The sequence below is a fragment of the Panulirus ornatus genome, chromosome 43, assembly GCF_036320965.1.
Source record: "Panulirus ornatus isolate Po-2019 chromosome 43, ASM3632096v1, whole genome shotgun sequence".
Classification (NCBI taxonomy): Eukaryota; Metazoa; Arthropoda; class Malacostraca; order Decapoda; family Palinuridae; genus Panulirus; species Panulirus ornatus.
The window spans coordinates 19,619,043-19,745,756 of record NC_092266.1 but is presented as its reverse complement, the minus strand read 5'-3'; the positions used below and the strand labels follow the sequence as shown (position 1 = coordinate 19,745,756).

At 42.3% G+C, this 126,714-nt stretch overlaps 2 protein-coding genes across 6 annotated transcripts in view; one reads left to right on the top strand and one right to left on the bottom strand.

The window, feature by feature from the left end:
• The window catches only part of svp (COUP transcription factor 2), a 284,141-nt gene extending 273,831 nt beyond the window's left edge, over positions 1 to 10,310 (top strand). For both annotated transcript variants that reach the window (XM_071687176.1, XM_071687177.1), the window contains 2 exons: positions 6,415 to 6,634; positions 6,862 to 10,310. In XM_071687176.1, coding sequence (XP_071543277.1) covers positions 6,415 to 6,634; positions 6,862 to 6,916 — 275 coding nt within the window. In that variant the 3' untranslated portion in view covers positions 6,917 to 10,310. The remainder of the gene's footprint in view (positions 1 to 6,414; positions 6,635 to 6,861) is intronic.
• A 33,690-nt stretch (positions 10,311 to 44,000) lies between these two features.
• Positions 44,001 to 117,548, bottom strand: LOC139762374 (cotranscriptional regulator ARB2A homolog). 4 transcript variants are annotated; one of them, XM_071687172.1, is made up of 9 exons: positions 117,422 to 117,548; positions 103,543 to 103,654; positions 100,721 to 100,821; positions 97,764 to 97,957; positions 96,255 to 96,396; positions 89,146 to 89,265; positions 84,717 to 84,821; positions 82,495 to 82,579; positions 44,001 to 45,938 (listed from the first exon to the last, which is right to left on the bottom strand). In XM_071687172.1, the coding sequence occupies exons 2-9, from the start codon at positions 103,628 to 103,630 to the stop codon at positions 45,592 to 45,594; spliced, it is 1,182 nt and encodes a 393-aa protein (XP_071543273.1). In that variant the 5' UTR covers positions 103,631 to 103,654; positions 117,422 to 117,548; the 3' UTR covers positions 44,001 to 45,591. The 4 variants fall into 4 exon arrangements, with proteins under 4 accessions (XP_071543273.1, XP_071543274.1, XP_071543275.1 ...); XM_071687173.1 differs by having other exon boundaries at positions 103,543 to 103,651; positions 117,422 to 117,519; XM_071687174.1 differs by lacking the exon at positions 100,721 to 100,821.
• Between the last annotated feature and the right edge of the window lie 9,166 nt (positions 117,549 to 126,714).

The window sequence follows — 126,714 nt, the reverse complement described above, 5'->3', positions numbered from 1 at the left end:
CATCAACATAGGAAGGCACCGGACCCATCCATACCAGACAATGTGATATCATAATTGCCAGAATACGCCTACGATACAGGTGGCAGGTCGCGAGAAACCATGATCTGAACATTCTCTCAAGTCTGCCGACTCTGTTCTGGTGAACATGACCTAAGGCGCTAGATTAACGGATGTGCCAAACTCATTCATTTTAGACCTCAAGTCTTCCTGTTTCGAGAGCTTTGTGATGACTTCACTGATAGTAACATCCTTGAGGACCTTTTTTAACTATGTCCGAAACTCGCCATCTCCTGAGCTATGTACACAGCAATCATGCCCAGCACAAGCACGTAACTACAATGTCCAGTGTGTAGTGTGAATGTTAACAACATGCCCAATGCTAGTATATTGTGGAACTGTATGCCAAACATGTAATGTACCTTTGACCCCTCATACTACTATCAACCTTAACGAGTTAACGACTGTACGCTACAGCTTGTCGCGTTCCAAATACACACCTCAGTGTAATTTGTTTGTGTATATATATCTAAAATTTGCTACGCATTACACAGATAGCGTTACCTATGTTGTTGACACCATCACTTACTATCCTGTGACTATATATCATGTATCTGATGTATCCTAAACCTCCCTCCCCCTCATATGGACGGGAGAGGAACCAATTTGGGTCCCTGGGCCCCACTCGGGCCCACTGGTCACCCTCCGATGTCGATGTATTGTACCCACTGTACGCTCTATACTGGCTTCCACCTACCCTAAACTCTCACCGAAATGTATTGTCTATGTTTACCTACAAAATAAACATCCTTAAAACTAAAACTAAAGCAGCAGCATCACTACGTCATCAATATAACAACCTCACCAATACATCATCACTACATCTTCAACATACCAAGGAGATCAGCCCTCCTTGTGAGCAATCCACCAGTCCTCATCACCAACATCACTACAATACACCACCAGGACACTACAGTAGTATGGCGAGAACAGCGCCACATCATAAGATCATCACAGAAGCAGTACACAACACTGTGCTGTCAACCCTTCAGTGTTCTCACAACCACACCATATCATCATAGTACACCATCCGCCACCAGACCAGCAGTGTAGTACCTACATTTCCCTGCGACCCAGTCCCACCATCCGTACACGGCACGTCATCAGCAGCTACCACACCACCACATCGTCCCACCATCACAGCACACCACACCACACCACTTGCCCAGCTCCACACCAACCATCAGCACACCACGACGGTCAGGACACCAGACTGTCAGCACAGTGCACCATCTGGACACCACATAACTACCAAGCCATCTGCACACCACACCTCCCACCATGCCACAAACACACGACCACCGCACTACACCACTGACACCACATTCATGGCTTCTCCGTTAGCATACTGCACCAGCGACCCACATCACCTCCACACCACGTACTCTCGCAGCATATCATGGTTGGCAAGAGACGCGCGAGTCAATGCTCTGCCTCACGCCTCTGTTATGTGACTCTTCGTCTTCATTTTCTCTCGTTCTTGGCATCACCCTTTAATTCCCCGATGTGTCAGTCTTTTATGTGGCGCTCCGGCAAGCCTGGTGGTGGTGGAGGGCGGCGCGGGCGGAGGCGGGTAGGGCGCCACACCGCAAGCCTGAAAGAGGCGGACAGGGAAGCATTTTTACACATGAAAGGCAAGACCTCAGGAATGTTACGTAAAGGTAAACAAAACCTTAAGAAATAACTATGAGCGAGGAACCTTCCCCATCATCCTCCAGGAGAGGTTTTGTTTAACGAGTAAAGCCTTGCCTCTAACCCAAGCATTCCCGACTCCTCTCTCTATATACATATATCTATCTATCGATCTATCTATCTATCTATATATATATATATATATATATATATATATATATATATATATATATATATATATGTGTGTGTGTGTGTGTGTGTGTGCGCGCGTGTGTTATCAGACTCGACCGACATGAGGTTATACTACGAGTGAAGAGTCACCTTCGGTGAGGCTGTATCACTGGGAGTACAGTCTCTTCAAAGACCTTCTCACTCCAAAGGAGTTCATCACTTCCCTGCTACTCGAATCAGTTCAGTCTTGGGCCGCGGAGCCCTCTGGAAATGAGGACCTGGGTAACACCAGGACCTCATCTTGGAAAAAATGAAAGTACCTATGAATCTATATAATAGCAATTGCCCCAGGGACCGCTTTCTTGAGGGGGTCTTAGTTTTACTCCCAAGACCCCTCTTCCAGGAACTCCTGCAGCTCCAAGACTCCGCTACTCAGTAATAGGAAAATGATTCACGAGTCCTTTGAAGTGAGAGGTTCTTGGATGAGACTGTACTCCCTCGCGTTAACAAACGACAATACACCCTCGCCGAAGTGACTTCCCTCTAGGCGTAACCACAGATAGGGAGGTTCATGGTCCGTGGGTTGCTACAGCTCCTGTCAGATAGTCACAAGACAAACAGAAAAGCAGGGGAAAAAATATATATAAATTTCTTATGATTCGTGAAGAAAATATGTTGTAAGCAAGGAAGTCTCACTGAATTAAGCTGGATGGCGTGACCAGTGCTGCACATGATCATTACAGTCCAAGGATCCCGCCTCTGCAAACACCCTATAGACGGCTCCCTGGATGGCCTCAACTGGCGATGCGCAGATCCACAATTCCTCACGATGGCCGTCTGGCAGACCAACATTAAAGAGTTAGAACTGATGAACTGAGAGGGTGAGCTGGGTAGTCGAGGAAACCCTCCCCTAAAGTGCCGAAGTGAGGCTTATATAGTCCGAAAAATTGGAAAGGCGGGAATGAGGGTGAAGTCTGTATTTTCTATGGAGAGTCTTCAGATGGATAATGTGAGGCGAGAATGACGGCTGTGGGGTGAAGAAACAGACAACTCGTTTGGAAATATATAATGAATCGTAGATCTTTATTGGGATTTGTTTACATCTATACATGTTGTAGGCGTCGCAAAATGTAAACACAAAAAAAAATCAATGGGTGGCTGAGCAAAAGGATGTTAGGGGTGTATGGCAGTGGATCGTGAGTGGTAGGAAGTATGGTTCCCTCCACTATGCACCACACAACACAGGTGGTATAAGAGTTACCGCTACAACAACTTGGCACACCAAGTAGTTAAAACTGATTTGTGCGGCCTGACGGAAGACCCCAACAGTCATCATAAAATTATGGAGGCTGAGGTGTGGTATGGTTGTGGTGTGTGAGGGGGAGCGAGGGATATTCATTATTGGGCTGGGAAGGGTTATATGGCTTTAGCCATAAGATGCAGGTTGGTTGTGCGTCGTGGTAACCGAGATATGAGAGGCGAGGTGATTATGTGTGGTGGGGGTATGAATATGTTGGCCTAGGACGTGAAGCAGCAGGGACTGGGTGTTTGGGGTATATCGCGAGGATTGGGAGGTGTAGTGGGGCCCAGGGGTTCGTGATGGGGCTGCAAGATGTCATGGGGCTGGGAGGTTTGGTGGAGGCTGGGGTTGTGTGATGGACAGTGGAAGACGTGAGGGGCTGGGAGTATGTGGAGGGTGTTACGAGATCTGGTGGGGTTTGGCATGTTTGGTGGTGGACTGGGTTGAACAGCCAGAGGCCGTCTGACAACCTCCACACCACTCCATCATCCTCTTGATGTCTGCAAACATTCACATATTCTTTTATCTCGCCAGCGAACATTTCCCGACATATCTCCCCATCTCGACTCTTCATTTCCACTTCTTGGGTGGTTTTAATAGCAGCCTACGTAAGAATCACAGTATTTCTAAGGGTCGCGCCTCTTCCTTGCTTCGTGAATAAGGGTACTTCATTCATGTGTCAGCGAATACCCAACAGCATCAGTATCAATTATATAAACATCTGAGTTATGTTAGCAGTAAAGTTAACCCCCAGCCAACATAAATCGCTCAAGAACAGAGATGCTGTATGGTGTAGAAGCACTGCTGTGGTCTGTGGTATGTATTCATTAGCACTGCAGCTGAGATGCAGGGGGGAAATGAGAGCATGTGCTTTCCCCTAGAAATGACAATATAAATTATTGATTATAGCTATGTGACGACGGGAGTGTGTGTGTGGGACTGCACCCCACCCGCCTTGCTCCGTCATTACCGGAGTATCCTATCTTTCATCTCTCCTTCGACCGATCTGTAATTCCACCTCTTGACTCAGTGAACATGCTTGGTATTACTGTAACATCCACTCTATCTTTAGAACCCCACATTACGGAAATAGCTAAGTCTGCCTCTAAGACACTGCGAGTCATGTTTAGATGTCGAATTTTCTTTTCTTGTTGTTTCGTTTACACAAAACTGACTTTTGTCGGTATCCCCAACAAATTCATTGTGTATCCCATGCTCGGTTCGTCCTTGTAAGGACTACTGCTCTAACATCTGGAATGGTTCTAGCTCGACATCCTAACTTAACAGAGTCCAAAGCGGTCCTACTCATAAACTCTACCTGGCTAGTTTGAAAACTTGACCCGCTTACCCTATGCCGCAATTATTGGTTCACTTTCCCTCTTCTATAAGTATTACTTTGGTTTTTTCTCCCGACAGCTGGCTGCTTGTGTGCCTCCATCACTAGCTAGACCACGCAATACTCGGTTAGCTGCTGAGTCACATGATTACTGTGTGGCCGTTGGCAATTCAAGGGTAGGCCAGTTTGATAACTGTTTCTCTACACATCGAAACTTTGGAACTCTCTAACTTCACATGTCTTTCCCAATAACTATGACCTGGCGCATTTTAAAAAGACAGGTTTTTTCACATCCTCCAAATTTCGTAAATACTTTCCCCTTGTCTCTTCTTTTTCCCTTTCATTACCCTCTCTATATTTCAAGTGAGGCCTAGCCATGATGTGGACTTTTGGCCATGACTGGAACCTCAAAGAGGAAAAAAAAAACTGCATATAAATCAGAACATGTGGCAGTGGGTGGCGGCAAGAAGATGGTGGTGTGGTCGCTATATGAGCATACCGAAGACCCAACATGCATGTCTACCTGTCATTATTGCAGCAGTCTCTCTTATATTGATGACTCAACCTCTCCACTCTTCCTACCATTGGCTGAGGCTGACTTGAATTTCAATGTTGATAAATTGCAACATCATACATTTCACGGGAGGCACGTGAATTGTTGATTGATGATGCCTGGTGGTGGGTGAGCGAGGCACCGGATTAGGTGCTGCGTATCTTTATTTCACATTCATCGCGTTTCTCTCTTTGCGAGACATATGGTATCCACGTTTCAAAGGATGCAATTTAGTGTGCTTCTAGTAGGGTTGGCTTCATATGTTTCGTACAGGGTCCTTCGTCGTGGGGGACGAGTCTTATTCGACTCTCTTCGTTCTCAACCTCAACATCTTCACGGTTCTTACGTCTTCTTCTTCTTCTTCTTCTTCTTCTTCTTCTTCTTCCTTGCGATCTTTTATTCAGTGTGTGTGTCCAGGAGTGGCGGTGTTGGTCAGTGGTGAGCAGCGAGCAGTGTGAGGGTTGCAGCTCGCCCAGCATTTTACAGCGGCCTGGCTGGCTGGAGACATCCATTATCCGCCACAGCTGGTCGGACCCGCACTTCTGCCACTCTCATACATCTTCCCTGCCGTCTCCTGCTGTAGTCTCGCAGCCACGATCGTGTCCCTCTTATACTGCAGCCATTCCTAATGGTGACGTGTCAGGCTTATTATTCGCTATCACAGTACTCGTCTGCAGGGAAGCATTATATGTGGGTATGTGCAAAACCTGCAGTATCTTTACATATTCTATTTCGGCATATTAACCTCTCACACGCTAATGGAATCGCATCACAGATTGTTGGTTAAATGACGACGCATGCACAGTAGTCCGGGGGACCTGGCGTGCATCGGCTCTAACCAAGAGAGCAAAACCCACAATAAACCTAAAAAAAAAAGCTTTATTTTCCTTTTCCGTAATGTTTGGTGTTACCATTAATCTCCGGTCTGCGGCGCGGATTGTAAAAAGTTAATAGTAGAGAGAGGAAACCTGGAGCGTTGAGTATTGTTGTCGGAGGAGGACTTCCGGAGGTGTTGTCTCCCGCTGATGAGCCTTGAGACTGATGACCACAACTTTGTCTCCTGCCTCTTCACTCCCACATCCCCGAGAAACGCATCTTCAGTTACGCTCGGTCTTCACCAAGTTGTGATGGCAATGTTCATTATGATGACCACATTTTTATCCCCTTACCTTCTTCATTTCTGTTCTTCGCTGTAACTCAATGATATTTCCTTCCTGGACACTTCAGTCTACATTGAATGAAAATCGAACACTGTATCTTCCTTATCGATTTCGTATCAATAGTTTAGTAAATGTAAATGACATTACTTAGTACATTTTTTTTAATAAATGTCTCGTCACATTAATTCCCTCGTTTGTGTTTCAGACGCGTGTGGGCTGAGCGACCTGTCGCACATCGAGGGTCTGCAGGAGAAGTCTCAGTGTGCCCTAGAGGAGTACTGCCGAACACAGTACCCCAACCAACCCACCAGGTTCGGCAAGCTCCTCCTCCGCCTTCCATCTCTGCGAACAGTCTCATCCACCGTCATAGAACAGCTCTTCTTCGTCAGACTGGTCGGCAAGACACCAATAGAGACCCTTATCAGGTAGGATGGTTTCCCGGCACGATCTGTGTTATGTAATGTCTTCAACTTTCTCTTTGAAAAACATGAATTACGTAAAGGTAGAATTACCGCGAAAAGTTTTAGAGATTAAAGCATTTTCGGTCAATATTCAGCTGAGATTCAAATCATATATGTTATACAGAGTAACTTAGGAGTGCACGCTGAGGATACAGTTATTCTGTGGACTAATATCAATCGTCTGCCAACAGGGATATGCTGCTCTCCGGGTCGACATTCAACTGGCCCTACATGGGCAGCATGTGACAGGCGGCTTTGGGCACGAACCCTGGTCTTGCTCCTGGGAACGTGCCCACCTCCGCTGCCTCACACGCCCTCTCCTCCGCCGCCCACGCCCTCACGTCCGTCGCTCACGCCCAAACTTCGGGCCACACCCACACCCCGCCCGTCTCTACCTTCCAGCTCCCCACCTTAACCTCCGCCTTCCGGTGATGAACCGCACAACCACCTTCTTCGGGACCCATCCACCACCAGCTGCCCGCCTCACCCCCACCACCATCACCGACGCCAGCATGCACAGCCAGAGGTCACTCCACGTCCACAACCACTCCAGAGGACTCGGTGTGCCTATGCCAACAGCATAAGGATTCCTCACTCCCATACTACGTTCCAGTGGGAGTATGGTTGACGTTGCAGGATTGTCTTGGTTTTGGCAGACGTGGAGTGACGGGGTGAAGGCGGTGTGGCAGCGTTGTCCGTCTACGCGCTGGACTGCGGAGGACGAGGCGTCCGCAACAGCCGCCGTAGACAGAGCTACCACGTGGAGCGAAGGATACCTACCAAGGTGGAAACTGGGAGTGAAAACTGACTCCCGAAGAGACAAGCACAGCATCAGAGATGCGTGCACTCGGTGCGGTGAACGAACAATGTGGGGACTCCGGTGATTCTCATAGTGAGGAACCAACTCAAGAAAAATAACCTTTGTAAACGTAAGGTGTTGCCTTGATGGACAACCAGATAGAAAAAAAAAATAAATATATGCTAAGCATGTAATTAGAAACACAACAAAGCAGGTGTTCAACGACGGGAAAAATAAGAATCAGAAACAATTTACTTTGAAGACGAGATCCGTGTCTGGTCAGCCGAAGAAGACAAGAAACCAAAATGGCCTAATTACCAAGTGCGGGAATTAACCATTTGTTCATAAGTACCCTCTCTTCACGCTACCTGTTCTTGTATATGTGATAACTAGAGACACTGGGGTGCAAGAATACAAGAAGCACACAAGGAAGTCTTTAGTTGCATCCATGTATATTTTGTATATATTAGATATAAGGTTTTATACTCGGGTCGGGGTGCGTGGCTTGTCTCAGCACCTCAGTTGTACAGTAGCAGACCTGAGCGCTGCCACGGTCCCTCCTGCAGTGTCTCCCAACCCCCTGCCCCTGCTGCACCCTGCCCATCCCCCCTGCACACACACACACACACACAAACACACATGTGCGTGAACTCACTGATACACGTATATATACACGTGTATTAAGCAATACACTCAAATACATATACATGCACTAACCAATACACTCAAATACTTACACATGTACTAACCAATACACTCAAATACATACATTTGCTCTACCAATACACTCAAATACATACATTTGCTCTAACCAATACACTCAAATACTTACACATGCACTAACCAATACACTCAAATACATACACATGCACTAACCAATACACTCAAATACTTACACATGTACTAACCAATACACTCAAATACATACATTTGCTCTAACCAATACACTCAAATACATACATTTGCTCTAACCAATACACTCAAATACTTACACATGCACTAACCAATACACTCAAATACATACACATGCACTAACCAATACACTCAAATACATACCCATGCACTAACCAATACACTCAAATGCATACACATGCACTAACCAATACACTTAAATATATACACATGCACTGGCCAATACACTCGTATACACAAATGCACTTCAGTACACGAATTAATCCACCGGCTTACGGATAAATACACACACTAGCACAAATACAGAAGTGTAAATACACGCACATACAAATGCAAAAACATACACACGTACACATGCATACATAATTACATGCACCAGCACAAATATACACACAAGGTCCGAGCTTTTTTTTTTATTATTATTATTATTTGTCCTACTAAAACAAATTTATCATTTAGTTCGGGAATGTTAATAATCTGGCAACTTAAGTGATGATAGTGGAAGTTGTGGGAGGTGGTGGTAGGGGCGGTGGACGAGAGACCCCGGAGCACCGGATGATGATGGCAGGTAGTGTAGCCCGTGTCCCAGTTTGGTCAACACTCCCTCGGTTTGTCTTTGAGCAAAGTTTTTTGGGAGGGGTGGAATTCCTTTTTTTTTTTTTTTTCATTATCATTATTTTCTATTTTTTACGATTATCAAAGAACCCATCCAGATCAGAATTTGTATTATTGTTATGATGTCCACAGATACGAGACCTGGTTGAAAAAAAAAATACCCTTTGTATTTTGTGGTACTTGTTATTCAGAGGATTCAGTGAAGATGAATCACATATCGAGTAAAATCAAAACCAAATACGATGTTGGTGCACAAGGCAGGCTCAGCTCTGTGCCTGTATACCTACTCCCCTCCTCCCCCACCCCACCACACACCCCCCGCCCACCCCCAAGAGTCGTGACGTTTGAGGAGTCATGTGTCTATCACGCAGGGGCTGTCGTCGCGCCCTCCCAGTACAACCAACCCGCCAGGGGGGGGTGGTGTGTGCGTGTGTGTGTGTGTGTGTGTGTGTGTGTGTGTCCCCTCCCTCCTCCTCCTCCTCCTCCTCCGGTGGTCCACCGTACCGTCGTCATGCTGTACTGGACCGGGACAGCTACTTTATACTTCCTGCGGTGGTCACCTACCAACCAACCAACCAACCCCTCCAGCCCTCTGGACAGTCTGGCTACACTGGAGCGAGGCTTCAGCGTAGCCAGGTGTGGTGCACAAAACAGGTGATGTGGCAGAAGGAAAAAAACACATATATATATATATATATATATATATATATATATATATATATATATATATATATATATATATATATACTCGACTGTTGCTGGTTTAAAGATCACGGAGAAGGCATGCAAGCGGCCTGATCACCGACCTCACCAAGGCACTGGTCTCCTCCCTCCTCCTCCCACACCCCCCGAGCAGTGGCCTCACCATCTAGCGGTCCACCACGAGCGAACCACACCAGCAGTCTCCCGCACTCACACACAACACACAGCTGTGTACTGAATGTTGTTTTGTTTGTAAAAGTCTAGCAGCCCTGGAGGACTGGGTGTAGTACAGGCCCCGGTGTAACACCCGGGCCACCAAGTGTACAGGTGCCGCCAACAAGTGTACAAAGAGGCACGGGCCGGGCTGTGCGGTGCGGACGGGCCCTTCCCTCCCCCCTAAGGCGGACCCCTGGCTGTTCCTTGCCCAGGGCACTGCGCTCCGGAGGGCGGCGCCCGTCAGCCCCACCCGGAACAGCGCCGCCCGTGTGAGCGTCCTAGGTGTGTGACAACCGTGACGTCATCCATGTTGTTTGTACCTTAGGCTACACAGGTGTCGTAGACACAAACAGTATGTTTTCTCTTAAATAAATGATCTCAAAAACTCTGTTGTAACTTTCCAGTTTTCTTAACCCAAAAATCCCCCATGCGTGTCTCATGAAACTCGACCAGCTGGTAGATAAAACACTGGTATACGACTGTTAGACTATAACTAGGGATAACAGGTCGTGAGTGACTGCTATCTTTCTGACCATATATAACAACCACAGAGCTTAAAAACGCAGGTAATTAGACAAAAAGCATCCGTTCCTTCCCAGCACACACCATACATTCCCTACACCAGTAAGTGGACACAAGACAATCTAAAACAGGAGCACAAAACACAATTATCGACTTCGTATCTTGATTTTCACAATGAAACCCACTGTCCAAGGTTGCATCTCGACACTACCACAACTCCCACCCCTACCATCGCTTCCGCCCCAGTGTGTGATGTTTGTGCCTCTTGTATCACAACTGTTCTTCATCTCGTGTTTCTTGAGACTCAAAATTTTTCTACCCTCTACACTCGTTTCGTTTATCATCTCCCAGCCAATTCCTCCCACTATCTATATAACTCTTCGACTGCATGACTCCCTAACACGAAGCACTCGTCTCTTCATATCCACGCACTGAAATCCTATATCCAGGGGATTTCAAACGTGCACCAAAAGGATTGGTTGGCCTCAACCTAGGATGATCCAAATAAAGGCGAGGCCCTTTCTCTTCCCCCTCCTCCTTAACGATCTGGGACGTATAATGAAACACCCAAACAGGAATTCCCGACCGTCACAACCACTCTACTAACTCCCTCAATCTCTCTTCACTTCCGTACCCTCCCACTAGTGGAATTCATACACTTTCTGTTCCTTTCGGGTCCTCCAACCATAATCTTATCTCTATCACTTCTAATGGGGCACGCCCATCCAGTGTACCTCGATCAAAATGACAATCTTGGCACTAGGAGAGTTCAGCAGGTCATCCTCGCATAGATTCTGTACTGACTTTTTCTAGGATGGGCACTGCTTAATTGGCCGAGAAGCCTCATGCTGTGCTGAACGTATAGCAGACGTTATCTTGTCAAGGATGGAGGCCTACATCCCATGTTCAACTAGATGTCTCACTTCCTCATCATGGTTTGGTCGCATCTACTCCAACGCCTGTCATGTTACGTACAGAGCGTATCAGGTCTATACTCTTCCCTTTACATGAATCCCACTCCAATTTCAGTTCTGCACAGATTCACAACAAAGTTGTTCTTCGTAAAGTTAACACACCTTTTATGAAAAGAATGTGTGCTGATTACACATCTATAACAAATCATTCTGATCCTTATCCACAATTTTCTGATAACTTATTTTCCTGTAATTCAACTTTGGATGACTCTACATCTAATCTTCAGATCCAACCTCCTTCCACTGAACCTTGCCATCACCTATACTTTCCTTACGCATGGTCTTCCAAGTACTTTTCCAGCTTCAATTGGGCAAGGCCTACGACCCTGACGTCCCTAAGGGAATGTGCCTCTGAAGTGCCACCATTCCTTACTCACCTGTTTTGTACCTATTCAATAACCCCATTTTCCTTCTTCCTAGAAGCATGAGACGGTCCAGCCCAACCCTTAGGGAGGAAACCGTTTTATTCCTTCCATCTATCACCCTCACGGCTCTCACTACTACTACCTCCAGAATCTTTGACACTCTTCTTAACTCTCACTTCTTCACACTCTCAGAATCCCATTCCCCTCTCACTCATCATCACTTGTATGGCTTTCACCTCTGGTCTTCCTCATAGACTCTCAGAATCCCATTCCCCTCTCATTCATCACCACCTATATGGCTTTAACCTCTGGTCCTCCTCGTAGAAAATTTTTGTGAAACTTTTCTCGTAGCCCTCGACACTTCCACAGCAATTGACGGGGTGTGGCCTAAATCTTTCCTTTCTAAACTTACTTCCTATATTCTTTTTCTGTGACTCACCTCTGGCCCTCCTCTCTCAGGAATTCTGGTGAAACTTATGTGGCCGTCGACATCTCCAAAGCATTTGACAAGGTGTGACGTAAGTCTTCCCCTTTCTAAACTTATCCACTTTGGTTTTTCTGCTTCTCTCTGTACCCTAACGTAAGGTGTCCACTGCGATCGTTCCACTGCAGCAGTCATTGAGGGAACGACTCTCCAGTCCAATCCTATCAACAATGGTGTCCCTCAGGGTTCTGCCTTATTGCCTACTCTCATTCGCCTTACGTCTTTCCCCCTCTCCCTTTATCCTTTCCCACTTCAAACCTCTATATGAGTCAGATCTACAAACACCTGCGGAGACCTGATTAATTTCTACATTCTTTTTTTCTCTTATTCTTTCCTTTCACCCGAGATGGCCTTGATTGGAGCAGGTTTTGTTCGTGCTAAGTCGGTCAGCACAGAAAAAAAAAAAAAAAAAAAATATATATATATATATATATATATATATATATATATATATATATATATATATATATATATATATATATATATATATATATATATATACCGTGCATCACACTATACAACATTGGCACATCAGCCAACAAAAACTAGGAAGCACTAGTGCCCCTGTACACAGGTTTCAACCCCGTCGAGAACACAATACACCATTATGCACTCAACATCTACAATACATGACAAGTACCCAATACACCAGATGGCACCCAGAACACCAAAGTGAACATAACGTACTAAAGTGGAGGCATTACACCACAGCTTACAATCCGATTAAGACGTTCAACTATAATAACCCTTACACCACACAGCTGGCAGACCATACACCAGTAAACTCTATACAACAGTGTAGTGCACCGCACACCAGCCAACAGCTAGAAGACCATAAACCAACATACATTAGGCAAAAACGTAAAGCACTGCACACCAAACAACAGCTAAGGGACTATACACCATAATACACAATACACTTGGTGTGGTGCAGCAAACACCACAAGATAACCCAGACGGTAATATGCACGAGAGGGAGAGGCAGGCACTACCAGTGTCACCATATCATAAAGTTAGACTTCACCATACACTACTGTACATCATGCTGTCAAGTGAACACAGGAAGCCAATGTACACACCACAGACACCACGACCATGTTCATCTGTACACCATAAGTCAATATGTACACCATACACCTGTGGGTACCATTATAGTACAAGGAAACACCAAACACCACAATATACACTATACGCCTGTATGCACCATTACCCACAAAGTACACATAATACAGACACTACCACAGTTTACACTCAGGCAATATTGCGTGAATCATACACTTCATACACCAGGAGCGTAAGCTATACACTGGAAATACTTAAAAAGAAAGGACAACTTAAACACAGCCATCTTCACCACAGCACAGGCCAACAAACGTTCGCGAGCACCACACACACACACACACACACACACACCGAGTCCTCCTTACACTAGGGGGAGACAGCGTCAAGAGGCACCACAGGAGGAACCTGAGGACATCAGGAACAATATGGAGGTGTGTATATAAATGGTGGAGTAATCTAATAAGACCCTGGATCAATATTTATAAGATGTATCTGAGAAGCCGGCCACCGGTGGCTACGTGGGCCTGCAAGCCGCGGCTTCAAAACAGCCTAGTCGACCAAACGGGCGAACCCAGAAACCAGGACCCAATCTGGGCTGTAGGTAGGGTACAAGGGCTGCGAAGTCAACGTCAATGATAAACTAGCTTGTAAGTTAAATGTGAGTGTACAACACAGTACAGACGGTACGTAGTACATCAGTGTACGCCACAGAGAAGACTGTACATCACGGGTGGAGGCAGTACACGGCCCAGAGTGAACAACAGAGGCTTCACCATACGCCAGACAGTGTAATGTACAATACTAAATATTCCATACATCACCGAATCACATTCAAACAAGTAGATTATATACTATTTTACAAAAGCTTTCTGATCCTTCACCACACTTTTCTGATATCTTGTTTACTTATAATCTTTTATAAAATTCTACATCAGACATGCCGAGTATACACTAGAGGGAACAACATACATATGTGGACAGAATGTTAAACTATAAGGCATATACAGGTGTATACCATACATCCACGAAAACTATACATCATGCACCAAGGGGTACACATCTGGCGTCAGGTCGACGGTCATACGCAAGATGGTATACTAAGACATGTGGCACATCACACGAGGTAGTGTACAGACTGTGTCTGACGGTACGAACCAGTGCACACGACTAGACATCATACACTTGCGTATATCATACAACCACGTCGAGCATACAATCCACCGCACCATCTAATATTCGGCACGTCACGCACCCCTCTGCTATACTGGTGTACACGATACACAGGAGACCACATACTGTTTCGCCACACACCTCTGTAGAGTACAACAATCCTCAGGCAAACTCACTAATACATCACAGTACAAGACACATTTCTCCAGTCCCATTTCACTCCAGTTATCTTGGACACTCCCAAAACGAACAGTACCACCCTTTTTTCCCCCCTTTTTTATGGCATGAATCGTTTTTTAAGTGCAGAGCCACGATCGGTACTGTACACCCAGCACAAAGCAAAATTCGGGAGTCACCACAACTTTTAGAAAACGGGAGTGCGAAGAGTGGGGGGTGGGAGGGAGGGACTAGTAACAAGAACACAACTGAGGCATTAAGGCCTACAGAGAAACAGTCATAGAGTTCAAGCAGTTAAAAGGGAAATTAGGTCTTCCACACTATTTTGCCCAGCCAAAGGGGTCCCAGATAGCAGGGAAACGGAGGTGCAGAAGGAGAAAGAATATCTGACCGACGGATCCTTAACTGGATACTTGACATAGAGACGATGGACTGAATATAACGTATGATCTCTCTGAAAAACATGGGCATGAAAATATAAATGTTCCCCCCCGGACGTTGCCTCAGAGATAGACTGGAAGAGAGAAAACGAGAGGCAACCCCCAGGTCTCCAGGTCAGCCAGTCTGGACCACTACAAGCAGGTGGAGGCACCTTCAAATGCACCAGAAATTGTATATCTAAAAGATAAATATAAATTCCAGCATCTGCACATGTAAAATTAGTCCTGGGAAGAGAATAAAATACATCACATCACACACTGTGTGTGGCGGAGACTACGACACATGACTTGAAGTCATATACAATAGAGCAATGTAAACTATACGTCTAACAGGTACTCTATACAGATATATATTGTATGGTAAATCACAGATATATAACGTGTACTGTAAACCACAAGGTAAAAACCCCGTTTATTTTTTCGTACTGACTAGATTGTAATAAAACCATAGACTCCCAAGCCTATTTCTTGCCTCATCCTACCTTAAAAGTCCATATATTCTTAAATGTAAGCCATGACCTCACAGTTATTCTGGGCGGCTGTAAATAAAGATACTAAAAACAGCCACAGTACTGCCTAAAGATCCTTCTCTGTTGGAGTATGGAGAGGAGCGGGAGGCGAGTGTAGGGAGGAGCGGGAAGAGGAGCGGAAAGCGAGTGTAGGGAGGAGCAGGAAGAGGAGAGGAAGGGAAGCATGAGGAAGAGCGGGAGGGGAGTGTATGGAGGAGTGGAACGCGGGTGTGTGGAAGAGTAAGAGGAGAGGGAAGTGAATGTGTGGAGGAAAGGAAGGCGAGTGTGAGGAGGAGTTGTGAAGGCGTGTGAGTGAGAACAAAGCGGTGGAGTGAGGCTGAGCGACCTTAGCGTGAAGTGTGATGGTTGAATGTAGTGGTTCCTGGTACGTGAGGGCCAGGCAGGTCACGACGCCACCACCCTCCCACTGGGTCAAGGTGGACACAAGGGCCCACCGCTCCATATTACACACACACGTCTCATATATATATATATATATATATATATATATATATATATATATATATATATATATATATATATATATATATATTGAAATTCATTACTCACGTGAAGCAAATTTGGCATCCCGACAAACCTTTGAAATTCCTTGTAATCTGAGAAGAATTTCGCCTCTCTGGCATAAAAATACCAGACAATATTGAGACCTGCGTTCATATAGAAGATTTCCATTTATGACTAATAAGAGATATGATCCAGGGTAGGTTATGGCAGCACCTACGGTGACTGAGGACGTCACAGTGCCTAAGGACGGAGACAGCGGTGCGCGGCGGGCCTATATAGACATGTAACCTTTACACAGGCTTCCAACAGGAGGAGGTGAGCCATACACGGTACGCCCCTTTCCTGATGGCCAAGGGAATGATACCCTCGCGATCCTAGGAGGTTTGGAAGACAAGCGTGTATCACACATGGGTCTTCAAGACTAACACCATCCACAGCCATGGGAAAAAAAAAAAAAAAACTGTCGGAGCTGTGAGAATTTCTGGGAATATAACTCATTAAAAAATATCCAACGCCGAGAGAACAGAGAGGATCCGATGCCAGGGAGGAATTACAAGGATTTTCCATTGAACCGGATGGTGGCAACTGCAATCGACGGTACAAGACGGTAGGGGAACGACTACCGCATCTCTCAACAATGGTATATAGTACCACCCTGAGACCACCGCCCTCACCACACTCACAGTAAATCTTAAATGGAGACGAGTTCTAATCCAGGATCATTTCCAAGGTCTATTATAGGACACATGCAACTTTCATATTTTCTAAATAAAATGTTTTTTGTTCATACACATTTGGGAAATTGAGATGGTCGCAACTTTGGTTTTAAACATAATACGATGAACGTTTTCTTCAAGACAGAAGGTATGTCAAAGCAACATCCTTCACCCCATAGTACCTTACAACAAGATATTGATTAAATGACATTAAATTGATATTCACTTGGAGGGACGTGATCACACCCACTCTCTCAGAGACTCATTAACTAACTACCCAGGTCTCACAGGCGTGTTCCAGAAAACACTCACATAACTCAACTGTTCTCACAACGGCCACTAGTGAACCATGAACATTTTGAGAACTATTCGAGTAAGAAGTTTTTCTGAGAATCACCAGACTTGGCACCTGGTGTTCCTAATATACTGATAATAACATCCCCATGGATTCTGTGACGATCACTAATCAATAAACTTATGCCATGCAGTTCAGTGTCTACGGGACGAGTACTGGGGCTATATAATAATAATACTAATAATAATAATAATAATAATAATAATAATAATAATAATAATAATAATAATAATAATAAATAAATAAATGAATAAATAAATAATAATAATAATAATAATAATAATAATAATAATAATAATAATAATAATAATAATTATAACAATAACAACAACAATAATAATAATAATAATAATAATAATAATAATAATAATAATAATAATAATAATAAATAAATAAATGAATAAATAAATAATAATAATAATAATAATAATAATAATAATAATAATAATAATAATAATAATTATAACAATAACAACAACAATAATAATAATAATAATAATAATAATAATAATAATAATAATAATAATAATAATAACTACGTACTACTTACTTCCTGCCCCAGGAGTCCCTTCCATCTATATTGGGCTTACGAATAAGGTGTTCTGAGCAGCGAGTAGTAAGTTAGTGGTGTGAGCTATACAATGCGGTACTAGACCTACACCACTTGTATTGTATGAACACATCCCCGTTTTCTCCGTCCCGTAAACACAACGACTTATGGAGGGCGGAGCCTAGAAGAAGAGAACAGACCGCGGTTGTAATTTACTGAACAGAAAAGGAAAAGAAGGAAAAAAAAAATCCTTCCTGCACAACAGGTGAGTTACAATAATAATAAGCAATGCTCCCCGGTAAAACATATCAAGACACGGAACCAGTTTTGCGTACACAGAAATAGAACTCATTCTATTTCTGTTATCTTAATAGTGTTATTATGCATTACACGAAAGAAACCAGACGGAAAAGCGCGAAAGAAATTCTAATAAAAAAAGAATATGTGGTCTTTTTTTTTTCCAAACACTCGCTCATTAATTACGAAAACTGACATCGGAACGAACCAAATGTCACACACGTACCACACGAAGCCCCCGGCGTCGTCATGAACACACACACACACTCCCGACCGACCTAACATTTCCTGGTGATCTACCACGGGTCTGGCTGGTGTTTATACAATGCGGGAGAATCTGCTGGCAACGTTACAGCGGATTTACCCGTCTCTACCACATCCCTAAACGAGGATAAGTTCTCGATAAGAATATATATTTCATTGACACATATCGGAGGACTTAAACAAGAAGCTTGAACACTCTTAAAATCTCTCTCTCTCTCTCTCTCTCTCTCTCTCTCTCTCTCTCTCTCTCTCTCTCTCTCTCAGCAAAATATCGTCATAGGGACACACATATTACAAAACAGAAAAACATTGGGTATTGTGCAAAAATATAAATATATATATATATATATATATATATATATATATATATATATATATATATATATATATACATTTTTTTTTTTTTTTGCTTTGTCGCTGTCTCCCGCGTTTGCAAGGTAGCGCAAGGAAACAGACGAAAGAAATGGCCCAACCCACCCCCATACACATGTATATACATACGTCCACACACGCAAATATACATACCTACACAGCTTTCCATGGTTTACCCCAGGCGCTTCACATGACCCGATTCAATCCACTGACAGCACGTCAACCCCGGTATACCACATCGATCCAATTCACTCTATTCCTTGCCCGCCTTTCACCCTCCTGCATGTTCAGGCCCCGATCACACAAAATCTTTTTCACTCCATCTTTTCACCTCCAATTTGGTCTCCCACTTCTCCTCGTTCCCTCCACCTCCGACACATATATCCTCTTGGTCAATCTTTCCTCACTCATTCTCTCCATGTGAACAAACCATTTCAAAACACCCTCTTCTGCTCTCTCAACCACGCTCTTTTTATTTCCACACATCTCTCTTACCCTTACGTTACTTACTCGATCAAACCACCTCACACCACACATTGTCCTCAAACATCTCATTTCCAGCACATCCATCCTCCTGCGCACAACTCTATCCATAGCCCACGCCTCGCAACCATACAACATTGTTGGAACAACTATTCCTTCAAACATACCCATTTTTGCTTTCCGAGATAATGTTCTCGACTTCCACACATTCTTCAAGGCTCCCAGAATTTTCGCCCCCTCCCCCACCCTATGATCCACTTCCGCTTCCATGGTTCCATCCGCTGCCAGATCCACTCCCAGATATCTAAAACACTTTACTTCCTCCAGTTTTTCTCCATTCAAACTTACCTCCCAATTGACTTGACCCTCAACCCTACTGTACCTAATAACCTTGCTCTTATTCACATTTACTCTTAACTTTCTTCTTTCACACACTTTACCAAACTCAGTCACCAGCTTCTGCAGTTTCTCACATGAATCAGCCACCAGCGCTGTATCATCAGCGAACAACAACTGACTCACTTCCCAAGCTCTCTCATCCCCAACAGACTTCATACTTGCCCCTCTTTCCAAAACTCTTGCATTCACCTCCCTAACAACCCCATCCATAAACAAATTAAACAACCATGGAGACATCACACACCCCTGCCGCAAACCTACATTCACTGAGAACCAATCACTTTCCTCTCTTCCTACACGTACACATGCCTTACATCCTCGATAAAAACTTTTCATTGCTTCTAACAACTTGCCTCCCACACCATATATTCTTAATACCTTCCACAGAGCATCTCTATCAACTCTATCATATGCCTTCTCCAGATCCATAAATGCTACATACAAATCCATATGCTTTTCTAAGTATTTCTAAGTACATATATATATATATATATATATATATGTGTGTGTGTGTGTGTGTGTGTGTGTGTGTGTTTGTTATTTGCCTCTGATTACTGATATACTTTACTGGCAGGACAGACATCAACGAGACTTAAGAGGGACACACGAACATTATTAGGTTGTGAAAAAATCACCCATACATAAACAATGATATTAATAATCTAAAAGAACAAGATTGCTGGATCATTAATAATGGTGTGATTAATAGAATTCTTGCACAGTACAAAACTTTGCACCAAGGTTATGACATCCTTGTAATGAGTTCAGGGGATTTAAAATAAGGACCATTGTTTATTTGTTTTCTTTACATTGTACCTATCTCCACAAAAGCTATGATGTTTGTAAATGATGAAGATGAAGAGTGGAGTAGTATACTATCTTGTCCTTTCGATGAAAATATGTAAATAAATATTACAATTTCAATCCATGTCTGTAAACTTCGCCATCTCGAAAATCACTAACTTCAAACCTTTGGTCGCATTGCGTTATGTCACAATGACGTGTTCTTCAACGTGTGCGTTGCCGTTTGACTACGACTGATTCGGCTGGTTCTGTGACTTCATATGGCCTTTTCTTTGATTGTCGGGCCCCACCTACCAACTGCTCCGATTTGTCGGAAGATGGCTCCCTTTGTCGTCTACACTGAAGCTCTGGCCGTGCTAACTTAATGCGTGCGGGGATGTCATCGTATGGCGATTTTAGTATAACAGACTCAGAAGAATTGTCTCTGATATCAATGTCAATTCCACGACGACGTATCATCTCATCAACGATATTGACAGCTTTTACGTCGGACATGTAGCCCATGAATTTAACGAAACGACCTATGGCATTCCGAGTGTACATTCCTGGGCGGCCGAAAACAAAGTCCATGAAGGCGAGGCAATAATACAGACAGGTGCCAACGTTGCAACCCTGAGTTGCACCCAAATGAAAGTGATATCGTCCACCTCCAGATCTACGTATGATACTCATGAAGCCTCTTTCATGGACTGGCTCACCGCTTGGGTCAAATACGGAAAACTCCCCGTCGCGCCCCCTCCATATGCACACGGAATGCACGCTATTACCTACGCCCACCGGTGTGCCTGGAAACCACATCTCCCTAGTTATGGAGTTCATAAAGCATAGGGCTCCCTCACCTGGTGAGAGGACGAATGACGGGAAACTTTATATGGTAACAATTCGCCACAGCGAGCGAAAGCTGTGGCTAGAGTGCTTGAAGATTTTCAATGCGTCGATTACTTTCAAGGTTCGAACTTCCACTAAAGAAGGGTAATAGTACCGTATCACTTCAACGTCCATGTCTTACTGGAAGGTATTAGGAAGTTTCAAGTTAGTTGACACTGGAGAGATACAGATTCAGATATGCCGTTATATTCCAGATGGTAAATCTAGTCGAGATAACCCATTAGTGATGACATACAAGCAAACCCAATAGTGATAAAATACAAGTAAAGGTCAGTTGCACTGATGAACCTGGTTTCTACAGTAAGACATATTCTGTAACAAGTGTGGTGAGATAATAGTGTACCTGTAACAGTGTAGCGATTTCACAGTATTCCGACAATAGTGTAAAGCTTATATTAGTGTACATGAAACAGTGTAGTGATGATATAGTGTACATAGAACTATACAGAAATAGCCCTGCACCAAGACCAGTGTAGTGATGATATGGCAAGTGTAGCGGTATTACAAATTGTGTGGTGCAGTACAAGTACGATCCACTTGATAATAGACATTCGTAAGCTTTTTATTACGCTTTCTTTAAAGGCAATGAAATAACAAATGTGATTTAGGATCAAACACTATTTCTTTTTGTTTCTGTGCACTGAGGGTGTAGTTAAGATGCATTTAGCAAGGGTGAAGGTCAAAGGTCAGTGGTGTCGAGGGTGTAGTGATGTTAGGTTTGGTCTTATCTGGATCGGTCAGATCAAAGGGCAGGGTGTAGAGAACATGTGTGTGATCTGGCCAACTTGTATCAAGGGTCAAGATACGTTTAACAGTGATGGAGGTCCAAGGCCAGTGATGTCGAGTATGTAATGATGATAAGTTTAGCCTACAATGATGGAGGTCCAAGGACAGAGGTGTCAAGTATGTAGTGATGATTAGTTTAGCCTACAATGATGGAGGCCAGAGGATAGTGGTGTCGAGTATGTAGTGATGATAAGTTTAGCCTACAATGATGGAGGTCCAAGGATAGTAGTGTCGAGTATGTTGTGATGACAAGTTTAGCCTACAATGATGGAGGTCCAAGGCCAATGGTGTCTAGTATGTAGTGATGATAAGTTTAGCCTACAATGATGGATGTCCAAGGCCAATGGTGTCGAGTATGTAGTGATGATAAGTTTAGCCTACAATCATGGATGTCCAAAGGCCAGTGGTGTCTAGTATGTAGTGATGATAAGTTTAGCCTACAATGATGGAGGTCCAAGGATAGTAGTGTCGAGTATGTTGTGATGACAAGTTTAGCCTACAATGATGGAGGTCCAAGGCCAATGGTGTCTAGTATGTAGTGATGATAAGTTTAGCCTACAATGATGGATGTCCAAGGCCAGTGGTGTCGAGTATGTGGTGATGATAAGTTTAGCCTAACATGTAAGGGTCAGGCCAAAGGCCAGAGTGTAGTGAATATTTGCTTGTCATGACTCAATGGTATCAAGGGTGTAGTTGATATGCATTTAACGTTGGTGTAGTTCAAAAGTCATATATATATATAAAAGTCATATATATATATATATATATATATATATATATATATATATATATATATATATATATATATATATATATATCAGCGGATTTACCCGTCTCTACCACATCCCTAGACAAGGATAAGTTCTCGATAAAAATATATATTTCATTGACACATATCGGAGGACTTAAACAAGAAGCTTGAACACTTAAAAACTCTCTCTCTCTCTCTCTCTCTCTCTCTCTCTCTCTCTCTCTCTCTCTCTCTCTCTCTCTCTCTCTCAGCAAAATATCGTCACTGGGACACAAATATTACAAAAGAGAGAAAAACATTGGGTATTGTGCAAAAATATAAATATATATTTTGGGAGCCTTGAAAAATGTGTGGAAGTCGAGAACATTATCTCGGAAAGCAAAAATGGGTATGTTTGAAGGAATAGTGGTTCCAACAATGTTGTATGGTTGCGAGGCGTGGGCTATGGATAGAGATGTGCGCAGGAGGATGGATGTGCTGGAAATGAGATGTTTGAGGACAATGTGTGGTGTGAGGTGGTTTGAGCGAGTGAGTAACGTAAGGGTAAGAGAGATGTGTGGAAATAAAAAGAGCGTGGTTGAGAGAGCAGAAGAGGGTGTTTTGAAATGGTTTGGGCACATGGAGAGAATGAGTGAGGAAAGATTGACCAAGAGGATATATGTGTCGGAGGTGGAGGGAACGAGGAGAAGAGGGAGACCAAATTGGAGGTGGAAAGATGGAGTGAAAAAGATTTTGTGTGATCGGGGCCTGAACATGCAGGAGGGTGGAAGGAGGGCAAGGAATAGAGTGAGTTGGAGCGATGTGGTATACAGGGGTTGACGTGCTGTCAGTGGATTGAATCAAGGCATGTGAAGCGTCTGGGGTAAACCATGGAAAGCTGTGTAGGTATGTATATTTGCGTGTGTGGACGTATGTACATGTGTATGGGGGGGGTTGGGCCATTTCTTTCGTCTGTTTCCTTGCGCTACCTCGCAAACGCGGGAGACAGCGACAAAGTATAAAAAAAAAAAAAAAAAAAAAAAAAAAAATATATATATATATATATATATATATATATATATATATAGGTGTGTTTGTTAATTGCCTCTGATTACTGATATATTTTACTGGCAGGACAGACACCAAAGAGACTTAAAATGGACACACGAAAGGCAAGGACCTTAATATGATACGACGGTGGTGAGGGTGGAACCAGCCAGAACCTCCACCTCTGCCACGATCCTCCGTCCTCTCTCGCTAGTGAACATCTTCCCGTACCAATACCAATCATTCATTCCTGGGGGACACGGGAGAAAGAATACTTGCCCACGTATCTCCTGCGTGTCGCAGAGGGCGACTTAAAAGGGCGCCGGAGCTTGGAGACTGGAAATGCTCCCCCAACTGTGTCATCATTTTCCAGGAGTAAAACGTATAAAAGAATAGACTGACCAGCCGTACTCTGCAATGGAGCACCTTTCTTGTACAGTGAACTTTTAACATTATAATCCGGACTGCGATAACAATATATGAAAGGAAAACCGTCCTTGTAGATCAAAATTTCCCGCATAAAGAAATTTACAACAGAAAACCACCTTGGCTGTCAATACGAAGCCTGTGTACGACCCAAATGCTTCAGTTACTGTATCTCACTCAGTCGTATATTTTACAGTTATAATAATAATAATAATAATAATAATAATAATAATAATAATAATAATATTAATAATAATAATAATAATAATAATAATAATAATAATAAAATAATAATAATAAAATAATAATAATAATAATAATAATAATAATAATAATAGTAATAATAAAAATAATAATGATAATAATAATAATAATAATAATAATAATAATAATAATAATAATAATAAGAGAAGCAATATTATACCTGTTTTCTATTTCCCCTCATAAACCAGGCAGCTGTAATAATAATAATATTTGATCTTTCCTTAACCATAAAACGATACGATATATATATATATATATATATATATATATATATATATATATATATATATATATATATATATATATATATATATATATATTTTCTTTTATACACATTATCCACAGGGGTAGACACATGCATAACTTATGGGGAAAACCTTACATTTGTGGATAATGTGTTAACGAGACTAAGACTGAGTTATAGATATTATTAGCACATAAGTTGAGGGATTGGTCGACCCTGTCAACTTTCCCAAATGAGTAATGGGCATACATTAGAACATTATGTATTAGGTTGTGAAAAAAAATCACCCATAAAGAAATAATGAAATTAATAATCTAAAAGAACAAGATTGCTGGATCATTACTAATGGTGTGATTAATAAAATTCTTGCACAGTACAAAACTTTGCACCAAGGTTATGACATCCTTGTAATAAGTTCAGGGGATTTAAAATAAGGACCATTGTTTATTTGTTTTCTTTACATTGTACCTATCTCCGCAAAAGCTATGATGTTTGTAAATGATGAAGATGAAGAGTGGAGTAGTATACTATCTTGTCCTTTCGATGAAAATATGTAAATAAATATTACAATTTCAATCCATGTCTGTAAACTTCGCCATCTCGAAAATCACTAACTTCAAACCTTTGGTCGCACTGCGTTATGTCACAATGACGTGTTCTTCAACGTGTGCGTTGCCGTTTGATTACGTCTGATTCGGCTGGTTCTGTGACTTCATATGGCCTTTTCGTAGATGGTCGGGCCCCACCTACCAACTGCTCCGATTTGTCGGAAGATGGCTCCCTTTGTCGTCTACAGTGAAGCTCTGGCCGTGCTAACTTAATGCATGCGGGGATGTCATCGTATGGCGATTTTAGTATAACAGACCGAGAAGAATTGTCTCTGATATCAATGTCAATTCCACGACGACGTATCATCTCATCAACGATATTGACAGCTTTTACGTCGGACATGTAGCCCATGAATTTAACGAAACGACCTATGGCATTCCGAGTGTACATTCCTGGGCGGCGGAAAACAAAGTCCATGAAGGCGAGGCAATAATACAGACAGGTGCCAACGTAGCAACCCTGAGTTGCACCCAAATGAAAGTGATATCGTCCACCTCCAGATCTACGTATGATACTCATGAAGCCTCTTTCATGAACTGGCTAACCGCCTGGGTCAAATACGGAAAACTCCCCGTCGCGCCCCCTCCATATGCACACGGAATGCACTAAATGACCTGCGGCCAACGGTGTGCCTGGAAACCACAACTCCTTAGTTATGGAGTTCAAAAAACATAGGGCTCCCTCACCTGGTGAGAGGACGAATGACGGGAAACTGTCTACAGTCACAATTCGCCACACCGAGCGAAAGCGGTGGCTACAGTGCTTGAAGATTTTAAATGCGTCGGTTACTCTCAAGGTTCGAACTTCCACTAAGGAAGGGTAATAGTACCGTATCACTTTAACGTCCATGTCTTACTGGAAGTTATTGGGAAATTTCAAGTTAGTTGACACTGAAGAGATATACTGATTCAGATATGCCGTTATATTCCAGATGGTAAATCTAGTCGAGATAACTCAGTAGTGTGATATACAAGTAAACCCAATAGTGATGATATACAAGTAAGGTCAGTTATACTGATGAACCTGGTTTCTACAGTAAGACATATTCTGTAACAAGTGTGGTGAGATAATAGTGTACCTGTAACAGTGTAGCGATTTTACAGTATTCCGACAATAGTGTAGTGCTATATTAGTGTACATGAAACAGTGTAGTGATGATATAGAGTACTTAGAACTATACAGAAATAGCCCTGCACAAAGACCAGTGTAGTGATGATATGGCAAGTGTAGCGGTAATACAAATTGTGTGATGCAGTACAAGTACGATCCGCTTGATAATAGACATTCGTAAGGTTTTTATTACGCTTTCTTTAAAGGCAATGAAATAACAAATGTGATTTAGGATCAAACACTATTTCTTTTTGTTTCTGTGCACTGAAGGTGTAGTTAAGATGCATTTAGCAAGGGTGAAGGTCAAAGGTCAGTGGTGTCGAGGGTGTAGTGATGATAGGTTTAGTCTGATCTGGATCGGTCAGATCAAAGGGCAGGGTGTAGAGAACATGTGTTTGATCTGGCCAACTTGTATCGAGGGTCAAGATACGTTTAACAGGTGATGGAGGTCCAAGGCCAGTGATGTCGAGTATGTAATGATGATAAGTTTAGCCTATAATCATGGATGTCCAAGGCAAGTGGTGTCGAGTGTGTAGTGATGATAAGTTTAGTCTACAATGATGGAGGTCCAAGGATAGTGGTGTCGAGTATGTAGTGATGATTAGTTTAGCCTACAATGATGGAGGTCTAAGGATAGTGGTGTCGAGCATGTAGTGATGATACGTTTAGCCTACAAAGATGGATGTCCTAGGTCAGTGGTGTCGAGTATGTAGTGATGATAAGTTTAGCCTACAATGATGGAGGTCCAAGGATAGTGGTGTCGATAAGATGATAAGTTTAGCCTACAATCATAGATGTCCAAAGGCCAGTGGTGTCGAGTATGTAGTGATGATAAGTTTAGCCTACAATGATGGAGGTCCAAGGATAGTAGTGTCGAGTATGTAGTGATGATAAGTTTAGCCTACAATGATGAAGGTCCAAGGCCAATGGTGTCTAGTATGTAGTGATGATAAGTTTAGCCTACAATGATGGATGTCCAAGGCCAGCGGTGTCGAGTATGTGGTGATGATAAGTTTAGCCTAACATGTACGGGTCAGGTCAAAGGCCAGAGTGTCGTGAATATTTGCTTGTCATGACTCAATGGTATCAAGGGTGTAGTTGATATGCATTTAACGTTGGTGTAGTTCAAAAGTCAATGGTGGTGAGTGTGTAGTGATGATAGGTTTTGCCTAATCTGTAAGGGTCAGTTCAAAGGCTAATGTAAAGTGAACATTTGCTTGATATGACTCACTAATATCGAGAGTGTAGTCAAGATGCATTTAACAAAAATGTAGTTTCAAGGCCAATGGTGGCGAGGGTGTAGTGAAGATAGGCTTAGCAGTGGTGGGGGGGGGGGGGGGGTGAAAATCCTCCCATCCTGTATTCCTTTCCAAAAGCACAAACAAAAAGCAGCACCACCACCACAGCGAGAATCTTCTATGGCTCATTTATCTAATAGTGGGGCAAGAAACTGAATATATATATATATATATATATATATATATATATATATATATATATATATATATATATATATATATATATATATATATATATATATATATATATATATATATATATATATATATATAATTTTTTTTTTTTGCTTTGTCGCTGTCTCCCGCGTTTGCGAGGTAGCGCAAGGAAACAGACGAAAGAAATGGCCCAACCCACCCCCATACACATGTATATACATACGTCCACACACGCAAATATACATACCTACACAGCTTTCCATGGTTTACCCCAGACGCTTCACATGCCCTGATTCAATCCACTGACAGCACGTCAACCCCGGTATACCACATCGCTCCAATTCACTCTATTCCTTGCCCGCCTTTTACCCTCCTGCATGTTCAGGCCCCGATCACTCAAAATCTTTTTCACTTCATCTTTCCACCTCCAATTTGGTCTCCCACTTCTCCTCGTTCCCTCCACCTCCGACACATATATCCTCTTGGTCAATCTTTCCTCACTCATTCTCTCCATGTGACCAAACCATTTCAAAACACCCTCTTCTGCTCTCTCAACCACGCTCTTTTTATTTCCACACATCTCTCTTACCCTTACATTACTTACTCGATCAAACCACCTCACACCACACATTGTCCTCAAACATCTCATTTCCAGCACATCCATCCTCCTGCGCACAACTCTATCCATAGCCCACGCCTCGCAACCATACAACATTGTTGGAACCACTATTCCTTCAAACATATCCATTTTTGCTTTCCGAGATAATGTTCTCGACTTCCACACATTCTACAAGGTTCCCAGGATTTTCGCCCCCTCCCCCACCCTATGATTCACTTCCGCTTCCATGGTTCCATCCGCTGCCAGATCCACTCCCAGATATCTAAAACGCTACTTCCTCCAGTTTTTCTCCATTCAAACTTACCTCCCAATTGACTTGACCCTCAACCCTACTGTACCTAATAACCTTGCTCTTATTCACATTTACTCTTAACTTTCTTCTTTCACACACTTTACCAAACTCAGTCACCAGCTTCTGCAGTTTCTCACATGAATCAGCCACCAGCGCTGTATCATCAGCGAACAACTGACTCACTTCCCAAGCTCTCTCATCCACAACAGACTTCATTCTTGCCCCTCTTTCCAAAACTCTTGCATTTACCTCCCTAACAACCCCATCCATAAACAAATTAAACAACCATGGAGACATCATACACCCCTGCCGCAAACCTATTCACTGAGAACCAATCACTCTCCTCTTTTCCTACACGTACACATGCCTTACATCCTCGATATAAACTTTTCACTGCTTCTAACAACTTGCCACCCACACCATATATTCTTAATACCTTCCACAGAGCATCTCTATCAACTCTATCATATGCCTTCTCCAGATTCATAAATGCTACATACAAATCCATTTGCTTTTCTAAGTATTTCTCACATACATTCTTCAAATCAAACACCTGATCCACACATCCTCCACCACTTCTGAAACCACACTGCTCTTCCCCAATCTGATGCTCTGTACATGCCTTCACCCTCTCAATCAATACCCTCCCATATAATTTACCAGGAATACTCAACAAACTTATACCTCTGTAATTTGAGCACTCACTCTTATCCCCTTTGCCTTTGTACAATGGCACTATGCACGCATTCCGCCAATCCTCAGGCACCTCAACATGAGTCATACATACATTAAATAACCTTACCAACCAGTCAACAATACAGTCACCCCCTTTTTTAATAAAGTCCACTGCAATACCATCCAAACCTGCTGCCTTGCCGGCTTTCATCTTCCGCAAAGCTTTTACTACCTCTTCTCTGTTTACCAAATCATTTTCCCCAACCCTCTCACTTTGCACACCACCTCGACCAAGACACCCTATATCTGCCACTCTATCATCAAACACATTCAACAAACCTTCAAAATACTCACTCCATCTCCTTCTCACATCACCACTACTTGTTATCACCTCCCCATTTGCGCCCTTCACTGAAGTTCCCATTTGCTCCCTTGTCTTACGCACTTTATTTACCTCCTTCCAGAACATTCTCCCTAAAATTTAATGATACTCTCTCACCCCAACTCTCATTTGCCCTCTTTTTCACCTCTTGCACTTTCTCTTGACCTCCTGTCTCTTTCTTTTATACATCTCCCACTCAATTGCATTTTTCCCTGCAAAAATCGTCCAAATGCCTCTCTCTTCTCTTTCACTAATAATCTTACTTCTTCATCCCACCACTCACTACCCTTTCTAATCAACCCACCTCCCACGCTTCTCGTGCCACAAGCATCTTTTGCGCACTCCATCACTGATTCCCTAAATACATCCCATTCCTCCCCCACTCCCCTTACTTCCATTGTTCTCACCTTTTTCCATTCTGTACTCAGGCTCTCCTGGTACTTCCTCACACAAGTCTCCTTCCCAAGCTCACTTACTCTCACCACCCTCTTCACCCCCAACATTCACTCTTCTTTTCTGAAAACCCTTACAAATCTTCACCTTAGCCTCCACAAGATAATGAACAGACATCCCTCCAGTTGCACCTCTCAGCACATTTACATCCAAAAGTCTCTCTTTCGCGCGCCTGTCAATTAACACGTAATCCAATAACGCTCTCTGGCCATCTCTCCTACTTACATACGTACACTTATGTATATCTCGCTTTTTAAACCAGGTATTCCCAATCATCAGTCCTTTTTCAGCACATAAATCTACAAGCTCTTCACCATTTCCATTTACAACACTGAACACCCCATGTATACCAATTATTCCCCTCAACTGCCACATTACTCACCTTTGCATTCAAATCACCCATCACTATAACCCGGTCGCGTGCATCAAAACCACTAACACATTCATTCAGCTGCTCCCAAAACACTTGCCTCTCATGATCTTTCTTATGCCCAGGTGCATATGCACCAATAATCACCCATCTCTCTCCATCAACTTTCAGTTTTACCCATATCAATCGAGAATTTACTTTCTTACATTCTATCACATACTCCCACAACTCCTGTTTCAGGAGTACTGCTACTCCTTCCCTTGCTCTTGTCCTCTCACTAATCCCTGACTTTACTCCCAAGACATTCCCAAACCACTCTTCCTCTTTACCCTTGAGCTTCGTTTCACTCAGAGCCAAAACATCCAGGTTCCTTTCCTCAAACATACTACCTATCTCTCCTTTTTAGTGTGCTGAGAGGCGCAACTGGAGGGATGTCTGTTCATTATATTGTGGAGGTGAAGGTGAAGATTTGCAGAGGTGTTTTTAGAAAAGAAAAGAGAATATTGGGGTGAATGGAGTGGTGAGAGTAAGTGAGCTTGGGAAGGAGACTTGTGTGAGGAAGTACCAGGAGAGACTGAGTACAGAATGGAAAAAGGTGAGAACAAAGGACGTAAGGGGAGTGGGGGAGGAATGGGATGTATTTAGGGAAGCAGTGATGGCTTGCGCAAAAGATGCTTGTGGCATGAGAAGCGTGGGAGGTGGGCAGATTAGAAAGGGTAGTGAGTGGTGGTCTGAAGAAGTAAGATTATCAGTGAAAAAGAAGAGAGGCATTTGGAAGATTTTTGCAAGGAAATAATGCAAATGAGTGGGAGAGGTATAAAAGAAAGAGGTAGGAGGTTAAGAGAAAGGTGCAAGAGATGAAAAAGAGGGCAAATGCGAGTTGGGGTGAGAGTATCATTAAATTTTAGGGAGAATAAAAAGACGTTTTGGAAGGAGGTAAATAAAGTGCGTAAGACAAGGGAGCAAATGGGAACTTCAGTGAAGGGCGCAAATGGGGAGGTGATAACAAGTAGTGGTGATGTGAGAAGGAGATGGAGTGAGTATTTTGAAGGTTTGTTGAATGTGTTTGATGATAGAGTGAGTTTGATTGATAGGGTAATTTGGTCGAGGTGGTGTGCAAAGTGAGAGGGTTAGGGAAAATGATTTGGTAAACAGAGAAGAGGTAGTAAAAGCTTTGCGGAAGATGAAAGCCGGCAAGGCAGCAGGTTTGGATGGTAATGCAGTGGAATTTATCAAAAAAGGGGGTGACTGTATAGTTGACTGGTTGGTAAGGTTATTTAATGTGTGTATGACTCATGGTGAGGTGCCTGAGGATTGGCGGAATGCTTGCATAGCGCTACTGTACAAAGGCAAAGGGGATAAAAGTGAGTGCTCAAATTACAGAGGTATATGTTTGTTGAGTATTCCTGGGAAATGATATGGGAGGGTATTGATTGAGAGGGTGAAGGCATGTACAGAGCATCAGATTGGGAAAGAGCAGTGTGGTTTCAGAAGTGGTAGAGGATGTGTGGATCAAGTGTTTGCTTTGAAGAATGTATGGGAGAAATACTTAAAAAGCAAATGGATTTGTATGCAGCATTTATGGATCTGGAGAAGGCATATGATAGAGTTGATAGAGATGCTTTGTGGAAGGTATTAAGAATATATGGTGTGGGAGGCAAGTTGTTAGAAGCAGTGAAAAGTTTTTATCAAGGATGTAAGGCATGTGTACGTGTAGGAAGAGAGGAAAGTGATTGGTTCTCAGTGAATGTTGGTTTGCGGCAAGGGTGTGTGATGTCTCCATGGTTGTTTAATTTGTTTATAGATGGGGTTGTTAAGGAGATGAATGCAAGAGTTTTGGAAAGAGGAGCAAGTATGCAGTCTGTTGTGGATGAGAGAGCTTGGGAAGTGAGTCAGTTGTATTTCGCTGATGATACAGCGCTGGTGGATGATTCGTGTGAGAAACTGCAGAAGCTGGTGACTGAGTTTGGTAAGTGTGTGAAAGAAGAAGCTGAGAGTAAATGTGAAAAAGAGCAAGGTCATTAGGTACAGTAGGGTTGAGGACAAGTCATTTGGGAGGTAAGTTTGAATGGAGAAAAATTGGAGGAAGTGAAGTGTTTCAGATATCTGGAAGTGGATCTGGCAGCGGATGGAACCATGGAAGCGGAAGTGAATTATAGGGCGGGGGAGGGGGCAAAAGTTCCGGGAGCGTTGAAAAATGTGTGGAAGTCGAGAATATTATCTCGGAAAGCAAAAATGGGTATGTTCGAAGGAATAGTGGTTCCAACAATGTTATATGGTTGCGAGGCGTAGGGCTATAGATAGAGTTGTGCGGAGGAGGGTGGATGTGCTGGAAATGAGATGTTTGAGGACAATATGTGGTGCGAAGTGGTTTGATCGATTAAGTAATAACAGGGTAAGAGAGATGTGTGGTAATAAAAAGAGTGTGGTTGAGAGAGCAGAAGAGGGTGTTTTGAAATGGTTTGGTTACAAGGAGAGAATGAGTGAGGAAAGATTGACCAAGAGGATACATGTGTCAGAGGTGGAGGGAACGAGAAGTGGGAGACCAAATTGGAGGTGGAAAGATGAAGTGAAAAAGATTTTGAGTGATCGGGGCCTGAACATGCAGGAGGGTGAAAGGCGTGCAAGAAATAGAGTGAATTGGTACGATGTGGTATACCGGGGTCGACGTGCTGTCAATGGAATGAACCAGGGCGTGTGAAGCGTCTGGGGTAAACCATGGAAAGTTCTGTGGGGCCTGGAAGTGGAAAGGGAGCTGTGGTTTAAGTGCAGTATATTTGACGGCTAGAGAATAAGTGTGAACGAATGTGGCCTTTGTTGTCTTTTCCTAGCGCTACCTCGCGGGGGAGGGGGTTGTTATTTCATGTGTGGCGGGGTGGCGATGAGAATGAATAAAGGCAGACAATATGAGTTATGTGCATGTGTATATATGTATATGTCTGGGTGTATATATATGTATACGTTGAGATGTATAGGTATGTATATTTGCGTGTGTGGACGTGTATGTATATACATGTGTATGTGGGTGAGTTGGGCCATTCTTTCGTCTGTTTCCTTGCGTTACCTCGCTAACGCGGGAGACAGTGACAAAGCAAAATAAATAAATCAAATATATATATATATATATATATATATATATATATATATATATATATATATATATATATATATATATATAGTGGTGTTTAAGTACCACTGGAATAACAAGTGTTGAGAACACTAATAGTGGTGGTGTTGTGAGTAAGGTTGTGGTGTGGTGGTTGTGGTGAGGACCATGATACTGGTGGTCGGTGTGTGTTTACCACCGCAGGAGTTCAGGTGGGGGGGAGGGTGGAACGTCGTCACCCCATCCACCCCCTCCCTGACCCCGGGAGTGGCTCGGGATATTTTGACTACCCCTGCGGCCCAGCGCCTGGCCGGGACAAAAACCCCACCCAGTTATTAATTAGCTGGGCAGCCACTTGACCTTGCACGACCTGGTGGACAACCCCGCCACTATGGCCGGGCTCTCTGACCCTGATATAAGAGCCACAGCACCGATATGACCTCTCGGGGCGACCGGGGCAGCCCACGGGGCCCGGGGCGCCGTTCTTGTTTTGTTTTCATTAGAAATGTGACGTTATAGCGTAAGGTGGAATGTGCCTAGATAACCCCGGGTGTGTGTATGTGTGTGTGTGTGTGTGTGTGAGAGAGAGAGAGAGAGAGAGAGAGAGAGAGAGAGAGAGAGAGAGAGAGAGAGAGAGAGAGAGAGAGAGAGAGAGTACCTCCTTACGACTACGTCGGATGAAATCTTGCTAAAAGGCAGGGCCAGCGCGTAGAGCTCACCACGGGGAAAATACAAAGTTTCGAAGAACGAGTCTTAGGCATTGTCAATTGTTATGCTTGTGGACTGAAAGCCAGCAGGTCACGTGTGGGTAAAGCAGACATAAATGACAGATACCTTGGCCAAAAGGAGTGACATCTGACCACCACCACTGAAGTGGCAGACGTAACAAACCCTCACGATAACCAGGCGGGTAGTACTAGTAACCTGCACCCCTGGTCGGTGGCTGCATTCCTCCAACCACTGGGAGACACACAGACAGACAGACAGAAGCAAACAGAAGAAAGATGACAATGCGCACCCCCTCTCCTCGTCCATGCTGGCTTGAGGAGGTGTGGTGCTAGGCTGAACATCGTGCCTGACCTCAGCCACACCACACCACATCACGCACCACATCAACCAGACCGGGAATGATTACAACACATCATTTCAGTAATTTTCCCAACAGAATATACGACTTTAACCACAATTCAAAGCAGTCAAAATCAGCCAAGGGAACTATCCAATAATTCCCTTTCATGCCGAGCAACCGTTATTCAAATGGAAAACCAAATTTTCTCGCAGGTCTTTAATAAATATGATCTTTATTCCCACCTTTAGAGAGATGGCCAGGCCCCAGGAGTGGGATGGCGTGGGGCAAGGAGCAAGGATGAGAGGCTAGAAGGCGGTGAGGCAAACCAGTGGAAGAGGTTGACCCTCGTGACATCAGATCCTTTGACGATGTCTAGGACATCCCTCCCTCTTACTGACGACCCTCTCGTCCTCCCCAACCTACCCCGAGCACATTACCACACTCACTCCCTCCCTCGCTCCCTACCTACCTACCTCCTCACCACTGTGGCCCGGCCTCACTAAAGCTACCACAAGGCCAACTATGGCCATTACCGGTGCTCAGGTGACTACTCTATCCTGAGCTTCGATGCCAGAGTTGGGTCACGGTAAGCAAGTTCATCTCCTGCACCAGCCGCCCCACCTCAACCTTCCACCACACGAAAACAAGACGTGTACCAAGAAGATAATCAGTCCAGTTCAGGAAATGTCCTTGTTGACAGAGGACGTGGGAGCTCAGTCCTGCTGTGCCTACTCCATCGCGGCAGCACTACTCTCTCCCGGGACTCAATCTGTGCCTCACTCTTCACCAACACTTCATTTGTTAGTAATGAATCACATCATCCAAAAATGGTGAGGTTCATTCATCACTTAATGGCATAATTAGGGGCTACTTATACTCAATCCCTTCCATAAGCACGCGCGAAGCAAGGCTATCTACAGACCGGATAAACCAGTCTCCTTGTCACTGGCGACAGGTGCCCCCCGGTGTGGGCAGACGAGACCAGGTATGTGTCCACACGACACGCTCCTCCACCTGCTGCAAATCAATTATTCACCGACCACCGCTAAGCCGGATCCTACACAACCATATACGCGGAAAGCTTACGGTACAATCCAGCCTTAAGCTGATGTACAGTGCAGTTAAAATAACAACAGTGATTTAAAGTACAGTATACCTTTTTTTTTTTTATATCACAAAGTGTTTTACACATCACGTGTACCAGCAACAGTTCGGACGGAAAATAACAGTAAACGAGAAATTTTTTTCCCCTACAGCCGTACCGTCTCATCCAGCCCTCACTAGGTAACATCCTTGTATACACTCACTCTCTTGCCCACTTACTCCCGTGATGTAAGGCAATATGTAATTAGCTGTGAATCACAGCTGCGATCGATAGCTTCGTTACACAAGCCGTTTAAGACCAAATATACGTTTTTGCACGCACGTTAGTGAATTTTAAGGTACATGGGGGAGTATATGTAAATCTTCAAAGATACTAAGGTCAATTCATGAACCTCCATCGTCTGTAGAAGTTAGCATTCCTGACCGTCACGTATTCAAGGGTCGCCTAGAGACGAGCGAACACGTCCCAATCCTGGTTGTGGCAGTCGGTCCACAGTAAACCCACCTGTTCATCCACTCCCAAGGTTTGGTCGATAAAATGTGTACCTGGCTTTGGCTAGCGTGTGTGTGTGTGTGTGTGTGTGTGTGTGTGTGTGTGTGTGTGTGTGACGATAATAATGAGATGGCCTCGATTAGGGCTTCACCTGCCAGTTACCTCTAAGCCAATATGAAAAAGAAAAAAAAGAAAAATGAAGGGAGAGAGAGAGAGAGAGAGAGAGAGAGAGAGAGAGAGAGAGAGAGAGAGAGAGAGAGAGAGAGAGCATAACACAAGAAGGTGTTACCAAATGAGACACATTTATCAGCGAGAGTAGTGTAGGTTTCTTCTCCCTTACTCACAAGATGAGAAATACTATACACGCATATCACACACGAGGAGCAAATGAGGGTCGTCTCTACCGAGCTCCATATATACCACTTCACCACGACGATACGACCTTTGGGTACGATGGCCAGGCCATCATAACCAAGGGTATAGTGCTCGTGAGTCGTGCTGTTGTCATACTCGAGGGTCGTGCCCGAGCGTCGGAGAGCCGTGCTCAAGAGGTTGATGAAACACCTATCATGAGGACGACCAGATCCTCGGGCAGCGGACACCCAGAGTGGCGTCACACGTCCCTACACAACAATACGAACAAGATATAGTCCCGCCACCACCAAGGTTACGGACCTCCACCACAGAAGGGCTAATCTCCTCGCTGAATTATTCCACACATCCGAACATAATGGGTAAATTACACGGACGGATAAGGACTTCTCACTCGTGAGAGGTCACAGTATCGTAAAGGAGAACGAACATCTCGTACACAGAGGTGATTAAACGTTGGTCATGGTAAAACGAATGGGCAAGTTTGTCACCACCTGATTTAAGGGACCTACCTGGGTACCCCGTACGTGAAGGACCTACCTGGGTACCTACCTGGGTACCCCGTACATGAGGGACCTACCTGGGTACCTACCTGGGTACCCCGTACGTGAGGAACCTAACTGGGAACACCAGTCCACAGGGACCTACCTGGGAACTCCATGAACTGTGGCATCATTATGATAGTGACGGTGACACACACGAGTGCCAAAGTCACGTGTTAGATCCTCTCCACCAGCCGAGGGCTTGCTTCTTGAAGAGCCAGGTGAAAACATGCACATAAGACAAAAATGTACAAGGTTCTCTATTATCTCACATGGAGATAAGGGTATTAGTAAACAAAAGATGGAAATCAAAAGGTCGACTTACCTAAAAGTATACGTCCCTGGGAACAATGCCAAAAAAGAATCTTGCATTATTCAGGAAGCCACAGGCACTCTGGCGGTGGGTCAAAGTGGAGGAATTAGAATTGATGGCATTTCAAAAACTTAAATATTGTGTAATAATATCTTTTTTTCTTTTAACGAGTGCAAAAATCATGTGTTACGGGGCAAAGGTTTTACATTCGTTTTGCCCACTCTTTTAACCTTGTGAATACGTATGTATACAGACAAACGCACACTCCAGCCTAGACCAGGTACCCATTTATCGACCAGCCCTAAAGGGAGGACCTAACACCTGGTTTGTGTGTTGGGTCGACTACCGCATCCAACATTTGAACCCATGTGGGGCCCGATCAAATACATCCAATACAACACCCAACCCCACACAGTATAGTGTCTCACGTTCAGTGGAGACACCATCGGCCTCTCTCTCTGGTGTTACGTAGGTGGACAAAGGTGACGACCATTTCCACACGTTACCTCTGTCACACCACCGATGATTACGTCACCTCCACTGTAACAATCACCACCCACCCGTGGAACTATATCTACCATCCACATCATCTCTTCTTTTTTTACCCCCCATAAAACTATCATACACAGTCGACGTTGAAAAATATTCTGCTGTATTGAACAGGGAATAAATTATTCTCATTATGCAGTCGCTAATCCTCCGTAACACAATTTATAAGTAATTAATGGTGATCGCATTCAGTACGTTTTTACTGAGGCAGTGAAGATGGAGGACACATTCAAATGTCCACTAACGGGGAGGGGAGGAGGGAGGGGGTAGGATCATTACTCGTGCTGGGGACAGCAGCTCCTGAGTACATGGTGACTACACACACACACACACACACACACACACACACACACACACACACATTGGTCTACCAAATGCTTTATGTGTGGGAAGGTCTTACTGTGTTGGTCCAACAATTGATCTGTGTACGAAGGTAATGTTCTAGTCTTTGTTTAACAAGTGGTTTCTGTAAGGTCATGTCTGATGTCTACCAAATGGTTTATGTAGCAAGGTCTATTTGTCCATCAACTAGTTTATGCAGGTAGGTAATTTCTTTTTTTTTTTTTTGGGGGGGGGGGGCGTGTGTGTGTTCGTGTGTGTGTGTGTGTGTGTGTGTGTGTGTGTGTCTAACAAAAGGTCTATGTACGAAGGTAACATTCTTTGTTTATCAAATGCTTTTTCTAGGAATGTTTCATTCATTTAACAAATGGTCTATGCAGGAAGATTTTGTCCATTGTGTCTACCAAATGGTTTATGTAGGAAGGTTTTGCTCCATCTGTCTACCAAATGGTTCATGTAAGAATGTACTGTTCCATTTTCACCTTCTACGACAGGACAGGGAGAAAAGGAAACGGATTGAGAGGGTCGGAACCATATGGTATGCATTAGGTTCATGCAAATGCCTAAACACACGACATACTTTTCGTTAAAAAAATACAATCCATAATGATCACAGGCGCATCTCCATGAATGTACTTAATAAACCTGTCTATTTCAGCAATTTAATTAAAAAATGTTCTGAAGTACATAGACTATAAACCACAGTAAACAGTTATATAAAATCTGCTTAGTTCACGCTGCATTCTGTCCAAAATTTCATGAGCGACCTTGGTATCAACACATAAGGCTCTCTTCATCACGCATATAACAATACCCAGATGCACAGCGATGTCGTAAATCAAGTACGAGTTGAGTACACAGTCTATGGAGGTGAGCACATCGCCCTGGCCTGCTATGCAGCAGCAGCACTCGGGTAGAAACAAGAGGGGCGAACCACGTCGTGGGTCGTGAGTTTCCCACACTCACCCTTCACCAGCACCCCCTAGCCTCAAGGTCTGCCATTCTACACTCTCCCGCCTCCATAAACAACCTCACGCTTTCTCTCTGCCGTTGATAAAAATATTCATGGACTCCCAGGATCCAGTGGGACGGCTCTACCACCTGATTCCTCTACTTCACACACCTGCTCCAGCTGCGTGTTTAACCTGTCGCTATAAGTGAGCCAGCCCGACGCTCTCCCTGGCGTCACTCTACACCGAGACATTCCTACCATGCTGGCACACACCCTACGGTGACCAGCAAGTACATTTTCATACCCCGTTTTCCCCCACACAACACCACATTGCATCAGCACACACTTCGTTCCCGGGTCCATGATTGTGTGTGACGTCGTGCAGCGGGTGTGGTCAGGCGGTGAGGGCAGCCAGGTGCAGGTGCAGTGTTCCCACAGGAGAATATTAGCATTAGCAGCAAGGGGCTGGTGCACCTTCCCTTGGGTCACCAGGTCACCACGAAGAGTATCAGGAATGTGGTCACACCAGTCCGCCTCACGGTGAGCCTTCCTGGTGATCGACTTAGGCACATCGTCCTGGCTGTGGTGAAAGTCCTGGAGGCGGTGTGGCGGGCGTCACCCCGCCAGGAAGGTCATGACTTGCAACACGTGGAGCCGCGGGGGCGAGCCCTCGCCAGCCTGATGCTGGCCGAGGCATGACCCCGCGCCCCCACATACCCACGCCACACACAGCTACGCAACTTCTTGACACCGTAGCGGTAATAGGAATTCTACGTTACTCCATCAGTGACACGGCCAGGAGGCGTGGCACTGTGTCTGGCTGCCAGTATATATGGACTGGCTAGCGTCTGGGTAAAACTCAAACTTCGGTAATATATCAAAATCCATCCCAGCCCGATGTCATGTTTTGTACAGTCTCCCAATTGGCTCTTTTCTTCTCTTCTCTCTTGGCTGTTGTGCCATTAGTGGCCTCAGCTTTCTTTCCGATCCATCCGTTGCCCAGCTCTCCATGCAACTGCTACGGAGCACTTAGCTGGTCGTGACGGATGAAACCAGTGAAAAAAAAAAGAAAGAGTGGACGTTGTCTCTCTCGAACCCAGCGACGTGGGTGTAGATCAGCCTTGGAGCTTGATGGTGCGGGTTTCTGCCGGTAAGAGGCGACAGTTTTCACCAGCGCTGAGAAGAGCTGATCTCTTGCAAGTTCGTCTTAACTGTGGCCAAACTCTGTACCTCATACAGAGTGAGCAAGTAGTTATACATCATCCCCTCTACGAGATATTTTCACACACATTTTCGACTTGAAAATCATTTATAGACGCCAACAGCTGTGCGGTGAAATATCTTACCATACACCACAGCTGATCAACAAACTGGCTTCTAAATACAGGTCTGTGTTGACTTCTAAATACAAGTCTGTCTTGACTTTTAAATACAGGTCTGTCTTGACTTCTAAATACAGGTCTGTCTTGACTTCTGAATACAGGTCTGTCTTGACTTCTAAATACAGGTCTGTCTTGACTTCTAAATACAGGTCTGTCTTGACTTCTAAATACAGGTCTGTCTTGACTTCTGAATACAGGTCTGTCTTGACTTTTAAATACAGGTCTGTCTTGACTTCTAAATACAGGTATGTCTTGGCTTCTAAATACATGTCTGTCTTGACTTCTAAATACAGGTTTGTCTTATTCTGACACTTTCATATCAGTCTTTTCATCATTTCTTTACATCATACTGCAATTTCTTCCTCTAAAATTGATCAGTTCAAACGATGATTAAGTCTGACACCTGCACTTGTATGTACGAGTCACACTGTCAGTGATGACGTCTTGTTCTGCCGTCGCTGTCGTTTCTCTTGCGATGTAAGATATGATACACATTTCAGTAGGTTACCACTTTGACAGAGGAGCTGCCTCACGAGACGCAGGCAACAACCATGGTTCTGTACACCAAACAAACGACCATGATATCGACCTTTTCAGTGCCCCTGATCCAGACCCCCTGTAAGTGCTCAGGATCAGAAAACATATGTGTTTATAAAGTAGTTATTATCCTTATAAGGGCCTCTCACCAGGCAGAGAAATCTTCAGCATCTGGTACAAGGACCAGGTTTGGCGCCACGTCGTTCCAGGTACAAGGACCAGGTTTGTCTCTAGGTCCTTCTAGGTACAAGGGCCAGGTCTATCTCTGGGTTCCTTCCTGGTACAAGGACCATCTTTCTCTTTTTTTTTTTTCCAGCTTTGAGGAACAGTTTGTCTTTCGGTCCCAACTTGTACAAGGACCAGTTTCGTCCCAAAGTCCTTCTAGGTACAACGGCCAGTTCTGTCTCCAGGTCCCACACCACGTCAGAGGGTCAAGTTTGATCTCCAGTTACATTTCAGTTACGTCTAATCCAGGAATGGGGGGAGGGGGGGGGGGGTCCTGGGGGAGTGGATGACAGGTCGAGGCGGTGACCACCATAACATAATGAGGCCACAAGACTGACATTTTCATGACCCGCAAGACGTAAACACTCCCGCGGTGCGACACCCCACATTCTAAGATAACACTTATCAGGTATATAACGTTACGAAATTTACTTACTGACTAACCCACGTAAGAGAGAAAAATCTTTTTTCAGTTCTGCTTTCTTTTCCACTGCTCTACACCGACAAGATGTGCCTTCCTGAAAAAATACTATCAGACCATTTGCACCAAGACTTAAAAACACTTCACTCTTCCAGTATAAAGTTTTCCCGTAAATGGTAAATCCCCTTGCAATCTGGGTCACTAGCGAAGCATGATATGGACTTAGGAAGACTCATGGCCACGTATATGGTATAAACTCACTTGCCTCATTAACCAAATGTTTAGGAGAGTCATTACCGACTGGATACAAGCCTCATGTTCCGTCTCACGTTATCACGTTGCACGATTAATACGCCCTCAACTGGACGATCGATCAAGAAGAGCATTTACAGCAGATGCCATCCAGAAGACGAGCATTCTTCTGTAAAATAACAGACTAGAAAAACATTCGGTCACAACAATGTGGTGTTGTGACCCACCACGTGGTGTTGTGGCCCACCACCACGAAGCAGACGCGGCCAGCCCGTGACACCGTCAGGAGACCGAGGCTTGTGTGTTGACCGAGGAGATGAGACCGTGTTTGTTGGTCCAGAGTTTCTTGTGCTGGGGGGAGGGGAGCAACTCGGGGCCAGCGCAAGCGGCAAGGGTTGGGGAAGAGAGAGAGCAGATAGGGCGGACGAGATAGTGAAGTGTGGAGTCAGGAGGGAGAGCCACATAGTTTAGTAGGTCGAGAGGGAGGAGGGCCAGGTAGTTAAAACAAGAAGGTCAAAGGGTGAGGGAGTGAAGTGAGACGGGGGTGGGGGAGACCGGCGGCGGACTGAGGAAGGAATTGGAAAGCCAGCACGACAGCCAGGGAAACGGGTTCGGGAGGGTGGGGAGTCGGCAGGCTGGCTGCGAGGGAAGAGATCGTAAACTTGGGGTCACGTCAAAAATAAGATCTTTCTCATTTCGGTGTCACCAGCAGGAGTCGACTGACTGGTGCTGCGGCGCGTCCCGCTGGCCGCTCCCGATGGCCGCTGGTGCTGCCTCAACCATGCGACTTCAGACCCAGAGAAGACATTCGACCTAATGATAACTCGAGCAACAGTCACACACAGACACCTAACTGGACACAAAACGTAAGCCATCCATCCCTACATGAGCGCAAGATTCTTCTTCCCCGTAAACACAAAAAAAATACCGTAATCACAAAAGTAAACAAAGAGATGTTTTTAAAGGTACAGATTTTGATACTGATCATGAGAACATCCACAATTATGGCTTTTTAATTTCTTGCCACTCCCTCGGTATTCATATATGCAAGACAGTCCTGAGAACCAGCCATAAAAATCCTAATTGTAATTTACGGGCTAGGAACCTCGAACACACACACACACACACACACACACACACACACACACACACCAGATCCATAGCAAATCATTATCACATGTGCCGTCTGGATGGCACGCCCCCCAGCTTATCCTGATGACCCTCTACAAGCCAGAGGTGAGGCCAAAACCCCGCCACAGCCCGGGCCATACCCTACCACATCAGGGCTAAGAACACCAGGGGGGAGGCCAAAACCTCGCCACAGCCGGGCCTTACCCTACCACATCAGGGGGAGGGGAGGACACAACGTCATATTACCCACCACACCAACGATCAGGCTACAACCTCACAGAACAACCACTACAGTGAAATCCACCTCCTTCCATCAGCTCCACAGCTTTCATCACAACGTGTCACGGAGAGGCGCTGTTGTCCCTGAGCCCCGACGGCTTCATTTCAGCTACGGAAATCTGTTGAAATATGATTGTTTAGAGAGCACGACGAAGGCTTTGATGACGAAGTGCTTTGTTACTTCTCGTATAAATCAAACTTCATTTAAGATTCAGGTTTATTTTGGCGACCATCTTCCATAATCATTACAAAAGAACAAGAGTAACCATTTCTAAGAAATTTATAAAAGTAGATAAACTTAAGTACTAACACAGGATACTTAAAAGCTAACAGAGAGCACTTAAATGCTAACACTAATTACTTAAATCTAAATAGGGATCCTTACTTGTGCAAGAAAACGGGAGGCCCCACGAGGCCTATGCTTCAATAAAAAAAAAAAATAAAAATAAAAAGAATCACGACTGGTAAGCTAGGTCCTTAGATGTAATTTTTCGTCTTGATCAACCATGTTGTCTTTCCTACTCTCCACAAACTGAGGTCTACCCTCTGTCTCATCTTACCGTCACAGCCTCGCTACGACCCAAGTGTTGGTGTTGACATCCGTTAGTATACGGAAACTGAGGCTCTGTTTACTTGTTACAAGTGTCTGTTGTTAGCTATGTCTTTAGCCACGCAATGCAAATGTAATCTACTTCGCAATGTGTTAATGCTTTTTTTTTGTTTTTGTTTTCAGTGTCCATTTCATGACACCCGAGGGAAGTTATCGTACAAGAAAATTGTAATAATTCTGGACGAGTCAAAAGAAAAAAAAAAGACACACTAAAACTATGACTAAGATTCTCAGATATCTAGAACTTGAAGAAGTAAGTAAGTCAAAACCGAATCCCCTTAGAAAGGCATGACGTACAACAGCTAAAAATAAAAAAAATGATAATATTTGAACATTCACAGCTTATGAACTAATCAAAATTCTGTCGCCTACAAAACGTGTGATATTAAGCACCACAAGATGCTGCCCATAGAAGCAAACTTAAAAAATAATGAAACGATGATGAAAACAGAATTACCGGGAACGAAATTTTCACCTCACACAATCCTCAAGTTATAAACCATTCACATCACATTACGTCTTTTTTTTCACATGAAAATATTCAAATCATGATGTAATGCAAAATCTGAAGTACTATCATAAATTCTCAATTTTAAATATAGAAAAAAATAAATGGTCCTAAAAATCAAAACTAGTCCTCACAGTGATTGTGTTTCCTTGAAAAGCAATGAGTATGGGTCGGCTCACAGCCACTCTGAATACATCTATCTTTCTACACACTAGACTGGTTTACAACCAGAAACTAATTCAAACTACACTTGTAAAACACTACCCACTAATCATTACAGTGACACACTAATCATGCCTACACCGCTACTGCTACCATGTCAACATCATTGATCCATTTTCCATGAGCACCTCTGTTACAGCTGTCTCCAATTAACTCGAACTCCATGACCTCTTAGTAAAGTCCGTACCAGCCTCCTGCCCAACGAAAGAATCGACTACCGCCATCACGCGAATCTGCTCCGTTACGACACACTCGTTATCATGAATACTATGATCAAATTCATATCATCACCAGACACAATCGTCATCTCAAGATACAACTACAGATAAAGTCCCTCTTTTTTTTTTTTAACCTCAGACTCATCATACCCTCCCATCTCACATGTGCGTTATGTCGATTCATATAACTCATCACCATCGCTGGCACCATTTGACGCCTCACGGGACAAACATGTTCACTTCGACGCATTCATCTTCTGTTTCTTCTTGTCTCCCTCTTTACCATCAACATCACCATCCTCCTCCTCTTCGCTCATGTCATGGCTGCCATACCCTCCTCCCAGATTATCATCTTTTCTCTTACCATTACCAGGGGTGGTAGCGTCATCTTCGTCCTCTCTACCATGACCACCAGCAGAGCCCACCGGGTTCTGGCCCTTACCGGGGCTGCACTGGGCACTAGGTTCAGCTCGGGTGTCGCCAGCGCCTTCATCTGGCTTGGTCGTGGCCTTCAGCCGTGCCTGCAGGAACTTGAAAATGCTCGACATGCTGGCCCACGACGTCTCTTCGTGCACTGTCACACCTGCAGATGAAAAAACAATTATATATATATATATATATATATATATATATATATATATATATATATATATATATATATATATATACACGCAAAAGTTGACAAGAAGCAAGTGTACATACATAAGATGCAGGTAAAACCTCAGTCCTGACGATGTAATTATATAAAAGCACTTGACACTTCGCATTTTCCATTTCCTTTCTGTTTTACCCATATATATATATATATATATATATATATATATATATATATATATATATATATATATATATATAGTGCCACGAATGACACGAACCAAAAAATGCCCTAATCGTGGCCAACAAGAGAGGAAGATTTAAGAATGAGGAGATTAATCAGAGTATCGTGTGCTTGTGGATCTGATTCTCTATACGATAAGACGAAGCAAGTACAACAGGAGGAAGAAAATTACACAGCTTCCCTGTACTAGGAAAGAAGGGGGCATAATGACGGTCAACTCTCGTGTGGCTGGTCTTCACACAGAAGCTAAGGGAAGCAGCAGCCAGTAGCATGCCACGGGTCCAAGCTTTTAGCATACGAGCCACACGGAGAGAGCTCATAAGGGATGGCTGCAGACTGGTGGCAGCCAATGGAACGCTTCTGATTCCATTCTGATTTTGTCTTCCTGCAGCAAGAGCAGCGAATGCACTCCACTCCCACCTATCCAGTGGGAGTCGGCGCAAAGGACGAAGCTGCGCATAAAATGACCACGGACTGGGCCTCAGATGCATATGAAACACTACCGAGTTATTATCTTTGTGATATAATACGTCATCGAGAAAAGATAAGTCCCCAACAGATTCCAGTCTGCCCACGACAGAGTCGGAGGAAGAGCAATGACGTAAAACTACAGGCATATAAACACACTTCACAGCCACTTCCAGCAAAAAAAAGCTAATGACAGACAGCTCCCATGTATTGACGTTAGTTCTCCTGGACATCAGGACTCCATTTTCCTTCCTGAAGAAGGAAAGGTAAACACACTCGTGAAACAGGGCCACACCAAGCAGAGGAAAAGACGAAAGCACTCGTGTCTGTGGGTAAACATGTGCTTGCGTCTGTTTATTATTTTCGCCTTGACCTGGCACCGCCTCCCCGCTCCATCAGCGCCACCTACCACCTACTGAAGGTTCACTACCGGGCGTAAGACCACAGGCTGGGTTGGAGGAAGGGAGGTAGGTCGGGAATCGCCATCCAAAGACCGAACATCATTAATGACGGTGAAGAAGGCACGGCAGTAAGTCTTTTACTTTCCCCAGATTAACATTACCGAACATGAGAGAGAGAGAGAGAGAGAGAGAGAGAGAGAGAGAGAGAGAGAGAGAGAGAGAGAGAGAGAGAGAGAGAGGCAGTACATTTACGCACCAGTTTTCACTTTTTTTCATCTTCATCAATTACCATGAGGTAAACAGTGAATGTGTCGCGCAACAGCTGTCATGGCTGTGTTCTCGTGGTAAGTGAGGAGTGTAGCTGGGCTCCAGACACGCCACACCTCGTGAATATTCAGCACCATCCCCGCGCCACATCACGGCCACATCCTCCACCCTCACAACATAACTCAACCATCATCATCTCCACGACCGCACGACACAGATACCCTTACCAACTCACCCACACACATACCTTTGCCAACTCCCCCCCTACAATCATTCCTATCACCTCCAGGCCCTTGTGTGAGGCGTTCTGCAAGTCTGAGCTAAGAGATAACTCTACATGATGATACATTCACACACCTTAAGTCCCCTGAACACTACATTCGAATCTCCGAGCACGGCGGCACGACCGCTAAAGCACGACCCTTCCGTATGTCATGGCTTAGAGCACGAGGCGTTCCTTAAGGGTTAGATCAGAGGCCAGGACCTGATACCCACAGGTCGTGGCGTCATGCTCAGGGTCTGCAACCATGGTGGTGGTGGTGGTGGTGCGCGAGGGACCTCCTGTCATGGAGGCCAGTTAACCTCCGCTCCCAGACAGAAGGACTCAGGCTCGGTAGCCAAATATTGACCCAGTCAACACTGGACATGAGGCGAGAATTTAATTAAGCCGCAGGGATAGAGAGAGAGAGACACACACACGAGGAAAAAAAACTTATCTTTGAGTCTTATTCATAACCATTAAGCCAGAGTCATCCCTTTCCGAGTCTTGTCTTCAACTGGTAACGTAACCCGTGCCTACCAGGACACGCTAACAAGAGCCCGCGGCCCAAGACAGACCCCCTACTGGTCCTGCAGGTACAGTACCTGGTGAGAGGGAGAACCCCCTTCCCCTCCCTCATCCCAAGGTTCTCTTCTCTGAGGGAGCGTACTAACACACCCCTGAAGCACGACGGTACAACCATGAGCACGGCAGAGGGTACGACCCTTGGGTACGACAGCGTCACCACAGACCTTAGGCGTGACGCTAAAGACCAGGATATCACCGCCCAAAGCTTGCAAAACACACACACACACACACGATCCAACTTAAAGATATTCACAAAAATGTGAAAATACAGTTAAGTTCGTTGGTCACCTCCCACTAACGCTGTCAAATTTACGCCCACTGGAGAATGTCTCGCCAGACGTGTATATATATATATATATATATATATATATATATATATATATATATATATATATATATATGGTTACGATGCATTATACATGACAGGTAGATTGAATGCGAGGGAATGTGGCCATTTCTTTCTCTGTTCCAGGCGCTACCTCGCAGACGCGGAAAAGAGCGAAGGTGAATGAAAAAGAAAAAAAAAAGAATATAATATATATATATATATATATATATATATATATATATATATATATATATATATATAGAGAGAGAGAGAGAGAGAGAGAGAGAGAGAGAGAGAGAGAGAGTGTGTTGCCGGACTCCGCCTGTTTGAGGTTACACGGCGAGTGATGATTCACCTTCGGGAGAGAGAGGCTGCATCACTTCACATGGTCAGCCGACGAGAGTATATACAGTCACATAGAAATAAAAAAAAAATAAAATCCCGCTTCAACGGAGTCTATCCTGTCCCTGCTACTGAACGTAGCGCAGCCTTGGGAGCAGCAAGACCCTCTTGGCTGGCAGGTTCTGGGATTACGTATATATATATATATATATATATATATATATATATATATATATATATATATATATATATATATATATATATCGTAACTTCTTGCCCAAGGACTCCCCTTTATGGAGCTCCTACAGATCAAGAATCGTGATGATGTGTGCTCGTCTGGCCGGCGAGTGCAGGACAACTGCTGTGTTTAGTGTCTTCAATACGGACGTTGCATCCTGAGGGGTCTTGCCGTATGGTGAATCGAGGCTCGTAATGCTGCATCGACGACGAGGAAAGCGTAACTCGTACGTGTGTGGGGGAGTGTAGTTCCAGATGTGTGTGTATACGTCGAGTGTGATGGGAGTTTACTACTGGGTTGGGAGGGAGGCAGGGAGGAACTTAGGTGAGCGTCGAGTCATTACAGTGCGAAGACGTTTGGTGAATGCGGTATGTGCAGCGACTTGGTGAGTAGGGAGGGAGGAGGAACATGTGTATATGCTGCACCACTGTAAAGCATGAGTCAGTCCTTCATTCCTGAAGTGGTCGTGAAGTGGTACAATGTCAGGTCAGGCGGGACTGACTGTATTGGATATATCATCGTTTCACTGTGGACCAGTTGACCGTCTGGGATTGATAAGCAAGAAAGGCGAAAAAGAAACAAAAACACACTGTAAGATAAGCACTGTACGAATATAACATACAAGTCTACTAAGAGGAGAAATTTCTGGACAAAAATATGATGCTACATTTGCTAAACAAAGTATATATATATATATATATATATATATATATATATATATATATATATATTATATATATATATATATGAAGGGGCCCAGGTGAGGATATTCCCTCAAGGGCCCAGTCCTCTGTTCTCAACGCTACCTCGCTAATGCGGGAAATGGCGAATAGTATGAAAGAAAAGAATATATATATATATATATATATATATATATATATATATATATATATATATATATATATATATATATATAAAATGCCGTTTCATGAAAAAGATGGATGCATAAAGGTTTATCATCTCAATTTTAACTTACGCTACAGATATCATATCTCTGTACCCAACCCCTCGAGTATGACTTTACTGTCCCTTTAGCACGACGGAGGGGAACCTTAGGAGTGATGGCTCGAGGTGACCCTTAATGATCTGATCAAAAGGTCAAGCCACCTTACCCAAAAGCCTTAACCGTCGTGCTCAGGGGGGTCGTGCCTTTATGTCTCACTCCGAGGTTGAGCTTCACTTGTGAACAATAAAACATTGTTTATAACGCACCAGCCAGCCACAGGCTCTGTATGCAACTCCGCAGCCACGAACCACAAGTATGTCAGGGATCAAAACACGTCTAGGATACCCCCGTATCATCCACCAACCAACACCATTCCCCTCCAAACAACTCACCCTCACCTTCAAACAACTCACCCTACCCTACGAATAACTCATACTTCCCTAAAAACAACCATCCCTACCCTACAAACAATCACCCATTCTCATTCATAAAAGGAACCACAACTACACCATAAACAACCACTTTACCACCACCACACATAGCCAACTACCTATCCCAGCAAACTATGAGTGATTTACCTCTAACATAACCATAAAGTGACTTGGCGCAGTACTGGCATTCTGTCCTTTCATTGTGCTAAATATTTACAGCCTAGCCATCTGATAATACGTAGATTGAGACATGAATAACACAATTAGCGATGTCACTTTGCTCTGCGGAACTAAAACAGATGCAACTCACGTGCTTTGCTAATGAGACATAACGCAACCACGAGGCACGTGTTTTGCCCAGTCGTCATATGCTGTGTTTAAGTACGATGCAAACGAGCAACAAGTCTTCTTGTGCAAGCAAACCACAGCACAACTATATCCCTCATGCTGTACAATAAGCTGACGCTTAACTGAGGGCCAACGGCTGTGTTTCAGTGGGACACAACAGAGCCTATCCTCATGCTTTACGATGCAGTCTGAACACAAACATGTTAAAAAAAAAAAGTGTCATAACACTGGGGCTCTGTGCTGTCCTGGGGGTGACGCACAACACGGAGCCGGGGAGCCACACGCTGCGTCAATGTGTGGACCATAAAAACCTTCTCGTACCCAGTGTTATGCGGTGTAAAGCACAACTCATGCAGTGCAACTTGCTATACCGCAGCTCTCCACCTCAGAGAAATGATCCACATGATGTGTTGCGTTACGCCACATAGCAACGGGTTATGTTGAGATGCACCACATGAGTGCCACGGACTATGTTGACGTGCACCACATGAGTGCCACGGACTATGTTGACGTGCGCCACATGAGTGCCACGGACTATGTTGACGTGCACCACATGAGTGCCACGGACTAGGTTGACGTGCGCCACATGAGTGCCACGGACTATGTTGACGTGCACCACATGAGTGCCACGGACTATGTTGACGTGCACCACATGAGTGCCACGGACTATGTTGACGTGCACCACATGAGTGCCACGGACTATGTTGACGTGCACCACATGAGTGCCACGGACTATGTTGACGTGCGCCACATGAGTGCCACGGACTATGTTGACGTGCACCACATGAGTGCCACGGACTATGTTGACGTGCACCACATGAGTGCCACGGACTATGTTGACGTGCACCACAACTGAGCTACAGACGAAGTTGATGTGCACCACACCTGGGACACTGGCTATGTTCATGTGCACTACACCCGGGACACAGACTATGTTGATGTGCGCCACAGAGGCTATGTTGATGTGCAGCACAGCAGAGCCAGTAATCAGACAGTGAGTCGCGGGCGGTAAACCCTCAGTAATCTGTTAATCCCCACCAGCGTGACCGCCCGCCTCGCCCCGCCGCCGGGCCTGGCCCCGCTGATAGCGAGGGGAACGCCAGGGGGGCAGCGACCCCCCTAACAACCAGACAGTGGCAGGTCCAACACCCAGCCACCCCTCAGCCACACACACACACACACACACACACACATACTACCTCTCAGGTGCTGACCTCCAGAAATGACAAACACCGAGTGACTGGAAGCTCGGTAATATAACCCCAATTTAGGAGAAGTGAGACAGAAAATGCGAGCGTCTCAAATGATCTACCTACCAGTCTATCGTCCATTTTAGGTAAAGTGTTCGAAACAACGATTACGGATAAAATCATCAATTTTCTAAATCAATAACCGAATATCAAAGTGGTTACAACAAGCGAATATTACGTTCAACGATCTTAAGAGAGTTCTTAAGGCATAAATTTAACAGCAAGAGCTTAAAAAAAAAGGGAATACCCTCAGACGTTATAAATCTAAACTTCTGAAAATTTTTCAATAAAATAACACTGACGTAAAATTAAAGCCTACTGCACAGGGAATCGAATTTGTGTACAGAGATCAGATTGGCTTGCAGGTTGAAGGCAACGAGTCGAGTTAAACGGGGAAACACCACGACTGCCTCAGCGCGGCAAAACATGGTACCACAAGGGTAAGTCCTGTGACCCATACTATTCATTATCTATATCGAAGCTCGGGAGACCAACATTCACCAGCACAATTTCTATATTTGCCGACAACAGGATGACTGCTTCATGATTTAGACAAACTAACTGTGGCTGGATATCTGGCAGATGGCATTGGTTATATCAGTTTCAAAGACACAAATGTTCGGTGTATAACACTATTAGAAGTAAAAACAAATAAGTGAAAATCGGTAATGGTCTAACGCGAGCAGAGCAATGCCTGGCTGCATGTAATAGAAGGAAACAGATAATCAGTTTTAAACAAAAACCATAAAACAACAGACACAGTACTTTCTCTTTACACCACCCTAGCTGGACTTCACTTAGAATATGGCGTTCATTTCTCGAACAAAAGCAGGGCAATAAACTAATTCTGTCGCTTAGAAATACACCTTATCAAGATCGATTGAGATAATTCATCTCTCTCTCTCTCTCTCTCTCTCTCTCTCTCTCTCTCTCTCTCTCTCTCTCTCTCTCTCTCAAAAAAAAAAAAAAAAAAAAAAAAGGGGGGGGGAGTGAGACCCAATAGAAATTTCTAAAATACTTAATAACTTCGAAAACATGACTCATAACAATCTATTCACAATACGAGGTTAAATAGAGAGAAGTAATAAAACCTTGGCCAAACTTGTTTTTCATAACTTTTTTCATCAGCTGAGTTATAAAACACCGACATACATTAACTTCCGCCACGCATTTTCAAGAAGCCTATAAACTTTAAAACACGGCTAGACAAGTAATCTTACTAAACATCAGCGAGTCAAGAATGAAAATTTAATATGCAAGCAGTTCAACTCGCATCTTCTTTTCAGACTTCACCCTTCCCTAGATTAACGTGCTCCTCAGTTATTCTCCTGCAGGCTAATGTGTCGGACTGTGGGGGTTTGGAAAAGCCTGCAGATGACCTTTAAACTATAACTACTGACCTCCACACTACCTCACACCCCTATCCTCACTCCACCTTTGGCCCCCATCAACGCAGTGAACATGAGGCACGCATCATGCGAGATAGTCCAATACCACCATCTTGAGGGAGCCCAAATCTTACCCATCCAGTCTCCGCAAAAAAATATCGATTGTCGCAATTCATTAAGACAATGTGGGTAGAGATAAATATCATGCCACACGCTGAGATAAATATGGTTTTTAAGATTTCGGTGGTGAAGCGATGTATTTGCCGGGTATACAGGTGGTGGGAGAGTAAGCAAGACGGGCAGCCTGGAGGGAGGAGGAGTGCGCAGTAGGGCCGCTGCGCCTGCGCCCCTCTGACACCGCTGCGGTCTCACCCAAGCTACACTCACCCACCGTCCACGGAGGAAATGCGAAAGGCTAAACTAGCCCAAGAAGAACGTGTTGTTTAGCGGATTCCTGCTAAATGGAGTCCTATAACGTCGAATCGGAAATTATTACGTTTTATAGCGTAACCGGACATTTTGGACATCAAATCAGAAAAAAAAGATAAATGAATTAATGAGAAACCATGCAGTAGAAAGGTGTGGAAAGTAGTGTCATGTGCGACGGCGGGACTTAATCACACCAATAAATACAAATATGAACACATGCCCCTCACCGGCCCCGGTGTGATGGTATTGTACCCGATGTATGAAGGGGAAAATCACCACAAGACTATAGCCTTTATACCAGCTAAAAAAAATGTCCATTGTATGAAGAAATACACCAACCTGCAACGTCTTTGAATACGCAGCCATGACCCTAAAGGAGTACAGTATATTACAGTTTCAGTGGCATGACTGGCAGGAGGCAGTCATACCTGGACACAGACCTCCCATAAGCTCTGTGGTATCCAAACATAATTTATATATAGTCTTGGACGCACTGTTACTAAAACTTCCTTAATTACTCCTCATATGGCATTCGACATATCAACGAAATTTCATCTCATAAACTGACGGGCCCTTACATAAGAGGGCAAGTCCGTATTTTGAGAATTACGGAGTAAAGTACGCTACACCCACACACCTGATGACGGTATATGGACGTTCTACACCTTAGAAGTCAATGACCACAACCAGTGCACAGATCTTCAATCCACAGCACAATCCTTCGCAGTTCTCATCTCACTGTCTGACTCGTTGCCGCCAAAACAATACATGATTTTACATTACCGATGTTGATTTGTTCACGTGACGTCGGCCGGAGACGGAGAACCCCGAGTCTCAAAGACTTCCCCATCAAACTGTCTCCGGAGATCCCAGAGTCTCGAAGACATCCCCATCAAACTGTCTCCGGAGAACCCAGAGTCTCGAAGACATCCCCATCAAACTGTCTCCGGAGATCCCAGAGTCTCGAAGACTTCCACATCAAATTGTCTCCGGAGAACCCAGAGTCTCGAAGACTTCCACATCAAACTGTCTCCGGAGAACCCAGAGTCTCGAAGACATCCCCATCAAACTGTCTCCGGAGATCCCAGAGTCTCGAAGACTTCCACATCAAACTGTCTCCGGAGAACCCAGAGTCTCGAAGACTTCCACATCAAACTGTCTCCGGAGAACCCAGAGTCTCGAAGACTTCCACATCAAACTGAAGTCATTATTGGGGAAAATAAAACATTTTCTGAAATTAATCATCGGTCCTTTCCATTAACATATCTTTTTTCCCAGAACTTCCCCCGTTTTCAACACATATATATTTCGCTTAACATACTTCAAATAAGATTAAGAATCGGAATAAAAATCAGAAACTGCCAAAAAGAATGATGCCACAGACATACGAAGGCCTTAATGCTATATCAATCCTAGCTTTCTTCATCGCATAAATCTATGGTCCAGCATCGCCCTCATTACGGTGTTCCCGCTCGCTCACCCAAGCCTGTGCACGCGTACATGACAGGTACAATTGTCCACGTACTGGTTAATCCGGGTTAAGCCTCGGCCAGAGGAGAGTGGCTCACGTGTGATGGTCAAACAAAATGGTGGCGAGGCCCGGCATGACGAGAGGAACGGTGGGTCAATTACCCGCTGCGACACCTTCACCCAATGAGGGAGCAGCGCCACCCCCTGCGGCTCCTTGACCGCCCGCCGCTGTCCACGTGCGTGGCGCGGGGACCAGCTGATCACCACAGCCCCTGCCACACGACACAAAGATAAAGAAAAAAATAAAAAAACACAGCGAATAATGGAAGTATTGGGCGAGGGAAAAACGCTTTAGTCGGTAAGGGAATTAACTAGGGTGGGAGAAGTGTCAATATGGTTTATACCGAGTGTGTGAGGGATTACAAGGACAGGATTACCTACATGACAGCTATGAGGAGGGTAAAACAGATTATTTCACAGTAAATCATGAAACTTCAGGATGATTTGGATGTATGGGGGATGGGAGATGGGGTAATAAGCAGGAGATTCCAACAAACACCAGAAACAAGACACACAAGCAGAAGAGGACAGACAAAACATATCACCACACCTTCACTGAAGGTCATTCGCTAACGTAAATACACAGAAGACAGTAAAAAAAACACATACATATGTTATCAACCTATTAGTAAATCATTTACCAGCAGACTACGTCAATTAAGTTTTTCAGTTCTTTCCACTTGGTGACATCAAGGGATCTTTGATGGTGGGACGTGGTGCCACAAAGCCCTAAGGGGGGGAATGACCCCCCACCATGTCTCCATATCTACATGCCACCCAACACAAAGCGGACCCACAGAGAGGGAGACAAAGGGAAAAAACGAATACTCAGTAACCTGCCTCAATCCTCTCCCGGGATGGTGTTGAGATCCGCTTAAAACCGGCGCGGCTCTCCAAGTGGTGGCGGGGATCAGAGACGGATCACAGGTAATGAGGCGAAGTAATGCGCTCGCCGGTAACTGGTTACCTGTGAGGGGAGGCAAAGTGATCCCACGGGGGTCTCCACTACGCCACACCGAAATAGCCGCGGACAAGGTAGATCCGTGAGCGGCGCAAGGGTTCAGTCCTAGCCAACCATCACAGGGACTACACACTAACGTATCTCCACACTCACGGAATATCTTGCGCCTCAATCAGCTCCGTACTCGGTTCACACACACACACATATATTACACACTTTACATACCCCGCATACTGGGCGTCACACAACTATTCCATACCATTCAAACCACGCTTCACTCAGCACCACACACACTACCCCATCACACCTCACACTACATTGTGGATAGTATTTTGATAGTTGTATAGGGAAGGGGATGAGGAGCTTGTTTGTGACTAAAGGAGTGTAACGGTGAGAGGAGGCAGTATGGATGCCTACAACTGTTTGGGGGAAAGTTGCTATTGTTGTTAAGAGCATGTGGAGGAAGGGTAAGAATGTTGTGATAGAGAGTTCCAAAACATCCTGCTGGGGTTGCTGTTGAAGTATGGTCGACTGGATTGTGGTGAAGTGTTTCTGGTAGAGGTGAGTGTTATAGGTTGTGGCGGAGAAGTATTCAGGTTAGAAGTGTGGGATGAGCAAAGTGGAGCTGCAACAACCTTTCGGGTTAGGTTTTGGGAAGATGCTGGCAGCAGGAAGGCATGTGTTGTGAGAGGAGCCGTGGTACAGCCCGTGTTTGTTAATTAGCTGGTACTAGACTGTACGTACGGGGTGTGACAACGACCGTATAAAGAAACGATGACCGCATGTTACGTGACGAGGTCGACCCTGGACTCGAACGTTTTAATCTCCTCAGCATGACTGTACGTCCCTCGAACAGTACGATACTACCCTTGAGCATGGCTGTACGACCCTTGGTTGTTACGGTCCAGTCGTAAAGTCGTACTCAAGGTATATATATATATATATATATATATATATATATATATATATATATAAAGAAAAAACGGCGAACGAGAAACCAATCCACAGGAATGAAGATGGAGGTTTTCTCAAGACAGTGAGGAATATTCAGATACACTGTATATTCTCCAGGTCACAACAAAACTTCTCCCTACAGCGGAGCATTTGGGGAATCTGACCACAGCTGCCAGAGCTTCGCTGGGGATCCACCTGAGACAAAATTATATGCCAGTGACTCAATCCACCAAAACATTTTGGTCCAATCGGACTTGCATCTTCCGCCACAAGACATTCCTGGCCGCCTCTCCGCGCTACCCTAAGACATGCAAAGCTTCTGGACGGCAATTTACACACTGCCTGTGGTTCATCGTGGCACTTCAGAGCCCCACTCCCCATCCCAGGAGATGGGTCTGGCACCCGTTGCAGGGTCAAAGGTCACGGGCCGGGCCTACCTCAGAGATGAGGCATACAGCCCAGGAAGAGAGTGGTCACCTGCACCTCCTTGTTTACGAGAATGAGTGCCAGTGACAGTAGGCTTCTTTTCTGCTCTATGTTCTCAGTTACTCTAGTAATATATATATATATATATATATATATATATATATATATATATATATATATATATATATATATATATATATATATATATATAATTCAGATGTTACTCTTAAATCAAATGTAAATGCTCATCAGCGAATAATCATATGAGCGTATAAGGTGGATGCTAAATATGCTGGATACCTTCCCCGGTCCTTGGGGAAGACAATCACAAGGACGACATCAACAAGAGACAAACATGTAACCATCAGTGATATGTACTCGCTACAGCTCACGCAGGCAACAGTGTAGGTGTGTAACACTAACACGTCTGATCACACTGGCACTTTCAAAAGATCTGGACCTGACCTGAGAACTCCCACACCCAGCAGGATCACCCTCACACGAGTGAGAAGCTCCACGTCAAACTTTAGTGAGTTTGCGTATCGTCATTTGCTAATACAAACAAGTGTAATGTGAGGCTGGAGCTTGGAGATCAGTGGTGGTGATCTGCCTGCCCCTGGCGGCAGACGTAGCCACTTACCACACGGCCCATTTCAGTAACTTGACTCATGTTTTACTTTACTCTCCACTTACATGGAGGGGAGGGCGGGTTACACTGACTATAAATAACATACCCATCCCAGGTTTTCATCCTCTCCTCGGGGCTGGTCGATAAATGGGTACCTGGCTAATTAAGCTAGTGTGTGTGTGTGTGTGTGTGTGTGTGTGTGTGTGTGTGTGTGTGTGGGCGCACGAATACACAGGAGCAAAGAAGTGGTACATATATACAATACGGGCCAACATGAGTGTAAAACTCTCTCCTCGTAACACACAAATAGCAATAGAAATCACACACACACACACACACACACACACACACACACACACACTTTACCAGTATCGTCCCAAAATATCGTCACACAGATCCCTCACCTATATACACACAACTACTTTCACCAAGATCTTCGGAACACCTACTTCCTCACCCGCACCGACAGCGCGGTGTGGCACCTTGCCCTCAACAGCCGAACACCGAGAACAGGGAAAGTACACACACAAAATGACATTAGTTAGTGTTTGTCCCGGAAAGGTCTACTGACACCAGTGAGGAGACAGCCGGCCTCTGTTGAAAGCTATATATATATATATATATATATATATATATATATATATATATATATATATATATATATATATATATATATATATATATATTTGTCCCTGGGGATAGGGGAGAAAGAATACTTCCCACGTATTCCTTGCGTGTCGCAGAAGGCGACTAAAAGGGGAGGGAGCGGGGGGCTGGAAATCCTCCTCTCTTGTCTTTTTTTTTTTTTTAATTTTCCCAAAGAAGGAACAGAGAAGGGGGCCAGGTGAGGATATTCCCTCACAGGCCCAGTCCTCTGTTCTTAACGCTACCTTCCTAATGCGGGAAATGGCGAATAGTTTGAAAGAAAAAGATATATATATATATATATATATATATATATATATATATATATATATATATATATATATATATATATATATATATAGGTGGTGTGTCCTCGTGTCGCATGACCTGCCTGGTGTGTAGTGGTGTTGTGTCTTACATCCCTGTGTGAGGCAGCCTTAAGGCTATGTTGTTTATAGAAGGTTGCAACGAGGGATGAGGCTGTTGAACTCCGCGGATGACACCCACCGCGTCTCACTACCATCCACACACACACACACACACACACACACACACACACACACACAAAGGGACATCATGGACACCAAGAACAACACAGACGGATCAAGCGGGAACAATGACAGTGATGGATGCAACAGGAACAACGTGATGGATGTAACATGAGCAACAACAGTGATGGATGTAGCAGTAACAAGTGATGGACGGATCACGAGCAACAGTGAAGGTTACAACAGGAAGAACAAGAGTGATGGATGCAATAGATACAACAGTGACGTGTGCCACACACACCACAACAGCGACGGGTGCCACACACACCACAACAGTGACGGGTGCCACACACACCACAACAGTGACGGGTGCCACACACACCACAACAGTGACGGGTGCCACACACACCACAACAGTGACGGGTGCCACACACACCACAACAGTGACGGGTGCCACACACACCACAACAGTGACGGGTGCCACACACACCACAACAGTGACGGGTGCCACACACACCACAACAGTGACGGGTGCCACACACACCACAACAGTGACGGGTGCCACACACACCACAACAGTGACGGGTGCCACACACACCACAACAGTGACGGGTGCCACACACACCACAACAGTGACGGGTGCCACACACACCACAACAGTGACGGGTGCCACACACACCACAACAGTGACGGGTGCCACACACACCACAACAGTGACGGGTGCCACACACACCACAACAGTGACGGGTGCCACACACACCACAACAGTGACGGGTGCCACAGACACCACAACAGTGACGGGTGCCACACACACCACAACAGTGACGGTTGCCACACACACCACAACAGTGACAGGTGCCACACACACCACAACAGTGACGGTTGCCACACACACCACAACAGTGACGGGTGCCACACACACCACAACAGTGACGGGTGCCACACACACCACAACAGTGACAGGTGCCACACACACCACAACAATGACGGGTGCCACACACACCACAACAGTGACGGGTGCCACAGACACCACAACAGGGAGGTGCAAGAGAGGGGAGGGTGAGGAAGGAAGCTTCTCCCCTGCTGGGTGTTTCTCCCCACCACCGTAAAACTGCAGGCGGGTAAAAATGCATGTACCATCTCCGGTGGCGGAGCCGCGGCCGAGACGGCTGCTAACTGTCCCTCACTTCCTACACCCATTCCTTAGACCCAGACAACCCCCTCACATATCCCCTGCCCAGGCCAGAACTGCACCCCCACTCCTCCCAAACCTTCCACGGGGATAGCGAGGGTGACGGAGCTGGAGAGAGAGAGAGAGAGAGAGAGAGAGAAGAAAATGTGAAATTCTCAATGCATGTTTACTGCTGTAAGGTGAGGAGGAGTAAGGACGATTATTACAGAAGATAGTTCGATCATTAATACATCTTTTGAGTCGTGTATCATCTTATCATAGGATCATACTGACTGTATCCATCAGAAAATGAATACGCATCAGTATCTGAGAGATTAAGGTGAATGGCGTTCGTAAAATCCCTCATTCAGGCACAAGTATTTCAGCTTACACACACACAGCCTTGGTGGGATAATAACTGAGGCTTGGGATAGCGACATATGGCCAGGCCAGGACCACTGGTGCACCTCCCAGGAAGGAAGCGGTGCCGGCTAAAACTCCAGCATCACCGACACTAAACCTCTCCTCCCCAGCAGCAGTTCCCCCCTCACCCCAAACATACGTCCCACAGTCTCCACAGCAGTAGATTCCCCTCATCCCGAGCACCAAGCCCTCCCTGCCCTGGAGTAGCAGCTCCCCTCTCTCTCATGTCCCACTGGCCACACGGCAGTAGCTCCCCTCATCCCACGCATCAGTGAGGAGAGCCCCGATGCACATGCATATTTCCCAATGAACCAAGAGCAGTAGTCCTCAACCGAAGCATCAGTACCCTGTACCTTTAGCAGCACTTTCCCTCCTCCTCCTCCTCTGCATTAGTCCCCTTGACCCCATGATTACGCCCCCCCCCCCCCCCCCTTAATCCACAGCAGCGATCCCCTAACCCAAATAACAGTTCACTTCGCAATCGTAAGTCCCGCTGGCTTCAAGTAGTAGTTCATCTCACACCATAGCCATAATCATCCTCACCCATTTAGCAGGCACTTTCCTCCCCTTGCGTACAGATCACCAAGCCACACGCAGAATCCCTCCCCCCTCCAACAGTAGTTCCTACACCTCTAGCAGGAGTTCTTCTCGCACCCAACATAGTCCCTCTAAAGACCCAGCGAAGTAATTCCCCCTCACCCCAAATAGAACTGTCCTGGCCCCTCTCAGTTACATTCACTCTCACACTTCACATGTCGTGCTCCTCCCATGCAGTAATTACTCATACTCACGGCAAAAGTCCTTCTCGTCCCCAACTTTAGTTCCCTCATTCCCTGCAGAAGTTCACCTAACTACCTAACTCTCAGCAGGAATTTTCCCAAAATCTTAGTAAAAGTCCTCCTGACCCTCCTGACCATAGAAAATGTTTCCCTGAGCCCTGACACAAGTCCCGGCCTTACAAGGAAGATGCCTTCAGCCGTAGTTCCCAAGCTCAACACGAGGTCCTCATGGCCGGCAAGCAGCAACGCCCTACCCCATAAGAGAAGAATTTCCCCCCCAATGGCTCCGGCAGTATTAGTTCCCCCGTCCTTAACATTAGTTCCGGCCCACAGTACAGCAGACCACCGTAGCATCCCCCATGCATAAGTCACATCATCACACCAAAAGCAACACTGTTTCTAATTCCAGTAAGTCGTTCTACTATCTTCCATGCACCTAGTAATAGTAATCCTTTGCCCTTCGTCAGAAGTCCCTCCGCCAGTACCCAAACACAGACAAGGTGTCCCGTGGCCCATCCCTCTGCTGTTGTCCCTCTCACCCTTCCCAGCAGCTCTTGGGCCTTGGACACAATCCTCCTAGCGCCCATCACCAGCCCCACTGGCATCGGTAATCCCTTTGACAACCTTGCACGGTAGCCATCCCAGTGACCTCCGGCAGTAGTCCTCTAGCCCAGAGCAGAAGTCCCTACAGCCTGTAGCAACTATTGCTGTGGCCAGCAGCCAAGCAGCAGTCTCTATCGCCTGCAACATCTGTGGGGCTCCCTGCCTGGCAATATCAGGCCCCCCATGTCCCACACCATGGCCCCAACAGCACGGAACACCGGCGTCTTTATCATCTAGAAACATCAACTTCATAACAGTCCTTGTCCCCTAGCAATCCTGCCACAGCAGTAAGAGGAACCCAATAGCAGTCCCACCTCCTCCCCAGTGGCAGTGCTCCTCCTCCTCCTCACCCGCAATCTTTCTCGTCCCCAGGGACAGTATTCCTCCTCCCCAGCAGCAGTCGTCCTCCTCCTCCCCAGCAGCAGTCCTCCTCGTCCCCAGAGGAAGTCCCCCCCAGCAGCAGCCATCCTCCGTAACACCAATCCTCCAGCCCCCTAGCAGAAGTCCTCCCACCCACAGCAGTCCTCCTGACCCCCCAGCAGCAGCAGCAGCAGTAAAGACAGCAACATAGTGGGTGGCAGCGCAGTCTCTCAGCCCGGGGCGGCGGCGCCTCCCCTCTCGCCGACCCAGACATTTTACTTGACAAGTTTGTCGTCGGTCGGCAGGAAGAGTTTACTTTGGAAGTCGTTTGAAGGAATAATTATGAGCCTCGTTCTGTTGCTGTCGCCCATTATCAGCTGAGGCCCAACGGGGAGCAGGGGGAAGAGGTGGGGGGGAGGGGGGAGTTGGAAGAGTCCAGAATGGGGAGGAGAGGTGGTCCCCATGGCATGGTGGGGGAGGGCCACTGTCATGGGGAACATAAAGAAAGAGAACAAAAGAACTATCGGGTCCTCATGGCGTATCATTACATAAAGGTGTTAATGGAAAACGAAGCCTAGTGCCAGGTTACGACAGCTGGGAATGGAATAAGAACCAAGTAATGACATGCAAGGCCAGGTGAGGGAATACAGGACCAGGCAATGACGTACAAGGCCAGGTGAGGGAATACAGGACCAGGCAATGACGTACAAGGCCAGGTGAGGGAATACAGGACCAGGCAATGACATACAAGGCCAGGTGAGGGGAATACTCGCTCAGATAATGACATACAAAAGCCAGGTGAGGGAATATGCAGTAAGGTAAACAGAATCAAGGCCGGGTACAGGAGCATGAGGCCACATAACATGATAAAAAGGCTGGTGCAAGACAATATGAGGTCTAACGAAACAGGGTCAGATAACGGACCAAGAAGTCACGTCAGGACACACTACATAACGTAACAATAAGTCCACTGCAGGAGGAATCGATTATATAACAGGATATGATGTCACATGGGGGTTAGTAAACACACCACATTGGAACCTGAGGTCCGACCACATCTGTGAGGCCAGGTAGCGATACAGAGATCAAACCACCGTGTATGAAACCACAGAACCACATGGCGTGAGGCCAGGCAGAGATACGGAGGCCAGACCACGGTATACGAAGCCACAGAACCACTTAGCATAAAGCCAGATACCGATACCCAGGCCAGAGAACGGTATATGGAGCCACATTAAGTATCGTGATAAATGGACATAAGGTATCAGGGCGAACTGTCATCCCAATCACTGATCCATAATGTCACGTAACCATGAGGGACTCTAAAGCCAAATAACAGAGAAGATACAGCCGGCTGACGAGCTACAGCGCCAGCTAACGGGACACGAAGCCGGGTCACGAAATGTAAGGCTACCCAACTCAACATGAGGACAAACAACGTAATCTAATATCATAGTGTGAGTCATCGGGCCAGATAACGTGATATGAAATCAAATAACAGGGTAGGGAGGTAGACATGAGATTGTGAGGTCAGATAAGAGAATACGAGGCCAGGTACGAGAACAAGAGACCTGGTACTAGAAGATGAAGCCTAGTGCCAGGATAGGAAGGTAAGTTACATAATAATAGGTAAAGTTGCAAGTTGCGGAGCCTGATCAAAAACGAGGTACGAGGACAGTTAATAACATACGAGGCCATATGGTAGGTTAAAGGGTCAGTTAATGGCATACGAGGCCATATGATAGGTTAAAGGGTCAGTTAATGGCATACGGGGCCATATGATACGTTACAGGGCCAGTTAATGGAATACGAGGCCACATCATATGTTAAAGCTACGAGGCCATTCAATAGGTTAAAGGCCCAGATTATGGTATACGAGGCCATATAATACGTTAGAATGCCAGGTAATGGTATACGAGGCCATATAATATGTTGAGAGGCCAAGTAATGATATACGAGGCCATTTACTAGGTCAAGGGACCAGGTTGTGGTATACGAGACCATATAATACGTTAAGAGTCGGAGTAACGAGGCAATAACATACGTCATGAGACCTGGTACTAGTATACGAGGCTAGACAACCAAGCATGAAACCAGGTATCAGAATAACAAGGCACGAGTAAAACACATGCGAGACCACCTAACACAATGCGAGACCAGACAACTCGAGTAAAGATTAATAATGAGAAAGTAATGGAAGGGGCTGGAGGGAGAGGCCGAGGGAGAGGGGCCGCAAGGGTGAGGGGGAGGGAGGGGAAAGAGGGGTGGAAGGGGTGAAGAGTGAGAGCAGGGAGGGCTAGGGTGTTGGGGGAGAGCCCAGACTGCAGGAGGGGAGGAGCGGGATTTTTGTTGGAGCAAGTTTTCCGCCCCGACGCCACCCAAGGGGTCTGTGTGTGGGGGGAAGGAAAGGAGGGAGTGAGGGGTCTGAACGCATCTGTAAATGTTTGTTCCTATATTTCCTAATGATATATATATATATATATATATATATATATATATATATATATATATATATATATATATATATATTTTTTTTTTTTTTTTTTTTTTCATACTATTTGCCATTTCCCGCGTTAGCGAGGTAGCATTAAGAACAGAGAACTGGGCCTTAGAGAGAATATCCTCACCTGACCCCCTATATATATATCACAGGTGTTACCGGACTTGGCCTGCAAGTGGCCACACCGTGCGTGAGAAGTGACCTCCGACGAGGCTGTTGTCATTGCTAATAGACGAAATGATATACAGCCTCGTCCGTCGAGGAACTCTTCGTTCCTAAGATGTCCATCTTTTCCCCCCGTTCCCGCCGGCCGGGTGGGGCAGCCCCCGCAGCTGCAGGAGCACAATGAAGGTATCATGATCACAGAACGAAATGATATGAGCTTCAAGGACGTACGAGACAGCAGGTATCTCAACGAAGCAAGATCACATCAGCAGTTCTAAAAGAACCTAAGTAATTAAACACTATATGGATTTACGTGAGGAAAACAAACACACACACACACACACACACACACACACACACACACACACACACACACACACACACATACACACACATCAATCCTCTTGGTCTACATGAATGACCTGCCAGAAGGTATGGGCTACTACCTGAGTATGTTTGCAGAGGATGCAGAGGTAATGTGGGAAGTGGAAAGCGAGGAGGAGTGCATCAGCTTACAAGAGAACCTATCCAGACTTCAAAATTGGTCCGACATATGGGTGATGAGGTTCAACCAGAGAAAATGTAAAGCGGATGGGACACTATGTGAAAAAAAAAGAGACCTCAGTATGTTTATGATCTAGCAGTATATGAGCTGCAGGAATTCGTGTGAGGAAGTCTTGGGAGTCCAAATCATCCCTCATGTTGCCGGAGTCCCACCTTAGAAGGCCTGTTGAGGAGACTGTCTGCTCACATGTATACAGAAATATTCCGCAAGCTGATCACATTTAACATATGGCAAGAACTAGAATTTGCCTCTCCAGTGTGGTCATCGTATCTAAACAGGCCCAGTGAGCAAACAGAGAAGCTCTAGAGAAGAGTAACAAAAATGATACCGGAATTAAGAAAGTCGAGTTTGTGCTTGAGGCTTCAAATTTAACCATCTTGGAAGAAAGACGAGTGAGGGGTGACCTGATCACTATCTTTAAGTTTTTCTTTAAATATCTTTATAAAGCAGACAGTGATCAGTTATTCGTGAGATGTAGGAAGAGAGCAACCAGAAGACACAATATAAACTAAGCAAGAATTTTTTTTTTTACGAAAGATGTAAAGTAGTGCGCATCCACGATTCGAACACAATCGGACGCCCTGCGTAGCTTGTGATCAGCAACGATAACCACTACGCCACGGTTGTTAGGGTAGTTTGCATCCTGGGGATAGCTTGAACGACGTTCAACGTCATGCAAAAGAAAACTGCTGAACTTCATCCTGAAAAGCTTTCATTTTACGACACGGAAAAGACCAAATGATCAGCTCTGTTGTAATTCAGACTATAACCGTCGATGTAATCAACAGTTACGACTGATGTAATCAAGTAATCTTTTGTGTAATCAAATTACCACTGATGATGCATTTAAGGTTCGTCATAACGCACCTCAACACCATCACCTGGGTCGTGTACGCCATCACCTGGGTCGTGTACGCCATCACCTGGGTCGTGTACGCCATCACCTGGGTCGTGTACATTATCACCTGGGTCGTGTACGCCATCACCTGGGTCCTGTACACCATCACCTGGGTCGTGTACATTATCACCTGGGTCGTGTACGCCATCACCTGGGTCCTGTACACCATCACCTGGTCGTGTGAAGGATGAGCTGCTGTCGAGCACAAATACTCACCCTAGCATAACCTGGGATAACAGAAGAGGTACCTGTTATACCCACCCTAATATGTATAACGTGGGTTGGATATGAGGTACTTGTGACACATGGCCAAGAAAACTAGTGTTAACAAGTCCCGCTACCACGCAACCTCAGGATCTGTAAAGACAACCTCAACGATAACCAAATATGTGTTCGTCAGCTGGAGAGGCACCGGGGTGAGACTCACACTAACTCGTACTGGTGTCACCCGTGTCAGCTGAAAAGAGTAACTTGTGGGAGAGAACAACGCTGTTAGTGTCAACTGTGTCAGCTGGAAGAGTAACTTGTGGGAGAGAACAACGTTGTTAGTGTCAACTGTGTCAGTTGAAGAACATGTAGGTAGACAGAGGGACGTTAGAACAACTACATTCGTCACCTGCGTCATTTGAGGAAGGACGACGGACTGCTCGAACATAACTCGAACCACAAGTCTCCCTTTGGATTAGCTATGGAGTTAACAATCTACTTCCACAACACGTCCTGGCGTGCAGGAGGTGGACAGCGCGGCATAAAACCCTGGATCCCCGGACACACACACACACACACACTGCCTATCCCAAGACACCAGTGTGCTACTCAGAGACGCAGCGCCCACAAACCAACGTCACGAGTGGCTAAAATACCTCACCGCTAAGTCATTATGCTTATATCGGCCATGGGTCGTGGGCAGATGTGCACAGTCCCCCAACATCCTATTGGTCCTCGAGGAGGAAGCACGGTCCTCGTAGAGTGGCCACAACAGGAAGGAACAAAAGATGCATTAGTCCAGATTACGGCAATAAGCGTGGATTACCCCCGCTGTTGACTCCACCTCGAGAGCACTTCACCTATTGTTGTTTCCTTGCCTCCACTCTCCGCCCTAAGTACAGCCATTTGTCAAACGCAGCAGCAAAATGTCGTAAGCAGAATTTTGTGTTCTGATTTTCATTCGCTTAAATATTACACTGAAAAATAAAAAAAATATATATATACATATATACATATATACATATAAAAAAAACTTGAAGTTTGTTGAGGGAAAGTGTGAAGGGCGGTGATAGTGGAGGAAGTTGGGCGGCACGAGTGGGGCGGAGAGGACCCTCGGCGGTCGGCCTGGGAGCCGCCACGTCGCTGCTGGAGAGCTGTTGACTTCAAGAGCAAGCGACGCCCTCAAACACCCGTGTCAAACCCCGCTTCCCTCCGCCTGCACACACCCACACTCCAACATACACTTTACGTGTCCTGTTACTCGAGCGGGCGCATGTACCTCAACTATAAGGCAATCTACGAAGTCATCAACGAATACGATTCGATCAACAGATCTTCCGGGTTAGGTTAACAGTTTGCGATTTCTCTCCAAGAAAACTGATCACAGATGTTTCACGGTGGTTGGAAACAAGAAAACGTATACATAGTATACACAAAACACTTAAAAAGGTATGGTTATCTTTCGAAAACAAGTGAATGAATAAACACACGATGTAGACTAAAGATGGTTTTACCATTACACATCACGAGTGTATTCTGTCGGTCCCACAAAACTCGGAACTCCATCCACTTCAGTAAAATATGTCTCCGTCCTACAATAATCCCAAGACCGTTAGGATGGAGACTCTCCTATGCACACATACGAATATGGACCTATCAACACACGTATGGACAAGCGCCTGCATCACACGTGAAGCTCAGGTAAGCAGGGAAATCTTGCTATCGGAGAAGTACCTCCTTCACCTGCGCTGGCGACCCGCGAACTGAACCTGCTGACCCCCGTTACGTGGTGTCACGTTACGTGGTGTCACCGTCACTAGTGTTCCATCCCACAAAGGGATATGTCGTTATGTCCAACATAGCCGTCAGCACTCCCACACTGAGTTACTGGTGGCCTTTTAATTCTCACGTAACGTAAGCAGCTGGCGGGTCCTATCTGGTCCCGAGACTGAATGAGAAGTATGACCATCAATATTGCTTGAGATGAACGATGCTGACCACCATGTTGGTCAACGAACCCATCTCTGAGTGAGATGGCAAGACTATCCAAACCAACCCCATCACTCGAAATTATACCAATGAGGAAGCAGACCTAAACTTTTCTTCTTGAAAAAAAGAACCAGACTTCGAGACTTGACTGAAATTTACAAAATCCTAACTAATTCCGGCAAAAACACGCGAAAATTTCTTCACTTTTAATAGTAAGTCAATGACCTGAAACAGCGGTATGAAGATTAAAAAGCAGCAAGATGTAATATCAATGTGGGCGAAGGATTTTTCTTTTTCGCCTGTAAAGTGGCAGAATACTTCCAGGTGTAGAACATGTACAGAAGACTATCATCATCTTCAAATCAAGACTTGACAAATACGTCAATGATATCGGTGATCAGTTAACAGTTCTACTGCAAGAAGAGATTTTTTTTATACTTATCTTCTTTTTTCAGAGTCCAGCACTAGAGTGAAGCCCGTTTGTAATCCCGGCAGGAGACTTTCCCTGTTCACACTTCCCTATTACATTTCCATGGCAGAATGTTTTCACCGTACTAAATGATTCTTTTTTTCTTTTTTTCCTCCGACAGTTGAGCTGGAGGGAGATATGGGTGGAGGCGCCTTCTGCTTCTACTATCCTATCTCTGCCACAATATGAGCGAATAAGTCGATACCCTCGAAATGAACGATCAGGTTTCCTGTTCTCTGCCATTCCCATGGACTCCCAACCATCAACATCGGAACGCCTGATGCCACACACAACATCAGGCAACACCTGTCACCATCAGCACACGGCAAAAAGTGAAGCCTGTGGAAACTTTACTGCATACAAGTACACACACACACACATACACACAGCAGGGGCCGGAAATGGTTGTGTAGCCAACCCGTGCCGCCATTCCTATCAACCAATACAGCTTTTGTTTCAGACTGTTCCATCAAAAGCTCCTATCATGCATCTATGCAAAAGATCACATGGCAGGTGGCGGTCGGCAGAAACAGTGCATGGGGAGGCATGGTTACCTCTAAGCCACTTGGGGTGGGAGATGTGGAATTGGTGGGGGGAAAAGGGGAGGCAGAGGCCGAGCGTCAAATAACGACAGAAGGGGAGTTGTATGGTTGATGTGATGATGGCCCGGAAGACGACTGATGAGGGCAATGGGGTTTGGGATACTAAAAGGGGCAGGAGGCAATGAGGCTCGGAGGCTGTGAGGATAATGAGGCAAGGAAAGTCGCGGATAGCTGAGATCGCTGGGGCTAATGAGGGACAGAGGCTGTAATCAACGGAGCAATGAGGCAAGGGTCACCCAGGATGAGTGAGGCGTAGCTGATCGAACGAAGGGTAGGAAAGAGGAGACGCTGGGGGACACGGACAGTGACGGCTGAGGGAAGTAGTGGTCGCGGGCAACGATGAGCCAGGAAGCACTGAAGATAAGGTGGCACTGCTGGTCGAGGGGTAGCGAGCCCAGGCACACATGACAGGTCGGTAAGGTGAAGATGGGGAAGCCAGTGTGAATGAACAAGGAGGCCCTGGAGATCGAGAGCAGGAAGGGCTTGATGGATCAGAGGGAAGTGAGGGGACCCGAGCGTCAGGAGACAGGGAAATATAAGCTGTGAGTGTCATGAGACAAAGACAGGCAGACAGTGTCAGGAAATAGACACAGACAAGCATCGGGTGTCAGGAAACAGAAAAACAAGCAATCACTGCCAGAAGACAGAGAAAAACAAGCAGCAAGTGTCCAGAAACAAAGGCAAGCATGGAGTGTCAGCAGCCAATGAAAACCATGGAGTGTCAGCAGACAATGAAAGCCATGGAGTGTCAGCAGACAATGAAGACAGTGTCAAGAAATAGAAACAAACAAGCATCGGGTGTCAGAAAACAGCAAAACAAGCAATCAGTGCCAGAAGACAGAGAAAAACAAGCAGCAAGTGTCCAAAAACGAAGACAAGCATGGAGTGTCAGCAACCAATGAAAACCATGGAATGTCAGCAGACAATGAAAGCCATGGAGAGTCAGTAGCCAATGAAAACCATGGAGTGTCAGCAAACAATGAAAGCCATGCAGTGTCAGCAGCCAATGAAAACCATGGAGTGTCAGCAGCCACTGAAAACCGTGGAGTGTCAGAAGACAATGAAAACCATGGCATGTTTGTAGCTACTGAAAACCATGGAGTGTTAGCAGCCACTGAAAACCAAGGAGTATCAGCAGACAATGAAAGCCATGGAGTGTCAGCAGACAATGAAGACAGTGTCAAGAAATAGAAACAAACAAGCATCGGGTGTCAGAAAACAGCAAAACAAGCAATCAGTGCCAGAAGACAGAGAAAAACAAGCAGCAAGTGTCCAAAAACGAAGACAAGCATGGAGTGTCAGCAACCAATGAAAACCATGGAATGTCAGCAGACAATGAAAGCCATGGAGAGTCAGTAGCCAATGAAAACCATGGAGTGTCAGCAGACAATGAAAGCCATGGAGTGTCAGCAGACAATGAAGCCCAGGAGTGAGCGTCAAGAGGCAGTGACGATTGGGGGTGTCAGGGCATCAACAATCGCCTGGGGTAGCGAGACAGGCCACGCGGGGGAACCACTCAGAACCATCGGGACACACACGGGCCAGGCACCCACCACCACCTCAGGTCAGTCAACATCAGCCATCAGTGATGTCATCACTAACCCGCCACGAACCATCCATCACCTCCATTAACCCCTCATCACTCCCTGCCTCATCACCAACCATTACTAACCTTCCATCACCTCCATTAACCCCTCATCACTCCCTGCCTCATCACCAACCATCACTAACCATCACCACCACAAAACCCTCACCACCCCACCAACCATTACCCCTTCATCACCCACCAACACTACCACTACCCCCTCATCACCACCACAAAAGCTTCATCACCCACCGTCACCCCCATCATCACCCATCCTCCTCACCACCAACCACCGCCCCAGCTCCACCTCCTCCCTCCCCCGGGCCCAACGCACAGTAAAACAGCCACTAATACTCTCGTCACGAGCCGCGGCCATTTGCTCCCACTTAACAACCATTAACAATTGTCATCTGCGACAAAGCCGGCTGCGAGACCTGCCATTTTTCCCTCCCAGTCCAGTCGCCGGCCTGATTTTTCCCCCAGAATGAACAGGGGACGAGCGAGGACGACTCGACTAACCCGAACCAAACTCTAAAACACTTCCCGTGGGATTTGCCGCGATTCTGTTACCGTCCGGCATGACGCGGTAGGCTCAAAAAAAAATATATTTCTACTCACAGTTGATAAGTTTGACGCACGTAACTCACCTGGGTAGAGTAACTTTACTTTCATTTTGGAAAGGGAAGTTGTGCAACTACCGACACTAAGAGTGGGTATGGCGCTGATAATGTTGTAATTAAAAAGAATCGGCGGGTAGTATGTAGGGGCGAAAGCGGACACTCCACTGCATCTCCACTGTCCCCGCCCCCTCCACCAAAATTCACCCTCCAACACTCCAACAACTCCTCACTAACACTACCTCCACCTTTGGCTCCAACACCCCTTCCTAGCCATCCGTGAACCTCTCCTCTAACACCCTCTACCTATACTATCCCCTACCCAAGGGGTCTAACATCCCGACCCACACTATCCCAACCCATGGGATCTAACATCTCGACCTCCACCACCTCCACGCCAGCTACTGACACTCCTACGTCCACTACCGCCATCCGCGGAACCAACACCCCACCTGTGGTACTCCCGCCCCATGATCTAACCCCAACACCAACACCATTCAAGTCGAACACTGCCATGTACATCACTACCCACGTAATCTAACAGTCCCATTTACATTATACTAACAACCCCCAACCACCCCCATCCCCCATCCAGCTATTCTAATCCTACTTCTAACAACTAACATCCCCAAGTACATCTATATACTAGATCTCACCCAAGATCAAACATCTCACCCTACGCTGGACTTATGTCATCTCCAACAACCACTGTAACCCCCTATAGGCACCGCCTTCCTCCTCCTCCTCCCTCCCCACCCCCTCACCACTCAGGGAGATACCTTCCCCATGTACACTACAACCCCATAACCCATCTATCCAGCCCTGCCACCTGCCCTGCACCTAAAACCCCCCCACCTGCACAAGCCATGACCCTTCTTCGCGCATCGATCGAACTGGTCGCCCTTCCACGCCCCCACCCATCAAGCACCACCCACCACCACTATCACCTGTCCCCTCAACCCCTCTCCAGATCACCCCACCTCCTCCTCTCATTCCATTCAACCTGCAACTCAGTCAGTGTCTGACGCCCCTACCTATCTATCACCACCCACCTCATGATAGCATGTAACCCCACACACACACACGCTCTACTAACCCCGAGCCTATGAGCCAAATTTCCCCTCCGCGCTCTCTCTCTCTCTCTCTCTCTCTCTCTCTCTCTCTCTCTCTCTCTCTCTCTCTCTCTCTCAAATTCAATTAAGTGGGATAGTGTGTCATGGTGATTTTTCAACTCGCGGTGTAACCACAGGCAGGAGGAGTCCGGTAACACACACACACACACACACACACACACACACACACACACACCCTGACACTAACCTCACCATCCTGATGTGCTCCAACGTAGTAGTACTGTCCATGCTACCTTTATTCCTGGGGGTAAACTATATAATATCCTAACTAGTTTTTCTTTTTTTTTTCCTTTTGCCTACGAATCTTCCTCAAGTAAAGCCTCCACCTTATTTGTCCCAGCTCTTCCTTCGTCTTAACCCCCTCCCTTCCCCCTAACGTTTCCCTACCCCTCCCTAAGCACTTCCCCGGCCTCTCGCTGCTTCACCTTCTCCCTGTGATCCGGGGAGGCCACACACACATCATCTGTCTTGCTTAATGAGGGGCGCCTGAGTTTGCAGAAATCCACGAGTTCCCCTTGCAAGCCATTACCGCTACGATGAGGTTACCTACGGGTGAGCTGCCAGGAGTCAACTCACAGCCAAGGGGGTGGTACACAAGTCTTTCTTGTTGGTAAAGTACCTTTTTTTTTTCACTTTTGACATTGACTCACGGCCAAAGCAACACCATGAAATCATTCGTTCTTTCCTGACTTACATGACCTTCCACTAGATCACATTGTAAGTAACGTGGGCAAATACTTTTACGTGAGAGTGCATCGTTACTGCAGGAATATCATAATTCTAATAACTGTCGTTTAAAATGGCTGTGTGACAGTTCGGCAGTGTCTTCACTACTTATATTCCCATGCTCTTTTGGGGGATGGCTGCCTTTATCACATTTGCTTACTATGTTGGTTATCACCGAAAAAGTTAGAACTCACGGTAAATTCATTAGTGAAAAAAATCCAAATAATAATATAATAATTATCATCATTATTGTTATCATAATCATTATCATATTATTATCATTATTATCATTATTATTATTATTATTATCATTATTATCATCATTATTATATACATCGTATTGAAACTACGTGCCCGTCATCTTTCTTCTCATTTCACATCTCTAATTATAACCTGCATTCACGTATCCACACTGGAGGCCAACTTGATGGCTATTCAAACACCACACGCATCATGGACGACTAAAGGCGCGGTTACACGACCAATAAAATCTGAGCAACATTGGGCTACGCTGCCGCTGGAAATACTGACGAAGAAAAAAATACTGCTGCAATGTTGCCGTCAATGGAGCAATTCGAAGCAACAGGACCACACCGTTTACACGAACCAATGAGAGCAACAGTCTCCGTGGGAACAGTTGAGGGATGCGCCCTTGAAAATGGATCTTGGAACTGCAGCTGCCACCTATATCATGATTCACAAACAGCACATGGAGAAGACAAGACTGTGGGTTACACCAGATCTGGCAAAACGATCTCCTAACACAGCTCAATGTAAAGAATTCCAACCCACATAGGTACTTATTTCAGGGTTTTACACGAATGTCTCATATTGAGGTGCTTTTAATACAAATATGAGGGCAGCAGTTACAGTCAAGATACTTGGGACGACCACAAATCCTATACATTAGAATGGCAATGAATACTGTTTATTAAGTATGTAGTCTTTTCACGGCTTAAGGGTAATGATATTAGCCATAATGTGAGAACACACACACACACTATTTCAGACGCAGACTGTTACAGATGACTACAAACAGCACTTGACCCGGCAATTTTATCGTGTTCACCATCCTGCCCGGACCACACGTTACCACACGTCAACACGCGTTTCCATTCCTACATCTAGTTGCTCGCAATACTGGTCAATACCTGGCAATGCTTGCTCGATGTGGCTCATGTGTGGCCGGTAATAATAAACAATGGGGTTCCTGGGAAATATTGCTCTAAAATATCGACCGCGTTACCGCGTCTTGAGTCTGATTCTCCACACTCCGATATCATTTCATTTGGCAAAATGTCTCATTCACCAAATAGGTATGTAAAGCATGTAAGTAATTACCTATTTGTTATATATATATATATATATATATATATATATATATATATATATATATATATATATATATATATATATATATATACAGAGGTATAAGTTTGTTGAGTATTCCTGGTAAATTATATGGGAGGGTATTGATTGAGAGGGTGAAGGCATGTACGGAGCATCAGATTGGGGAAGAGCAGTGCGGTTTCAGAAGTGGTAGAGGATGTGTGGATCAGGTGTTTGCTTTGAAGAATGTATGTGAGAAATACTTAGAAAAGCAAATGGATTTGTATGTAGCATTTATGGATCTGGAGAAGGCATATGATAGAGTTGATAGAGATGCTCTGTGGAAGGTATTAAGAATATATGGTGTGGGAGGCAAGTTGTTAGAAGCAGTGAAAAGATTTTATCGAGGATGTAAGGCATGTGTACGTGTAGGAAGAGAGGAAAGTGATTGGTTCTCAGTGAATGTAGGTTTGCGGCAGGGGTGTGTGATGTCTCCATGGTTGTTTAATTTGTTTATGGATGGGGTTGTTAGGGAGGTAAATGCAAGAGTCCTGGAAAGAGGGGCAAGTATGAAGTCTGTTGGGGATGAGAGAGCTTGGGAAGTGAGTCAGTTGTTGTTCGCTGATGATACAGCGCTGGTGGCTGATTCATGTGAGAAACTGCAGAAGCTGGTGACTGAGTTTGGCAAAGTGTGTGGAAGAAGAAAGTTAAGAGTAAATGTGAATAAGAGCAAGGTTATTAGGTACAGTAGGGTTGAGGGTCAAGTCAATTGGGAGGTGAGTTTGAATGGAGAAAAACTGGAGGAAGTGAAGTGTTTTAGATATCTGGGAGTGGATCTGTCAGCGGATGGAACCATGGAAGCGGAAGTGGATCATAGGGTGGGGGAGGGGGCGAAAATTTTGGGAGCCTTGAAAAATGTGTGGAAGTCGAGAACATTATCTCGGAAAGCAAAAATGGGTATGTTTGAAGGAATAGTGGTTCCAACAATGTTGTATGGTTGCGAGGCGTGGGCTATGGATAGAGTTGTGCGCAGGAGGATGGAGGTGCTGGAAATGAGATGTTTGAGGACAATGTGTGGTGTGAGGTGGTTTGATCGAGTAAGTAACGTAAGGGTAAGAGAGATGTGTGGAAATAAAAAGAGCGTGGTTGAGAGAGCAGAAGAGGGTGTTTTGAAATGGTTTGGGCACATGGAGAGAATGAGTGAGGAAAGATTGACCAAGAGGATATATGTGTCGGAGGTGGAGGGAACGAGGAGAAGAGGGAGACCAAATTGGAGGTGGAAAGATGGAGTGAAAAAGATTTTGTGTGATCGGGGCCTGAACATGCAGGAGGGTGTAAGGAGGGCAAGGAATAGAGTGAATTGGAGCGATGTGGTATACAGGGGTTGACGTGCTGTCAGTGGAGTGAATCAAGGCATGTGAAGCGTCTGGGGTAAACCATGGAAAGCTGTGTAGGTATGTATATTTGCGTGTGTGGACGTGTGTATGTACATGTGTATGGGGGGGGGGCCATTTCTTTCGTCTGTTTCCTTGCGCTACCTCGCAAACGCGGGAGACAGCGACAAAGTATAAAAAAAAAAAAAAAAAAAAAAAAAAAAAAAAAAAATATATATATATATATATATATATATATATATATATATATATATATATATATATATATATATATATATATATATTATCATTTTTATTATTTTGCTTTGTCGCTGTCTCCCGCGTTAGCGAGGTAGCGCAAGGAAACAGACGAAAGAATGGCCCAACCCACCCACATACACATGTATATACATACACGTCCACACACGCAAATATACATACCTATACACCTCAATGTATGCATATATATACACACACAGACATATACATATATACACATGTACATAATTCATAGTCTGCCTTTATTCATTCCCATCGCCACCTCGGCACACATGTAATAACAAACCCCTCCCCCCTCATGTGTGTGAGGTAGCACTGGCAAACGACAAGAAAGGCCACATTCGTTCACACTCAGTCTCTAGCTGTCATGTAATAATGCACCCAAACCACAGCTCCCTTTCCACATCCAGGCCCCAGAGGACTTTCCATGGTTTACCCCAGACGCTTCACATGCCCTGGTTCAATCCATTGACAGCACGTCGACCCCGGTATACCAACCACATCGTTCCAATTCACTCTATTCCTTGCACGCCTTTCACCCTCCTGCATGTTCCGGCCCCAATCACTCAAAATCTTTTTCACTCCATCTTTCCACCCCCAATTTGGTCTCCCACTTCTCGTTCCCTCCACCTCTGACACATATATCCTCTTGGTCAATCTTTCCTCACTCATTCTCTCCATGTGACCAAACCATTTCATGGATAAGTGTATATGTTCTAATGAATATGAGGACTGTGAGGTAAAAATGGAATGAAGCATTTCTTGAGAAATTTGAATGACAGTATAAATGTCTTTGAGAAGGAGAGAAAGGTGGTTGTAATGGGTGATATGAATAATAAGCTGGGATGTGATGAAACTGCCATGAAGGTTGGTAAATGGGAAGTGCCTGGAGTAAATGAAAGTGTAAGTTATCTTGTGGATGTCTGTGCTGAGAAGGGTTTATTCCTTGCAAACACCTTTTTCCAGCAGATGATGATCCAAAGGTATACATGAATGAGAATTGGTGGAAAAGAAGAAAAAAAAGAGTGATTTACTACGTGACAGTGGATTAGAGGGTGAGAAAGGCTGTGCTACATGCTAGAGTAGAGAAGATTCTGTGGAGACTGACCATACTGCAGTTCCTGTGAAGGTGAGGATCATAGAGAAGTGGAGGTAGTATGAAGACAGAAAATTGTTGGAGAGTAGATGAATCTGGGAGAATATAAGTACAGCATGGAAGGAGGACGACTAAAAGTTTAGATGCAGGTACAGCAAATGTAGGGGGTGCAGTTATGTGTGAATGAGGTGCTTAAATATTTAAAGAAAGAGTTGCTAAAGGTTGCAGAATTAGTAGACGCATCCAAGTTCGTGAGATAAAGGAATAAAAAATGAAATACAGGATGGACAGGTGAGATTAGAAATACTGTGGAAGAGAAGAAAAAAGCACATGGTAGATTGCTCAAAGGAATGTACAAGTGGATGTTCAGCAAAGGAGGAAGGAAGAATATACAATGTGTAAGTGGAATGGCAAGAATGTGACAGAGAAAAGCAAAGAAAGAGCAGATGAATATTTTGGAAGGAAGGCAGGTGAAAAGTTAGGGGAAAATAAGAAATTTTACCAGAATGAGGTGGAAAAGGAGAGTTGTATATTTAGTGGAAATGTTAATGAGAGAATTAAAGAAAGGGAATTGCTGAATCAAAATGAGGAAGTGAAAGGGAGATGGAAAGTGTATTTTGAAGAACTAATGAGTGTGGGAGAAAATGAGGTAGCAGCTGTTACATGCATGGATATGGAGGATGGAATGAAAAGGATACAAGCACAGGGACTAGAGAAATTTTACCAGAATGAGGTGGAAAAGGAGAGTTGTATATTTAGTGGAAATGTTAATGAGAGAATTAAAGAAAGGGAATTGCTGAATCAAAATGAGGAAGTGAAAGGGAGATGGAAAGTGTATTTTGAAGAACTAATGAGTGTGGGAGAAAATGAGGTAGCAGCTGTTACATGCATGGATATGGAGGATGGAATGAAAAGGATACAAGCACAGGGACTAGAGCAAAAAGGGGTCTAAAAGGGGCAATAAAGAACCTAAAGGTAGGGAAGGCACCTGGAATGGATGGGATTATGGCTGAAATGTTGAAATATGGAGGATAAAGTGCAATAAAGTGGAAGCATTTGATATGTACTTTAGCATGGAAACAAGGTTGTGCTGGGTGACTGGGTGAAAGCTATCATTGTTCCTTTATTCTGAGGAAAAGCTGTTAAGGATGTAAGTAGCAATTATTAAGGAATATGTCTGTTAAGTATACAAGGAAAAGAATGAAAGAATATTGATCGATACAGTGATGGAAATGAATGAATGCAGAATAAGTGACAAGCAAGGGGGTTTAGGAAAGGCAGGGGATGTGTGGATCAGATTTCTGTGGTGAAAATGACTGTGGAAAAGTATCTGGCAAAAACTAGAAAGCTGTATACAGCTTTTATAATCAGGAAAAAGCATATGAAAGAGTTGAGGGAGATGCTGTATGGGATGTTAAAAGGATAAATGGGGTAGGGGTAAAACTGGATGGTGTGCAAGCCTTCTAAAGAGTAGCAAATTCATGTGTATGAGTGGATGGAGAGTTGAGCAGAACTTTTGGTATACATGTAAGTCTGAGGCAGGGCTGAGGGATGTCTCCATGGATTTTTAACATGTACATGGATGGGGTGATAAGATCGGTGAAAGTAAAATAAGGGAAAGGGGTTGCCGACATGGAGTATGGCAGTCAATCATGGTGGCTAGTGCCAAGCCTGTGTGCAGATGATACCATGTTGTTCACTGAGAGCAAAGAGGAGTTTCAGAAGGTTGTAAGTGTGTTTCATATGTATAGGCATAAGCAATTGAAGGTAAATGCAAGTAGAAGTAAAGTAATGGTGTTTGAAAGGAAATAGTAAAGGTATAGATTTTGCAAAACCCTAGAAAAAGAGAGAAGAATGTATACTAAATTGTGTTATAGATATGTGAAGAGAAAGACTGGAAGAGGTGAGAGATTTTAAGCATTCAGAAGCAACTTTAGATAAGTTGGCTGATATGGAAGGAAAGATAAGGAGAAGAGTAGTCCAGGGTTATGGGTCCCTCAACAGAATAATGGAGGGCAGAGGTGTAAGAATGGAAATGAAGAAAGGATTACGGGATAGCAGAGTCCTCCTGACCTATGCAACTAATACATGGACATGGAATCAGTCACAGAGGTCAAAAATACCAAGCTGTGGAAATGAGCTATTTGAGAGGAGCATGTAGTATAACTAGATGAAATGAGAGATGTAGCATGGAAAGGAATGCAAAGGGAATGAAATGTGAAGCAGTAGAGTGGGTGAAACATTATACTTTGAGAAGGTTCAGGCATGTAGAAAAAATGCAAGACATGGAGTTTCCAAGAATAGTGTATGATAGTAGAACTAAAGGGGTTGGTTTGAGAGGAAGACCACCTGTGCCATGGAGAAACATAGTGTAAGAGTACTGGAGGGAGAGAAATGGTTAAAGAAAGTATGGAATGGTTTATGCAAGGGAGGCATGTAAGGACAAATGGAGACTCTTTTGCTATGGCCACCCCCTTCATGGGAGTTCCCAGAGGGAACGGGCATCTGAGATACAGACACAGGGTTGATAAATTATCTTCAAATATTCATTCGCTCTTCCATACAGAAAGGATGGACACTGTAACAAAGGGGTTTTTACTTCTTATCTGGTCTTCTAATTAGATACATAACACGCTGCTTAATAATCTTTTCAAACTTTTCAGAAAGACCTTAGATTTGTAATAACTGCTTCAGTGTGTGTACTTTTTTCAAGCCTTTTGGCATGGCAAGTAAAACTAGGAACTCACTACCACCGAAAAGGACTGCTTTACAAAAGGCTCTGTTAATGGTTTTTAGACTTAAATACATCTGGACTAGTTTGGACATACAGTTGAGATTCAGTTTCTAAAGAAACCCAAAGGTCCCTCTTCTCAGCTTGGATGGAAGCTTTCAATGAACTTCAATGTTTTGCAAATGATTTGTTGTGGAATATGACTCAAAAACATTTTATGAAAAACTATTTTCCTTTTGGCTTTGGGTTCAGGAAGAAGAGTTACTGAAATTCAAGCAATATTAAGCCTTATAATCTACCAAAGCTGAGGTTTATCTTTTAAAATTTAAGCATTCTTTCAAAGCATAATGTTTCTTATCAAAAAGACACTTTTCTTTAGTCTCTGGGAAATTACAGAGAATAATTTTTGTTTGATCATGCAGAATTATTTAAGCATTTATAAGCATGAAACATTCAAGCAAAAAGTACTGCTGTCACAACCAGTTGATGCAAGGCATTTGGCTTCTGCTCTAACTTGCTATAAGACTCCCACTGTTGATATCTGTGGATGTATTTGGCTTACAAAAGTATCTTTACTGAATTGTACTTATGCTTCATTCCAGCTGAACTCCCTTATCTGGATGTGCTGCCATCATTAGGTTATGATCCACAGGTAAAACCATGTTATCATTAAGTGTACAGTTCTATCTTTTAAATTTTTTTCTAATGACATTCTTCATAAGATTCCTCTTGTGGGTATGCTCTCATATCTAAATAAGACTCTGTTTATAGGTGAGAAATGTCAGTTCTCAATTATGAAAAATTATATGTACAATTCGGGCAAAGCTCTAAGAGCTTCCACTTACCCTATTCCTTGAAAAATGCATTGTGATTTCAGATAGTAACAGGCTCAAAGAACAAACAGTGGTCAAGAGTGATGGAGTTGGTTGATATACTATCACCCCTTAGACCACCATGACATCATCAAACAGCATACTTCAAAACTCATATTTTCTTTAAATTTCCTTGTCCATGTAATTTAGAAATCTTGATGTAAACTGTTATCTGCAATTGTTTTGACATCTGACTTCCATCAAATATTAACGCTTCCCAATACTGCCTCAGAAACATGAAACTTACTAATATCTTGTCTTCATCTTCTAATCAGACCAACAATTACATATGTACTTTCTTTAATTCAACTGAACATCCACCTTAAATTACAAGGTTTAGTTTTCCTTCATGGTTGTTTTGAAAAACCTTAATCTTTCAGGAAACCTGATTGATTTTTCCCAAATCAATCCATTTGTTTTGGATCTACTGAATGTACTAATGAACATATAAGGCCCCTAAAGACATCAAAATACAAATGAAAAATCATAAATAAATCTTAATCACTGAAAATACCTGCAGAAACCCTTTTGATGTCGCCTGACTGTGTATCAACTGGAGTGTCAAGAGGATGGCGACTGCAGACCCAGTTACAGGATATCTGTAAAAGATTCAAAACACTAAAATTGCAGGCATGCAGTACACCAATTGGCTTGATCAGTAATGGATTCCCTGCCTAATCCTTTCCCTTTTCTCTGTCAGTCCCTCCTTTCCAATTCCTATTGTTTTTTAGCTTTGCTACTTGAGTTACCTTATCCTTTATGAAAACCTTGCAAGGCCAAGCACTAAGTCTGGATGGTCACCAAAATGGCAGTGCACAAGAATTTCTCTACAGAGTCATTCATCCTCAAGCCATGCTAGTACGAGCACACTCTCATGAGCCTTCTAAGAAGGAAATGGAGCAGCTTTTAGCTATATTCTGGGGACCAAGCAAAAGAAAATATCAAATTTGAGGATGATGATCCATTGTTAAATCCAGTATTGTGACTCTGCTAGCACTGAAAGCTGAACAAGACAAGACGGTAAAAAGTGCTTTTAACACATGTGAAGGCAGTGTTGCCAGTGCTCACCTCACCCTGACAACAATGTACCTCACTAGTGCAGCTGGAAATTCATAGTTTAGTAATTTTGCTGTTATGAAAAAAATTGAATGAATCACACTCATTAAAACAAAGTATGTCATATTAAGTAAAGGATAATGATAACCACTAATCAATTTTCAGGGCATGTAAAATAAATAATAAAATATACATAGAGACAACTCACTTGACACTCAGGCCTTCTTCCCACACTTTAGCATGTTGTGATGAAACATCTATAATCCATTTCCTCATTATAAGAATGATAGCAGTGGACCAAATATATATAAAGTGATTAGTTTAATTTTCACATGAATATCTTTGAATTTTAATGCTATATAGAGTTCCTATACAACTTGAAAAACATTAGATTCACATGGTGGAAAGAAAACCATAATGAATAAGTCAGTACTTAATCATCATGAAAAAGCAGACAACAGATAACAGCTGCTTCACGTGCTTCATAGCTAACTATAAAAACAACCAATCTTAGGATGTACATTACTCTTCATATATTACTATTCATCATAAAGAATCAGAAAATGAGTGTTTCAATTATTCTATGGTAGATTCAGCAAAGAGAATCATTTCCTAAATGTTTTTAAGTGTTACTGTTTGATCTTCATAAAAGCATATGTGACTGCACTGTTTAGGGAGATCTCTTCCTCTACCATTCTATGTTAAATGCAAGAGGGTTCAATTAGATTTTGAAGAGAAACCATGGGCAATAAGATCTTTAAAAATTACAAAATGAGTTTTTAAATAAGGGTATGAACATATTTGAAGCTTCCAGTGTAAACCATGGAAAGTTCTGCAAGGTCTGGTTGTGGATAGGGAGCTGTGATTTATGTGCATTACATATGACAGCTAGAGATTGGATGTTAGCAGATACGGCCTCTTTTTTTCGTCTGTTCCGGGCGCTACCTCACTAACATAGGAAATGGCAATTAAGTACGGAAAATAAGAAAAAACACAAATTTAATTCTTTTGCAGTTCAAGAAAACAAGAGCACTGAGTACCATTCATGTATTTCCTGACACAAATAAAAGTTATTCAATCTTTTCTGACTCAAGTTTCAGTTATTTACTCATTTTTACCAACCTCAAATCAAATCATAAGTAATTTTTGCTTGGATTAAGCATGAATGAGAGACATTTTGTCATGTGTACTCATTCTTCCTGACATAGACTTGAAAACTAATTTTCTTTTCAAACTTAATCTCTGTTTCCTGCATTTGTGAGATATCGCCAGGAACAAAGAAAGACCACATTCACTCACATCCATTCTCAATCTGTCATTTGTAATGTGCCAAAACCACTGCTCCCTTACAGAAGTAAGATATAGGGTTAGGGTAAGAGAGGAAGTTTCCTAACAATAGTACATTTTAAAGCTTACTTCAACAGTGAAATATTGGTTATATCCCCTTGAACTCTCATGCTGTTATGAAATAATTTTTGGAGTCTTTTTACTCTAAAAGTGCTCAAGAAGCTCTATTATAGATGGCTGTACTCACTAGGAATCCATACAGATCTCTTGCTAGGCATCATATCAAAATAACCATACAGATCACCAAAAGAATTACATATTACCTTTACCCAATTTCTAACTAGGTATCACATCAAAATAACCATACAGATCAACAAGAGAATCACATATTACCTTTACTAGCTCCTTGAAAGCATTAGGACTGTGTATGAAGTGAACAGAATCTGTCATGGCTACTGCAAACACGCGCTTCAAAAATTCTTCCTTTTTGTTAAGATACTGGAATAGCAAAACATTATTATGACAGTTACATACACATCCTAAATCTATCTCAAAAACATGATATTTTATGAACAAGGACTTCTTGCAGCATTTTTACATACCATGGAGATTTAATAGCTTTGTACATGGTTACTACTTTAGCTCCATTTTATGACTTTTAAGAACTATTTTCTGAAACAGCTTAATATACAGCAAATAATTTTACATATAAGTAGTAGATAAACAACCATGCAGCTCATCAGCTACTCACTCATGAATAGAAAAATTATGTGCTAATCCTGATTTTAGATATTCATTTCAGTAATTGTATCATCACATAAAAATACACATATAAATAACCTCCAAACACTAAATGATTTGCAAAAAGTTGACCAAAACATGAAGAAAAAACAAAGTTTTTCATGTCCTCTATTTCTCATCATAAAATAAAAGAAAAACATAAAAGGATACACAAAAAAAGTTGAGGTAACATATCTTATCAAACCAATGTGTATCTCTGAAATTTAAACAGATCCCCATGAGAATGGCAGAGAAATAAAAAAGTAGAGTTTTGTAAGGTGTGCATCATTCAAATCATCTGTTTTCCATTATAAAATCAAAGAATACATACAATAGCAAAGGATATGTACAAAAAAGTAAGTTTACACATTTCATACATCCATGGTACGGTATAACAGTATAACACTGGGCAGTGGAATACGGGTTTTGGAGGGTACTCGTTTCAATCTAAGACTGAAAAAACATGTACACTCTAAAATAACCCTACAAGCACTAAACAAACTCCCTCCCAACCTAGTCTCAAACTCCAACTCACCAGACATACATCCATCAGAAGCCACACTCCCCAAAAAACAAGTCACATATTCCCATCTACATTCTGGACATCACCCATGCCTTTAACACCACAAACATCAATTCAACATCTCCTAAGACTTTTTATGCCCATGATGCAACTACTGCAACAGAGGCACTGAGTACTTACTACTTAATATCAGTGCATTCTCTGTACAAAGATATATACGGAACATCATAACAATTCATGACTTATGGTCCTAACTGATGGATGTGACCAGCTTCCAGAGGACTGCAGGAGCCTCATAAAGAGAAAAGGGTAACCTGGGTCAGAATGTTAAGTTTTTCTCAAACTTGATCACTGTTTCCCACATTTGCGAGATAGCACAAGGAACAGACAAAGACAGGAACTAGACACTTCAAATGCCCTGGTTCAGTAAACTAACAGCTTGTTGAGCCCAGTATACCAAATTGTTCCAATTCATTCTATCCCTCACAGGCCTTTCACCCTCCTGCATGTTCAGACCTTGATCATTTAAAATCTTTTTCATTCCATCCTTCTATCTCCACTTTGTTCACCAGGTCTCCTTGCTCCCTGATGATGTGCTCATTACACGAAAGATCACTTGGGAACTTATCGTGTTTCATTTTCCTGAGGTTTTATGCATATGCAGACATTCGCCTTTTCCCGCATCAGCGAGGTAACATTAAGATTAGAGGACTGTGCGAACCTAAGAGGGAAAATACTCACTTGGCCCCCATCTCTGTCCCTTCTTTTGGAAAAGTCAAAACTGGAGGAGAGGATTTCCAGCCCCTGCTCGATCCCCTTTTAGTCACCTTTTCAACACACAGGGAATACGTGGGAAGTGTTCTTTCTCCCCTATCCCCAGGGATAATATAAATGCAAGTTTTGGAGACGGGGTGGGTATGCAGTTTGTTGGGGATGAGAGAGCCTGGGAAGTGTCAGTTGTTGTTTGCTGATGATACAGCTCTAGTGGCTGATTTAAGTGAGAAACTGCAGAAGTTCGTGACTGAGTTTGGAAAAGTGTGTGAAATGAGAAGTTGCGAGTAAATGTGAATAACAGCAAGGTGATTAGGTTCAGCAGGATTGAGGGACAAGTAAATTGGGAAGTAAGTCTGAAAGAAGAAAAACTGGAAGAAGTGAAGTGTTTAAGATATCTGAGAGTGGACTTAACATCGAATGGAACCAAGGAAGCTAAAGCGAATCACAGGGTGGGGAGGGGGCGAAGGTTCTGGAAGTTATGAAGAATGTGTGGAAGGAGAGAACGTTACCTCAGAGAGCAAAAATGGGCATGTTTGAAGGAATTGCAGTTTTAACAATATCATATGGTTGCGAGGCAAGGACTATAGATAGGGTTGTACAGAGGAGGGTGATTGGGTTGGAAATAAAATGTTTGAGGACAATATTTGGTGTGAGGTGGTTTGATCAAGTAAGTAATGAATGGGTAAGAGAGATGCATGGAAATAAAAAGAGTGTGGTTGAGAGAGCAGAAGAGAGTGTGTTGAAATGGTTTGGACATATGGAGAGAATGAGTGAGGAAAGATTGACAAAGAGGATATATGTGTCAGAGATGGAGGGAACAAGGAGAAGCAGGAAATCAAATTGGAAGTGGAAGGATGGAGTGAAAAAGACTTTGAGCAATCGGGGCCTGAACATACAAACATGCAAGGAACAGAGTGAATCAGAATGATGTGGTATACCGAGGTCAATGTACTGTTAATGGACTGAACCAAACTTTACCTCACTTGCCAGGTTCTTACCCTCACATAATCAAATATAATATAGTTGCGAACCACATGAAACATAGTACTTTGAACAATCTCTGGCTGCCTAGCAATAACAAATACTCAACACCAACACAATGGGCTATTTTGTGTCATAAATGTTTTTTGAATTTTGGCGATGTGGCATCACCGTCATGACCTATGTTTACCCATTCCTATAAACAATTACCCTCATTTGCCCATCTACATTCAGCACCAGTATTAGCTGCTATCTAATGTTTGTACAGTAGTAGGTGGGCAACATTACGAAACATTCGGCCCCTTTTATGTCGTAAATGTAGTGAAATTAGGTGATGTGGCATCTCTGACATGTATATAGATGGTCACAGCAGTTGTAAATAAATGTGATCGTAGAGTTCCTACAGCCTCGTCCCAGGCACGCCTGATATGCTACCCATCCCTGGTCGTCCCGCACTACTCCTCCCATCCTCTCAAAGCCAGCTATGACAAAATATCACATAAGTAACACCTCTTACCTTCATTTTACATCGAATTCTATCTACATATTTATGTACTGGCTTATTCCTTGATACTTTATCATTCCTAAAATATGCCACCTTACATGGATGTACAGAAAATGTTGCCCACCTCTAAAGGGTTAACAAAATTCCACCTCAACATGCTCGGTACTATATTCTTTGCAACTGCACTAGAGCTGTGCAATAAAAGTACAAATGAAAAGCCTACACCTACCTTACACTTCTTGGATTTCTACTTCCAGATCCCCCTTCACCAACACACATAAATCTGACAAAACACACATAATGAAATGATCGACAAGTACTAAACGACCCCCTTCCAAACATCACCCCCACAAGACATACACCCATATGAAACCACATTCCCCTAACAAACATGAGTCACACTTTACTGGCTACATACTGGACATCATCCATTCCTACATTACGTGGCTACATACTGACATCATCCATTCCTACATTACCACAAACACCAGTTCAATACATTCCAGGACTCTTCACGCCCATAATGCAACTTCCACAGTGAAGACACTGAATACATACTGCTCAACTGCCCTGCACTCTCCCCACATAGATGCACATGGTAGATGAAATCAAACCCAAGCATATATAAAGTAATGAGGATAAGACAAATAAAAAAAGTCTTCAATATCATCATCACCTAGCAGGAAATAAGCTTCAAGATTCTGTATGCTAGAAGAATTTGCGAATCAACATAATCCCTAACCTGTTGAATAGTAAAGGAAACAAACAATCTAGTAGCAAATATCAGAATAGCTCTCAAGTATATGGATAAGGACATAACTATCAAGCTGTTCCTATCCTACGTAAGGCCAAAACTGAAAATGCTTCAGCATACAGGGATAATACAGAAGATCCAGAGAAAGACAACAAAGATGGAACCAGAGTTAAGAGAGCAAAGTTACAGGGAAAGGCTAAAAGATTTCAATTTGCCCACTTTGGAAGTTCCCCATACAGTAGAAATAGGTAATAATATAGCAACATTTTTTTATGACCAATGGTCCTGCCCGGTGGATGTCGCTGGCTTCTGTGCTGCAGGAGTTTCATTAAAATAGAAGAGACTCATGGGGCAGAAAGTAAGTGAAGAGGTACGTATATCAACTTGTCATAAGCATAATAACTATATGAGAAAATGCATAAAAAATGACTACTCCCAAGTAACTTCTGGAAATTCAATTAAATCATTTTAACCTTGTTATATAGCAACTTATGCTGTAACTCACCAAGGCATTGGTGACACATCCTCCATAACTGTGTGCTATAATGGCAATGTTTTTGGCTTTAGCAACATTAGTATAATGCTCCCAAACATACATAGTGTGACGCTCCGGGTTCTCACTTCCCTGAAAAAACACAGATCCAGATAAAAGATTAAGAATCTTTTAAAAATCTACAGTACAAAAAATTTATCATATACAGATGAAGAGGAATCAAGATTTATACAAGCACAATGTGAATTACCTTTTAAAGGAAAAACAAGTAAAGGTATTCCTTGCCATCCCTAAGGGTTATATCCCTTGAAAACCTTACAAACAGTAAAATTAAGAATGGCAAAACCTTACTTCAATAGGAAATAAGGGGTCTAAGACATGGGGTTGTAAAATGACACACTACTTTTTGTTTACACATCTCTTATTACTTTTTTCTTGGTTTAAAGGATGTAGTGATCTGTGGCTACATACTGTATTGGTTAGTATTACTAGCTAATAAAGACAACACTTTTCTGCATGAGTACATAATGTACTGCAGGTGCAAAGTGGTAAAGTTTTGTGTGAAGAGGATGGTGTTATATAATATGGTTCATTAGCAGATAGCACCAGTGCCAGATTGAGTGGAGGGCTAACTGATGTAATCTTGGCTGAGACCTTGAGAGATTCAAAAAGCCTTAATTTTGTCAGCATTCCTCCTGATTAACTAAATGCATAGCTAACCACTGAAACTTCCTCACCATTCTCTAGTCTTAATTGATTCCAGCTTTATTTCAAGGGTTAACAACTTCTTTAGCTTCTTCATTTGTAAAAGCATCTGAGGAGGTTTAGGATACCACATCTCTGATAAATTATAGCCATAAGTACCATACAGCTTCATACATTTATAATGGTTTGGTAACTGGCATTAACAGGATAAGTTTCCCACAATTCACTGGTATAAAACCACATGTAATTTCTTTTAATGTATCTAAGCATCTCATTGCTTATGTTTTATCATTATTCTGTTCACATTGATAATTCAACTAGCTATTCTTTATAACTTTCAGACATTTTTCAAATGTAAATCAGTTTCATGGCTTATCAAAACTTTGTTGTTACACCTATACCCTAACTTGTGATGTTCCAACATAAGATATTTCTGACTTGTGATATTTGAAAAATATGGCACACTGCTAATTTTTGACACATGACTTGTACATGCAACCACCTATACTTTTTACACCAAACTACTTTCCATATTACTGTTCTGTACTACCCTTGTAATTTATTTATTTACCAATAACTGGTGTGTCCATGTATGGATGGAGTACTGCTCTCACATCTGGGGTAGTTCTAGCTCTGGAACTTCACTTAGCAAAGTTGAATCGAAAGCAGTCTGGCTTATCAACTCTCACATGCTAACTTCAAAACTCAACCCACTTGCCCTATGCCACAATGTAAGTTCACTTTCCATCTTCTAAAGATATCATTTGATGTTTCTCCAAACAGCTGGCTATTTGTGTGCCCCTACCACAAAGTAGACCACATAATATTCAGGAAGCTGTTGCGTCTCATGATTACTGTGTGGCCATTGGCAACTCAAAGGTGGACCATTTTGATAACTGTTTCTTTCCATGCACCTCAAAGCTTTGGAACTCTCTACCCTCTCACAACTTTCCCAATAACTCTGACCAGATACTTCTTAAAAGAAAGGCTTTTCACTTCCTTTTTCTCATTCATCAACCTCTCCATATTTTAATTAGGGCCCAGCCTTGATGTGGACTTTTGTCCTTAACTGGAGCCTCTACTGTAAAAAAAAAAATAACAGCACTCTGAACTTTCTTAAACTATATCATTATCATTTACTAAAATCTATATTAAACTGCAGGAAAATCAAAGGAAGTGGCGACTGTCATGCAGAAAATTAATACAAGATGCCAAGATTATAGCACATAGCACAGCCCTACATTACCCAAGATTGTGGCACAGAGCACAGAGTGGGTTAAATTACATAATTCATCTGAAACAATGCTCCTCTAGTAACAAAAGAAAATTTTTCTTACAGAAAATGTTTATGTGATTCAAGAAAACACCAAAAAAAGGAATATACCATCCTCTATATTGGTGTTGGAGGATGCTAGGTGAACAAGACCCTGGCTGGTGGCATGGTTTCTCCTTATCTGTCTAGGATATGATGATTATGGTTTTTTCCACAAGTGGTTTCATTCTACATACAACTAAGCATATTACACACTTTATGTTTTTTCCAGACAGAATTTCACACATACCATTTTCATGCCTTATAAATATCCATATTTTTCATACACTATACAAATCACAATACAGTGCAACCTCAGTTATCTGTAATGCTTCAGGAAACTGGTTGTTTCATATAAAAATTCTGGTTATTCATGTTTTTTTTAATATATCAAATAATTCAGAAATTGATCATCCTCACTTTATGTTGGGGTTCTACAAAAACCTCACACAAAAAGAAACCACATATAGCAGATTCTCCCATTACTTTCATGTTATGATGGTTCTGACAATGAATAAACTTATCGAGCCATCCTTGCTTGAAATGTCTGATCCGGCTTCATTGTCTTCTATATATAAACACTCATAAACCTTCCTAGTTTTAGACCTGAGCTGAAGGTTACTGAAGCTGCTTTTCTTCTCCTACTTTTGTTGTTAGCATAATTAAAGCCTTTTCTCCATCTCCAAAAGTGATCTCTAATGCTTGTGATTACCTTGACAGTGGAGTAAAGTGGGCCAAAGCACTTCAAATTTTCTCTGAATTCTTCATGTTGCATACTGTAAATTCATACGAATTGTAAGCACGCCAAAACACTGACACTTCCTCATCAGCATCAGCACGTCATAAGATTCTCTTCCATTTAACTGCTGGTTTTTGAGTGGGAGAAGTTATTGTTGGACTTCTGGGTGCCATTTTAACAAACAAAAACACAGCGGGTTGCAGGTAAACACAAACTGAAAAAGTAGCACAGACTGGCACACAACTGTGGTGAATGAGGGACTGAACCACTGGTGGGAACATGACACACTCCACCCATGATTCACGTTTACTCCATCCACCAACCCCCACATAAGTTTTGGCACACTTTCTACCATACTGACACTCTCTCACGGGTATCAGTGCTTCATTTCTAAGATCAAAAAGGCTTTTTTCTATTCAACTACTGGTTTCAGGGTAGGAAAAGATGTTGCTGGATGTTTTGATGCCATATCTACAAACAAAAACACAGCAAGCTGTAAGAAAACCACTTAAACGGGTTTATCTAAATCACACAAGTAGCACAGATCCACATAAAACAGTAGTAACTGAGACTGACTCGCAGGTAGAAACATGGCATGTTCCACATAGGACCCAAACTTATTCCATGAGCTAATCCTCAAAGAAATTACAGCACATTTTCTATTGCACACATTTCAATATATTTTACCTATTTGTAAATATCTTACAAAGGGTAAATACTAAAATATGTAAGCAAATAAGCACTACTAAATGAACCAATCTTCTACTGCTTGGTGATATCGTAATTAGTCATAATGCTGGCGATGAAGTTCTTCAAAAGTACTGCCTCGGACTCACCCTTAGTCAGCCTCTTGCACAACTTTTCAAGGCTTAAGATGCTCCTCTTCCATTTCATGTAACAAGCAGACAGCTTCAAGGGGCTGTCAGGCAATAGCTGACAATGCCTGAAAGGGTAATTGCTATGGCACAGTGCATGCATGATTTGAAGTATTTTTATAAATCTGTTGTAGTTTTATACATTTTTTTTGATACTAGAGGGCTGCCAATCAAAATCAAAAAACATACATCAGTGTGAACATTTCATTATTTCGAATTATGGATTAGAGAAGTTTTACAGTATTTATAAATCTACAAACTACTTACACACTACTCTTTGCATGAGCAAATGAAAAAAATATACAATTCAACAAAAATATAAAATCTAATAAATGAGAAATTGTTTCTTTTATTCTTAAACTGACTACTACAGTGGGCTTTTAAATGTGATCTCATGCCATGATGATGTAGTTACACTCTCTTTGATAATTTCCAGGTGACTGTGAGGCAATATATTTTTTCTCCCCAGAAACCTCAAATTCACCTCCCTCACCATCCATGAACAGACTAAAATGCCATGGTGCCATCACTCACCCTTCATTCACCCTTCTCTCTTTCTACCCTCACAGAGACTTTAACTTCTTGCCAAAAACTGCTCATTGCTTCTAATACCTTTCCTTCCACACCTTCCACCACGCATCTATATTACCCTATTATATGCTTTCTATATATCCTTAAACTGGGAACTTCAGTGAAGGGCGTAAATGGGGAGGTGATAACAAGTAGTGGTGATGTGAGAAGGAGATGGAATGAGTATTTTGAAGGTTTGTTGAATGTGTCTGATGACAGAGTGGCAGATATAGGGTGTTTTGGTCGAGGTGGTGTGCAAAGTGAGAGGGTTAGGGAAAATGATTTGGTAAACAGAGAAGAGGTAGTAAAAGCTTTGCGGAAGATGAAAGCCGGCAAGGCAGCAGGTTTGGATGGTATTGCAGTGGAATTTATTAAAAAAGGGGGTGACTGTATTGTTGACTGGTTGGTAAGGTTATTTAATGTATGTATGACTCACGGTGAGGTGCCTGAGGATTGGCGGAATGCTTGCATAGTGCCATTGTACAAAGGCAAAGGGGATAAAAGTGAGTGCTCAAATTACAGAGGTATAAGTTTGTTGAGTATTCCTGGTAAATTATATGGGAGGGTATTGATTGAGAGGGTGAAGGCATGTACGAAGCATCAGATTGGGGAAGAGCAGTGTGGTTTCAGAAGTGGTAGAGGATGTGTGGATCAGGTGTTTGCTTTGAAGAATGTATGTGAGAAATACTTAGAAAAGCAAATGGATTTGTATGTAGCATTTATGGATCTGGAGAAGGCATATGATAGAGTTGATAGAGATGCTCTGTGGAAGGTATTAAGAATATATGGTGTGGGAGGCAAGTTGTTAGAAGCAGTGAAAAGTTTTTATCGAGGATGTAAGGCATGTGTACGTGTAGGAAGAGAGGAAAGTGATTGGTTCTCAGTGAATGTAGGTTTGCGGCAGGGGTGTGTGATGTCTCCATGGTTGTTTAATTTGTTTATGGATGGGGTTGTTAGGGAGGTAAATGCAAGAGTTTTGGAAAGAGGGGCAAGTATGAAGTCTGTTGGGGATGAGAGAGCTTGGGAAGTGAGTCAGTTGTTGTTCGCTGATGATACAGCGTTGGTGGCTGATTCATGTGAGAAACTGCAGAAGCTGGTGACTGAGTTTGGTAAAGTGTGTGGAAGAAGAAAGTTAAGAGTAAATGTGAATAAGAGCAAGGTTATTAGGTACAGTAGGGTTGAGGGTCAAGTCAATTGGGAGATGAGTTTGAATGGAGAAAAACTGGAGGAAGTGAAGTGTTTTAGATATCTGGGAGTGGATCTGTCAGCGGATGGAACCATGGAAGCGGAAGTGGATCATAGGGTGGGGGAGGGGGCGAAAATTTTGGGAGCCTTGAAAAATGTGTGGAAGTCGAGAACATTATCTCGGAAAGCAAAAATGGGTATGTTTGAAGGAATAGTGGTTCCAACAATGTTGTATGGTTGCGAGGCGTGGGCTATGGATAGAGTTGTGCGCAGGAGGATGGATGTGCTGGAAATGAGATGTTTGAGGATAATGTGTGGTGTGAGGTGGTTTGATCGAGTAAGTAACGTAAGGGTAAGAGAGATGTGTGGAAATAAAAAGAGCGTGGTTGAGAGAGCAGAAGAGGGTGTTTTGAAATGGTTTGGGCACATGGAGAGAATGAGTGAGGAAAGATTGACCAAGAGGATATATGTGTCGGAGGTGGAGGGAACGAGGAGAAGAGGGAGACCAAATTGGAGGTGGAAAGATGGAGTGAAAAAGATTTTGTGTGATCGGGACCTGAACATGCAGGAGGGTGTAAGGAGGGCAAGGAATAGAGTGAATTGGAGCGATGTGGTATACAGGGGTTGACGTGCTGTCAGTGGAGTGAATCAAGGCATGTGAGGCGTCTGGGGTGGACCATGGAAAGCTGTGTAGGTATGTATATTTGCGTGTGTGGACATGTGTATGTACATGTGTATGGGGGGGGGCCATTTCTTTCGTCTGTTTCCTTGCGCTACCTCGCAAACGCGGGAGACAGCGACAATAAAAAAAAAAAAAAAATATCCTTAAACATATTCTCACATATTCTTCAAAGCAAACACGTGAATGACGCATCCTCTACCACTCCTGAAACCATACTGTTCTACAATCTTATGTTTTGTACATGCCACCACCCTCTTAATCACAACTGTCGCATACAATTTACCACGTACACTCAACAAATTTTCACCTCTGTAATTCAAACATTCACTCGTGTCCCCACTGCCCTTATACAGCGGTACTCTACAGGCATTTTGTTATTTAACACGCATCTCATTGTGGTTCATAAATTCACTAAAAATCCATACCAGTCAAAAGCCGAACATCTCTTTCTTAAGAAATTCATCTGCAATAAGTGCTATCCCCTCCAGCTGCCTTGTCACATTTCATCTTAAGCAAGCCTTTCACCTCTTTATTCATTAAACCATCAGCATATCTTAGCATCTCACTGTCTTACATATTTAATATACAGTGTTCTCTTATAAGCAACTTAACAAGTACAAACAGCTTCCATCAATTTTAAACAAGGGTATAATACACATCACTTTTTTAGAAACATTAATTTGCTTTCAAGCTGGATCAAGATTCCCAAAACATCAAGGCTGCATTAAGAATAGCATATTTTGGTTACAAAAAGCTGAAAGCAAACATCAAAACTTAATGGCAAGGGAAACCTGTAGTTTGAGTAAAAGGTCTGAGAAAAGTTTTATGTATTATCCTCCCCAGGGTAGTGACAAACAAAAAAATATTAAAAACAGAAAGACATACGGAGAGAAAAAAAGACAAATAAAGAAAAAATATGCATCAGTGCAATATTGCCTAGTACCAATATGTAAAAATGAATCTGGTAAAGAAGCTGCATAAAGACATCTATCTAAAAAGAAAAACATAGACTTAAATTAATACAATTGAGTATAAAGATGTTTAATTACTTACCCTAATCTTAACTCTGCACTTTTTCTTATCAATCCGGTAATTGTCATTCGTGTTTGTGACCAAGATACCATAACCTTCTTTCTGAGCGCGTTTGATAAATGGAATTTGTGTTCCTGAATCCAGGGAGTCATTCATTATTAGTCTGGAAAAAATGTCACAGTATGTCAAAACTTACATCACCATGATTATCAATTCATTTGTAATCCAGTACTAAGGTGTGTTTCAAGAATTCATTTATTCATATACTAACATACAAATAAGCCTTAATCACCAAGGACTTATTGCTATGGAAAAATTAGACCTGTATGAAGAATTAATTTCCTTCTATTGACTCTTGTCCTCTGCCAGTATCTACATTGTTATCCATTCTAGCGGGTATATACTCAAAACCACTGCTGTAATATATTTCTCTAATTTCTATTCTTCTTACAGTCCTTCCATCCACTCTTCCTCTCATTCACTTGGCTATCTCATCTAATACAAACAATCTTATTCTTTTTACACTTCAATCACTTACTTAACCTTAAATTACATCTTTAACCCTTATAGGTGGTTGATGTCAACTGTTGTTTTCCTAGGCAACAGTAGCAGACCACTTGATGTTCTAACTTTTCCCACTTGCTTAAATATTCAGCTGATTTATCATACCACTGGTATCCTAAAGAGGTATTTCATATTGCTAAAAAGGTACAAGAAAAATTATGCTCCTAAATAATCCTACAACTAGTGTGAGAGAAAGCGTGTGAAAGGAGAAATAAGAAATTAATAAAAGTAAGGTTATTCAGCTTAGCAAGGTCATTTGAATGAGAAAGGCTGGTTGGAGTGTGAGTATACATGGAAGGAACCCTGAGGAAATGGAATGTTTTACATACCTAGGAGTGAACATGGCAGAAGATGGAATCATTAAAATAAAGTAATCCATAGGGTGGATGAGGGTTATACAATTTTGGGCGCACTGAGAACATGTGGAAAGAGGGGTCACTGATTGTGAGGGCAAAGATGGGTATGTTTAATGTCATAGTTATCCCACTGGTGTGTACAGGTGTGAAGCATGGGTCATGCATGATAAAGTATGGAAGAGAGTGGATATGTTGGAAATAAAATGCTTGAGAATGATTAGGGGAGTGAGTAAGGTTTATCAAATAAGGAATGATACAGTAAGAGAGACGTGTGGCAGGAAGAAGAGTATGTTTGAGAAGGATAAAGTGGGTTTGCTGAAATGGTTTGGACATAGAGAAAGGCTAAGTGAGGAAAGGCTGACTGAAAGGGTGCATGTGTCAGAAGTGGAAGGAACAAGGAGAGGGATAGAATGAAAGTTGCTTTGAGTGTTCAAAGCCTAAAAATGCAAGAGGATATGAAGCATGCATGGGACACAGCAACCTGAAGTGATGCTCTGTTACTAGACTAAATCAAGGAATATGAAATGCTCAAAGGAAACCAAGAAGGCTTAAATTTCAGTGGATTATAAAACACAGCTGGAATGTGAAGTGCTGTAAAATATTCACTAACCTGCGAGCCCACTGTCCAGCACGCACTACTCCACTACCATGGATGAGAACTAACAGCTTCTCTGTGTTTACCAGTGCATCTTCGGAGATAAATACGAATGTGCTTGGCTCATCTTTGCTGGCATCATGTGGAACAGGAGCTCGTTTTAGCTTGCATTCTGTTTCCAGAAGTTTGTACACTTCTTCTGTCACTACCTGAAATTTGACAAGAGCAAACTGACAAAAATGAAAAAGTTGCCAAAAAATCTCAGTATTAATCTTTCTCTTGACTCAAAACAAGCTACATCACTGGTCAGTCCAAACAACCTGTCACAAGTCAACACTGGCAAAAGTGAAGCAAATTAAACCCATGTAATGTGGGTTTAATGTACCTGAACAAAAATTTTCCCAATCTAATCCTTAAGGATAGACTAAAACTGGAATAGCTCAGCTTACCAACCTTATATAACACTCTGTCTTGACATAATTTAGAAGACATCAACTAAAACCTTATGGAATATACACTACAAAAGTGTTGATGAGGTCTTGTACTGCTGCTTTAATGCAATGGAGTAGAGTGGGGGTGTACTGGGAGATAGAGGAAGCATGTGAACTAGGCTTGCCAAGTCACCCCCTTAATCATATGACTGAGCAAATGTTGCCATATTACATGTAATGCAGATGAAAGTTGATGGATTAAGGTGCTGCTAGAGTGATGAAGTGAAATGAGGATTACTGGGAGGTTAAGGAAGGTATACAACCCTTGATTTCATGAATAACAGCATATAATTTAGCCAGTTGCCATATCTCAAGCAGTGCAGAAAGAATTTTATGGATATTTAACAAAAAGGGTAATAATGAGGGGTTGAGTTGCTTCTAGAGTGCATTGGGGTGAAGTAATTTATTGTCTGGCATCCCCCATATTAACTGACTCTCCAATTGCCAAATCACAGGAAATGCAGGCTTTATATAGCTCTTTGTAGTCCAGGGACTTTCTGAATTAAACATTTCCAAGTGCTTGGTTATGCTTTAAATCTCCCTCAGTACTCCCTCCAAGTAGAGGAGGCAAACAATATTTGGTAGCCATTAATCCTACAACAGTCTTTCTGTTCTTTGCTAATAAATGCCTAGTTGACAATCTTTTCCAAAATAAACCAGCTTCATCAACATCACAAACAAGCTGAGGAACATAATAATGTTATTCCTCAATAATTTTCTGTAAGATCATATAAAATCCCGATAATCCCGATAACTTTAGCAAGAGCAAACATTGGAGCACGTTTCAGTTATGAGTTCACAGCCAGCTGGTGAGATATGAACATATTTTGCCAGTTGGTGGGATATGAATTAAATGCCCTCCATCATTAAAGTATGCATGAAAGTACTTACTACACTTTCTTCTCTCACTCTATTAGGTTTTGCAACATCTAAACTTTCACTGTGTTTCCTTTTAAATACCATTACTTTACTTTTACTCACATTGACCTTCAATCACTTATGCTTACATACACAATAATATGCTGTCACCCTCAGCAAACATCAAAAGTGAGAAGTCACATTTGACAAAACTGTATTCACCTGTGTATGGAAAACAGCAGAGCATCAGTAAAGACCTTCTTGTCCTAAAGTACCCTATCTTATCTTGTTCCTGCATGGAGTGCAGCCTCAAAGATGGAGAAGCCTAGTAAAATAGGTCCCAGTCTTCCATAACGACAAAAATAATAGTAAAATTAATCATAATAGGGGATGGGGAGAAAGAATACTTCCCATGTATTCCCTACATGTCATATAAGACAACTAAAAGGGGTGGGGGTGGGGGTGGGGGCAGGAAATCCTCCCCTCCAGTTTTTTTTCTTTTCAAAAGAATGAACAGAAAAAGGGGGCTAAGTGAGGATTTTCCCTCTAAGGTTCATTCCTCTGTTCTTGACACTATCCCACTAATGAGGGAAATGGCAAATACGTTTAAAAAAAAATTATAATAATAATAATAATAATAATAAAGAGGGTATACATGTCAGAAGTAGAAGGAACAAGGAGGAGGTGGAAGATGTAGTTAAGAGATGCTTTGGAGGTTCAGGGCCTAAGCATGCAGAAGGGTGCAAGGCATACAAGAGACAAAACAAATTGGACTGATTTGGATCACAGGGGATGCGCTGTCATTAAGCTGAACCAGGACATATGAAGCAGTCAGGGGAACCACAAAAAGGCCTGTGGGGCTAATTGTGGACAAGGGGCTCTCGTTCTGGCACATTATACGTGACAGCCAGAGAAAGGATGTCAGCGATTGAGGCCATTTCTTCAAATGTTCACTGAGACTATCTTGCCAACACAGGAGAAAGCAAACATGCAAGCAAAAAATAATTAATATAAAAAATTGTAATAGTATGAAGGACCCAAGGAAAACCAAAGAAAGGTTTGTGATACCTATGGTTCTGGTGCATTACACATTACAGCTAAAGCATGGATGTGAATAAAATGAATTTTTCTTTATACCTTACAGATGATTCCATTTGCAAGCATCCACTCTCTGCCTCTCATGTACAATGCACCAAAACATGTACAATGTACCAAAACTAGCATCAACCGTCCAAAGCCATATTCTCCAGAGTACCATACAGTTATAATCGAACCAACTATTCACCTATATCTCTAACACCTGTTTGCATCTGGAACTCCATAACTAGTGAACTCCAGTATGGCTTCTTAGCCTTTAATGCCTCACACTTAACAGGCCAGTGGGCAACTATAGTGCAGAGTTTGCAGAGGCTCCTACCTAATGTTCCTACCAACTAGTTCTACCTAATGATACTGCTTAACGTTCCTACCTACTATTTCTACCACATGTTTATATCTATTCCTCTTGCCTAAATGTTCTTACCTGCTATAGTTATAATAAAATAATGATAATATTAATAATAATAATAATATGGGATGGTTAAAAATTATCAGAGATTTTTGAAAAGTGAATAATCCCCTCACCTCACCAAGGGCTTCATAATGTCTCTGGTTATAAGAATGGTCTCCTTCTCTAACCACAAACTGGAATGGCTTTCCTGTCTCTTTATTTTTCAACTTGCCATCTGTTGGGGAGAATTATATTGAGAAGTATCTCATCATCTCTGCAGCACTTGATCCTCATGTAAAATACAGCATTAGCAAAAAATACATTTTAGAATCTTTTGCACAAAACAACTGCTAAAATCTTTCCAAAAGCTTACAAATTATGAAGCTTAACCTTATTTACATTTCCTTTTATTCCTGTCAATATATCAAACCTCCTTCAATATAAAAAGAGGTTAGTTCCTCTGGAAGCATGGATGATAAGTTAGACTGCAGGTATCCACAGCCTCATAGGCATCATTAAAGGCCATTCTTTTACTAGCCATATAGAATTAAATCAAAGTATCAACCAAAAGGGATATAGTGAAATAGCATGTACAACTCTTCCAGCAATAAAAGTTAACCAAGATTAGGAAGAGAAGGTGTTTCAAGCAAATGTAGGCAGTATTTCCAGTCCCCAACTGACCTTATCAATGCTGTGCCTAGCTGGTCCAGCTGGTAATTTTGTCAACTTTTATAATTTCACTGTTATGAAAAAATCAACAATGAATCAAAGCGATTATAACAAGATCTGTTATTTAAGATGAAACATAATAAAAATCAGTAATCAATTTTCCTGTGTAGGATAATAAACTCGCTTGACACTAAGCCCTTCCTTCCATACTTTTTAGCACATTAAGCTGAAACATCTAAAAAACATCTGCCCATTATCAGAGGGAAATCAGTAGATGAAATATACTTCTGATGTGATTCATTTTCACTGTCACATGAATACTTTTGAAACTGCAAAGTTAAATACATATCTTAAACAAGCTGAAAAACTGAGGATCACAAGCTGGAGAGGATATCTAAGTTTAAGATATTTTAGCTCATCAAAGTGTACCAAAAGTTCAAATCAAGCAATGGAGGAGAATTCAATGATTAATTTATGGAAAAGCTGAGAAAAACATACTAAACAGAAGACTAATGCAGTATTACAGCTTATCAACCAGCATAGAATGGGTTAACAGAGAAACTAAATCTATATAATGTCTTACAGAATGATCACTGGGAAGAAATGTATCTTGGGAGTGCACCCATTTCATGCCTCATTTTAATGGATAAGTAAAGGAAGTTCATCTACAGTTTGAGATAAGTGAACCCTGTGAATTCTCCACTGGATGGTTACACAAATTAATGATATCACATGGCATCTGCTAACTTAAAACAAGAGGTGAGAAATGGTCCACAGATGAGGATGATTAAATGATTCCAAGATACATAATAAAAGAATGACTGCTAGTGCATATTTTCCAAGTACTGGTTTATCATCATCATCCAGTTGTCAAGAGTGGGTATAGCCATGGAGAATAAGAATTTTAAACAAGCGCAATGACAATGAATGAAAAATTATACCTTAATAATATAAATTCAGCTGTGAATATCTTTGATCATCTTACAATAGAATCACATAAATTGTCTTATTGCTATGTTGGTGTAACATTTCATAATGAGTGTCATTATGAAATCAGAGACATGTATAAGAGACTGACCACCAAATATTGCATACAACTGGATACCACTCTAAAATAATCTATGTTGAACTGAGATGCACATCTTTTTCAGCTGAGGTGGCAGACTATCATAAACATCTTTGGATAAGTGGTGGAAACAAATATTAGCAAGGATTTAAATGATGGTAGGAGTCAATAAAATACCATATAACACGAGACAGTTGCTACTCAACACGTCATACAATGCTTGGAACAATAAAATGGTTAAGGGTTGTATCAGAAGTTAAACCATCACTTATACTTCGTAATTTCAGCCTCTAGTCATACTGTTATGCTCAACAGGAACACTATTATGTTCATGAAATTAAACATGAAAAACATGTTTACTATAAAAAATGCAAATGAAACAAAAGATTTGATTACATTCATAAGAAAAACAATGACTATGCATGATACAAGCAATAATATTGACAAGAGACAGAGAACAAGAAGACAGAAGATGCTGGGCTTCACCTATACAGGAAATAAATTAACTGTTAGCAATCATCCTATCTAACCTAATCCATATGCACTGTAGCCTGTAAAGCAAATATACTATTGATATTCTCATCCAAATGCTCCTTTAATAAGAGCATCACCCCTAAACTCAGAAATTAGTAAAGCTACAGTTTTTGAGCAACAATTAAAGTACAATATTCTAAAATGACATTCTATCATTTTCACAACTTGTCACCCACAACTAGATTATTTCTTCAGGATCACCACCATTACACAAACAGCTCTGACATTCCTATCATTCATAATCAAATATTCCCTGTATCTCACCTTGGCATCCAACCTAATCAGTCAGCTCCTATTCAGCTACATCCATGCTTCATACAGTAGTACAGAATTATCATCCAAACAGTATTATCATCCAACCAAAAGACCCCTTTTGGGGGGCTTCTGCAGGTTTAAGGTTGCATTCAATAAAAAAAGCAAGAAAATGATGAACTTTTGAGCAGTAAGGTCCTCAATGAGATTACTCCTTTCCATCCACTAACAATGATACAACCTTACCAAAGGAGACTTCTTGCTCACAACATAACCAATTGCTGAAGTAGTCCAATAACACCTCCATACTCTTTAAAAACTTAGATGTTTTTAGTCTTCTGACTAGTTTTGAAAATTCTAGCTACAATGATGAGTCAAATCACAAACAAACATCATAAATTTACATACATAATGTCTCCTAAACACATTAGTTACCTTTATCAAATGCATATCCAAAGTCGGAGAGAGTGTCAGGGAAGCCTTCCTCTATTTTTTCCTTCTTACTGAATAATGATCCAGCCATGGTCCACTCATGCACACACACCTGCTGAAAAGTCATAAGTCACAGTGAAAATTAATTAATTCTAACACACACAAAAAAAAATATAGTAATCTTACTGTGCACACTGTTACCTACATAGGAGCTTTGGATGATATCTAAAGAAGTTTACCACCTCTGACAGACTTGCCTACTCACCCGACAACTAACATGTATCATCCTTGGTGAAATGAGTACCTAAAATTGATTCTGATGATGTCCACCTCATAGAATTTGAAACTATGAATAAAGTTGAAAGAGTGACATAAATTGACTGAAAATCTGAACTAGAAACGATATCCATGTACACCAAGTTTAGAAAACATCAAAAAGACAACCTTGCCTTTACCTTGCTAACCTAAAAGCCCTTCTATGGGGTTCCAGCAGGTCAAAAAGAGTGATGCTAAGTGTGTATCTTTTTGGGTGAGCTCAGGCCAAATTAAGGATAATCAGTTTGTCTTCATTGTGAAAGTCGTATCTTGGACATGAGGGGTCTTGTGATATGTGGAATAAGTGCTTGAAATACTGTAGAGATGGGTGATGTCCAGAATGCAGATGAGAGATGGTGACACATATATATGTGTCTAAAAAGTACAGTTTCAGATGATCGTATATCTCGTGGAGTGTTGATTATGACTGTTTGGAGGGCGTGTTTTTGTTAGAACCATGTTTGTTGGGGTAGGGGGATGTGTGAGTGTAGGTTTCAAATTGAAAAACAAAGATAGCTTTTTATTTCTACATGGAATTGATGGTTGGTTACAGGGTAGCGTAGAAGAGAAGCATTTAGTGCTGTTGCAAGATAAAAAATGCTAAGCATACTAAGACGAGATTGTATTGGAAGTACACTACTTTTGTTTCATTGTGAAAGTGGTAATTGTTTGTTGTTGCCTGCTCTAGTGCTCAGTTTTGCTTAGTTTTCCATTTCCATCTGCTCTAGTGCTCAGTTCTGCTTAGTTTTCTATCTGCTCTAGTGCTCAGTTTTGCTTAGTTTTCAGTGTTTTTTTTTATACTTGCTTTTGACAGGGAGGATGACCAGGCAAGTGAGGTACACTTGAAGGCATGTCACACATGTGGTGTATGTACTACACAGTATGGTTGAAGTTCTGTTGAGTGGGAGTGGTTGACCATTCAGGGTAACAAGAGGGTGAAAGTTGGTTTTATGTCTGTCAGTGATTAAAAGGGTGACAGCAGGTTTCTATAGTGATGCATAAATTTTGTTTTCAATGAGCCAAAGTTCTAATTACATGATGAATTGCTGAATGCTTGACATCATGTATGCATTATCAGGGTGCTGTGATGACTGTGATATAATGTGCTTGTGGGAGGAACAGATCATGTATACCGAGACAAAAAAGGTTGGAGACAAAACTGTTCCTTGACAGATCTCCATTGTAGATCTTAGAGTCAATCATTTTCATGGTGTAAAAGGGTGACATGTTGTCAATGAGCTGAGGCTGAACCAAGGAATATGAAACAGTTAGAGGAAACCACACTAAGGTCTACAGGCTTGGTTGTGGATTAGGAGCTATGATTTAGGTGAATCATCCCTGACAGAAAATGGCAAACAAGTCCTCAGTCACTCTTTTACCCCAAGACAGATATGAATCCAGCTCACACTTTCCAGTCATGTTGAAAAGACTGCCACTCCCACTGAACAAAACATCAAACATTCTATGTATCACTTATGAGACACACACCAATCACTCCCCACATCAATGACATCAACACAAAAGCAACAAACAAACTAAATGCCCCATGAGCACTAACAAGCACCAGTTTTGGACAAGAAAAAGAATCATTTGACATCCTCACAAACAATTCATCCATTCAACTTTAAACAACGTTTCACCAGCTTGGTCTTCCACTCTCATGAATATAACAAAGCTACAAACCACACAAAGTAGAACAAACACTGGCTGCCTAGCTGCCACAACACACAACACCTTCAAAATGAAACAAACATTCCTCTAATATAGTCCCACCTCAACACATTCAACACTCATTTCTGTGAAACAGCACTGGATCCCTTCCACCCAAACCACGTTATAACTAACCACCAACTCCTAGGTCGAAATATAAAGCTTACACTTCAGTGACCTCTACTCACAGCTCTCCACACCGTCAACAAATATAACACTGACAAAACACATACACACTGACATAACCTGACAAGCACTAAAAAAAGACAACCTCCCAACTCAGTCTTAAACTCCATCCCACCAGACATTACACCCAACAGAAACCACACTCCCCAGACAAACATAAATCACACTATCCTGTCTATGTATTGGACATCACTTACCAGTACAACACTACAAACATTGTTTCAACAAATCCCAAGACTCTTGGTCAAGGCAGAATGAAATTATGGTACTAATTTATGATACAATGAAACTTTTCCATCTTAAAGTAAGGTATATTCATAAAAAAAGAATAGAGAATCTATTCATAATACATTTACAATGTAGAACATCTCAACAACCCATTTTGACATCATGTATCTAAGCCTGCATATCTTCATCTATTCATAAATACAGTATCAAATGTTTTTTCATTGTATCATAATTCCAATCTCTTTGATTGTCATTAAAAAGTGATGGATATGGGGCAGTACAGTATAAGTTGTGGAATGCATTCCTACTGATGTTCAGATTCACGCTCCATGTTCCACATTTTAGAATAATCCTACTTTCAATGAAATACTTTTTCCTCCTACACAGAAGTGATGTTTTTCTGGTATGCTACATGTAATCATTGTAGAGTCCAACAAATCTATGGCCTCATTATCTGTTCATCATACAAACATTTGTGGCCTCTCTAGTGACCTCTCTTCTGTTGAACACATCTGACTTGTACCATTCCTAATATCTTAATTCTCTTTGAGACCTAATTTTCTTTTGATGTTGACACTAACACCTTTTGCTTATCCAACTACAATCTCTACTCATGATTCTGGTTCAAAGGTGGTGTCAGTGCTTATTATAGCATCAAGGACCTTGAGTTCCCAAACTTTGATATAATCTGGCTCAAGGTATGTCTCCCAACTACCACACTTTTCCTTTGCTTCGTTCACTGCTCTCCTAATTCTACGAGTTTTTATCTTCCTTTGACTATGAGACTGCCATGAGACTGTGGCATCATCTCACCCAGAAGCTGAGATCCTCTACATAGGTGATTTTAACTTTCACCATAGGGAAAGGCTGAATTCCTCAAATACAGTTGGTGGGGAAACTGAGGCCCCAAGTTCTCCACTCTCAGTTATCTAGAGTAAATCATCTCCCACCCTACCCATATTGCTGATGACTGTGATCACTCTCCTAGTACTCTGGATCTGTTTTTCACTTCTAATCCTTCGTGCTGTAACTACTCAAATCCACCTCTAGTTGGTTCATCTGTGCACATTCTCAAAAAGATATCCATCTTAACATCACCTCCCCCTCCAACAGCCCCTTCTAAGCATATATATTGGCACGTCAACAAAACAGATTGGAATAACTAAGGAAAATTCTTTTCTGACTTCCCTTGGGTAAATCATTATCTCCTATATGGTGGTGCTTCTTTCTCAACCAAACAAATAGCAGAGGTTATTGCTATGGGGACAGAGGCATTTATCCCCTCCTCCTCCAAAACAGCCTCTTCTTCCAATCCATGGTTCAACTATTCCTGTTAGAATAAAGGGCCTTTCAGGCATTGGGCTTGTAAAAACTTCCCTTCCTGCGACTCATATTCAATATTTATCACTGTCCATAATCATTGCAAGTGCGTTAACTGTGAGGCAAAGCATTCCTTTCTTGGAAGGAATTGCAATAACCTCTCCTTGCAATCCACTCATAGGTCTTTCTGGCCTTTAGCTAAGGGCATTACTAACAACTTCCGTCACTTCACCTTTCCTTCACTTTTCTGTCCTGACAGTACTATGGCTATCTCTCCCTTAGACAAAGAAACTCTTTGGTTCGTGTATCTCCTCTAACTCTACCTTGAATGACTCTAATGTTTCTTCACCCCCTGATGCTCCTCTTACTTATCCTGTGCCCTTTCCCAAAATCTTTTTTTGAACTGTCCAAAAAGCTCTTTCCTATCTGGATACAAACAGGGATTATAGTCCTAATGGCATCCATCCCCATACACTGAAGCAGTGTGCCCCTGAACCTCCTGTGTTTGCTCGTCTATTCCATTTCTGTTTAAAAGCCATTACTTTTCCTTCATCTTGGAAGCATGCATTGGGAAATCCCATTCCAAAGAAGGGTGACTGTTCTAACCCCTCTATCATCCTGCTGCTTTGATATCTACTGTTTCCATTGAACTGAATACCTCTCCAACTCCCAAATCCTCAAACATCTTGAATCTCAAAGTCTTCTCTTTCATCACCAGTATGACTTCCATCTGCTTATCTTCTCCAAAAGATTTTTGAGGAATCCTATGTAGTTGCCCTGATATATCCAAAGCTTCTGCCAAGGTGTGGCATCAGGGTTTCATCTCAAAGACCCCTTCTTTTGGTTCCCCTCACTCATATCTAGCTCCCTCTCTAACCAGCCTACCTGTGTTTGTTGATGGATCAGCCTCCCCTTTTTTCCATCAAGTGTCCCTCAAGGTTAAGTCCTATTTCTTACACATTTTCTATTTCTCATCAGCAATTTCCTTTACTCCATACATAACCAAATGCACTCATATGCTGAAGACTCAACATTGTATTCCTCCACATCCCTCATTTCTGCTCCTTCCCACTCAATCTACATCTCGTCTTGACACAACTTCCTCATTAAACTCAGACTTGAACAAGGATACATTAGTGAGGTAGACTAAATCTAGTTAAATTCAAAGCCTCCAAGACCCAGTTTTTACCCATTTCTCTATAGAAGATTCCTTACAACTTTCCTCACTCCTTTAATATTAAATGTCTGGAGCTCCACTTCTTGGCTCATTTAACATAACAAGTATTACTTACATCCATCCTGTCTTGGAAATCCCACATTATGGAAGTAGCTAAGTCTGCCCCTGAGAAACTGTAAGTTCTGTTTAGATATCAAAATGACTTCTTCCAAAAAGTTGCTTAATTTATACGAAGGACTGATCCATCCTTGTATCTGGGGTGGTTCCAGCGCTGCATCCTTACTTGACAGTTGAGTCAAAATTGGTCTGACTTATACAATAAACTCTCCAAAGCTAACTTCAAAACTAGAACAGCTTGCCCTACAACACAATGTTGGTTCAATTATCCTTTTCTATTTGTGTTACTTAGATTTTTGCTCCCGAAAGCTGGCTGCTTGTGTGCCCCCACCACTAGCTAGACCACACAATACATGGCAAACTGTTGAATCACATGATTACTATGTGGCCATTGGCAACTCAAGGGTGGGCTGTTTTAAGAACTTTCTTTCCTTACACCTTGAAGCTTTGGAACTCTCCATCCTCTCATGTTTTTCCCAATGATTTTGATTTGGCACATTTTAACAGACAGGTTTTTCACTTCCTCCAAAATTTGTAAATACTTTCCCCTGTCTTTTTTTTTTCACTTTCATTAACCTCTTTAAATTCTAATTAAGACCTAACATTGTTGTGAACTTTTGTCCATGACTGGAGCATCCAATGTATAAAAAAAAAAACATAGAAAAGGTTTTATTTGATATGTATTTTTCATGTTTTACGTTCAACACTTGAAAAAGGTCTTACTTTCAACGATAAGCTTTTTCCTGCTCTTCAGAATTAATATTCTATGTTAAATGCAAAAGATCAAGTACATTCTGTAAATTAAACTCCTTAATAAGAGACAGAAACATTACAAATCTGAAAGGTGTCCATTATTATGTCAATATGAATGTTTTCTAATGACTGCAACTCATACAAAACATCCTTTGAGAGCATATTAATTGTCTCAAATTGGTAAATAATACAAACTTATCTATTCACATATAATCTTGCAATATAGGAACAAGTGATTGTGTACACACTACGAAAAAATAAAATTTCTTGAAAACTTATAGTGTACAGCAAAAAACTTACAACAAAGGTCTGTTTCTGAAGATCAAAGAAGCCTGTATACAGCAATCAAATTATTTCCTATATCATATCAGTCATAGATTTACTTATCACTTCCATTTACACAAGCCTCAAAGATACACAAATTCTTACATCAATAGTTGCCTATAACAAATGGTAACAATGGTAAAGAATTAAACACCATCTTTTAAATTCTTTCTAATTTGAAATGAGAAAGATCAATGCATATCTGTAAAAGGAACTTTCTCTATATTCAGAACAGCATATACTCTCTTTTTCCAAAATGTTTGATACTCAATAACAAATCATCTGGAAATAACCTTAGAAAAATTTAAGATTTGAGCATTAACATACAATATAAGATAGTAATGTATTCAGACAGCTACTGTCAATTTTCTCCACTATGCATTGACTCATATTAAGCAATGGTCCTCAAAAACACCTTCAAAAAACCATATTCAAAACATTATTCACTTACTCCATATGAAATCATAAACCAAATCAATAAAATACAAAATGAAAGTATTCACACATAACCAATTCATCCAATAAGCATTGCTACATTCTCAACATGTTATCACAAAGATGTTAGTTGAATCTTGACATATGAAAGTGTCATTCTGTGTGTACCTAAACTAGCTAGAAGTGGCAAAATGTAGAGATTTCTATAAAACAAAAATCTTATAAACTGTACATCCATTACTGATTTCACAAAATAGATATTGATCTCACAACTCTTAGGGATAAATGCAATATGATAACTTCATGTAAATGCATACATAATGCGAGAATGAAAATAAAACCATGCACAGTCATTCACAAATAATGGTAGGGATAAAGAAAAGAAAACTTTTCCTTCTTTCTACAAAAACAAATTCGTATATCAACATGTCATTTGGTTCAGGTTTTGCATACGTATTACTTAAAAAAAATGTACCATTAATAACAGCCACCCATCCAAACAATAAATTTCCTATGGACATAGTCAAAACATTTCCAATAGTAATGGTACAAAACATAGTGTTTAGAATAATACAGAACAAGAATACGATACTGATTAAAATGTAACCACTTGAATGAAGAAAAGTGTTTTCTACAGATAATAATCATTCAATCACTTTTCTTGTCTCCTGTTACTACTTCTGCTTGTTTTACATCTTTCCCCGAGAATGGGCAAGACATTTCTCCACTGGGCACTACCGTTCCATTTGATGCTGGACATTCCTTTGCACCTTCTTTTTCTTCAACCTTTTTCTCGGCACCAGCTGTCACTTTGCCCCAAGGATTCCAAAATTTGAGGAAAATCGGTTGGAGAAAACGGTGCCAGATAAACAGAAGAACTGGCACCACGATGCATGGTATGCACACCATCCTTACGACAGCTTCCAAGTTCTGCAGACAACATTCAACCCAAGTTAAGAAAACAAAAAACAAAAGTCAAACTATTTCATTTTAATCATAAAAATCTATTTACAATGGATCAGTTATATAATCATCTTGATTACAAAAATGGACCTTATTAGTACCATGCATCTACACATTATCTGTCAAGCAACACTTTATTTTCCCATCAATCACTGATAGATTAATTCTAATAGTCCAGACTACAAGTAAAATTCAGATGTTGAATTTCTAATGTTTTGCCAATCAAATATCATATCTTAAGAAATATTATTTTCCCATGCAGGTTCACATTAACCTTTTAACCTCTAAATAAAGATTCTTCATCCATTCCGGTACAGCTCATTTCTTTTTAGGCTGTTAAAATCATATTTACCTCTACAAAATCATATAAACATCAAACTAAATTTAGACAAGTAAAGTTCACAATAAGTTGCTGTGCCATCAGTATTATCAATAAAAGTGGACAATGTTGCCACCAAGCTTAATTGTTTTTACTATCTTATATGACGATGGAATAATTATCACTGCTTTCACTCTGTCATAATCAAAACAACACATATTCCTACATAAACTCATGGGTAACATTTTCATAGATATTACAGTACTTGATAACTGGTACTCAAGTACCAATTTTTAGATTTAGTGCTGTGCTTGCACTGTATTTCATCATCACTTGCACTTATAAAAAGGTACTTGATTCCGGGCCTATTTCAAATCATAATAAATGCCTATAAACCCAAAAACACACACAAATCTAGGCCCTTTTTAGATACCTAAAACCCAAAAATAGATTCTAACCGTAGAGTAACTATATCTCTGAATGCAAAATGGTTCCAGTGTAAATGAGTGCAAGTATTCTGGAGGATGCATCTCAACATAATGACCTCATTGGAATACAGATTTGTCTTTGCTGTGACAGGCATCCAAACCCATTGTTCCATTAAAACACAAGGCAAATGCACAACTTAGTAACAGTCATGTGAAATGCCATGTACGGAGTGGAGTGGGGCAAATCCCCAGTGGAGAATTGTCCATGTGTCCCAAGAGCCAAATGTAAACCTGCATGTTAAGAGTTGAAAGGTTCTGCTGAACAAAGAAGTACACATACACTCAATAAGTTTTTTGGGGGTATTAAAGGAGAAATAGAGAACCATCTCCCCTCCCTACTCATTCACAACAGAAGAGATTGGGCCTATTTACTTCTGGACTAGATTTATCTTGATAGCCATAATCATAACGTAATAAAAGCCCTGTAACTTTTCATTCTCAAGTTATAATAAAAAATAAGACTAACCATCTCCCCTCCCTACTCATTCACAACAGAAGAGATTGGGCCTATTTACTTCTGGACTAGATTTATCTTGATAGCCATAATCATAACGTAATAAAAGCCCTGTAACTTTTCATTCTCAAGTTATAATAAAAAATAAGACTAAGACACAGATAGAGGCCATACAGATGCCTGCTGCAGAAAAGAGAAAAAGGAGTGACAATTATTGCACTTTCATAAACTCAGCTGAGGATCACCATGCTGACATGCTCAAAATTGCAGTCCGAATCCTCCGATGTGTGTTCAACACACCACCTCTGGGTTTTACTTTGTTACCAGTTAGTTTGACCTTTTAACCATTAATGCTTTCAGCATTACAGTATCTAGTAAAGGTACGTATAGCGGGGAGCTACTGTCCTCAATCTAAGCATTAATTATCCTAAAATTCTCTGCATACTGTAAAATCTAATGGTTGGCCAATGATAGCAACCTAAACAAAGAGTAACTCATCAGAACAACTTGGAGACCTCAAAAAACTTATTATATCTGTCAGCAGGTTGCCTCTCTTACAAAGCCCCTAATGTGCACCTAAATCTCTTTCACAAACAGATTTCTGTGATCTATTTCCCATTACTTAATAACTGCACCAAGACTATCTTTTCCTCTGTTCCAACCCCATTACCATGCACCTACTTGGACTGAATCTTATCATCAATCTATCTAAGCAACTCTAGAATTTGGCTAGGTTCCCCCGTAAGCTGACAACAAACACCCATCTGGCATTTTCCTGAGATTCTATGAGCTTAAACAATTTGTGAGTTGATTTACAAACCAAATACATATCCACAATACCTGAAAGAAGTACCAGGTGGATGTTTCCTGTCAACCATCTACAAGATGGTAATGTTTAAAGGGCATCACATAAAAAAAATTAATTTGGGACACAGTAGGCATCCCTCCTAATCAAATCAAAAGATTTTGACAAAATGGATACCAAACAATTCCTTACACTCTGTGCAGGGGATATTCATGTTTTTTGTAGGTTGTTCAACACTCCAAACTCTACCAACAACACATCCCCTAATATCTATCATCACTTCAGCCTCGCCTCTGCTGACAATTCATTTCCTACCTCAATTTAGGTTATGTATAGTTAAGTGACATTATGTCATGTTGTTTGATTACAGTAGGTCAGGTCAGGTTGGGTTGGGTTAGATTTGGCTTGGTTTGGTTCATCCTTCAATTCAATAAATTTAGGTTAGGTTAAATTTGGTTTGGTTTGCTTCATACCCTATCTCCAATTAGATTTTGTTAAGTTTGGGTATGTTTTATTAGGTTAGGTTTGGTCAGATAAGGTTAGGGTAAACAAAATCCTGGCAATGTTAGGGTACAAACTGTCTGAAGAAGTCAAAAAGTCAGTAAATATTACGGCACATAATGCTGGTATGGGCCAGTGTCTGGCATCTGTTTGGCATAAATCTATTTCACCTGTGCACTTCATATAGTTCATGGTAAAGACAGTTTTTTTCTTTTTAACCTGGAGGGTCCAGTGACAGAAAAAAGTCCACATCAAGGCATGGATTTAATTGATGCATAAGGGAAAAGGAAGAAACAAGGGTGAGTATCTATGAATTCTGAAGGAAGTGAAAAACCTGTCTTTTAAAATAAGCCAGGTCATAGTTATTGGAAAAGAGAGACAAGTTAGAGAGTTCCAAAGCTTCGAAGTGTAAAGAAAGAAACTGTTATCAAAACAGCCCATCCTCGAGCTGCCAACAGCCACACAGTAATCACATAATGCATCAGCTTGCCGAGTACTGTGTGGTCTAGCAAGTGGTGGGGCACACAAGCAGCAAGCTCCTGGAAGCAAAAACCACAGTAATACCTACAGAAGAGAGAAAGAGAACCAACATTGTGGCACAGGGTAAGTAGTTTCAAAGTTAGCCTGGGAATGTTTATAAGTCAGACCACTTTCAACTCAACTCTATCAAGTAAGGATGCATTACTGGAACCACCCTATATGTGACTGCAGTACTCCATACAAGGAAAATCAATCTTTTGCTTTAATGCAGCAACTTTCAGAAGAAAAGACATTTTGACCTTTAAACAAGACTCCTAGCTTCTCAAAAGCAGACTTAGCTGTTTTCATAATGTGGGGTTTCCAAGAGAGAGTAAGTGTTACAGTAATACTAAGCATGTCCATTGAGTTAAGAGGTGGAATTACATAGCCATCAAAGGAGAGAAGAGAGTTAAGAGGAGTTTTCAATTAACAGAGGGGAAGAAACTGGGTCTTGGAGGCATTAAACTTAACAAGATTTTGTCTACCCCACTAAGATATCCTGTACAAGTCCAAGTATACTGAAGAAGCTGTGTCGAGACGAGATGCAGATCAAGTTAGAGAAGAAAGAGCAGAATTAGAGAATGTGGATGAATGCTGTGTTGATGGAGAAAGGGGGAAGGCTGACCTATCAACAATGATTAACAATAGGAACAATCCACCTTAAATTTTATGCAGAATGACACTGAAGAATGTAGTAGACAATCTGTGGGATTGATCAATATTTATTGCACTAAGCCAGAGTCATGGCTCCAAACCTACACCCCATTTCATAACCCAACTGAAGTATAATTCCACATCTAATCCACAGATGTCATGAGCATTCTAACAGCAAAGATAAAAAAAAAATCATGCATCACACTCACCGATAAATCCTCAAAGAAAGTGAAAATACGTCATTATGATGGGAAACTAAATTTACGCAACAACGACAGAAGTCAGTCAGCAGTGAAAAAAATTGTCAATAACTCTGATGAAATGTTTTAGTTAAATTGTCAGTACACATATGCTGTAATATGTGAAAAAATTAGTAAATGATACATACCTGACACGAAATCATGCCTAGTTAAACAACTTAGTGCATTCAAGCAAATGCAGAATAAAATATCACCAGGAAAAACTGATAATTATCATATACTGATATAAATAACTAGGATCCTTGCTGTCAGCCTGAACCTACTCACTTTTTTGCTGAGCATTTTTTTCAATGATACATTGAGTTAAAGAATATACAATATAGTATATGCCTACCAAAAATTTACGTTATGAAATAATCTATTTCATGAAAGATCTGAGCATTCTAAATTCTTACTTAGCTCTTGAACGTTCACCTTCAGGTCAAAACATTCACCATATAGTCAGGAAATGATTTGGTAAGCTGAATTTTTCTTATCTAAATCATGAATGACTAAATATCTACATATTTTGAAAATCATAGGAGAAAATAGGTGAGGGTGATGGGAGTCTTACCAAGCTCCCAAAATGCTGTGATCATCATCCATTCAAATCATTCAACATATAACTGATAAACCTTACAATAAATTGATCATTTCACAGATTCAGCACATTCTTTCCAACTGGAACATTTGATAATTATCCACATATTCAAAAAATAACAAAAAAAATAGGTGGAGATAAAATTCTTCCCAGGTCCTTTAACATTAGCATTCATTTAAGATGAAAAAATCCAAATAATTAATAAAATGATACAGTACAATGCATTTTCCACACATTTTTCTAAACAATGTGTCCTCAGGAGGTACTTATATAATGCATTAATTACAACCAAAATGATGCAAGTACTGTGATTTATGCTTTACCCAGACAAAAGTTATGACGGTATCCATTTTATGTAATTATCTCCATGTACAATTACTCAAGGAACATTTTCTATGAAAGAGACCTGGTATTACCCAGAAATTTTCTAAAGGCTCCTGCTACTTAATACTGCACTACTTCCAGTAGCTGGAAAATACAAACTCCTTTGGCATGAACATTTTTTTGACAAAACTCTACTTGCAGTAATACAGCCTCACTAAAGGTGAGTTTCCAATAAGCCGCAGTCCAGTAACATCACTTCAAATAATCAGCTACTTTAGGGAAACTTCTTAGTTTATAAATATTCTAATTTTTCAGTAAAACCTATAAAACCTCACCTAATCTCTCTAATAGTCTAAATCTATTCTAATGTTCAATATTCTAGATGAATTATAAAAGTCTCACTCATGAATATATACAGCCCACATGACATCAGCCAACATGACAAATGGATGACTAGTTACAGTGGCCATGCAATCCTCGGAGGGGGATAAATGTAAAGTGGTATAAATCTTCCGACATTTTGTCTTCTACATGGTTAGCTAAGGTTTATACAAGTTCTATTAATATTTGACAAGTGTATTTCATACTTTTACTTTAACCAACCCAGTATCTTTCATTATACATTGTCCTCACAGCTTATCAAACAATGTTCAACAAAACATAAAGTTCCAAATCGTGCTGTACCACCACTATCAAATCCCCTACACACTACACTAGCATTGTAAAATATCATTCACATATTATTCAAAGTTGTCAGAGAAGCTAAATCTTATTTTCACAATGACATTTCATAATTTCCCTATATTTCAAAAGCCCAACCCACTATGTAGGGACCACTTTGAGAATAGGAGCTATATGAGAAACCAACCCTCTGAATTAAATCTTCAGAGTATAAGGAATGCATCACTGTCAAATGTGACAAAATTATCAGCAAGAACATAAGCACCCTCGCTATTCCAAAAAAATATCTTGTTATCTTAGGATAAAAAGTAATTGCACGAGTCTTGTTTTCTCTTTCATGACAACTCTGTGTACCTAATCTTAACCATGGTTACTAATATGACCGAAATACGAGCATGTTAACCTTAGTACTTCCTTCTTTTGTTCTTACGAGTTCAAAACTTACCCAACTTATTTCCAAGCAAATCAATCTGCTGCTCAGTACGTCACAAGACTATTACGCAACACCAGTCTTACGACCACAATAAATGCATACATATAATAATTCCGTAATGATACGGTCAAATCAACCTAAAAATACTCTCACCTGTGATTATCTAACACGAAGTGCTAATGACGCAAAACATGTTTAGAGGAATCACCATGACGAGACTATACAATGCGAGTTCGATTGCTATCACGTTATATTAATTTGAGAAGTGTCTCTGCGTATACCAGCCAGAACAAACATCTATTACATCAATATTACGAAGAAAATGATAATACTCACTATATTACAATAATAGGTTCAAACCACGTCCTTCGAGATGAGGTAAACTGTCTATCGTCAGAAGTCCTTCAGTGCCACTGAGGAACCAATCAGAAAACGTCGACGAAAAAACAAATTAGGGTGTCTTTGGATAATGAATCCATATTCAAAGAGGTCTGTTCAATTACCTCATTAGGTTCCAAATAGAATACCTGTCTCGATACTATTTAAATATTCTTAACTTCTATTATCTGTTATTTAGTTTATATCCAATTTTAGTGCATTAACTTTGCATACAGATTTTACTTATTTTTGTCTAAATCTTAAACCAAACCGATGATTGAAATGCACTCTTTCTATTGTAAAGGAACATTTGTATAAATATTTATTTTTTCCTACAATCTGTTATATGCATATAGATCTTATATGAGCAAGTGTTAGCTTCGTTTTGAAAAATTAAGGCGAAACCTTTCACCAAAATGGCATGAACCTTAAAATTTACCGCAAATATCTATTACTTGACTAATTCTTTAAAGATTTACAGCAAACGGTAAATAGGACAAATAAACAATAAAAACAATTATTCTTATGTTGTACGGTACGGTATATCTCCCAAACCTACAGTTTCATCATTAGTTTTTCATGCTTTAGTTTCAGCACAAGAATTTGTGTCATCAAAATTTTTAGAATATTGTGCTCTTAGATTATAATAATTTTCTTTTCATAGAAGCTTAATATAAAGCTCGATTAGACCACATAATTTGCTTGTAAGTTTCCCATATATATATATATATATATATATATATATATATATATATATATATATATATATATATATATATATATATATATATATGAAAATAAGACGTTTTTGCCACACTGCAGGACTTGCTCTGTCTTAAGTGTGCCTTGATTATTTTCTTTTTAATACTTGTTCACCGTTTTCCACGGTGTTGCGCCAGGAACAGAATGAAGATTGGTCTTATTTCTTTACATACACTATGAAGCTGTTACGTATAATGCACTGAAACCAGTGCCCCATATCCACATCCAAACCCCCTGATCACTCCACATACCTTGGTTCAGCTCTCAAACAGCACGTCTACCCCCATAAGGGAGGGAAGAGAAAACAGGGGAGCTAAAGATGAGTCCCCGATGCCAATCTGTGTCAAAAGCCTGAGGCATGTCAACTCCCCAAAATCTTTTAGGGATGATGACCAGACATTAGTAAAATAGGAAAGAATGTCAATAGTGGATCTCGCCTTACGGAAGCCATACTGGTGGTCAGAGAGAAGACTGATTTTCGAGGTGTTTGAGATATGGGAGTTGAGGAGGGATTCAAAGACTGTGGAAATGATGGATGTCAAAGCAATAGGACGATAGTTAGAGGGGTCAGAACAGCCACCCTTCTTAGGGATGGCGTGTATGAATTCCAGCTCCCAAGGAGAAGTTTCGGTTCTTAAACAAAAACGGAACAGACGAATAAGCACAGGTGCAAGTTCAGAGGCACACTCTACACGGGGATGATTGCCATCAAGACAAATAAGCCTTGTTTGTGTACAGAGGAAGGAGCACTTTCAGGACAGTCCGTATGAGATTCTGGGAAGGGTCATATGGTTAATAAGAAGAGCATCAGGGGGTGAAGGAATGTTAGAGTCATCCAAGGTGGAGTTAGAGGAGAAACGAGAGCCAAAGAGAGCTGCTTTGTCTACGGTAGGAGAGACAGTTATAGGACCGTAAGAGGGGGGAAAAGTGAAGGGACCGTAGAGCGACAGAAGTTGTTGGAGATACCATTAGCTAAAGACCAGAAAGACCTATCAGTGGATGACGAGGTTATCACACTTCATTTGAATAAAGAAATACTTCACCTCACGGATAACGAGCTTGCTGCGATTACAGGCAGTGATAAAAGTTGAAGGGTAGCCAGAGGAAGGAGTTTTTCTGAGCCCGATATGGCTGATCCCTTTGTCTGAATGGCCTCAGAATAGGAGCGGTTGAACCATGGATTGGAGGAAGAGGTCGTCTTGGAGGAAGAGGGGATAAATGCTTCCATTCCCACAAGAATAACCTCTGCTATGCGTCTGGTGGAGACAGAAGCATCACAACATAAAAGAGACAGTAATTTCCACAAGGAAAATCAGAAAAGAAGTTACGTAAAGTATTCCAGTCAGCTTTATTGAGGTGCCAGAATTTACGATGAGAAGGGGCTGCTGAAGGGGGAGGTGCCATTAGAATAGATACATTTATGAGAGTGTGAGCAGATGGATGGTGCTGCATCGACCATCCATTACCCCCACCTCCACTCCCCCTACCCCAAAGCAGTGCCTGAAAAACAAGCAATGAAACTTACTGGTGACCATACAGGGGTCCTGATCCCCCTCGAGCCCTTCCCCTGTTGTGATCTGACCCTGCTTAAGTCAGTCTCTCTCCTGCTCATCGTGTCCCCGTGTCGATGAATGTTTACTGAAGTACTTCCTGCCCTGATCCCACACCCCTGCCTCCCGCAGTCGCGGTCCATGTAGCGTTCCCGAGATGTGTGTCAACACCGTTGAAATCCTCGCAAGCAAGGTCTGGGGCCTGGCTGTGGCTGAAAACCGACTTTGCAAAAACCAAGGCAAATGCAAGTACTTAAGCTACACATTTTGATACGCTCGGGGACAGACAAATAGAATTATTTTCGTACTTGTATCAACACACACGAACACACACTCATATACATGGGCCTCCGTGGTGTAGTGGTAAGTGTTACTGACCATGGATCAATACGAGCCCACCTAGGGAAGGATCCACGTGGGTTTGAATTCTGGATTCAGCGGTCGGCCCACACCCAACCCAGGTATTCATTCTCCCCTTAGTGCTGATCGTTAAATGGGTATCTGGATTAAGATGGGGCGTGTGTGTTTACATGTACACACAGAGGAGTAAAAATTATATGATACATATATACAAGGTTAAGAGACGGAGCAACACAAGTGTAAAACGCTCTCCCCTGAACACAAATAGCAGTATTTAGACTAATAAATAACGGTGTAATGGTTAGTATTATTGGCTATGAGTCAGCACGAGTCCGCCAGGGGTCAATCACGCACTGGTTCGAATCCTAAGCAGTACAGTAAGCCCACAGTCAATCCCAACTGTTCATCTTCCCCTAGGGGTTGGCCGGTATACCGGTACCTGGCTTTGGCCGTGGTGTGTGTGTGTGTGTGTGTGTGTGTGTGTGTGTGTGTGTGTGTGTGTGCGCGTGTGTGTGTGTGTGTGTGTGTGTGTGTGTGTGTGTGTGTGTGTGTGTGTGTGTGTGTGTGTATAAACACGAAAGAGTAAAGCATGAATTATACATATAAAGTTAAGAAGGATGAATACGTGTAAAACTTTCTCTCCGTAACACAGAAACAGTAATCACATAAAGCAATCTCTCTCTCTCTCTCTCTCTCTCTCTCTCTCTCTCTCTCTCTCTCTCTCTCTCTCTCTCTCTCTCTCTCTCTCTCTCACAGTACAGACGAGAGAGGAATGATCTGATCACAACCTTTAAATTTCTAAGATAAAACTGATGACGCAGACAGTGAACAGCTCTTCAAGACGTAAAAACAGAGAGCAACTCGAGGACACAGGATCACATGAGATTAACCAAGAAACTTGTGGAGAAAGACATGAAGTTCTTTTATATCATAAGAGTGATGGATGAAAGGAATGAAATGGAAGACATGGTGAAGGCAGACAACATACAGAAATTTAAAAAAAAAAAATGTACGACAGATGAGAATGTTCAAGCGATGGGGCCCAATGTGAAAATCTATTCCTCGTACAAATATGTATTTTACTCATGCGTGTATACACACTACAAATATACACGCTAGCGCTGCTGCTACGTCAGCGAACATCATTCGAAAGAAAGAATGAAACGGGACTGACCTAGATAGGCGGAGACCTAACCAACCACATCGTTCGCTCATAATCTACGTTCACAAGCGAGGGGAGGGATAGGTCGTTGCCCTGTGGCCTTATAACACACGTGGCAAATATACAAAGAACAGGTGTATCAACGCCCCAGTCTGCGGGTACCATTAGGGTGCAGTTATCATATGTCAACATCGGCTGCTTAGATGGCTCTCGTATTGTTCTTTATTTATGTATGTCAAGCTTCTTCGTGATCCCTACTAGTTTATCACGACAGTAGAGTACAGCTGATGTACTTTCAAGAATACGTAAGAGAACGTACGCTTTTTTTTTTCAAGTTAAGAACACAAAGACATGCAGCAATAAAAAACGCAGGTGTTCCTGCGTTTTCCATGTACGCAGTACAAACATGTACGAGCAGACGCCTCATACACAAGGTATCGCTACTAATATTTCTTTTTCTTTTAATACATATTCGTCATTTCACGTGTTAGTTGGGTAGAGTTAAGAATACATGACTAAGTATTCGAGGAAAAATCCCCCCTTGGCCCTTTTCTCTGTCCCTTCTTGGAAAAGAAAACAGGAGGGTTGGATTTCCAGACCCTGCTCCCAACCCTTTTACGACACGCAGGAAATACGTGAGAAGCATTCTTTCTCTTCTATACCCAAGGAATAATATATATATATATATATATATATATATATATATATATATATATATATATATATATATATATATATATATCCTCTTGGTCAATCTTTCCTCACTCATTCTCTCCATGTGACCAAACCATTTCAAAACACCCTCTTCTGCTCTCTCAACCACGCTCTTTTTATCACCACACATCTCTCTTACCCTATTATTACTTACTCGATCAAACCACCTCACACCACATATTGTCCTCAAACATCTCATTTCCAGCACATCCACCCTCCTCCGCACAACTCTATCTATAGCCCACGCCTCGCAACCATATAACATTGTTGGAACCACTATTCCTTCAAACATACCCATTTTTGCTTTCCGAGATAATGTTCTCGACTTCCACACATTCTTCAACGCTCCCAGAACTTTCACCTCCTCCCCACCCTATGATTCACTTCCGCTTTCATGGTTCCATCCGCTGCCAAATCCACTCCCAGATATCTAAAACACTTCACTTCCTCCAGTTTTTCTCCACTCAAACTTACCTCCAAAGTGACTTGTCTCTTAACCCTACTGTACCTTGCTCTTATTCACATTTACTCTCAGCTTTCTTCTTTCACACACTTTACCAAACTCAGTCACCAGCTTCTGCAGTTTCTTACACGAATATATATATATATATATATATATATATATATATATATATATATATATATATATATATATATATATATACACATATATATAGGGGAGAAAGAATACTTCCCACGTATTCCCTGCGTGTCGTAGAAGGCAACTAAAAGGGGAGGGAGCGGGGGGCTGGAAATCCTCTCCTCTTGTTTTTTTTTTTTTTTTTGATTTTCCAAAAGAAGGAACAGAGAAGGGGGCCAGGTGAGGATCTTCCCTCAAAGGCCCAGTTCTGTAAGGCATGTGTGCGTGTAGGAAGAAAAGAAAGTGTTTGGTTCTCAGTGAATGTAGGTTTGCGGCAGGGGTGTGTGATGTCTCCATGGTTGTTTAATTTGTTTATGGATGGGGTTGTTAGGGAGGTGAATGCAAGAGTTTTGGAAAGAGGGGCAAGTATGAAGTCTGTTGGGGATGAGAGAGCTTGGGAAGTGAGTCAGTTGTTGTTCGCTGATGATACAGTGCTGGTGGCTGATTCATGTGAGAAACTGCAGAAGCTGGTGACTGAGTTTGGTAAAATGTGTGAAAGAAGAAAGTTAAGAGTAAATGTGAATAAGAGCAAGGTTATTAGGTACAGTAGGGTTGAGGGTCAAGTCAATTGGGAGGTAAGTTTGAATGGAGAAAAACTGGAGGAAGTAAAGTGTTTTAGACATCTGGGAGTGGATCTGGCAGCGGATGGAACCATGGAAGCGGAAGTGGATCATAGGGTGGGGGAGGGGGCGAAAATCCCCGGGAGCCTTGAAGAATGTGTGGAAGTCGAGAACATTATCTCGGAAAGCAAAAATGGGTATGTTTGAAGGAATAGTGGTTCCAACAATGTTGTATGGTTGCAAGGCGTGGGCTATGGATAGAGTTGTGCGCAGAAGGATGGATGTGCTGAAAAATGAGATGTTTGAGGACAATGTGTGGTGTGAGATGGTTTGATCAAGTAAGTAACGTAAGGGTAAGAGAGATGTTTGGAAATAAAAAGAGCGTGGTTGAGAGAGCAGAAGAGGGTGTTTGAAATGGTTTGGGCACATGGAGAGAATGAGTGACGAAAGATTGACCAAGAGGATATATGTGTCGGAGGTGGAGGGAACGAGGAGAAGTGGGAGACCAAATTGGAGGTGGAAAGATGGAGTGAAAAAGATTTTGTGTGATCGGGGCCTGAACATGCAGGAGGGTGAAAGGAGGGCAAGGAATAGAGTGAATTGGATCGATGTGGTATACCGGGGTTGACGTGCTGTCAGTGGATTGAATCAGGGCATGTGAAGCGTCTGAGGTAAACCATGGAAAGCTGTGTAGGTATGTATATTTGCGTGTGTGGACGTGTATGTATATACATGTGTATGGGGGTGGGTTCGGCCATTTCTTTCGTCTGTTTCCTTGTGTTACCTCGCAAACGCGGGAGAAAAAAAAAAAAAAAAAAAAAAAAAATATATATATATATATATATATATATATATATATATATATATATATATATATATATTATCCCTGGGGATAGGGGAGAAAGAATACTTCCCACGTGTTCCCTGCGTGTCGTAGAAGGCGACTAAAAGGGAAGGGAGCAGGGGGCTGGAAATCCTCCGCTCTTTTTTTTTTTTTAATTTTCCAAAAGAGGTAACAGAGAAAGGGGCCAGGTGAGGATATTCCTTCAAAGGTCCAGTCCTCTGTTCTTAACGCTACCTCGCTAACGCGGGAGATAGCGAATAATATGAAAGAAAAGAATATATATATATATATATATATAGGAAAGGATCACAATTTTGCGCGTGATCAAGATATTCCTCAGTCCACGGGGAAAATGAAACACGAAAAGTTCCCATGTGATCGTCCAAAACATGTTTTGGACGATCACATGTTTACCAAATGGCGTCCTAGCTTCGTCTCTTCGATGTATATCAACTGACTGTTATATTACTGTCTTGTGTCTCCCCTGATGATGTGATTATTACACGAAAGTGCACTTGGTAACTTTTCGTGTTTCATTTTCCCCGTGGACTCATAGGAATATATATATATATATATGACACAGGATTTCCAATTATTTGTTGTGAAATGAAATATATTTGTAAGGCAATGAAAGCTGATTCTTGCCAACGCTTTTACTCCTGTGTCAGAAATTTGAGACTGAAAAATTGAGTTGCACAAGAAAAATACTTAAAACAACTTAACTATTTTTTTTCTCATTTCACTCCACGTATATTTGTGTACTACGTATGAGCTAGAGTTTAGCTATAACAGACAAAATATAATGAGTATTGTTAACGAGCTGAAAATATTGTTTTTGTTCTCAGTCAGCCAGTCATCAAAACAAAACATGCTACGAGTGTCAGCTGAGGCGGGGGTTGGTAGCATAGCACGAACTAGGCTGCCGAATGTTCATGTCGGTAACGAAGCAGCCCGTCACCCGTCAGTCTCCCACCACCTTCTGTAGACGTCGCTTGTATCCTGGACATCCGTGCTGGCTGCATCAACTCCCACATCTCGCCCTGAGACAGCTCTCATGTGCCCCTTGCCTTAGATCTTTACAACCGAGGTATTTCACAAGCTATGGATTTCCTGGAGACAATTTCTATTGAAGTAGACAGTGTTCTAAGGGGAAAGTGTTACATCACTATTATGTCTGTAAGTATTTCGGAAAAAGAAACTCAGATGTGCCATCTCATTGTATTAGTACTTTGTAGTTTTAATTGTTCAATATATATATATATATATATATATATATATATATATATATATATATATATATATATATATATATATATCATACTTTATCGCCGTTTCCCGCGTCAGCGAGGTAGTGCCAGGAAACGGACGAAGAAAGGCCTCATTCACTTACATCCATTCTCTAGCTGTCATGTGCAATGCGCCGAAACAGTTCCCTATCCGCAACCAGGCCCAACAGACCTTTCCCTGGTTCACCCCGGTTACTTCACATGCCCATTGACGGCACGTCTACCCTTATATACAACATAGTTCCAATTCACTCTATCCTGTGCACGCCTTTCAACCTCGTGCATGTTCAGGCTTCGATCACATCATTTTCACTTCATTCTTCCATCTCCAGCATGTACTTCTGCCCGGGATCCCCTTCTATCCAGCAGCACCTAGGAAACAGGCCAAGTCCCCTGGGCAGAAACACAGGTCAAAAATTGTGGTGTTACATATGTCTCTGTGAGGCGAGTACACGACAACTGAGGAGTTGATGTTCAGTGTCTTCATTATGGGCGTGAGAGAGGTCTTGTGATATTCTGAATTGGTGTTCGTAATGCTGCAGAGGTATGTGGTGTCCAGAAAGCAAATGAGAATGTGTAGAATTGTACACGGCTTGGGAGTGTATTGTCACAGGGGTGTGTGTCTGATACAGTAGAGTTTCAGACTTACATTGGGATGAATAACGTTTGGTGTATGTCGAATCTGTACTGTGGGTCAAATATAAGGCTGGGATCGCGATTGTTTGGTATATGTCGAATCCTTACTGTGAGTCATTGTTTTGCCAGTGATCTGTTTGTTGAAGGAGGTGAGATATCTTATTCATATAAGTTCCTGAAGGGTGTTTCTACTTAGGGGTCCTGGTTGGTTGTTGAGTGGTTTGGGTGGGATGAGTTTACTACTACTACTACTACTACACAGAGTTAAGTGCTACTTATGTCAAAGTAAGATCGCACTGGCAGTATTTTTGTTTAGTTGTGCGGGTGTTGAATGCTATGGTATCTAGGCATCCGGTGTTTGTTCTGAAAGCCTTGCCATGGATAGTTTTATTACCTTTTGTTTTCAACAGGGTGAATGACCGGGCAGGTGAGACATAGCTTAGGGTGGAGCAAATGATCTGTCTGCAAGGGACACTAAGGAATTATTTTCCCCGACCAGTCATATAAGTGTTCATGTAGGTGTTAGTGTTGTAGGTAGTAAACACCGTGTATTTCTCGTCTGTGATACCCAGTATGGTTGAATTTCTGTTTTGAGATGGTTGACTGCTAAGAGGTATAAAAGGAGGGAACAAGTAGGGTTGATGACTGTCCTGGGTTAAGAAGGTGATGGTGGATCTCTGTGGCGATGCAAACTTTCTCCTCTGGATGAAATGGTATTCTGCGTGATGTAATATTGC

Coding starts and splice junctions, on each gene's coding strand:
- LOC139762374 (XM_071687172.1), bottom strand. CDS start 103,630: ATGGCTGGATCATTATTCAGTAAGAAGGAAAAAATAGAGGAAGGCTTC. Junction 84,822..89,145: donor GATGTGTCACCAATGCCTTG/GTGAGTTACAGC, acceptor TTGCTATTCCAG/TATCTTAACAAAAAGGAAGA. Junction 82,580..84,716: donor CTTTCAAGGAGCTAGTAAAG/GTAATATGTGAT, acceptor AATCTTTTACAG/ATATCCTGTAACTGGGTCTG.